This window comes from Sinohyriopsis cumingii, chromosome 6 (assembly GCF_028554795.1).
Source record: "Sinohyriopsis cumingii isolate HCF-2022 chromosome 6, ASM2855479v2, whole genome shotgun sequence".
Lineage (NCBI taxonomy): Eukaryota > Metazoa > Mollusca > Bivalvia > Unionida > Unionidae > Sinohyriopsis > Sinohyriopsis cumingii.
This window is the reverse complement of record NC_142966.1, coordinates 6,214,845-6,336,740: the sequence shown is the minus strand read 5'-3', so window position 1 is coordinate 6,336,740 and position 121,896 is coordinate 6,214,845. Positions and strand designations below refer to the sequence as shown.

The following is a 121,896-nucleotide window of genomic DNA, read 5'->3' as shown; positions in this document are numbered from 1 at the left end:
TCTTCACGTTTATGATTTGAAATGGTGTTAAACTGACGTGAGTGTATTTATTCAATAGATTTTAGAAGTGTAACAATGTTCTCTGACGTTTGTGTGTGCGCATTTGCATTGTTTGTAGCACATCTTATCTCCTTCCACACACACACAGGCACGTCTTTTTGGGACATGCTTGAAGACGTGTACAATATTATTGGGCACCCAATTTTGACAATATAGAGTGTAGGGAGGAGGCATGCAGTAGTGACAGTAATAAGAAAAGAAAGTACAGCGAACATAACTGCAGACGTTGATGTTCTATTGAAAAATACATACACATACACATATCAGACACTAAATCGTACGTGCACACGGAACAAACACACAAAGTACTCTAGTACTTCCATAATATTTTTTTCTGACCTTGTTTAATATTTATAGCAGATTATAATTGTAGTATTCAAGATTATTAATACTGAATGAACCATAAGAAAATGCAGAAATGTTCATGAGAAACAAACGGCTTCATTGTGTCCTTTTACAAGTTGCTAATAGCTAAGTTTTGGGGTAGCAATTATATAGATACACACCAAAAATAGATATAACCCTTCTGTCATTTGAAAAGAATATTTAGCATATTATCGCTTCCAAGTTCACCCACCAAGGCCAACTTCAGTTTGACCAACTTCTCCTCCAGTCTCAGAATCTGTAACAATTTCTTCCGCTGTCGTCGACTTATCTTGTGAAGACCTGCAACACAAATGTAGAAATTGTGATATATATATATATATATATATATATATATATATATATATATATATATATATATATATATATATATATATATATATATAATTATTATAATAATATGTATATATTACAGCTTTATATGACAGACTGTGGCATGAAATACTATATTTATGTCACTCAGAGCCATTTATTTATACTCTTACAATTTATCAATCAGGATGGATGATATTTTGTTCTTGACATCCTCTAATAAATTATATCGTGCCTTCACTATTTTCCATGAAATTGATTTTAAAATCCTGTCGTTGTTTTTGGTCTTCTTTCTTAAATAAGATTTAAAAAGAAAATTGTAATGTGTTTTCTATACTATCTCAAACTTTGATTTTCTTCAACATGAAATTTTTCTTATTTACTAACATTATCGAAAAAATCTATGATACTTCCCCATTGATAGCAAAAATAATTTATGGAAATATTTGACGACATCACAAATTTTAGCAGTTTACGTACTTTCTCACCAGTATCTCATGAATTAAGGGGCCATCCATTTAGTATGTACGCAAAAATCTGGCAAAGCTTGACCCCTCCCCCTCCCGACACCTGCATACGTACGCTTGACCCCGCCCTCCACCCCCCTTCTGCGGGACGGTCTATGTTTAATCCACGCAGAAACGATCAAGGATTAATACTATTAACTTGTTTAATAAAACAGATATCATTGTAATTAGTCAACATTCATATAGATATTTCAATATGTTGAAGAACAGACATGTTTTCATGTGAATATGCTTAATGATTCACGCATGCGTAAGAGCAACGATCGCTAAAATTATTTGTCCGAATCTATGTTGTCTATGCTTTAGATATTTGCTGATGAGTTTGTCCAACATATTCAATGTCATACTATTTACAAGTTGTCAAACGATTATCAGTTTACAGTTTATATTTTGAAGCATCTAAGTATTTCGTAAGTATTAAAGCTCCTGTAATGAAAACATACATATATATATATATATATATATATATATATATATATATATATATATATATATATATATATATATATATATATATATATATATATTTAAATAGTAGTAAGGTGGGACGGTCTAGGGACTAGGGGAGTTCCATGTTTAAAAGGTAATATCCACTCTGGGGACTACGTAAATTTAACATGGGAAGCAATATCCACTCTGGGGACTATATAAATTTAACATGGGAAAAAAAGGTATCCACTCTGGGGACAATGGAATTTAACATGGGAGAAAGGAAATATCCATTCTAGGGACAAAGGCATTTGAACAATGGGAGAAAAAATATCCATTCTAGGGACAAAGGCAATTGAAACATGGGATTTTTAAATAAAAAAAAATAAAATAAAAAATAAAGAGGGTTGGCAATGGAAAGTCAATCTCTTTTCGAGACCTATGAGTGGCCCTGAAAAGGGCCTTTGGATTTATGTTAATATGCCCTTAACATAAAGGGCATCTGCGGCATCTTCTTGTCCTCAAGCTGCGTCTTAGTGTAGGGCCATAAATCAGAGTCCTCTTGAGGCAACCTTGTCTTTCTACGTAGATCCTACGTATCCACAGACTGGTGTTTGTCCTGTGGACAACGGTCCACTTGGATCGGACATACATTAGCATGTCCGTCCTAAACATCATTGAAGACACAAGGGTGGATGATTCAACTGTGGTCCACATCTTGAGGCGACGAGAACAGGTGAATCAATGCAGTGAACTGCGCTTATTTATAGGTAGAGGAAGGATTGAAACGGATTGAGTTCATTGACCAATCCAAACACGCGTTACAAAATTCAGTCAGCCCGCATCCAATCCGAAGAGAGCAGTCTGTGACGTCACGTGGTCTATATAGATTTGCTAGCGCCTGTGTGCAGTCAATCTATGCGACAGTGATTCAACATGACGGAAACTCAGAAAACGATCCATTGGGGTGCACCAGCAGTGGAGACCGCCCAAGGGAACCCGGACTTACTTTCAGAAGAGGTAAATTGGGATTTTGTGGATTTTCTTACCTCGCAAGAGTTTGTTCCGGAACCTTCGTCTCATTCTTCATTACCGCAAGTGAAGAATTTTAGACAGAGACAGAAAGAAGAATTGGAGAAATTTATACAACGACAAAAGGAAGCGGAACAAGCTTTTCTCCTACAGCAACAGCAGCAAGAAGAAGAGGTAAGAAAAAAACAACAAGAAGAAGAAGTAGCAGCAAAGAAACAAGAGGGTGAAAGTCAAACCGTCACGGTACTGTTGGACATTTTAGCGGAGTTAAGAAGTCTGAAACAAATGTATCAGACTTCTTTATTACGACCGAAGAGAATACGACCTTCCCGAGCTAAACACGTCAACCCTGTGACTAAGCCTACCGTACCACCCTTAGTGATTTCAAGCAAATCATCATCATCAACAGTACGCAGTCCAGAAGTAGGCCTTGGCCGTGGCAAAGGCTTAAGGCAGTTAAAGTTGATTGCTTAAACTCACCCCTACACCAAAAAAAAGGCCCTTTTCAGGGCCACCCACGTCTCTCGAAAACAGATACACTTTCAATTGCCAATAATTCAAAAAAAACAAACCATTTTACCCCTATAGTACGTGTATATGAGTGCGTGAGTGTAGCTTCTTATTTTAAAATCAAAACTCAAAGACACTTACCTTATATAATTAATGTATTCTTTTCTCAATAGTTACAATCCAATTCACAATTCACAACACAACACTTTAAAAAGTTCATAGACTTCTTCTATCTCATTGTTTACTCTCTCTGTTTTTTCAATTTCTTCACCGTCACAGTCTTTTCCTCTTCTTCCTCCTCACTTTCTTCCCTTCTTCTTTTCTTCTCCTCTTTCTTTTTCTTCACCTGTCTGCTTTCTTCCTCTGAAGAATCCCTCTCTTCTTCTGAAGAATCCCTCTTTTCTTCTGGCTCCTCTTGTTTCTTTTTTGGGCAATCTGGAGACCAATGTCCTTTTTCTTGACAATAATAACAGGTATCTTGACTTTTGTCTTTTCTAGCCCCTGTTTTTCTTTTTTGACGGTCTGGACACTCTGAAGACCAATGCCCTTTCTTTTGACAGATATAGCAAGTATCTTCACTTTTATCTCGAAAGGAAGGAGAATAGTCCGTCGGCTGGTCTGAAGAAAACTTTCTAATGACCCCTCGCAAAGCTCTGATGAAACGTTTGATTTGGCTAGTCTCTTCCATCGTTGTGCTCGGTTTGAGAGTGAAATGAATAGTGAAAGGACAAGACACACACCCTTTTATATACGCTGGTCTGCCATAACTATAAATTAGTCTATGGTGTTTAAACTTGAGTCATTTGACGTTTTACACTCAAGATGAAACGATCCAATTCATTTGAGAAGAAAGAAGAAGAAAGTAAGAGGCAGAAACGTGATCTATCGCCTCGTACCAGGGCTGAAGTCTTGGCACAAATTCATGCCAGTGATTTTGAAGAGGACATGAGTGAACCAGAATCCGAACCCTCTAAACAAAGTTCACCACCCTTAGTCAACCCTGAAAAGTACTATTCCATTCGAGAGACGGAGAAGCGCTCCTCTAGAAAATTTAGAACCACGGCTTACAAATACTCAGTGAAGTTTAAAGATTTCAAGTCCGACGTACCGTTAGAGAAAGCAGAAGGGTTCATCACTGGGGTGTGGGATTCTTTGCTCACCGCACTCAAGCGACAATGTCAACCCAAAGAAGACGATCGCTTGAGACTTTCCATACAACACGACAGTTTGAAATCCCCTGTTTGGATCGAGTTTAGCACCCCTGCAGAATTGACTGCTTCCAAAGTCATGGACAAGATTCAACACGTACAACAATCCAATGACCAGTTTGACATCACCGATGGAAAAGCCACACTCGACATGACCCACGTCTCTCCTCCTCAAGGGACCGGACAACGCCATAAGGTGTTATTGGTGAACGACCTTCGCATCACCAAAATGAGCCTCGTCTGAATTCACAACCCTCAAGACCAGATGTGTTTAGCCAGGGCTATCGTGGTGGGACGAACCTATGCCAACAAGAACGACACGGTAGAATGGAAAAGAGCCTGGGAGAACATTCGAAAATCGAACCGAGCCAAACAACGAAGTGAAGCAGAACTCCTGTTATAAAAAGCTGGCCTGTCCAAAGACACACCCTGCGATATTCCTGAAATGTAAACATTGCAAGATGTCCTAGCTCCATTCTACACCTTGAAAGTGCACCCTCAAGAAGTGCGCGGGCCTCTGTTGTTTCGAGGGAAAGACTTTAAGGATGGAAAATACATTCACCTTTATCATCACGATGACCATTTCGATACCATTACCACCATCACCGGATTCCTGGGATACAAATATTACTGTGAGAAATGTGACTATGGTTATAATAATCGAGAGCAACACAAACATTGCGGATGGAAATGCTCAGGATGTTTGGCCTCTCCACCCTGTCTGAGCGAAGGACAAGAAAGAGTACATTGTCCTGCTTGTCTGCGCACGTTTGTCAGCCCTGCCTGTTACCAACAACATCTGAAGACGCAAGGTTCACAGCAGAAATGTGCTTGTCAACTCCTGAGATTGTGCCCTACGTGTGGACAAGGCCTACGTACCAGTAATGCCAAGACACACGTATGTTCAGGAAAGAAAAAATGTCACATTTGTCACCACATCGTGGACTTGGAACACGAATGCTACGTGCAAAAATACCAGCCCCCACCAGAGAAAGAGGACGGTCACAAGAAGAAAGGCAATTTCATCTTTTTTGATTTCGAATGCATGCAAGAGACCGGCATTCACATTCCTAATTTTTGCGTGTCTCATCGAGCGTGCGAGAAGTGCATTCAAGAACCTATCTCCAGTCATTGCCCTCACTGCAGCAAGATTCCCGGAGGGCGTGAAAAAATCTTTCGAGGACCGAACACGTTGGCCGAACTTGCCCAATGGGTCTTAGACCCCATTGACAAGACGTGGAGCCAAGAGGACATCGAACGTTACGGAGATTGTCATCGTCATGCCACGGTGATGGCTCACAATTTCTCCGGATACGATGGACAGTTTCTTTTGAGGTACTATACGGAACATGGCACCGAACGTCCTAAAGTGACTTTGAACGGAGCCAAAGTCATTTTCATGCAAGTAGGACAAGTGCAGTTTAAAGATTCGATGAGTTACTTGGCCATGCCTTTGAGTCGAATGCCTAAAAGGTTTGGAATGACAGAAATGGCTAAAGGGTACTTTCCACACTTTTTCAATACGGAAGCCAATCAACACGCCGTTCTACCCCATTTACCTGAGGCTCACTATTACAACCCCGACAACATGCGTACCGAACAACGAGAAGCTTTCTACGCTTGGTACCAGGCTCACGCCTCGGACCCTTTCGACTTTCAGGAAGAAATGCTAAAGTATTGTCGTTCCGACGTGGACATTTTACGACGTTGCTGTGGAAAATTTCGAGAACTGTTCATGGAACACAGAGGGGTCCATCCTTTGAAAGAAGCTTGCACCATTGCCAAAGCGCGTTCCTTAGTGTACAGGCCTGAAAACACCGTGGCTGTCATCAGTCCTCAAACGACCCACTATGTCAAACGTCAATACTCGGTCAAAGCCCTACGCTGGTTACATTTCTTGTGCGACAAGGAAGACAAATGGATTCAGCATGCCCGCAACGGAGGAGGCGAAAAGACCATCGGAACGCATTCGGTCGATGGCTGGGACTTAGAAAACTCGAAGATCGTGTACGAGTTTAACGGTTGCTTATTTCACGGATGTCCCGTCTGTTACCCTGACCGTGGCACTAAAAATCAGTTTTTACAGCGAACCATGGAAGACTTGTACCAGGACACTTGTCAGTGACGCCTAAAGTTAGAACAGCAAGGATACCAAGTGGTCGAAATGTGGGAACACGAGTACGATCACCGTTTGAAAACCGATCCCGAATTTAAACGCCTCGTAGAAAGTTACCAGTGGGTGGACCCGCTGAACCCGAGGGATAGTTTGTACGGAGGAAGGACCAATGCCACTTGTTTGCTGTACCAAGCCGACGAACAGAAAGGAGAAGAAATCAAATACTTGGACGTGTGTTCGCTGTATCCCTACGTGTGCAAATATTGTCGCTTTCCTGTAGGGCACCCACAATTGTTCACGGAACACATCGACCTGAAAAACATTCGACAATACGAAGGTCTGATCAAGTGCAAAGTTTTGCCTCCCACGGACTTGTACCATCCCGTGTTACCCCACCATTGCCAAGGCAAACTGATGTTTCCTTTGTGCCGTACTTGTGCCGAAACGTGCAACCAAGACCAACCTTGTCAGCACACCCAGGAAGAACGTGCCTTGATGGGGACGTGGGTTAGCGTGGAATTGTTCAAAGCTCTGGACATGGGATACCAACTGTTAGAAGTGTACGAAATTTGCCACTTTCCCAAGACACAACAATACCACAAGGGTGACCCCAGTCAGAAAGGCATTTTCGCCGACTACTTGGATGCCTTTCTGAAACTGAAACAAGAAGCCAGCGGCTATCCTTCCTGGTGTCACACTTCCGAAGACGAAAAGACATTCAAAGAGAAATACTATGAACAAGAAGGTATTCCTTTAGACCACATCGAGAAAAACGAAGGGAGGCGATCGTTTGCCAAAGTGATGTTAAATTGCTTGTGGGGTAAAATGGCACAACGACCGTGTTTACCCAAGACGGAATATTTGACAGAACCTTTCCGCTACTTCCAGATGATTCACGACAAAACCAAATACATGAAACACGTGGACGTCGTTCGCGAGGATTTGATCTTGGTCAATTACGAAGAGGATCTGGACTTTGTACAAGACGACCCCTTTGGAAATGTCATCATTGCGGCTTACGTGACAACCCATGCTCGCTTAAAATTGTACGAAGCTTTAGAACTGTTAGGGGAACGCGTCCTGTACCTTGACACGGACAGTTGCATTTACATCCATCACCCGAGTCAACAGCACCCTGACATCGAAGGAGACCGTTTAGGAGCCTGGACAGACGAGCATCCCGACGACAAGATTCTAAGTTTCGTCAGTGGCGGTCCTAAAAATTACGGCTACGAATACCGAGACCCACAAGGAGAAGTGCACACGAAGTGTAAAGTGAAAGGATTGACTCTGAATTATCGTACCAGTCAAGTGGTCAACTTTGGGGTATTGAAAGAAGCCTTGCAATCCGGAGAGGATGAACACTTTAAATGACCACCTATCAACCCAACAAGATTGTACGTTTATCCACTCATCACATCGTCAGTCGACCCTTGGAAAAAGCCTATCAAATCGTGTACCAGAAGCGAGTGCGACTTCCCAATCATTTCACTTTGCCGTATGGACATGTTGGTATAAAACACTTGCTGTAAGCGGATAGCCACCCACCAGAAGAATGACTTCGCCACAGCAAGAATCGAGTGAGAAACCCGATGAAAACTCCAAGTTCAAACCCTACCATTTTCCGGTTTTCTTGCCTGACTATTGTGATTGTGCCTGTCGATTGGACACGTTTCAAGCATGGCCTACGGATAGGAAAGGATTACCTTCTTCGCATATTTTAGCTAGAACAGGATTTGTCTACTTGGGACCTGAGTCAGGATTGGGATATGAAGTACAGTGTTTCGCTTGTGGCCTGAAGTTACGAATGGATCTATGTATCTATAAAGATTCAGCTATTCTGGAACATACTCGATGGTCTCCGCACTGCCCTTACCTTTCTATGGCCTTTCCACCCATGACATTACGGTACAATGATGACGGTACCTTAGAGACGGTACCTTCCAAAACAAGACATAAAAAACATAAAAAAGGAACGATGTACAAGCCTGAGACTGCATTGCGACTAGTATAAAAAGGGGCTATTGTCAAGATCGATAGTTCATTGGGACTACCAAGACCGAGCGAACAAGATGAATACTTTCAGAGAAACACAAAACAAGTTTAGACAGGCACAGTTCAAGTGTGGAGCTTCGGAAGTGGAATGCGATTGTGAGCCTTGCGATGGGTACGATGCTGTACGTTGTGACCTTAGCGATTACGTAAAGCATCATGGGAACTTTGTTCTCACTACCCCTATCATGGAAAGGATGCTGTGCGTGCCAAACCTGAGGGATGCGAAAGCGATGCCGCTCGTCATCTTGGACATTTTACTGGGTTTCGTTTTAAAGGTGGATGTTCACCTTCACGTCTACCCCCCTACGGTTGTCATCCAGCTCTGAGCAAACTCCTGTCCATGTCACCCAACCCTCATCGAAACGAACCTGTGAAAGACGAATATTCGTTTCCTGTGCGTTTGTCGGAATACTGCGACTTTGAAAATCGTCTTCAATCGTTCAAAGGAAAATGGCCTAAGTATCTGGGAGGCCCGATCCCCGAAGAATTAGCCAGAGCCGGATTTTTCTACTTGGGCGAAGGAGATAAAGTCAAATGTTTCAGTTGCGGTGTGTCACTTCACCACTGGGAACCGCAAGATTCGGCCTACGTAGAATATGCTCGATGGTCACCGAATTGTCATTACTTACCCTTAGTGGGACCGAGACATTAAAATAACTTACCATGTCGTTGACGAAGAAGAAACCAGTTTGGCTAGGAGTCAAATGTTGGACATCAACGAGACCAGTATTTAAACTTCATTTCAAAAACGATATTGAATCATTACCTAAAGAACTGCAAGAGAAGATTTACAAGGAAGTTTGGCAGGGACTTGCCAGAGTGAAATCTCAATGGGTGACTGTAGAACTTTTGTGCCGAGAAATTCACAAGAGGAAAGTGAAAAAAAGTCAACCAGTGTGTTAGATTTCTTTGGGTCAAGTGTGCATTCGTCCTATTGTATTACTCTAGACCGTTTACATCAAAAGAATTCAGTGACATTCTTGGACGTTACCCTGCATGGCAGTGGCCAGAAATTACTCACTATGTGGATTACTTTTGCTCTAGGAGAAGATTGTGAATTGTACGGACTGACCTATTCATGGATACTTTACAAGAGAACATTCGTGCTTTGACCGTGGAGTTGAGAGAACGCATTTACCGAGAGCTGGTCAAAATACAAGTGAAACGTAAAGAACAACTGCATCCGTTACGTCACCAGATCTTTAACCACAGGTACCTGAATGGTATAAGAGAACTGATTCGTCAGAAATTGTTTCAGTGGTCAGACCTTGTTCAATACTTCCAGGCCCCCGATGATCCACGTGTTGATCATTTTGGTTACTTCGAGATTCACCTAGTGCAACATACTGAGGAAGACAAGGTAAGGGATTACCGACATATTTTACGTGGAATCTACTTAGCGGAAGAGGAAACATCTAAACAAAAACTGACGTTTCGGTTACAGTATGCAACATTTAGATTCCCCACTGGAGAACGAAGATGTCTGGCTAGAAAGTACGTGTATTGTTTCCGAAACAAAGAGACTATAAAATCAGGCTGCCATGCCACGACTTACGTCGTAAGTAATCCAACAGATTCCGTGGCAGGAACTCAATGACCATATTCAAACCGTGGATCATTACCATCAATTATTACAAGAACTGTATCCGTTCAATTTGGGTCGACAAGTGGTGTGTGTCTTAGTGACTTGTTTTCTGGGATTTCGTTTACCAGCCGATTCCTTGTGGACTCTTTACGAACAGTATTTACCACCCCATTCAACATGAAAGTGGTGCCTTTAAATGTTCACGAGAGACTCCGTTTGCTCAAAGCCTTACGTTTTCATCTGGATACTTCTCGACCTCTACGGGAAAAAAAGATTCGTCAACTTTTAGCTACCCAAGACGTGTATGACGATGTGTGTGTAGCTTGTGACTTACACCCCCATTGGACAGATGTCCGTGCCTGGAAAAAATGGGATTTTGAGGCTTGGACCCAAGAAGTGGCCCAGTATGCTCGAGAGTTGTGATCCTTCCTTTCAACGTCCAAAGAAAAAAGTTACTTTTCAACCTGTGTTACTGACGGTGCCAGAAGAACCCGTCACAAACGACAGGACTGTTGTGGACAGACCTGAAAGACACTTTCTGGAGGACACTTGTGTGACCTTACCCTCTATAGAACTGGTCAGAACATTACCCAAAACATGTTGTACAGACACTTGTGTTTATTCCACGTTGATGGTTATCATGTGCCTTTTATCCTTGTACTTAAGCCATTGGCTTTTATGTATTTTTGTCTTTCGTATTCATGTTTAAAACATTCAATAAACGTGTCCTGAAAAAAAGTATATAAACTCTTGTCTTGTTTGTTTTCGTGTCACAAGTGACATTCCTAACACTATGGCTACCTCTGCGGTATCTGCTCCCTCTTCCTCTACTGTCAAAGTCATCGACGACACTTAGATCGTGCCAGTTGGGAGGCTTTGTATCTTCGCCATCCCTTTAACATGCTCATTGCTGGACCTAGCGGTTCAGGCAAAACCGAATTCGTCAAACGTTTGATCGAACATAAACATCATTTGATCGATCGACCACCTCAATGAATCGTGTGGTGTTACAAAGAGTGGCAATCGGCGTACAGACTCTTGCGAGAAAGTCAAGGCGATTCCATCGTGTTTGTGGAAGGCATTCCTAAAGAAGACGACGGCATCGTCTCTGACTCCCGTCAAACCCATTTGGTCATTTTTGACGACATGTTAGGAGAAGACGAAGAAGAAATTAAACTGTGGTTCACACGCAAAGGGCATCACCGTAATGCCAGTGTCGTTTACATCACCCAAAATTTGTTTCAACAAAGTAAAGCCCATCGCACCATCAGTCTCAATGCGCATTACGTGGTCTTGTTTAAAAGCCCTCGAGATAAATCGCAAGTGCAAGTCTTAGCCAAACAGTTAGGAACGCCTTGGCTGACTCAGGCGTACATCGACGCCACTCAAACTGCACACGCCTATTTACTCGTCGATTTGAAACCTACGACCCCCGATGATTTGCGATTTCGTACCCACTTGTTTCACCACTGGTGCCAAGACGGAGGGCCTGTCCTGTACACGTCTCCGTCCTCGACTTAATTTCACTCCACAAAAAAATCTATAAAAACCTCGGACCCTTTTCGTCTGTCTCACACACATTTTGAACATGACGTCCCTTCAGTCGCATCTTCCCGTCAAATTGATTCGTGCCTTGTATGGCATCAGTCGAGAAAAAAATCCACAAATACTAGCTCGTGTCTTAGAAGCTAGTCTCAAAGAAGTCTTACGATGGTTCACGGTGACGGCACGTCAATTACTCCAAGGAATCATTCAGATTCCTCATGAAACCAAACGCTTTTTTGATCGAAACAAAGTCGCTTTGACCCAACTGGCCGATCCCCGCATCGACACTCAAACCAAAAAACAAATCATTTTGAAACCTGGAGGGAGCGGTACTCTAGGAGGGGTCATCATTCGTTCTCTCTTAAGATGGGATCCTAATGCCCCCAAACTTCTCCCCAAGAAAAAAGTCAAACGAAGCTCCAAGAAGAAGAAAAAGAAAAAGACCAAGTCCCCAAGGACAACTTCTCCAGTGGCGGGACCCTCCTCTTATCAGACACCACCCCGGAAAAAGAAAAGAAGCCCCCAGAAAAAGAAACAGAAAAAGTCCCCAGAACAAGAAAAGCCCACAGAAGAAAACTAGTCGCAAGAGAGGCACTTCGGCCAGGACGCAACCTTACACTCGCAAACCACGACCTGCCACAGCGGTGACCGCGTCTCCGGCAGCCTCACGTTCATCCACTTCTCCGTTGATGACACCAAGAACTGAAGAGTACTTGGAGACGTTGATCACACCAAGAACTTCTCCGTTGATGACCCCAAGAACTTCCCCAGTGGCAGGACCCTCCAATTTAGTGGCAGTGGCTGCTGCTCACAAAGTACCTTCTCCCAAAATCAAAGTCCAAGAAAGATCGGGCATGTTACAAAGTTTACTGGATTTGTCCAAGCAAGAACTGGCTCGATTTAGTCCGTTGTGTACCCCTGCACGACGTGTCATGCCTGTCCTGAAGTTGATACGACGTAAAGACAATCAGTGGCGACGCGTTCCAGTATAAAAAAGGCCTGTGACCAAGTCGGGGTATCAGTGTTTTTTGGTGCTCCTGAAGATGTCACCCTCCAGAAAACATCCCTCTTCTAAACAACCCCAAGGAAAGAAAAGGAAAGGACTGCCTCCTCGTTTAGTCAAACATGGGGACATGTTATCTGTCCTGTCCAAAGCTACTCCATCTCTACGAAAAAAACTCATTCAATCGGCCTCCAAAGAGGTCATCGATACCGTGTGCGAATGTTGTTTGAACGTCTTGAAAGGCAGGATCCCTTTGTCCAAACACCAGAAACAATGCTTAGGCAAACATCGTCACGTTCTTCGCCAAATGGTTCAAAAGAAAATTCCCATTCGTCAAAAGAAGAAGATGTTGGTCCAACGTGGAGGTATTTTACCCTCTCTTTTTAGGCCCCTTACTGAAAGGAGTCTTGGGAACCATGTTGGGAGGACTGGTGGGAGCAAGATAAAAAGGCCTTCGGAAGTCCCAAGATCTCAGAATCGACCCCTGACAACCCCATGGAAGGACGAAAACTAGCTTTAGTGCCTTACAAACGATGGATGGAATACCATCGTTGGCAAGAACAACGCACCCCGCATTTACCTCCCAATCCCAATTTGAGCGAGATGTCCCAGTTACAACTCGAATTGCAGTCCTTGATGGATCGCCAAGATTTGTCCGAAACAGAAAAATCGCAAATGTACGGTCAACTCTTGCAACGACTGCAACTCTTTCACCAGAAAGCTTTAGACGAAACAGCTTACCCACTCTGAAAGATTTTAAGACCTTGATGAAAAGTCCAGCACCATCATCACTACCACCACCACCACAAGCACCACCACTACTACCATCCCCAGGGGTCACCAGAGATGCTACCCCACGAAGACCTGAGGAAGAAGAGATGCGAGAAGTGTTTCAAACACCGTCAGCAGCTCCCATTTCGAGTAAGATTGCAGCATCCTTGTTGACCCCGTCCCCCACACCCCAACGAGAAGAAATGAAAGCTTGGGTTAAAAAGATGATGTCCACGCCTCCTTCGACAGAAGTGAAAAAGAAAGAAGGGAAACCAGAAGTGAAAAAAGAAAAGAAGACCAAAGCCATTCCATTGCCACCTCCACCACCACTACCTTCGACTTCTACTCCCGTAGCCCATCGGACACGTAAATCCGTTTCCAAACCACCCTTTCGACCCACCCAAAGTAGCATCACCGAAGAGTGGGTGACTTATTAACACACAAACAAACACAAAAAATGGAAAAGTCTTAGCCAGCATTTACTACGATCTCTCCCATCCTGCAGGTTACGCAGGAGTTCAAAAATTGTATCGTGCTGCCAAAATGCGACTGAAAAGTCTCCGCTTTCCTCAAGTACAACGATGGTTACAAGAACAAGCTACCTACACTTTACACAAACCCATTCGACGCAAGTTTGCCAGAAGTCGCACCCGAGTGGAAGGCATCGATCATCAATGGCAAGCCGATTTAGCCGATGTCTCTCGTTTGGCTAGCTACAATCGTGGTTACAAATATTTGTTTTGTGTCATCGACGTCTTTTCCAAATTTGCCTGGGTCGTGCCCTTGACTTCCAAATCGAGCAGCGAGTTAGTGCGAGCCCTGCAACGGGTGTTGAAACAAAGCGGTCGTCACCCTCTTCGATGGCAAACGGACAAAGGCACCGAATTTCTGAACCAAGCTTTCCAAAAAGAATTAAAGAAACGCGACATTCATTTTTTTACCACCGAGAATCCCGAAACCAAAGCCAGCATCGTCGAACGTTTTCAACGCACTTTGAAAGAACGCATGTGGAAATATTTTACGCATCATCACACTCTGAAGTACATCGACATCTTACCGCACCTGGTGCAAGCGTACAACCAATCTTACCATCGAAGCATTGGACGTGCCCCGCAAGAAGTGACTCCCGAGAACGAAGTACTGGTGTTTGAGCGCCTGTTTGGTACGTCCCCGACGAGGGCTGTCCCCAAGAAAAGTGGAATGTTGGCCGTAGGAGATTGGGTGCGCACTGGCAAAACCAAACGTACTTTTGACAAAGGTTACTTACCTAACTGGACGACCGAATTGTTTCGTGTCACTGGACGAGTGCATGGCCGTCGTCCTGCCGTCTATAAATTGGAAGACATGAACGGAGAAGTGCTCAAAGGAACGTTTTATTTGCCCGAGTTACAACGTGTCACCAAAAAAGAAGACGACGTGTACGACATCGAAAGCATTCTCGAACGCAGAACCCGTAAAGTGGGCAAACGACGTGTCAAAAAAGTCAAAGTACGTTGGAAAGGATATCCACCCAGTTTTGATTCTTGGATCGACGCTTCGCAAGTCATCGACTATAAAAAGAAGTGACCATCATGCCCTTTCACACAGACGCAGCTACGTCGACCACTCCTTCACCCAGTTCTTCTGTGCAAGATTTACAAAAACAACCCTTGTGGGTGTGGTGTGGAGAACGTGTGCCTAAAACGCAAATCGTCTTTTTCTGCCAAATCTTCGTGGTGTATTGTATCATCGGGGCAGCCATTGCCAATTTGAGTTTGCAACAAGGAGACAAACAATTGTGGACCATTTTATTGAGCAGTTGCATCGGTTACCTGCTTCCCAATCCTTCCCTGAAATTCTCCTCGAACGGGAAACTTGTGTCCAGTGCCAGTGCCAGTCACCACTCCAATAACAACCACAACAACCCCATTTTGGGCGGAGAGACGCCTCTGACGTCCAGTAACCCCTCGGACATCCACAGAACTCTGGAATTATGAGTCACCAAAACCAATTTTACTTAACCTTACCCAGTGACAGTTCCATGGTAGTGTTTCCCAACAACATGTTGTGCTGTTACACGGCCAAATTACCTCAGGTCATCCAGTTAGATCACGAAGCCCATTGGGAAGTGGCTTTGGCTGAAATGATTCACCCTACACAAATCCAAAACATCACTGAAAAGCAAAACACTTTTGAAGTCGAAATCCTGAACCAACAATTGCAAGAAACCATGAATGAAATGGGGTTTTCAGGGGACACAAGACCATCCAACAATTCACCCTTCAATATCTACACCTTGAAAATTCCGGCAGGGTTTTATTGTAGTGGCCAACATTTGGTGGACACCATTGCTTCCAGGTTCGACTTAGCCTTTGGCAAAGCCCTGAACAGAATCAAAAAAAGTGTCACCCTGGAGTACCATAAAGTGGCTCGTCGTGTACTGATGAAATTTCAGGATACCCAAACGTTGTCCATCAGTTTTAATCGTGACTTGTTTGATATTTTAGGTGGAGAAACAAAAATGGCTCCAAATTTTAAACCGAAGATCAACAGCAATATGGAATTTTACAAGTTTTTTCGATTCCCTGTAGAACTGAACCAAGGACTGAATTTGATGTTTGTGTACTCCGATGTTATGGAGTATAACGTGGTGGGACACACCTCCGTGCCATTATTGCGTGTCATTCCTTTCAAAGTGGATAGTACCACGACCAGTGACGAGGAAGGTGGAAACACTTACCACGTTCACCGCGAATTTGTACATCCTCACTATTTGCCCGTCAGTAAGTCGTATTTGGACAGTGTCAACATTGCTATAAAAGGAGATCTGGGACAAAATATTCCATTCACCAAAGGAAAAGTCACGGTGAAACTCCATTTTCGAAAACGGTTCTCTCACGACTCGTAAGTCATGTATCCAGTGTACCGAGGGGTTGCGCGACAGCGAGGACACGGTTTAGGAGACATGCTAAAATCGGCCTTTCGTTCGGTGGCCCCGGTGTTAAAACCGATGGTGACACGGGGATTGCACGCCTTGAAAGATGCCGCACTGACGCAAGGAAAAGAATTTCTCCAAAATGTCATCATCGACAAACAAAACCCCAAAGAAGCCTTCATGAGGGCAGGCAAAAATGTCTTGCTGCAAACGGGCAAATACCTTTTGGGTCGACGAGAAACACCTAAAAATGCCCTGCACGCTACCGAGTCAGGCATTCCTACTTCCCTGACGCCACAGCAAGGACAAGGCAGAAAGAGACGACGAAGAAAACACCCTTTTACCAGACTTCACACGTCTAAAGCTAGAAAGACAAAGAAAAGAAGAACCGTTCGAGACTTAGACGTTTTCGATTATTGAGAAACAGCAACAAAAAAATGATGCACCGAGAGTCTTGCGCTTGTTCCAAGTCGGAACTGGATCTGTTTGCCATGCCCCCCACCATGATGACGATGCAAGAATCCCAGTGGGTGGAATTTCATCCCGTCTCCTCATTGACCGATTCCGCTCACATCGAGTTTGAAATCAAAGGACAACCCGAAGATTACATCGATCTGAATAGCAGTTACTTGTACCTGAAAGTCAAAGTTCTAGATAAGACAGAAGGTGGTATAGACACTGAAGCAGTAGCTCCCGTCAACAATTTCATGCCTTCCTTGTTCAGTGGTGTGGACTTGTACTTGAATAACAAACTAGTCAGTAGCAGCATGGATACTTACCCTTATCGTGCCTACCTGGAAAATCTCTTGACGTACGGAATAGACGCTAAGAACACTCATCTCAATGCCTGTGTGGTATGGGAAGCTGACGAAGCTAACGAGTTTGAAACATTCGAAATTATTACAACTGATAAAAATAAACCATACAATGAGGGGATTTGTAGAACGAAGAAACAAAATCATGGGACTTAACAAAAGTTTAGAACTAATGGATCGTTTGCATTTGGACATGTGGTTGCAAGAGAAATATTTGCTAAACGGTGTGGATGTCCGCCTGAGACTGAATCGTAGCCGTACCACTTTCCATTTATTGGCTAGTGATGACGATTACAAAACCAAAATCCAAGAAGCCAGACTCTACGTACGACGCGTGGAAGTGTTACCCAAAGTGGGAAACGACATTAGTCAGACGTTGAGCAGAACGACCGCCAAGTATCCGATCCGACGTGTGGAAGTGAAAACTTTCACTATTCCTGCTGGACAGCGATCCATGATCGAAGATCATCTGTTCCAAGGACAGCTACCCAAACGTTTAATCGTTGGTATGGTCGAGAATGAAGCCTTCAACGGAGCTATCGCTAAAAATCCTTTCTACTTTCAACACTTTGGCGTGTCCAAGATCGAAGTCAGTCGCGATGGCAAGACCTTGTGTACCCGACCTTTTGAACCTGACTTTGAGAAGACGAATTACTTGAGATCGTACTTGTCCCTGTACGAAGCCACCGGACAGTTAGGAACCAACACCAGTCACGGCATTACGTACGAGGATTATGCAGGAGGTTATGCTTTATGGGCTTTTGATTTCACTCCGGGCCAAGGCAGCGACGAGGGTCATTTCCACCCTATAAAATCCGGCCAGATTCGTGTGGAAATTCAGTTTAAAGACCGAGACCCTAATGTAACGGTGAACGTCATCCTGTATGCAGAATTTGATAATACCATAGAAATCAACAGTTTGAGAGAAGTCATTCTAGATTATTAGAAACCATGGAAGACTGTTATCCCTCTTTGCCTAGTGGAGAAACTTTAGACATGGAATGTGAGGAGACCGTGGAAAAAGAAGAAGTTATCATGATGAAGTCGAGATGGCCAGAACAAGAAGCCCATTTAGTCTCCTGTTTTGCCAAACACTTGGTCGAAAAAATGACGGAATTGATCAAGAAAGATTGCTATGGATGTCAAAACGATCATCCCAGTCAAATTCAACACGATAAATGCCTGATGCTGAGTCAAGAAGAAAAATTGGACGAGTATCTGGACGAAGCTTGGAGTCTCATCCCGGACGAAGTCGTGTTGCATCAGTGGTATAAAGACTTGCGTGAACATTCTTGTCCACCATTAACAACTCAAGAGATCGATCGTATCGAAGCTCTCCTGAATCAGAGTGAGGAGACGAAACGAAGAAACGGTTATTTGTCAGACATTTTCAAGCAAAAAGTCAGGATCGAATTGATGACTTATTATTACCTGTGAAGAAGAAAAAAACAAAACATGGATACCTGGTAACTTTATTACCTTTTGAACCACAGTTCGTATACAGCTTCTTGGAATCCTGTCGTCTGTGCTAAAGATGAACTCTCTCACCGCAAACCTCAAGACCATCTAGCTTATGTCATCAACACGGACGACAGTCATCTCCCAGGAACCCACTGGGTAGCCGTCTACTTTCCTCAAGAAGGATGTGTGGAATATTTCGATTCGTACGGATTGCCCCCTTTGGAAGACGATATCATCGACTTTATGAGAAGAAATGCTCAGACCACCCGATTCAATAATGTGAAATTACAAGGCACAGATTCCTTGGTGTGTGGATAGTACTGTGTGTATTTTCTGCATCATCGCAGCCTGGGCTATTCCTTAGAACATTTAGTGATTCATTTTGATCCTCGTTCTTCTTCAAGAAACGATGTGAAAGTAGATCAATGGTGTTGTGACCATTATGCTTATCTTTTGTCTCAAGCTAGGAAACGTAGTGTCCATCAATGGCCTAATGACTTCCATCAGTGGAAATCACAATTTCATTCACAACGTTGTCAACCCTGTTTAAAGTAGAGTGTGAATTGAAAAAAAATGTTTGAGATTTGAAGAAAAAAAAATGTTTGATGTTATATTGTTGGATTATTGTTAAAAAATGTTAAAGTTGTTGATTAGTGTTAAGTGATTTTTGAATAAAAAATGTTGTGTTTTGAAAAAAATGCCTTTGTCTTTTGTTTGGCTATAAGAATGTTGATTCATGCTCTTTGACTTCTCTCTATCCCTCTCATGGCACTCATTGATCGTTCCGGCTCGAAAACCGTAGAGGGATGTTTTCCTTCACGTCCGCGCTTTGACTTTAAGAACCGGGGCAGTTTCCAGTCAAACCATCCATTGTCGACTCATCCTCCTACGAAGATGTGCTCCAAACTAGCTAAGCTAAACGAAGCCTACGTGAATTTGCATAGGGTCAGACACAGTCTGATACCGAAGCCAGAAGAGATAGAGAATGTGAGAATGCTAAAAGTCACTGAAGACCTGATAGAAGAGCCCTTCAGAGAAGAAGTGAACAGGGAGAAAGAAGAATGGACAGAGAAGTACAGACTTCAAAGACAGCAGCAACAGCAACAACAGCAGCAGCAGCAGCAGCAGCAGCAGCAGCAGCAACCTGAACCTGACAGAGGCTTTGTCGATTGTCGTATCGACACCAAAGAGTTCTTCTCTTTCCGAAGAAGCAGACCTATCGTCAGAAAGTCTATCCTCAGAGGACGTCGCATTCTTAGAAACTAAAAGATTGCCATAGCAAACAAAAAAAAAAACAAAAAAAAAAAACAAACCAGCCCTTTTCAGGGCTACCCAAACCTTTAGAAAAGAAATAACAATCCATTTGCCAATGTGTGTATGTAGAGTAGTGTGAATATAAACACTAGCTCTTTTTTATAGTGTGAGGGTATGTGTTTGTGTGTATGATTGTGTGTTTGTAAGTGCTCACGTACGTTGGTGTGGATAGTAGATTAAGATCATGTTTTTTTGCTGTTTGACGTGTGGGGAGAGTAGATTTGGGGTTTGATTGAATTGCTTTTGCGTATGTGAATAGTATATTGAAGTGATTAATGAAAATTTTTAAATTAGTAATGGATAGTAAAAAAGTGAGTGAGTGTTTATTTTAGGTCCGAGCGTTTGTTTGGTCATGATCTAGGTAATATAAATTTTGTTTTAGGGGGATGTTTTCCATCACGTCCGCGCTTTTACTATAAATTGAAAATCACTGGGCAGTCTAGCTACCCTGTTCATTCGTTGACAATACAATGAATACCAGAATTGTGAAACTGCTAGAACTCCAGATGCACCTGGAATATGCCAGGCGCATAGTAAATGAACTGGCCGAGGAGGCCATAGTAGAAGAGGCAAGGATAAAGAAAGAAGAGGAGGAGAGAAGACAAAAGGAAGAGGAGGAAAAGAAAATAGGAGAGAGGATGGCTTACAAGATACCAGAGACAGAGGATTGTGGTGATGAAGCTGATCATCCTCCCTCTGCGCTCCCAGTCAAACGAGTCAACTGGAAAGATTGGAGTAGAAGATGTGTGTGTGGTGCCAGGCCAGGAAGGTGCCAGCATTAACCAGGTGTCCTGGAGTTCAAAAACAAACAGCCCTTTTCAGGGCTACCCAAACCTTAAGAAAAGAAATAGTAATCAATTTGCCAATGTGTGTGTATGTAGAGTAGTGTGAATATAAACACTGACTCTTTTTATTTGTGTGAGTGTGTGTTTTTTATGTGTGTGTTTGTAAGAGCTCAAGTAAGTTTGTGTGGTTAGTAGATTATTGGGTTTAATTATAATGCTTTGCGTGTGTGGATAGTAGATTTGGGGTTTGTTAATTGCTGCTTCAGTTATGTGGATAGTATATTATATGAAATGAGAATAGTAGGGGATGTTTTTCTTCACGTCCGCGCGTTTTAAGTGATAATCTAGGTAATATCAATTTTGTTTTAGGGAGATGTTTTCCATCACGTCCGCGCTTTCACTATAAGAACCCACAAAGTTCGTCGTTCGCACCATTCTAAGGAATAAAAAAAAGAAGATGGAAGTGTCCCAACTGTTTAATGATTTAAGGCATGTTTATTTCTGGATGGTGGATGGTGAATATGGAGTTGAAAGGATTGAAAGAGATTGGAGGTTAAGAACCAGTGTGCACTACGTGAACGAACTAAAATTAGCCAGGGAGATGATAGAAGGATTAATTGAAGAAGAAGTGAAGAGATTGAGAGGGCTAATAAATCCCCCTTATGTCAGAGTGGGGACATTAAAAGAGGCCCTGGAGAAGGTAGAAGAAGTAAGAAGGTTTTTGGAAGAGATATAAAAAAGGTCAGAGTGGCCCTTTGTCAAAAGGGGTGTTGAAAGATTGAAGAAAGGGGAAGAAAAGATGAGAAAGGTGATAGATGAAGAAGTGGAGAAAATAAAGGACAGGTGGGCAAAAGATAGAAAAGAAGAAGAAAATAGAAAGAAAAAGGAAGAACTAGAGAAACTGAACGCTAACTGGATAAAAATCCAACAGAAGTTCCGAGCCATGGGTCACCCGGACTGGATACCGGAAAATGAAAAGAAGAAGAAGAAGAAGAAAGGAATGATGAAAAATAAGGGGATGGATAAAGAAGTGGACGAGTTAGAAGAAGACGAAGAAACCCAAAGGCCCTTTTCAGGGCCACTCATTGGTCTCGAAAAAAGATTGACTTTCCATTGCCAACCCTCTTTATGTTTTTTTTTTTTTTTTTTTTTAATTTAAAAATCCCATGTTTCAATTGCCTTTGTCCCTAGAATGGATATTTTTTTCTCCCATTGTTCAAATGCCTTTGTCCCTAGAATGGATATTTCCTTTCTCCCATGTTAAATTCCCTTGTCCCCAGAGTGGATACCTTTTTTTTCCCATGTTAAATTTATATAGTCCCCAGAGTGGATATTGCTTCCCATGTTAAATTTACGTAGTCCCCAGAGTGGATATTACCTTTTTAACATGGAACTTCCCTAGTCCCTAGACCGTCCCACCTTACTACTTATATATATATATATATATATATATATATATATATATATATATATATATATATATATATATATATATATATATATATATATATATATATATCCTAAATAACGTTCTTTTGAATATCACATATTTGTCGTGACGTTATTGGAGCTTTTACGTTTCGTTGCTGGTAAGGTTTCCAAGATCGCGTAAATGAGCGTAGTCCTTCTTTGTTGTCGTAAAACATATAAATGTCTTTAAGTAATCTTGCATTACCACTGTTCATAATTTTGCTTCAAGTATATCATTTCAGGCTCTGGTGGAAAACCAGAGATAGATTGTACAAAACATGCGCTCTCTCCTTTCAAGCAGCAGTTCTACTTAATAATGGCATATTTTGGTTTATGTTTCCGGCTGTGTAATTAATGTGGAGAAATGCCCCAAAATCTTCGAACGGTTATGAATTCGATAAATAAGTTATATTCTTGTATAATGTCATTTTTAAGTCAAATAAAAACTTTGTCAAACAATATAGAGTGAATTTTTTTAAAACAAAACCCACCAAATATACAGCATCACAAAACGCATGGCTGTGCATGACGAAGCCCCCAGTCATTAAAATGGGAGCACTGGACTTAAGCTCTAAATCTCAACACAAAGAACTATGCGCCACACATTTAATATTTTCTGACACAACCCATGAGAGAAACTATCTTATCCAAAAGCAAGCTCAAAACCTCAGTACAAACTTGCTAATTACCTTCCCAAACATTAATCAAATTCACGAAACCGAGGAATACCCTGCCCATATTTGAGGAACAACTACCCACCCACAGTTACTTAGAAATTTTGCAATCACTAATTAAAAAACTAATTGCGGTAACCATTTTACCAACTAAAACACCAGAAGTAACAACTACAGCCACCAGGGATATAAAAACATCAACCCCAACAACTGACAATAAGCAAAGGAAATCAACACCAAAAACAGTAGAGTCACCTAACACTCAAACCCTACCCCCAAAAAATCCAGTAAAACCTAACAAAAGTAGGTATCATAACAGCCAAACCTCAGGACCCTCTTGAATACTAACTGAAATGAATATTCTGCACAACAACCAGGAAATAATTCTAACTAGAGAAAATAACACGCCAAAAAGGGAAACCACCCCACCCCTTTTAACAGTAATCAAACCAGTGGTAATGGGAAACAACCCATAAAAAGCACCCCAAAAAAAGCTAAAGGACCTAAAACAACCACAACCACAAGCTGTATCAAACTTAGTGACCAAAACACAAATAAGCAAGTAGGATCAACAACAACAACAACAACAACAAAAACACCAGCAGCGCCACCTACCAAGCAAAAACCCAACAAATAAATATTTTCAAAATTGAAGTAGAAAGATCAGAAATATCAACACTCTAAACCCATCATTAGGGTCCAAACACGTGACACAAAGAACCAAACCAAAACTGCCCCCCCCCCCCCAAACACGAACAAATTTAAATTAGTGCTAAAGTTTATAGGCCGTAACAAATGGATGGACAATAAAACTCTTAACTAAACAACTCAAAGGCAGTGGGACACCCATTGATAGGGCATACAAACTAAACAACTCAAAGGCAGTGGGACACCCATTGATAGGGCATACAAACTAAACAACTCAAAGGCAGTGGGACACCCATTGATAGGGCATACAAACTAAACAACTCAAAGGCAGTGGGACACCCATTGATAGGGCATACAAACTAAACAACTCAAAGGCAGTGGGACACCCTATGATAGGGCATACAAACTAAACAACTCAAAGGCAGTGGGACACCCATTGATAGGGCATACAAACTAAAAAAATACAAAGGACAGGAGACCAAAACAGCGGTCTTAGAATAAAAAAAGCCACTGCCTAGCATGGTACGATTAGGCACATACGGAATACGCCAACGCCTGGAGCCATGCATTAACAAACCCAGGTTCTGCAGCAAATGTCAGCATTGGGGGCACTACGCGTCCAATTGCAAATTTAGCAAACTACGCTAACAATGTGGGGGGAACCATAAGGGACAGTGCCGAAAGGCCACACCTAAATGTACAAACTGCAGGGATGAGCATATACCACAATCACCCACATGTCCCTATGCCATCAGGGAGGGACAAATTATTCAAATAATGAACGCCAAAAATGTACCCTACTATGCAACCAAACAATTGACACCACCAGCTGACACAAACTTAGAAACAAGAAGAAAACTAAATGAAACAAATACAAAACCCAATCAAGGAACGTTGCAAAACACAGAAAAATCCAAGACTGTTGTGACAACACCCAAACAGGAAAAAGGCACCCAAATGCACCCCTCCCCACCTTAACAGATAAGACAAACCTAAAGTTAAACAATAAAACCGAAAGAGAACCCTCAATTGAAAGGTAGTCAAAGAAATACTAACAGATATCATAAATTACTTTCAATCAAACAAAATCTAGAGCAAATAATGGAAAAGATCCGACAAATGCTAACCAAAATGATTTAATCCCCTCCTTTTATACTTAAGAAACAAATTAAATAACTACATACCATAATGAATAGCACAACCAAAAGTAACTTAATAATATACCAATGGAACTCAAGAAGAATAACAGCTAACATTGACAAACTGATTTTTTTTTACAAGATCGAGTTCCAATGCCCGATATCATTTGCTTCCATGAAAGCAAGATATCTAATAAAACTAGACATTTACCAACACTACCAGGATACTGAACAGATTATTAAAAAAATCGTAATACCGGACAGGGAGGGGGCCTCGCCATTTTTTATCTTAGACAACCTATCAAATATAATATCAGCTGATATGACTCCAACACCAGGTAGCAATTAGGCATTTGAAATTAATTCCTTAATGGTTAAAACGGGAAGGGGTAATATTCAAATCTTTAATATTTACGACCGGGGGGGGGGGACACTAATGTATCCAATCTGGCCACCTATGGACAAATCACTAAACACAAATTAGAAGATCATATTGTCATCTGCGTAGACTTTGCTCAAACAAACTGGGGGGGGGGGGGGGGGGGCGGGGAGTAGTATGACAGACCAAAGAGGCAGGTTGGTTGAGTCACGGGCTGCTGAATCCAACCTGACCATTCTCAATGATGGTACATATATATATGTCTCATTCCGGTGGATGGAACTCTGTCTAACATCGACATAACCATATGCTAGCCAAATTTAGCACAAATGATTGACTGATGAGTGGATCTAACTGACACGCTTGGTAGTGACCACTTTCCAATCGTTATAACTCTGCCAGATGACAGTCTAAAATAATCCCATAAAAGAACCACCCACAATGGAAATATGACAGTGCTGATTGGGGAGCATTTAGGGAACAATTAATCAAAATAAACACCAATAACTTAGAAAATGAGGATATTAATACTTTCTACGAAAACATCAGTAATATTACACAAACAGCAGCAACCACCAACATACCCAAAACTAGCGGCACAAAATCTAAACAAATAGTACCCTGGTGGTATCAACTATGCAAGCAGGCACATAAAGATAAAAGGACAGGCACTTAAATAATTTAAACGATCAGACAACTCAATAGACTTGACAAATTATAAGGAAAAGGAAATAAACTTTTAAAAAAAACAACAAACAATTAAGCAGGCTAAAGAAACAACTTGGCAAAATTGTTGCTCAAAAATCAATATTAGGACTAGCTCTAAACAAGTTTGGGACAAGATGAAATCGAATAGAGAAAAAAACAGTTAATGCCATTCTCAAAATAGCAGGTGTACTCACAAATATGGAAAAGGCAGATCAACTAGCCAAACATTTCTCAGCTATGAGTAGCAACCTAAACCACACCCCAACCTTTCAGCAACACAGGGATAAAATGGAAAACACCACATATACACCTTTTTAAAAATCTAGGCCCTAAAGAATCCAACATAAATAGAGAAATAACATTATATGAATGGGAAAAAGCAATGACATCAAAAAAGGAAACAAACCATGTGAAGATCAAATAGGCTATATTGTATATAAAAACTTGCCTGAAAAGACTACATACACCATAACAAAGCTGCTTAACATGATCTGGGAAGTAGGCAAACTAACCAATAAATGAAAACATGCAATAGTAATCACAATCCACAAACAAAGTAAAGGTCCCAATGACGTAAACCCTTATAGACCAATCTCCCTGACTAATAATAGTTGCAAAATAATGGAAAGAGCAATAACTAATCGACTTAATACCACTTGGAAAGTAACAACTTAATATCCGAAAACCAATGCGGATTTAGAAACAAAAGGTCCACTACGGATCAACTCATACGATTGGAATCAGCAATTAAACTGGCATTTAACTCCAAACAAAAGATAGACAGAAACCTAATTGCAGTAATCATATACTTGGTAAAGGCATTCGACCTCGTTTGGACAAAAGGCTTATTACCCAAACTTAACCACTTCGGAATAACTGGACGATTATTTAACTTCATAGAGAACTTCTTAACTGACCGCAAAATTATAACTAGAGTTGGGGACACTTAGTCTTACATATACTTACTCGAGAATGGTACCCAACAAGGGAGCGTACTCAGCCCCACACTCTTTAACATCAGGATTAATGACTTGGATCAAAACGTAACTTCCAACCCAGTCGAAATGTCACAATTTGCGGATGACAGTGGAATCTGTAAAGCAGTTAATCCTACAAGTCACACAATCATCAGAGAAATCCAAGATAGTTTAAACAATATAGGCAGATGGGGAGAAAAATGGGGACTTAAACTATCCCATGACAAAATTATTGCAGTCCTCTTTACAACCAAACATATATATAAATTAAAGTACCCCGAACTCAACATACAAAATAAAATCATCAAATTCGTAAATGTAGCACGATTCCTAGGCATGTATTACGATGAACAGCTTAATTCGGGATACCACATAAATGACCTAGTAAATAGATGCAATAAGGACATGAACTTATTAAGGAACCTTAAAGGAACCAATGGGGATCCAATCAAGAAACACTCTTAACATTATACAGGGCATTAATAAGATCAAAATTGGACAAATGGGTGTCAAGTATATAATTCAGCTCCACATAGAAGCCTAAAAAAATTACACCAGATGCAAAGAAAAGCGCTAATCACCTACACCGGTGCTCTGCCGTCTGTATCCTTAGTTAAACTCTAACTGCTAACTGAAGAACTACCCCTACACCTAAGAAGGCAGGAATTAACCTTAAGATATGCAGCTAGAGTAACTATCCACCCTATCACACACCTCACCCCTATAGCCATCAATAAATGCAACGCACCTTTCAGTAACAAAAGAGTAACTACCGTCCCTGCAAGAAAACTCAGACACCAATTGATTAACCAACTACCAATTGAAGATTACCAAGCCGAATTAACAAGAACCTACCACACAATGCCATGGACCAATATCAAACCATCAATTAACAAACAAAACATGGAACTTGGCAATAAAAAAGACAAGGAACTCAAACTTAAAACAATTATCACAACTGAAATTATGACAAAATACCCTAACTTAATTAAAATATACACTGATGTGTCCAAAATATCAGAGCCCCCCCCCCCCTCCGAACAGCAGCAGCAGTGGAAATACCCGAGCTGAACATTAAAATGGGCAAAAGGCTACCTAACCACTGCTCTATTTACACAGCAGAATTCTGGGCCATCCTAGAAGCCCTCAGATGGATTAAGGACAACAACATACCTAAAGCAATAATTATAAGTGACTCGCTGAGCGTCACATCATCTATAATAAATAATAATACTAAATCAAGAGAAAATTTCTTGAGGCAGATATATTTATTAATTAAAGAACTATATAACAACAAATCAAGAACAGTGATTAAAAAACCATAACTAGGATCTATACCGGAAAAACCAAACTGGCCAGCAGCTTTGGGCAATGCGTAGGACATCAAACCCACAACCCAAACTGATACCACTGCCGGGTTCCAGAAGACCAAGCACATATATTCAACACCTGCCACAAACTAAAGAAAGAAAGAACCAAACTAAAAATGAAGTAAACTAAGATTGGATCCCCGAAAACACATCAAGTATTTTTAATGAATAACAACCCTATCCTGAATCTCACATATATAATAAACTGTATACATGAATCTGGGTTACAAGACAAATTAGATAATATAAGGTGGTCCAACACCCAAGACCATCAGGACCCACCGCACAAAGTGGCAAACCTATAAACAACTTTAGGAAAGAAAGACCTCAAATTGGCATCTATAAGGTGGTCTAAAACAACGACCATCAGGCCCAGCAGCACAGGGCTGCAAATAAAGCGACAATTTAGACCAGTATGACCTAAAAAACAGAATTCTTCATATAAGGTGGTCTCAAAAGTCCAAGACCATGAGGACCAGCCACATGAGGTGGCAAACTTTACTAAACACTATCACCTAAGATACCTTTCTTTAGCAAAACTCTAAATCAAAACAGCACAGAGTTTTTTTTCTTCTCAAAATTGTGTAGGGCGACAATTTAGACCTGATACCGTGAAGTCTAGGGGCACCGACATGTGACATTGAAACCGCCTTTCCACCCTCTACTCCCTTGCCACGGCCAGACATGAAAACAAACAGCGTGCAGTGCACGCCCTTAACACCACTGAAAATTAAGTACCAAACATATGAGTGTATGATGGGTCCGTTCCCACTCATACAAACATAAATTTAGCTAAGTAGTGACGACTGAATAGGTTGAGTGTGTGCTGGGCCTATTCCCACTCGCATTCAAGTCCTCCATTCAGTGTAAAGAGTCAGTGTGTGTATCTAGAAGCATTAGGCTCAAATTAAATGTGAAAAAGGAAACCCCTCTTGTTTGTGACAAATTCCCCTTAGCGCAGTTTTACATCATTTAGGTGCTTCTACAGGTGAATAATGAACTTGTTGGGGGTAATTTCCCATTAGATGAGTAAGTCAGGTGAGTTGTGTTACGACAAAAGTCACGTGATTTACGACTTAGAGTCGTAACTGAGTCATGGAGACGTATATAAGGATAGGGTTAAACAATTATTCTGATTGTTGTTTGACATTTCCTAGTCCTGTTCTTGTTTTAATATTAGTCTGTATAATTCATTTAATGTTATATTTAGGTTTAGTTTGAGTGGAATCATTTATTTATATTATTAATTGGAATTACAAAGTGCTAATTCGACGGTCTTGACTAAAGCAATATTTCAGGATTATTGTGAATTAATTCAAAGGAGTGTGGACAAAGCATTTTATTGCATCAAGTCTGTTGGCACTTCAGCATATTCAAGGATATTGGTACATCAGCACATTCGAGACCTGGAATTCATTCGTTACACTATCCTTTCAGACTTGTCATATAGATTTTTTTAAGGATTATTTTAGATTTAATTTACGGTACTGAAAGTTCCTCTTAAATTTAATTTTATAACTTACAACAGATTCGTAATATTACTGGTAGTCTGTCCTCCTGCAGTGTTATATCTCTGAGCAGCAAGGATCACCACGGTTAATTTGAAAGGATGGTAGGGTGAAATATGCTATTTGCAACATTCCATAATTAAACAAGACAAAACATTTAAAAAGTTAAAATAATAAATCCTTATTTTGAAACAGTATAATATCAATGTTCGCTATACTGGAAAAAAAAATCAATAAGAACACGTACAAAATGTCTGTCACAGTCTTACCTCTGTGTTTTCTTCTACTGGAAGCATATTCTAGTTTTGAGTGTGCCGTTCCATCTGTCTCGTTGGACTGTATTTTGTTCGTATCTAAAGTAAATAAATAAAGAGTTTCGCAAGAAATTTATTGCCAAACACACAATTGTTCTTTATCGAAAAGAGGATAATGATGCTATCTGGCGAGGAGCTCCCTCTGCTGAGGGTAAAGTAGTACTATCTAAACTCGCGTTATGGATGCCGGTAATGACTCCATCAATCACTGAGGAACAGCGTCTACTTTCTTTTATGGATCAAGGCGGTAAATCAATATTGTCGTGGTTAACGGTGACTACCGTCAGTAATCAAAATTTTGTTAACGGTTTATTCACCTGGCATATATCATCACAGCAAGGTGTTTCTGCACGAGGCATATCTTTGTTGCTTTTCAAAGGGCTGATCGATTGAACAATCAAGAATACAGTCCAATGAAATTTGACCAACTTGGCGTCACTGAAGTATCCCTAAGAATAAACGGGCATCAAGAACCATCCAAGGATATAAAATTGGATTTTGATAGTAATCAAGTAGCACGTGCATATCATCGCTTGATGACATTCATGGGACGTGATCAAAACATAGACACTGGTTTACAAATATCGCAACTAGATTTTACAAGGTTGTACCCGATTTATTACTTTTCGTTGGAGCATCTTGATTTAGTTAAGCAATCTGTCGTTGATGTACACTTCAGAGCCATGGTAAATTCAGCTGAGAATTACAGAGCAATTGCTGTTATACTCAGTGACAAATCAATGATACTTGAAGGTGTTGGTGGCCAAATGAGAATCGTTGATGCACCAGTAGAAAACATGTAACATTGTTAAAACAATGTGTAGACAATTAGATCAATCACGTTTATTATAAAATGTCATATAGTCACGTTAATGTTACTTTGACTTCTGGTCAAGTAAAGAAATTACAATCAAAGAACGCAAATGCATGTGGAGCAACGACAACACTAAAAAACGATCAAATCGCTAGCGGCGGTCCAAATAAGTTATCGCTGACTAAAACCCAACTAAAACATTTCAATAAAGCAAAGCAAGCAAAAACTGGAGTTCAACTTGATTTCGCTCCAAAAGCCATCAAGGATATGATTAAAACCGGTGGTATATTTCCTCTTCTTGCAGCAATACCAGCACTGATAGCTGCTGCTGCCCCAGCTGTCGCAAAAGCAGCCGCATTAGGAGCTGTTGGAACAGCTGCTGGAATGGCATTAAAGAAAGCAACTGGAAAAGGATACAAAAAAGGACGGGGTCTAAGACTTCCAGGAACTCCGCCTTCATGCTACCCAAAACGGTTCTGATAAAACACAAAGTGTTTTCACCGATGTCAAATTTTGATTTGGTCGATGCTGCTAAACAATTAAATATAAAATTGTCAAAGGCGTCTTTATGCGAGATCAATTACCACAACAACCGAATAATCCAGAAACCGGAATTATTAATCTTGATAACAGCACATGGTCCGGGAACTCACTGGGTTGCTTACGCGATCGATCCACGTGGAAATATCTATTTCGATTCGTATGGGCTAGCACCGCCAGTCGAATTCTTCAAGTACGCACGTAGAGTGCAAAGCACTCCAGTCTGGTATTCAACGCTACCAACACAAACACTAACCGATCCGCCAATATGTGGTCGTGAAGTATTAAATGTGCTTGACGCGATATCAAAATCAACCAAACCGCCTCACAAAGTCGTGCACGAGTATACCGCGGGTCTATTTAAACTATCCTTAAAAGAATAATGGTAGATATTTACGGAAGATCTCTCATCGAAACAAAGACAAAAAAACGCGATATAGATTTATCAAAATATGCGACCAAAGATGAAATCGATAATCTTTTAACGTTATCCGGGATAGACCCAGATGAGGTTGTTATTTTTCAGGACCGATACGGAAAACTAAAAACCAGCAATATCAAATGGAATGACATAGTTCTCAGGGTTCTCGGAGCTACCCCAGATAACATTCCTGTGTTTAATAACAGCGGAAAAATCCGGGATTCAAGTGTATCGCTCACAACCATCAGAGACGAGATAAAAAAAGTTGTAGCAAATTGCTTAAAAAATACCGGTGACACAATAACAGGTGAACTCAGCATGAACGGGAACAAAATAGTTGTTTTAAGAGATCCAACATCCGACGAAGATGCTGCAACGAAAAAATATGTTGACGTTAACTATGGCACCGTTGATGATAAATTATCCACGCTGCGAGCCGAGTATGACGTTCACGTAAACGCGTTTTCAAGACATCGTATAAACTTTCAAAAAGTTAATGAAACCACAGAAGGATTCTTCAGCACTCCGCATACCGCTGACATAAATATTTCTAATATCAAAACCAATATTGACACGATCAAACAAACACAGCAAGGTATCAAAACCGATATTGACACGATCAAACAAACACAGCAAGATATCGTAAGTGGGATTCCTAAGATCGTTAATAAAACCGATTTGATTAAATTCCCACCTGGAGTTACTCGTGGGCATTTTACCAGCATAGTGTACATGGTATCATCTGGATTTGCAACATGGTCTAAAGAAAATAAAACTATCAAATATACCGCAACAGTTACTGGTGTGTATAGACTATCTGTGTTCAGTGCTGCAAAATTTGAGATTTTCACAAAATATCCCTGGCGACATTCCACCGATAAGTTTTCCGGGATTGTTACTATCATATTAAACAAGGGAATCGAAGAGGAATTTATACTGGAAGCAGCCGATAAGAAATTAACCGCAACATCTTACTGGTGGTGTTTGGAATTTGTAGCTGAAACACCTGAATTGGTTACTGTGTAAGATAATAAATGACATCCTTAACAGCATCAACAACAACATTAGATGCGCAACAATATAGATACGATCAACTACGCGAATGGCAATCAGAGTTAAAAACCCTCATCGACAAATACAACCTAAAAGTAAAAAAATATAAACGACGAGTAGTCATCCTGGATGCGTTAGTATACTCAGTATCCGCGTTAGTTGCATCCACCGGAGTAGTATTATCAGCGCTAACGCCAGTAACAATCGCAGTAACAATATGCGTCTCTTCATCAACTGCAATCGCAGGGGTTTTTAATAGAATTGCGAAAAAATATCCTCGTGCACGAGCACAAAATTGCACGATTATATCATACAACTAAACACAACAACAGCCGCATACTCAAAAATTATCGTCGTTGATATCATCAAGCATCGACGATACAACAATATCAGATTCCGAATTCGCGTTAATGGTTAAGATATACGAAGACTGCACCCGCCATTTAAAAACAACAAAGATAGATAATGACAGAATTACTTCAACAGATAGTCGAAAATACAAGCCCCAAGAGAATTTCAATGATAAAGGTAAGTTCGACTAACCCTGAATTTAGTATTAATTTTCCAACTGCGATTCCCGTGAATGAAATCGCACTAGCACAATTGCGAGTATATCACAGTTGGCCCAATATCAGATCAAAATCGTTCGGTGGATTACCAGCGAATAATTTGTTTGTGTTTGCACATAAAAACCGACCCGATGATACACCCGACTGGAACGTCATTGGGATACCAACCGGGTCTTATCAAATTGATGAAATCGATGAGGAATTAAAGCGTCGAATAACAAATATCAGGAAATGAATCCAAGATTAAAATAACCGTTCATGAACCAACTCTGTCTTCTGCGATCGAAATAAGCACTCCAGACTACACTGTGTATATATATCAGAGTTCGATCAGAACAGTGTTAGGATGGCCTGAAATTCCACCTGAAGCACCATCGATACCACCAGAACCGGAAAAGTCTGACTATGTCACGGATAAGACTTCGTATCACGATATGGCACCATCGTACAAGGATTTTTTACTTAGAGTAAGAAATTCACCGCTGAGTGGAGATGGAATCCATATTAAATATATAGACGAGGGTGATGGAAGAGAATTTTGGTCATTTGGTGGTGAAAGACTTAGTCCAAATCAAATGTTTAGATACTTCAGAGAAATTAATCAAGAACATAAAAGAAAACTTCACCAACTACGTCAACTCTTTCAAGAACATCTTTCCGATATAACTTCACGCGATTAAATCATTAAACACGTAGAAATGTTAAATCAACTTGCATCCGACATGGAACATAACTATCGGGTAATTCAGATAATGATTTCTCTCTCAGATGACGATAGTTTTAAGCAGCGATTTTTAACTGCGCGCTCGTTGACAACAGCACATCTGCCAAATTATAAATTCCCTCAGTATAGTGTCCCCGAACTAAAAAAATCAGTCAGCGATCTCATTGATGGGTTCTTTGATGACATACTTGCTGCATGGAAAAAAGCACTAACACCGGCAACTATTCTTCGGCACAACAATGACCCCGAAGGGACAGGTCGAGATGTGTCCCCGGAAATTCTAAATATAACCCCTGTGGTCGCGGTCAATCTTGTGTGTGATGTAATCGATGGCAGCTACAGCACGGACACAACAGTATCAAATCAAGCTCAGCAAGGATTTGTTCTTTATTCATTCACCCCGAAAGACCCACCTGGATACCTGATTGTGCAAGAGCCGATCAATCAGGTTTATCTGCAGTGTTATAATCCACTGTTATCAAGAATAAATTTCAAACTAACAGACCAATCTAATCACCTTCTGGATTTAAGGCATGAAACACTACATATTAATCTACTTGTGAAATCGTAAAGATTTCCATCGTAAAGATTTTCATCATAAAGATTTCCATCCTAGAAGTCTTAGAAATCGTAGATTTCCACTACCAAATCTATGATTTTGAAGGAATCTTATTCAAAAAGAAAAAAATCCTGACAGTCAGCGTGTTCTTTTACTGTCGCTTAAAATTATTTTTTCCTGACAGACCATGATTCCTAATTAATCAGACGAGTATTGTATATGTACCACCATATGAAGGTTTTTATTCACGACAAGCAAACACTTGAAAACTACATCAAAGAGGTGCTTATGCAGCCCCCGGTCAGCACAGTTGATTTAGTTATTGATGTATTCGGTAATGAAGATTTTTTATTAACGCAGGAACAGTTAGATGAACTGCAGCAGAAACGTATCTGTGTGATCACATGTGACAGAGATCAGATTTTAAATTACGCGCATTCCTGCATTACATTTGATCGGCTTAAGGAAATATTATTTAACTCGGCAGATGCAGATCAGATTGATACAGATGTAGTTGATACAAATGAAGATAACTCATCAGATTGATTGATGTGGGTAAAATAAAATTGATGCAGGTCAGATTGATGTGGGTAAAAAATATCTTTTTTTCTGTCAGTGCAGCAAGACTTTCAATTTCATTTCCCAATCAAGGGGATCTAACTCTCGATCTTTTTTTCTCAACTGTCTTGCACGAGTATTAATTATTTTTTTTATTCGTATTCTTCGGATAATGCTAACCTGATTTTTTCGATTGCACGGCAGAGAGGGACAAATTCATCCAGTTGATGTTCTTCTATTGTAGCTAGTGATTTATATAACTCTGTGTGGATTTTCTTTATAAATTTATACTGAGCAGGCAAAATATACCGACCTTCCAATTTAGCCTCATATAGTGCTTCAAAATCAGACATGATTTATTTCAGGATTTAATTCATTAGATATATTAAATCTGTTTTTTTCTGATTTTTTAATAGCAACAATTACATCATTGATATTTTCTTAATTCATTATTTATATAATTATATATTTAAAAGAAAAAAAACCAAAAATAAAATGATGAGCGGCTGTTGCGCAATCACCTTGATAAAATCAAGAGAGGGCAATTCCATCATTGACTTTTACAGGAGTTATCTGTATCAAACACCAGTGAAATATAAGAGAACGAAATCCAGGCATTATGCGAGTATGAAAAAGCCGATTTGGTTATATTTTCTGCAACATATCGTACCTCAGCGGTGTTAATACCGAAATATTTACCAGCCGCGCCCATTGACTGAAAAACCATCTCTTTGCCGGTCTCTTCATTCAAGGATTTAACTGCCTTAGGCTTTCTCTTCCCCCCAGCACATCCACGTGCAACATTTTGGCGTTGTGTAATAGCTTGCAGGTTAGATACATTATTATTAAGTTTATTTCCGTCAATATGATTGATCACAAGACCGTCTTTGATCTCTCCGTAAAAAACCTCCAATACAAGTCGATGACAGTAATAATTTTTCTTCCCGGCACCAAACATTAGATAACCAGAATTAGTAACAAAACCAACTGTTTTTTTTGACCTACAGTTTCTAATATCACCATTATGTGACGCTTCGTAATTCTTGATGACAGGGTGTCGGACAAATTCCTGGTTCATTTTATATAATAATGTTATTTGTCTAATTTATAATTTGCTTAATTTATAATTTGTCTGAAAACTTAGTTTTATAATCGCGCTCACATTTCAGCACATCATTTTTATTCTTTTTGTTATAATATCGCTTAAGTTCACGGTGTCTTTTCACCTCGCAACCTGCGCACAATTGTGTTTTACCCCTGACCCCAACACCACATCGCAGACACGGTATTGGTCCCAAACTCCCTCTTCGAATGCTTTGGGAATGTTCCCCGCAGAATTCTTTTCTGCAGGATTTGTTACAAGGAGTTACAGATCCTACCTTGAGCCACTTGCACTGATTGGTTTGAGGCATTATATATATATATATATATATATATATATATATATATATATATATATATATATATATATATATATATATATATATATATATATATATATATTTCTTATTTAAACATTTGTCTTAAATATAATATGGAGGAGTTTGAGAGATTATCTGCAATCAAGCCTTGGAAAGCTTCTAGATTCGATCTTGACAGACTAACCCCTGATTCGCGGAGGCAAGCCCTGACTGGTCTGTTTGATATTATCAGAGAAGCCAAAGAAGAATGGTGTGGTCTACATTGAAAATATTAGCGACGACGATGTCAAGGACGCTACAATGAGTGATACACGAGCGAAAACAATCATCGATTACCTCAATCAGAAATATCATTTCAGAATAAAGTTTATTGTGCAGGCGGATTTCGATACGTGGATTATTCGTGACAAACGTGACCCTGTCCTTGCTAATGGAAAAACCGCTCTGTTAAGTAAAGATTCCAAACCAGGAATGCTGACTAGGATCGACAGACCATATTACGCTCGAGCGTATCCTGTAACAGCGGTCATTTACGGAATTTATCAGCTAAATGATAGACCCAACATTAATGATCTTACCCCGATGAGATTTTCAAAGCTGAATTGTGTAGCCGAGCGAGTAATAGAACATTTAAAAATGCAAAGCGTGGAAACGGTTTAACTGATCTGCGACGTGAAAAAATAAACAAATGGGCTGAATTGGTTAAGGATACAGGAGCGTCAATAAACGATGTCGCTGAGTTATCAAGTAAGTTAAATTTTCCAATGATAGTAAAAACGTTAACAGAAGAGGTTTTATATGAATCAGTAAATCAAGATGAGCGCCAATTGAAATTATTGACCACAACGCTCACGCTTGGACCTCCGCGGTAACAATATTTCCATGAAATCGTGTTGTGAGATATTACTCGTCAGAGATCTTTTGGAGTGGAATATTTGATGCTATCAGCCGAATAAGCAGAAACGACCCTGTGTCAGTGTGGATGTTTAAAAGTTCCGAAGAAGGCGAGTATGATCAATTTGTAAGACCTAACGGCGAATTATATCGTAAAGAATCTCTCCACGAAGAAATGAGAAAACTCGCACAGAGATACTCAGAAAATACTGAGCAATTATTTACTGTTGTTTTACAGTCCCGTCACTTGCTGCCCATGCCGCGAGAGAGAAAAATTCATGGAGACCAACACACGCTGAGTTCCTTGAAGATGTCCAGAATAGTTGTATTGAATACGGACACGGCGGTTTGTGGAACACCAAGTATAATATCAGCGAGATGATTTCCGTGGACATGACCGCGTGTTATCCCGGAAGTTTTCTTAAGATGGGCGAGTGCGCCGGATATTTTAAAAGATTTGGTCATCCTTGTCATGTGATGGTAAGAGTATCAATTAATGGTCCATTACCCGATTTTTCCCCGACAGGATTTGCTCGTGTAACGTCGTTTGAATTCACTATGAATCTTCATCCGATTTGTTATGTTTGGTTTGGCAGACACTTCTCGGAGAAACGTTGGGCGCCAATAGTGTTATTACGACATATGCTTGACAGTAAAATATTAATATCGTTGGTTGTCAGTGAAGCAATTATATCGTACCGAAAACAGACTTCGGTTTGGTTACCAACACCGGAGCGTATCAGTCTCGATGAGGTCATCGAAGAATGCAAACAGGAATATCCAGATCTACCCGCGGATGTCATTGTTAATGATGCTTCTAATATTCTTAAGATTAAACTCAGCAACAGTGAAAAAACAGCAAAAGATCTCGGTAGAAGAATAATCGGTGAATATACTCAGGGTGGTGCATATGATCATAAACGACATCACTCACGACTGATTAGGGATGATGTTGAATTAGATTTTATAATTAATGATGCCACTGCAAGAGATATACTTTGTAATCGGGAAGACGCTTACTTGAGCACAGTTGTTAGTTACATTAATGGAGAATCGCCTCAGTACACCCATTTAAGATCTTCGATGCTTGCTTATGTTTCTATAAATTTGCTATCGATGATAAATAGATTTCCTAACACTGCAGTTAGAGTTGCAACGGATTCATTTTATATGGATAAAAAATATTTAGAATTACTGACTCGTTTCACAAGCAATGACGAATCATGGAGTTCATGGAGAATAAAAAAGGAAATGTTGCATTGATATTGTGAATCCACTGATGTTGAGATCAAAGATAGTTATTGTAAATCAGAATTATCGGAAATGTCGAATGCACCGTGTGTGTATATCCCAGTATCCAGACACAAAACCGTTTATTTGAACGGGGCGGGGGGCTCTGGTAAGACAACTCGAGTAATCGAATTATTTCGACAGAATTCTGATATCATTGTGCTAACAACAACACACAGACTTGCCAGGCAGATGAAACAACGAGGAGTCAATTGTAGTACTTATCACAACTTTCTCAAATACAGAGGTAGTGTGTGGACTTCAGATCGAATGGGGAGAAATATATTCCAAAGGTTATTATCTGGGATGAAATATGTACGGTACCGTTAGAAACATTAAAAACATTTCTCGATTGGTTATTAACAAAAAATACAGCTGTGATAATGTGCGGCGATCACGTTCAGCCACCTCCGTTTGTTGGACCATCTCCACAGATTGGTTGAAGAATTTTGTTGATTATTACGAGGAGATAACTGATGATCATAGATCTCTCGAAGCAGAATTAAAGGAATTTAAAACGTTAATCAGACTACAACCGAATAAAATTCAGTGTGAAATTATACACAAGGTGATTTCAGAAACTTCCTTGAGCGACTTTTGGAAAACGTGGAGACCAAACGATTTGATAGTGGCAAGTAGAAAGATAGTCAGAGACACACTTCGACAACAGTTATTTCAATTACACAAGAAAAAATTTCCAACACTGCCAGTGCCATTGCGTTATAGACCAGCTGATACGCGGTTACAGAATATCGACGTTGATATACCAGGACAGTCAGGGGGGAAGCAGAATCTTGTGCTGAATGATACTGTTACAGTTGATGTCAGTGTTGTTGAAGATGTACTGCGCGCTGATAAATCCCCGTGGACGCTAGGATACGCAATGACGATTCATTCATCTCAAGGACTAACTATCTCTGATACAGTTGCTTGGATCGTTGGTGATCGAATCGAGTGGTCAAACTTAGTTTACTTGGCTGTATCCAGAGTCAGAAGAATATCTCAACTGCGAAGGATTATCTTGGATGAGCAAATGGCTGATGAAATTAAGAATGAAAACAGCAATGATATAATAAGAAAAAAATTAGCCGGTTACAAACAGAGTGACAAAAAAAAAATAATCGAGAATTTGACCTTAATGTTGAATTTATCATGACACTGAAACAACAGCAGAATAATCATTGTGTAAGCTGTAATTGTATAACGTTGTGGCAGTATTCGAGTAAACACCCAAGACAATTCACCGTAGATAGAAAAGATAACAACCGTGGTCATACACGAGAAAATGTGATGCTGACCTGTCTCGAGTGCAACCGGCGTAGAGCTGCTAGTTAAGTGATTTGGGCGGTAATTGTGTGTCCTCGGGACTTACTTGTAATTGTTCACGTGTAAACCCACGTTGAGGAGCAGTTGAATCCAGTCTGTAGATTGCTGGTCTACCAGTAGATCTAGTTATGTTAGATATCTTTCTTGTGTGTCGTGATGCTCCAAATAGGATCAGTCGCTCTTTTTTTACCCTTTTCAAGCTCACCTGGTTCATATAAATATCTCACAGTGACATCGCCCAGTATTGGTTGTGTTGAAAAATCACGTCGTTGTGGTATATGTTTTTTGGATATTGCGTTAATAGGTTTCATATTGGTTGTTCGAGTAATTACATTATTTAATGCAGCTATCACATTTGGTAATCTTGCGACCTATTCGCGTGATCTCTTGCCCTGAATGAATTCCTTCGCGTATTGATATCCAAATAACCTCTCAGCAAGTGTTCGATTAAATCGCTCAACAATTGCCTGATCACGGTGAATTTCAGTATGTCCTCGTCTGATGGTAACCTTATGTTGCTTCATCAGCGATGATACTGCACCCTGAAATTCTTTGCCAGGATCAGCTTGTAATATATTTGGCCATCGCAGACCACCTTGTGGTCCAGATCCTCGTTGATAAATTCGTTCAAAAGCATTGGCTACTTCAGATGCTGTTTTAGTCGTTAACGGTTCCGCATCTTTGTATCTACTTGCAACATCAACTACAGTTAACGCGTATTTATGTTATTTGACGTCTTCGGATTCTGATGGTATCGTGTGGCAGAAATAATATGTCAGCCTGATGAACTTCATTAGGAACACTAACACTGAAATGTGCAAAGTGAATTTGTTCAGGCGGTGGTTGGTAAATTTGTCATATTGCCTGTTTGGATAACCAATTTTTAGCAGTATCGCGCGTAACTTTTGCTGCTTCAACGAGTTTGCTAATTGCTGCGCTACCCCTCCAATATCCTCTTGGGGAATAATAAATCGACTCCATTATAATTAATTACCAGCACCTAGCGCTAATTTACCTTTCATCGCGGATTGTATTAACCAGATAACTAATTTTTCCTTGAGAGATTTATCAGTGATGGAATTTAACGCGTGAATTAATTTCACATCTGCGGGATGTCTATGCTGCAGATCTTTACTTGCATAAGCTACGTCATGACCATGCCACGCCTTATCAATAGCGTTTATCGGATACTCACCTGGTTTTGGTTGATCTTGGTCATCAAGTCTCATATCAAGTCTGGTTCCAGGGCCGCAGTAACTATATCCAGGAAGATGTTTTTCTCCTGGGTATTTAGCCCACGGAGTCCCCGGTAGTTTTCCTAATTTTGCTGCAATATCACCTGCGTGTTGCTTTTTTTATACTTGATTTTGGTTTTTCACCTGACTTGTCAGTGGAGATAAATTTAAATTTCTTTGTACCGCATCGCTCACACTTGCCCTAACCGCAGATCTATTATTTTTTTGTTGTAATGGTTGTTAGATCACTTGTCGATGTGCGCGCCCTGCATTTCACACAATATAAATTCATATTCTTTTTATATATTTTTTAATGGAAATCACTGACTTTTCTGCAACAAGGAAACGAGAACCAGTTAAGCATCACGCAGCGCTACCAAATTCTTTTCGTATGATTATTATAGGTCCATCTGGAAGTGGCAAGACGCAGTTGTTACTTAATTTAATAATGAAGTGGATGAGGTGGGATAAATTATATTTGGTAGCTCCATCTGTAGACGATCAACGATGCTATGAAGTGTTAAAAGGTTATAATGAAAGCGCAAAATCGTTAAGTGGAGATGATGTTGTTGAATTTATAACTGACATTAATGAAGCACCAAGTATTGATGATATTGATGGGTCAATTAACAATTTAGTTGTTTACGATGACGTAATGTTGGATAAACAATCAAATCCAGCTAGGATATTTTCCAGAGGTAGACACAAAAAACACAGATGTCATTTATGTAACCCAGCGGTATACACAGATCCCCAAAGTGATCAGGGATAACTGTAATATTCTTACTGTCTTTAACGGAGTTGATACTCAAACGTTATGAAATATTCATCAGACCTGGTGTAGTGGTGATATGGATATAACCAAGTTTAGAAATTTCTTTAGTCGTGCTAAAATAACCCCACACGGATTTGTAACAATAAATCTAGACGATCCTAGAACACGGTATCGAGTTGGTCTTGATAGAATTTTTAATTGAGCAGCAGGGAGGGCGACGCTCTCAACGCGTCACCGACACTATCGCATATTTTCTTAAGTTGCATCGAAGAAAACAAAAACCTATCAGCGATAATAGGTAAGCCAATTGTCGTTGACGGAGTTGTCTTACGCTGAATATCGCATTTTATAACGATTTTTGCGACCCCCCAGGAAGTCGCATTTTGCGAAAATACGGGTGAACCAATTAGACTCTGTTCGCCCTCCCTGCTGCTCCCCACATCTAACATCACGATAGAACTTCACAAGTACTGTCAAGATAGAACCCCACAGCTAACGACAAGGGAGACCCCACATCTAACATCAAGAAAGAACTCCACGAATACTGTCAAGATAGAACTCTACAAGTACTGTCAAGATAAAACCCCACAGCTAACGACAAGGGAGACCCCACATCTAACATCAAGATAGAACTCCACGAATACTGTCAAGATAGAACTCCACAAGTACTATCAAGATAAAACCCCACAGCTAACGATAAGGTAGAACCCAACATCTAACATCAAGATAGAACTCCACAAGTACTGTCAAGATAAAACCCCACATCTAACTTCAAGATAGAACTCCATAAGTACTATCATGATAAAACCCCACAGCTAACGACAAGGTAGAACCCCACATCTGATGTCAGATAGAACTCCACAAGTACCGTCAAGATAGAACTCCACAGCTAACAACACGGTAGAACCCCATACCTAACGTCAATATAGAACTCCACAAGTACTGTCAATATAGAACTTCACAAGTACTGTCAATATAGAACTCCACAAGTACTGTCAATATAGAACTCCACAAGTACTGTCAATATAGAACTCCACCAGTACTGTCAAGATAGAACTCCACAAGTACTGTCAAGATAAAACCCCATAGCTAACGAAAATGTAGAACCCAACATCTAATGTCAAGATAGAACTGCACAGGTACCGTCAAGATATAACTCCACTGCTAGGTAGAGCCTCATATCTAACGTCAAGATAGAACTCCACAAGTACTGTCAAGACAAAATCCCACAGCTAACGTGAAGATAAAACCCATTGATAACGTCAAGATAAAACGCCACATCTAACGTCAAGATAGAACTCCAAAAGTATTGTCAAGATAGATCTCCACATCTAACGTCAAGATAGAACTCCACAAGTACTGTCAAGATAGATCTCCACATCTAACTTCAAGATATAACTCATTGCTAACGTCAAGATAAAATCCAACAGCCAACGACAAGATCGAACTCCACAGCTGCAAAAATAGAATATCACAGATAACGTAAAGAGAGAACCCCACAATTACCTGTCAAGATAGAACACACAGCTAATATCAAGTAAGAGTCCACACAACTAACGCCTTTTCAAATTTGCATCCTATAGTTTCTGCTTTGGATGGAAATAATAGTTTTACGTTACGTTAATCGGGTTAATTTTAAAGTAAGAAAATGAGTTACCAACTGGATCACTTAAATAACGAACAAATAAAATAATGATAAAATCAATATGGCTTTCATTTCTAACTTTACTTTCAAATAAGAAACTGTTATGATCGACACTAATAAATATTCGTTTTCAACACATTGATCCATTTCATTGTCAATATATTTGTAGTTACAGTTTTAGAACAGCAATTGCGAATTTTTAAAATAAATATTATTATGCCGAAAATGCACTTCGTTTATCAAAAGTTGTTATTTCATTTATGGGTACAGACATTATTTAAAAGTGCAAACAAACCAAACAAAATAAAATCCAATACCTGCTCCATTGGATGGCTTTGAATTTTGACACTTAATTGTTTCGGGATCGAGGTCCCAATGCCTGGATTCATTGCAATACATACTGGCTCCATCGGTCCTCCTGAAGCCCTGATCACACGTAAGCTGACAAACTGTATACACGGGTAAGAATGAGTCGCCATTGGTTTTGTTGTAAAAGAGGTTTGAAGTACAGTTCCAGTGACCATCTTTGGGTAGTTTAGGTAAGCGACAAGCTGTATATATATATATATATATATATATATATATATATATATATATATATATATATATATATATATATATATATATATATAAGTAATAGAAAAAAGTGAGAAGCAAGAAGTTTCGTACAATTCAAGAAATAACTGATTCCCCTAGATTACAAATTCAAACTGTAACTTATGGTATTGCGAATCAAATTGCAAACAGTCCTAGAATTTCTAACACCAGTCCTAATGGTTAAGTTCTGAATACACTTTAGTGGTTTTCAAACATAAATACAAGTCCGGAATTGTCGATGTGCCTGTGATGGGTTGTGTCTTGGCGAAATGCCAAGTCTTAAGTTGGATCACAATAATATAATCCAAGAATACATATATATCCTTTTCTGAATGTCGCCATAATTCCAAGTCTGTATGTTCGAGAATATTTATGAACAGTTTCTATTTCCAGATAAGAATAATTTAAATTCAATAATTTCACAAAATAAAAATACTGCACAACAATAATATATTTGATTCTACTCAGATGTTATCACTTTAATGGCTAATTTTACAATAAACAAGTTTTAAAAACTGGATATGGGTTAAATTTTCATTGTTCCAGAAGATTCTAGTTATAATCAGAACATCTGTTACCAAACCATAAAAAAATGCATGTGAAAATCATTACGAAGACCTGATCTAGCAATGTCCCTGACTCAACGTAAGACAATAATCCTTATATTTATTCTCAAATCAGAAAAAGGTAAACGATATCGTTTACGAAACTGCCACTGAGTTTAGAGAAGGAAGGTTACTCTATACATTTTTACATAATTCATACCATATCATGAAATAAAAAATGAAAAAGAAACCTAACAAATAATGCAGATGAATTATACATAACACTTTCCCTTATAAAAGAAACCTAACAAATAATGCAGATGAATTATACATAACACTTCCCCTTATAAAAGAAAAATAAAGATCTTTTTGCAGTAAAGCTTTCTTTATAACTAATTTTAAAATATCCATGCGATAAAGTATATTGACGTAATATTATGACTGACGCAAAGCATAATGAAACAACATACTGTTTATATACACGTGTAAGTGCATATGCTGTTTGACTGTATTTACCCTTGACTTTCTTGATGCAAATATTGAATTCCTGCAACATCAAACTCAGCCTTAATACTAACTAATTTCTCATCTTGCCACTGAAAGTAAAGGGTTTTGTGATCACTGAATTCGACATTCGGAGAAGGAGTTGAACCAATAATATACAGTTCAAAGTGTTGTAAAGTCAATATCACAACCAGACATTTCTTCTCGATCGTGGAATCATGGGGGGGGGTAATTGTTATTTTGAAAATTAGCACGCTGGATGACCTACAACATTTTGGCCCTCTTAAATCAATACTCTACCAATCCCATCATCACTTGCATAAACATGGAATTAAAATGACTGACTGAAATTTGGAGCTGAAAGAACTGGTGCACTCTTTAGTATGGCCCTTAACTTTTGAAAAACCTCCTGACATTTTTCAGAAAAGTGAAACTTGGTTTTCTTACTGATTAAATTTATCGGGGATTCAGCAATTATGGAAAATGGGAGCACAATTCCGATAATATCCAGCCATACCCAAAAGTCGCATAAGTTGCGTTTTACAGATAGGCACAGGTAATTCAGATGTAGCCTTGACCTTAGTTTCACTATGATTAACTTGACCATGTCCCATGATATGTCCTAGAAATGTAGCATAAGCACAGAAAAAAATTCACTTTTGAATAGTTTAAGTGTCAAATTTGCATTCCTAAGTCTAACAAAAAAAGCCCGAATCGTCTCCAAGTAAATCTCCCCAGGTGTCGTTATAGATTATGACACCATCAATGTAAGCATCACAACTATCTACACCATATGCAATTATATTCATTAAAAGTTGAAAAGTACAAGGTCAACCTTTATTTATTTATCAATATATAACTAAAGGGAACCAATATGTATATTACTTAAAGGTTTAATGCGGGAGGATAGGTTTCTTGTACATATAGCTAGCCAGATCACAATGTATGCTGATCCCTTTGGGGGGAGGGTAATACCACCATAATTCTATGGAGGGATAATACTGCCATAATTCTACGCATGTATTTTCTATTCTTCCTTGGTGCATTATTGTAAATAGCTGCTTGCAAGTGCTACTTTCATAATTCTATCCATGTATATTGTATTCTTCATTGATACGAACTGTACGTGGCAGTTTGCAAGTGCTACTCTCCGTCTGCATTATTGTCAATGGCTGCTTGCAAGCGCTACATTCATAATTCTAGTCATTAATTTTCTATTCTTCATTGATGCAAGCTGTACATGGCTGCTTGTAAGTGCTTAGATCTACTCTCTTTCTGCGTCATTGTATCTTGCAATTAACCAGCTTCTGAAATGATTCCACAGTTATTCACATGGCAAATGCTATATTAGTTATTAGAAGCATTTTTATTTTATTTATAAACTTGCCAAATTACAATTACATTATTCCATCTGCTATTTCCATATAGATTTGGCCTTGCAACAGTGTAAATAATAAAATAATAAGTTGTATCAGTATCGTCTTTGTTGTCGAGCTCGTGACGCCATCTGTTGTCATAATGGGCTACTAGAGTATTAGCCTGGCATTATGACAAAAGACGGCGTTCTAAATTTCTAAAGGTTTTCCTTTACCAAAAACAGGGAATGCTCCCCACGGGGATTTAGATTGCCTTACGGCAATAATTTTGTGTGGCAACCAGTAGACACAGTATTTACTAGATCTACCTGTCGAATAAATATTGTAACTTTTTCCATTTAATTTTTTAAAGGCGTAAGTTATTCGTTCTCTAAAACCACGTGCTTTCTCGAAGATCCAAGTGATTATAGCACCTTACGAAAACAATAACACATACACCACAGCAGGTTAGCCATCTTCTTGAACGCAAGTTTTGACGCTCTTTAACTATTTTTTTGCTCTCATCTTTTAAGAAATTAACTTCTTAGTGATATCGCTCTTTACTTTGCAAACATTGGTTAGTTTAGCAAAGTACGGATCAGAAATGACAATGATATATTCCCCAATACTCTTGTTAACGAGCTTTTATCTGACGACCCTTGGGTGTAAAGATCATACAGTACGTCACCCATTCTGACGCACCTCGCAGGCATCTATCCTTTCCTGTGATACTATTGTATATAAGGTCCGACGAAAATAATATAGTTAAAAACAACACCAATAACGCAAAAAAAGTTTATAGGTCAAATGACATTAAAAGGATGAAGCGTTCTTAAAGATATTCTTATTTTTGTCATCATCTTTATTGTAGAACATATTTTGTTTCAAAAGCCGAAATAATGAAATTGTGGAAAATCATGTTCATATCACGATAACAATGTTTATTTATTATTAGATGTATTAGATTTGGTGTTTGATTGTTTTCCAATACTTAATTTGCATTGTTTATGTACAGAACCTCAACCTTTGAATGTTTTTTTTAAACTTTAAAACTGGTTTGCATCCCTTAAAACTTGTATCTCTAAACTGTACAAAATTAGAGACAAAATACATAATGTTAAGGAGAGTTTACTTTTATTTATTTGCAATTCTTACTATAATCAAATCAATTAAAAATAGTAAATTGAATTTTAAAAATGTATATATATCACCTGTAAGTTCTAATCATCTCTGTGGCTCTTTGTCACATTAAAGATTTAAAAAAAGCATTAAAAGTGTTTTCGAAATATTAATATAGTTACACATGATTCCAACTTACTAAGTGTGCCGCACCAAAACTTGCATATTTTATTAAGTTCTTGTAACTGTATACATGTATCCTGGTGCGATGAGCATGTTTAGGGACAGTCTTAGGGTCTTTCCTTCAGCAAGTATCAACAACAAGGGGATCTACTGATCTTACTCGATAATTATAAAGGGTAGAATTTTACTGAGCACTGTCTTTTGCTTAAGGTTTGATTCAATATAATTGTATACATTGTGTCCTGGGTAGGCGAGAGCGTCTTCGGACAGTCGTGTGGTAGCCCAATGACTTTTAGGGTGATGGGCAGAAAATTAAACTGTTGTAAATCAAATTCATTCATAAGTTGTTGGTAAGTATTCAAACAAAAATGTTGACCCTTCATCAGACTGTACAGATTTGTGGAGGAGTTAAAAACAGATTTGTGGAGGAAAAAAAGTGTTACAAACACTGCCAAAACGCTTAGAACAGCTTTTGCTTTAATATTCTTCAACAGCCTATATAAATGTTGTGGACGTACGCCTTATGGTCAACAAGTATTGGTTGCTTGATTTGGTATTAGGTAAGGAACGGACAGTCTACCATTTTTCGGCTAAATGGTCTGTCAAATGGTCAAATGCAGAAATAGGTTGCAGATGACTGATGTACCCTAGGTATCTTCTGATTGGGATTTCCTACCATTGGACAATTGTGATAAGATCTGCAGTACTTATGAACATCACTTTTAATTTTAGGCCTTTAAAAACGATTCAGAATATTGTGATAAGTCTTATTGACACCAAATTGACCAGCTTAAGGAGTTTTATGGACTAGACTATGACTTTCCTGTCTATATGACGTAAGAACAGCGATTTGATTGCTCACTGACCACTCATCACCAACAGGTACATCAGGTGGGCTCCATTTTCTCATAATGACCCCATGTTTCATAATGTAACAAACTGGTACTTGTGTGGCTTCAATTTCTGAAACCTAGCCTTGTGTCTTGTCTGAGAAATAGTACTTGGAGACCTATAACTCACATTAAAATGACTTGCATGCTTATAAAGTAGCTGTTACTGACTGCTCAAAATTGGCTAATGGTTTCTATTATTCTGTGACGAACCTTACTGATAAATCTCTCTCTCTCTCTCTCTCTCTCTCTCTTGTGAATATACAAGAAAGAGAACGTACGGCCTTGAGTAGTCTACAGCTAAGACCTTGACGCTGATAGGCCTTGAGGTGCAGTTATCTGCAATTTGCTAAAACCTTATGAGGTTTTTACTGATACAAAATGTAAAATTTACACTGCATTACTATAAAATAAACATGCTCTCAATTGATTAACTTGTGAATGAGAATATATATAAACAAATTAGGACATTAAACCTTTCTTGTAAGCGGCTATCATATTGTGCCACCGTGTGGTAGCGGTAATTTACACCCATAAATGTCCAAATAAAAATGTGGTGGCAAGGGTGAGCGGAAAGTTTACATGCCGTAAAGTGGTACAACCTCTTGTTGCTAAGGTCAGGGGAGTGTGTTGTGATGTGATTTGGATTTTTAACGTAGCTTTATCAATTGTTCAGTCATATCGCCACGATGTCTGCAGTGTGGCAGTTTATAGTGATATTTAGCACTGGGGCATCATGCTGCAGACATGTAGCATGATGTCCCACCCAGTCATATTATCCTGACACCAGGCCGACCAGTCCTAACACTAACCTCTTAATGCTGAGCGCCAAGCGAGGAAGCTGTTAGTACCATTTTTGTAAGTCTTTGGTATGACTCGGCCGGAGATCGAACCCAAATGTCAGGGGAGTAGTCTTGTTGTAAAAAATTGACTTGTGACAGCGCCATCTGTCATAATGAGAAATTTTGTATGCTAATTTCCCTGATGCTAACTTGCAACAGGCTTGATCCTACATTATAATCATGATTTTATAAGGTGCAATCTGTATTAAAGAATGGACCATGAGAACATTTTGAAGTTATGGTGTTGCAAAGGCAACATGTATGCAATGCAGAGTAACATCAACAGTTGGAACAATGTAAATTGTGTTATAGCAAGTTTATAAATAGAATAGTACTTCTTGTACAGTGAAAGGGGTCGCAAGAGCGCCGGCTGAACTCCTTCCATATACCGTGCCTAAAACGCATCCTGAAAATCAGCTGACAAGACTGCGTCCCACACAGCGAGATCTGGCAGCGTGCAAGTACACCCAGCATGTACTCCCTGCTGAGCAAACTCTGCCTTCGATGGATGAGACATGTCCGACGCATGGAGTATGGGAGGCTGCCAAAGGACATCCTATATGGACAACTGGCCACTGGCACCAGAAGAGTCGGCCTCCCCTCACTGCGTTTCAAGGATGAGTGTGCAAGAGGGACATGAAGGCATGCGACATTTCACCCAACGGCTGAGAAGTGCTGACCGAGGACCGATGCACCTGGAGACTGACGTTAAGCAAGGGCATTCGCTGATGCGAGGGGAGGCCAGTTGGCGACAGAGAAACGTCAGAGAAAGAGGAGCTTGGCAGCAATCCCAGTGACTCAGACTCCCAGTATGTCTGCACCAACTGTAATAGGGACTGCCACACACGCATAGTCCTGCACAGCCACAGCAGACGATGACAACACCCCATGCTCTCCCTCTCTCTCTCTCTCTCTCTCTCTCTCTCTCGATCGATCGATGATGATGATGATGATGATGATGATGATGATGATGAACTCGTGTAATAGTTGACATAGCATTTGCCATACGACACACTTCAGAATCAGTTCAGTAGCTGGCAAACTGAAGGTTCAATGACGCAGAAGGAGAGTAGATGTAAGTACTTAAAAGTAGTCATTTACATTTTGAATCAATAAAGAATAGAAAATTCATGACTAGAATTATGAATGTAGCACTTGCAAGCAGTCATTCAGAATAATGCCGAAGGAAAGTAGTACTTGCAAACTGCACCGTACTGTTTGCGTCAGTGAAGAATAAAATATACATGGATATGAAAGTAGTACTCGCAAGCAGCCATTTACAATAATGTATTCAGGAAGAATAGAAAATGCATGCATATAAATTTTGGGGGTAAACCCCCTCCATAGATTCGCAGACACGCTCATTGAAGAAGACGTATAATAAACTCCTATAGCTGTTGGAGCATTTAAAGATTTTTCCTCGCAATGAATGTCAGCCAGGACGAAAACTGATCCTGAACATATGCTTATTATGAGAAGAATAAATAAAACAAAACAGCAATATCCCCCACCCAAAAAAAAACAAAAACAAAGAAGAACACATCTTGTACATAGCACACAACTATTCTGAGGGAGGCGGAAATGATTTATTGAATTATAGAGGCACACAATGAAGCTTTGTATCCAGAATGTATGGATGATGTGTGTTTTGACTTGCAACATTTAGTATTTGTGTCTGTCCCCCATTTTCTTCCTGTACATCGTATTGTTATGTCCTTATTTTCTGACACCCTTATGCTAGCCCCAAGTAATTGGGAGTTTAAAATACTGTTACTGTTTTATGTGGTTACAATACGGTTACTGTTTTATGTGTTTACAATACTGTTACTGTTTTATGTGTTTACAATATGGATACTGGTTTATTTGTTTACAATATTGTTACTGTTTTATGTGTTTACAATATGGATACTGGTTTATGTGTTTACAATACTATTACTGTTTTATGTGTTTACAATACGGTTATTGTTGTATGCGTTTACAATGCTGTTACTGTTTTATGTGTTTACAATATGAATATTGGTTTATGTGTTTACAATACTATTATTGTTTTAAGTGTTTACAATACTGTTACTGTTTTATGTGTTTACAATATGGATAGTAGTTTGTGTTTACAATACTGTTACTGTTTTCTGTGTTTACAATACGGTTACTGGTTTATGTGTTTCCAATACTATTACTGTTTTATGTGTTTACAATACGGTTATTGGTTTATGTGTTTACAAAACGGTTACTGGTCAATGTGTTTACAATACAGTTACTGCATTTTGAGTTTACAATACTGTTACTATTTTTTTTGTGGTTTTTTTTGAGAAGCAAAATTTATTATCAGTAAAGAAAAGCTGAGACTGACTACAAAAGGTAAAAATAGCTTACACTATCATAGATAGTGGACATATGACCTACACTGGTATTGGACTAGGAAGATATTCTATAAATTGATATAATGTATATACTAACTTATAAGACGGATCCAACAGCAAACAACACCCACAATAAAAAATCAGGGTCTATGTTGTTTGTTCTATTGACCAGTCCTAAAAACTGCTCAGATCCGAACCTGCTGGTGCTTTATGTAATGGCAGTTCAAGGTCTATGCAGCTGAATGAGACTTATAAAAGAGAAAATATGGTACTGTATTCGATGTAATACCCCTACATGTTTATTAACTGCATACCATTCTTTATGTCAAGCGTGAAAAAGATTTCCTTACCTAGAATTCCTTTTTCACTGTCACTATTTAATGTGTTTACAATACTGTTACTATTTAATGTGTTTACAATACTGTCACTATTTAATGTGTTTACAATACTGTGACCTATTTTGAGTTTACAACACTGTTACTACATGTATTTAATGTGTATTCACATACTTATTGTTTTGTTTGATGAAGGGATGCATCATACTTGCTGTGGGAAGGAAATGTTCCAGTCTATTTTAAGTCAGTCCTCGACTGTCACCCACTTCGTAGACTGTCCTTGTATATTGTAAAGTTTGTTAGATATGAGCATGTTATAATATGGCTAGTTTTCTATACCTTATCTTAGTGTTATATTATGTATTGCATTAATTGTTATGGTAGTGTATTCCAGACTTTATCGCAGCGTTTATTATGCATTGTATTATATGTTATCATAGTATATTCTAGACCCTATCACTACGTTTATTATGTATTGAATTGATTGTTATCATAATGTATTCCAGACATTATCACACCGTTTATTATGTATTGCACATCTTGCCTATGCATACTATTTGTATATACGTTATTCGTGTATAATATATTATCATTGATCGCGATGAGCCCGAAAGTTCTGGAGTGAGTTTCTGTTTATTTACACTTTACTGTGACATTGTTTAAATAGTGTTCATGGTGGAGTTTTCTCTTAGGGTATATCTGTTGAACGCTTATTCCCAGAAAACCAAACATCGTGAAGGTATTTTCACTTCATGCTTTGTATTCCCGTAGACTTTATTTTGTGTCCGTTTCTTCCAAACTAATATCCATTTTATGTCTGGATTACTGAATGTAACATTTATATACCAGTATCTATTATTTTTCTAGGCAATTTCAGTTTTTTATAATACACCGTATTCTATTACCTATTTATGTCTGTGTTAATTGTATTTATAATGCACCGTATTCTATTTCTATAATATTCTGTAATTTTTCAAATATCCGTTTAAAGTTAATTTTGAGTGCATTTTTATCCACAAATTATTCATAGCATTCTTATTTATGTCGGTATAAGTCTGTGTGGCAAACGATGATGGTTTCCCTGACAGATTACTGTTAGCAGTATTTCTGTATTTGCTTGGCTTTGACTTTGATCCTAAGACTTTTCCAAAACGAATTTGTTTTTGTTGCCCTAAATGTTTGAAGTAGTCGTCTGCCAGAAAGTTTGTGCAGTCACATGCGTATTGTAACACTGCCCGTTCTTTGTCTAAATTTGGCATTGATATACCTTTTGGGTTTATATTATCATTCATCTTTATACAAAGTGCTTCAATTGATACAGCGTATAAAAAAAAGTGGACGGCGAGCACCACTGTCTCACAGACCTCACGATATTAAAATTTTCCATTTTTCCTACTTATTGTATTTTTATACCGTTGTTTAAGTAATTTGCAGAAATTATTTCCAAAGCCATACTTTTAGGATGGTTTCTCTATAACCATGTTTAATCCTGTAAAAGGCTTTTTCTTGGTCATACAGTATCAATATTTCCTTTTCGCTTTTACTGTGTGTGAAATCTGTGACTGTTTGTATTGTTAACATTGTATTCACTATATATCTTCCTTCTTCTCCACAACTATAATTTATATTAAGTATCTCGCTCATGTATTTAAAACAAACTTCATTTTCTAACAGTTTGCCTAACATTTTATGATATATATTTAATAAGGGGATTGGTCTCCAGTCATTTTAGATCCTGTATATTTCATTTCCCTTTGTGTGCTATTGTAATCATTCGTTGTTGCTTTTGCTTGTCATTTCTCCTTGTAAGAAGATATTGCTGTATAAAAGTTTAAGCAATGGTAGAACGTGTGTTTGAAACGCTAGGTAAAATTTTGTAAGGAATCCATCCGATCCCACAGCTGTCCCTTTATTGATGTTATTTAGTTAATGTTTGACATAATTTCTTCTAAAGCTTTTTTTAATCACAAGCTATTTTGGTTTATCTATTTGTTTGTGCTAAATTACTTTCTTCGCAGTAATCGTCTATTTCATGCTGCGGTCTTCTTTATACCATTTTGTATATAACATATTGACATCTTTATGTCATTATTTCTCAATGTTATACTTAATTGTCCGGTTGTTTTTCCTTTAGGCTTCAACATTATTTTTCTTCCCACTCATCAACGCGAATGTATAAAAAGAAACGCAGTAAGATTACGGTGTGTGTGTGTGTGTGTGTGTGTGTGTGTGTGTGTGTGATGATGATATTCTTTTATTCCTCCATTTTCTGAAGATTTTAAGACAAAAATCAAATGCAATTAAATACACAGAATAAAAAAATAGTGGATTCATTACTTATTGAATCATTTCCAATAGCAAACGAATAAATAAATTAAAATCATTACTAAACTAGAGATAGATATATATACGATAGAACATTTGAAAATGTAACCTCACAAGAAAAATAGTTAGTTTCCTAATCGTTTTTAATCCAGTACAAGTATTTCTTTCCTTATATTATGTTTGAGTTCTCTATTGAATCGAAGATATAATTTCCTTTATCTTAATGAAATACTTGGTAGATAGCCTGATCATATTTATCCATGCCTCAAATTCTAAACGTTGTGACAATCATTTAAACCACCAAGTAGTATAATCAGTATAACATCATCGATTTGATCACAGAAATCACGGTAAATCACTGGAGGCATATACGAAAATAGACTTTCCATCAAGTGGTTTCTGTCGTCTGAGGTTAAGGCACAATTCATCGAAATGTGCAAAATACGGTCATGACTCATTTTGCCACATAGGGACACAGTCCAGGTCTTGCTTGCATTCCTCCAATACGAATTAATGTCCCATATTCCATTTTTCTGCTTGAGTCAGTGTAAGCTCTTTTCCATAGATGATGCATTTTTAGTCCTGGATTAATTTTTAAAAATCTACAGAATCCCTCTGATGGATTTCTGATACTCATTTCATGTTTTCTCTCCTCAAATATCTGTATTCTTGTCCCAATTAAGTTTTTCCATGTTATTTTGTCTGGGAATTTTCCAGTGAAAATAAAGTCATTGAGATAGTCTTCTAAATCATACTTTTTGAGTACAGCATTTATATCATATATAAAAGAGTTGCAGCTATGTTGGGGGTCAAAAATCAAATTTCCAATAGTCCAGAGGAAAACCTTTTTAGCAGTTAAGTTTGCTGATTTTCTACACATGCGACCAAGGAATACAAGGTTTTGCTTATCTATGCGAGCTTCCATTGATATCATCCCCAAGCATGATGTCGTAGATCGAATAGGCGATCTTTGAGGGAAACCTTGTACTCTCCGGGCGAAATATCGTTGCATTTTCTCCATTGATTCAATGCCCTGATATAACATATTAAACCAGAGTTCTGATCCATACAAAGCAGACGGCAATATAACTCTTTCCCAGACTTTCCCAGAAACTATCGGATTCATTCCATTTGCATTTAATCCAATTGAGTATAGTGAGTTTGTTACACGTTTAGCTTTATTCTAGGAATAGACTATACGATCATTAGTTTTCATTGATTGTGAAAAGGTAACTCCGGCATATTTCACTTTTTTTGCGCTAGGAATATTCTGTGATCCCAGAGTAGTTCCATTTGATGAGTACACTTCATTTTTTTTTTACTAAATATCATCCAATTACTCTTGTTGTAGTTATATTTCAATTTCCACTTCTGTGCATACTGATAAGCTGTATTCACAAGTATTTGCAATCCATTCAGCGTAGAGCTTAGTAGAGTAGTGTCGTCTGCCAAAAGCATGCCAGGTATGTTCATCTGATTCGCTGTTATCCCGCAATTAGTCAGTACTAGTTCATTCAATAGGTCATTTATGTACACGAGAAACAAAAAAGCCGACATTACATGCCCTTGACCAACGCCTGTCCGTAATGGAAATGTGTTCGATATACATCCTCTACACGCTACACAGGCACTTGACTGTGTGTAGGAATGGGCGATTATTCTCCATATTTTTGCATTAATTCCTAATATTTTTTAGTTTATTTTAATAGTCCACAATGCCACAGTCTATCAAATGCCTTTTCATTATCCAGAAAAAACAGCATATACATTAGAGTTATGATTATTAAAGTACATCAAACATTTTGAAGAGTAAATGCAGCGGAGATAGCTCCAGCCTCTTTACGAAATCCAAATTGATAAGGATGTGGAAAGCTTATTTTGTCTAAATACTTTTGAATTCTGGTCATCAATATTTTTTCAAACAATTTTCCCAGGCAAGATGTCAATGTTATACCACGATAATTCACCGGATCCTTTTTATCTTTACCATTTTGTTTGTATATCGGTATAATCATCCCACATCTATATACATTAGGCAAATACTCATGCTGGATCATGTAATTAAAAAGGGCAGTTAAATGTCTGATTAAATATTTTCCACCATACTTTAAGTGCTCATTAGATATGCAATCAATGCCTGGTGATTTCGTTTGTTTTTAGAGACTTGATATGCTGCAACACTTCTTCCTCTGTAATATTATTAAATTTTATGTTATCAGTCTCTAGTTTGCTTTCTTCGTATATATTCTTCATTTTGACACAATCATTATGTTCCTCATCTGTTGTACCACTTAATTCAGAAAAATATAGTTTCCATAGATTGACACATTCATCCAAATTATTAAATTCTACTCCTCGAAATGCATTATTACCAATGTCCGATTTATCTTTCCTATTTTCCCGTATGACTGCATAGAATTCGTCTATTCACATTTCTGCACTCTTTTCTGTCTCTTCAAATACGCACTCTTTATATACCTTTTACTCTAGCCTATGTTTCTTTCTAAACTTTCTTTTCGCGTCCTTGTATTTTCTTTTGATGTTACACTCTGTGCTTCTATTTTTTCCTGCTTTGATCCATTCTCCGCGCGCTTTTCTCATATTCTGATGTAATTTTTCAAGCCCACTTTTCTTCCAATATGGTTTCAAATGCCATTTGAATTCGGACTTTGGAATATATCTGTCTGATGCAGTTATTACACTCTTAGTTATCAATTCATTATACTTCTCTATATCTTCTACCTTCTTACACTCATAGGTGAAATTCAAGAATGCACTAACATCAGATTTATACATGCTCATTTCTAATGGATTTGCCAAGTTCCATTTCATTCTTGGAGATACACATGTCTTTTTATTTTCCTTCAATATATCTTTTGCAAGTGCCGCTGTAATAGGTAGGTGATCCGATATTGAGAAATCAATTTTGTCATTTACTATGTGTCTTTTTACAGCACCTCTGATTATTTCAGGTATTATATATAATCAAGTGTGGACGTTCGTGACACGTCTTTTGATCTATACGTGATGTAATGTTCATGTGGTTTTATCACCAACGTAGCAACTATGTTTCTCTGTTCTATTCTTTTTTTGAGAGCAAGATCTCTTCTTGATGGATTTTTACACACAAGATCTGCATTCATTCGCCTATAATTATGCATATATTTTCAGCAGAATACCTATCATACACATCAAAAACATTTTCACAAAATTTGTCATATGCATCATCAGTTCTAGTTGTCGAGGGAAAGTAGATTGCAATCAAAATTATAGGTTCCAAGTCTCTCACTAAGATTTTCACCGCCATAATATTTGGGAACTCATTTTGTAAGGTGCTTACTTTGCATAGTGATGATCTATAAAATACAGCAACTCCGCCACTACCTCTATAGCATTGTTGTATCTCTTCAGTAGGTAGCGCAACTACTTTGAAATCATCATGTAATTTATCTAAATACGTTAGATTCTTTGTACAAAGCCATTGTTCAGTGATAACAAATAGATCTGTGTCTGGTAACAATTCAATTAGTTTCTGCGTGCTAGACATTATACCACATACATTCCATGTTGAAATAATGAGCATAATTATAATTAAGAAGCAATTACTAATCATATAGCTATGCTCATTAGGAATATATTTTGTATTTCTCATGCGTTTCATCAAGTGGGTAGCCTTCTCTCCATTTTCTGTTTGTTATCCATTCCCTACATTTTATTCCAGAACTCCAAAGTGATTCATTATTCATCATCAGTTCAAAATCTTTATCCAGTACATTTAGTCGAAATGTATATATATTTGATCCATCCCAATGGGGTCGTTCCTTTATGAGGCGGACGAATGTTACTGTCACACCTTCCTCCTTGCACTGAGTTGCGATAGCTGTCATTACTACATCTATATTTTTTCTCGATTTGACATTTGACAGCAGAATGCGTCTTATTTTGTTTCTTACGACTGGTTCAAACACATCTGATTCTATATTCCTTTGATTGGGTCTGGTAATAATTGTCTCAATATGTCTATACGATGTATCTTTCTTTTTGTGTCTCTCCTCGTCATTCGGAAGCATTCTTTGATCATTTGGTGATTTGTTGTGCCCTGTTTGAGATTTATTTATTATGTTTTCATTTATATTTATGTTAGCTCTTTCTTCATATTTTAATTTCTTTTGCTGATTTTGAGTTGATTTACTATCTCTTGCATTGTTAGATATTACCTCTGTGCGCTGATTATGACTCACATTTTCCGTTATGTTAGTCCGATCATTCCGTGAAAGTGGCGGGAAATCTTTCAATGTAAACATAGCGGGACCATTTCCAGGCACATTTGCTGGAAGAGCTCTAGCAGTCTCTTTGTGTATTTCTTTCTGTCCATGTACTATATTTTCTTGGTCAATAGATGGAGAGATGTCATGTCTACTCTCCTTGTATGCTGATAGTTCATGATTTCCATGATTTTCTTTCATTTGCAAGTCTACGTTTCTACCACTTCCTTTGTTAGACTGATTGTATATAAGTTTGTGTCTTGTACAAATTGTGTCTAACTTTCCCTCAATACAGTTGATCTTTTTCATGATCACATCTAGATGTTGATGCACATGAGAAGAGAATTCTTTTATCTCGTTTTCCCTGGTTGCTATTTTTGACATCTGGAAATACATTCCTCTATTATCATTGATTAGTTTTTCTTCCTTTAATTTCAGTTGTTCTATCTGAGAGTTAGCCTCTTCGAGTTTCTTCGTAGTTTCCACTAAGTCTGACTTTAATTTTCGGATCTCATTTTCTCTCTGTGTGACAATATCACCTAACTGGTTTTCCAATCTGGAGAATTTGTCTTCAAACTTATCATTCATTATCGCTATCTGCGCAAATATTGTGCTCATTCTATCAGCATCTTCGTCAGTTCTTTGTAAGGCGCAATCATTGACCGGAGCTTTCGGACTTTGTGATATACAATCGGTGCAAATAGAGATTAAACGCTGGGATGATCTTGTTTCATAATTATGTTTCAGTGCCCATTTAGATATACATGCTTTCATGTCACTGTAATTATTCTCTCCTTCAATGAAATGGAATATAATATAAATATCTTCCGATAACTTATCCTCCACAGAAGCACTATATGTTCGAGGTAAACGTTCTACTAATCGACCATCACGACAATCATATCTCTTCCTTTTTGCTAGATCAAAGAGAGCTTGCCTAGAATCTCTGAGACCTTTGACATCAAGTGTTGATTTCAATCTTTTTTTGAAGGCACTTCTATTAAGAGTTCCAAATTTGGTTTTGATTTGCATGTATATGCCTTCATTAATTTCGTCTTGTTCTGCTTGCAATGTCTGTGAAACAAATAGAGCATCATCATTGGTATCATCTTTGGTATCAGCATCAGTGAAACTTTCAATGTTTCTCACATTTCCCTTCGATTTCCCCATATCATCCATCTCTGATAAGTTTAAATCCAGTCTTGAATTGATGTTGTCCTCATTTTCATTATCTAACATGTCTTGAGCAACATCAAAACTGTTTTGAGACTTTCTCTCAATGTCCACATCATCTATAATATCCTGCTGAGAGAGCATTTTTGTTGTTTTCTAATGAATATTTCCCAATACATTCAAGTATTTATTTATTTATTTATTTTGTTTTTATTTATTGTAGGTAGTATATTTTCATTTCAGCCATATTTCAGTCATATTGTCAAATTTTATCTAACTTTCTCATGCAATATAGATTCTTAAAGAGCTCACGCCCTTTTCTTGACACCACAGTTTCAATTGACTCGTCGTCACCATACAGTTGGGATACAGAATCTGAGCGGCAACCATTAGCAGCATTTGAACCTGTCTCTATGGATTTCGTACATACAATCCTGATGGAGGGTGCACCAAAGTCATGTGAACTTGATCCAATTCCAACATCACTGCTGCTTGAGTGCTTAGATCCAGTATTGCCTTCACTAACTGATCTTATTAATACCTCTCTCTCATCTGGGGAATTCCCGTCATTTTTCAAAACTGCCATTGTAAAGCCTCTGCTGAAGAAACCAACACTAGACCATAACTATTTAAAGAACTACCGCCCAGTTTCTAATCTCCCATCCATTTCAGAAATCTTAGAAAAGGTTCTTCTATCCCAGCTTGTATCTCATCTAAATTCAAATAGTCTTTTTAGCAATGTACAATCTGCATATCGCCCTTGCCACAGTACTGAAACTACTCTTCTAAAAGTAGTTAATGACATTTTCTCTGCGTTGGATAGCGGAAAGATTACAGTCCTCACCCTCCTTGATTTGTCTGCAGCATTTGACACAATAGACCATGATATATTACTTCACCGTCTGCAGCATGTATTTGGCATTCATAATACAGCCTTACTGTGGTTCAATTCCTACTTGGTCAACAGGACACACATTGTATCTGCAAATGGAATACACTCCAGCCCAGTTGATCTATGTTGTGGTGTTCCACAGGGGTCTGTTCTTGGACCTGTTCTCTTCATTCTGTACACTCAGTCGCTCTCAAGTGTCATATATCATCATCCAGTGTCTCACCAATTGTATGCTGATGACACCCAAATATACAAATCTAGCCAACCAACTGAAGTTGATGCTACCATCCAAGGTGTAGAGAGGTGTATTTCTGATGTGAAATCATGGATGACATGTAACAAGCTGCAGATGAATGATGATAAAACTGAGGCCATTCTGATCACAACACAAAGACTTTCTCATTCACATCTTTTACCTCAAACAATAAATATCAGCAACGCCAACATTAAATTCACACAATCAGTACGAAACCTAGGTGTTACTCTGGACAGTACTCTCACATTGCACCAACATGTCATGAACATATGCAAGCCTGCGTATCTTGAGCTGAGACGCATCAGCTCCATTCGTAAATATCTTTCAGCTGATGCCACGAAAAAGCTTGTGTGTTCATTGGTACTTTCAAGACTGGACTATTGTAACTCAATTCTGTCTGGTTCATCTCAATATCTACTCCAGAAACTTCAAAAAGTTCAAAACACAGCTGCCCGGATCATACTTAGAGTACCACGATCAGAGCACACCTCCCCGCTGCTCTGTACCCTACACTGGCTATCCATTCGATCCAGAATCAAACACAAAATGTGCTCTCTGTGCTACGTTTCACTGTCGGACTCTAGTCCAACATACCTATCCGATATCACCCATGTGTACACACCAGCAAGATACTTACGCTCCTCTTCTGACAATCGTATACTCATTATTCCAAGTATGAAAACAAAGTCACATGGACAGCGTTCTTTTTCATACCAGGGCCCAGAAACGTGGAATGAATTGCCCACTGAACTTAGACACAAAGACACAGTGATCACATTCAAGAGGGCTCTCAAAACTCACTTATTTCGACTGCAAGAACAAACTTAAAGACCTAATAATGTTTCCTACCTGAAATATTCTCAGCATGTTTTTATTTTTTTAATGTTTTTCTAATTTCATGGTGTTTGTTTTTGTAATAATATTATTATATGTTTTTTGATCTTATAGGTGTTGTCTAATGTTGTAAAGCGCTTAGAGCTTCTAAAGATTAGGCGCTATACAAAGTCCTCATTATTATTATTATTATTTATAATACACCGTATTCTATTTCTATATTACTCTGTAATTTTTCAAATATCCATTTAAAGTTAATTTTAAGTGCATGTTTGTCCACAAATTATCCATAGCATTTTTATTTGCGTCGGTATAAGTTTGTGTGGCAAACGATGATGGTTTCCCTGACAGATTACTGTTAGCATTATTTCTGTATTTGCTTGGTTTGGACTTTGATCCTAAGAATTTTCCAAAACTAAAGTATTTTTTTCCCCTAAATGTTTGAAGTAGTCGTCTGCCAAAATGTTTGTGCAGTCACATGCGTATTGTAACACTGCCCGTTCTTTGTCTAAATTTGGCATTGATATACCTTTTGCGTTTATATTATCATTCATCTTTATACAAAGTTCTTCAATTGATACAGCGTATAAAAAAGTGGACGGCGAGCACCACTGTCTCACAGACCTCACGATATTAAAAATTTCCATTTCTCCTACTTATTGTATTTTTTATACCGTTGTTTAAGTAATTTGCAGAAATTATTTCCAAAGCCATACTTTTAGGATGGTTTCCCTATAACCATGTTTAATCCTGTAAAAGGCTTTTTCTTGGTCATACAGTATCAATATTTCCTTTTCGCTTTTACTGTGTGTGAAATCTGTGACTGTTTGTATTGTTAACATTGTATTCACTATATATCTTCCTTCTTCTCCACAACTATAATTTATATTAAGTATCTCACTCATGTATTTAAAACAAACTTCATTTTCTAACAGTTTGCCTAACATTTGATGACATGTATTTAATAAGGGGATTGGTCTCCAGTCATTTTAGATCCTGTATATCTCATTTCCCTTTGTGTGCTATTGTAATCATTCGTTGTTGCTTTTGCTTGTCATTTCTCCTTGTAAGAAGATATTGCTGTATAAAAGTTTAAGCAATGGTAGAACGTGTGTTTGAAACGCTAGGTAAAATTTTGTAAGGAATCCATCCGATCCCAGAGTTTTCCCTTTATTGATGTTATTTAGTTACTGTTTAGCATAATTTCTTCTAAGCTTTTTTAAATCACAAGCTATTATGGATTATCTATTTGTTTGTGCTAAATTACTTTCTTCGCAGTAATCGTATATTTCATGCTGCGGTATTCTGTATACCATTTTGTATATAACATATTGACATCTTTATTTCATTATTTCTCAATGTTATACTTAATTGTCCGGTTGTTTTTCCTTTGGCTTCAACATTGTTTTTCTTCCCACTCATCAACGCGAATGTATAAAAAGAAACGCAGTAAGATTACGGTGTCTGTGTATGTGTGTGTGAGAGAGAGAGAGAGAGAGAGAGAGAGAGCAGAGCCAGATGATAAAAGAACAATTCAATAAAAAAAAATTATTATCAAAAACGCCCTTAATAGGAACCAAGACGGTAATCGAATCGCGTATTATCATTCAGACCAGAGAACGTGAATAAAATCGAGTAGCAGACGACAAAAAAAAAAGTGCTAAGAGTCACTCCAAATAACATATTCCTGAAATTAACCCGTGACATTCTGCAACAATAGCCCATTTTAATGTTAAATAGCCAATTTGTCCCTTGTAAGGTATAATTATAATGGACTGTTCAAGTTTCGCAATGTCAAGACAGTATTCCTTTAATGGCACACTTTTTCCCCCGGCTAATTTGGTTTCTCTTCATAAATTAGTAAGCTTTTCCTCAATCCTGGATGGGTTAAGAGTTTTGAAAATATCCAGCACCATTTCTACCTAATGGTTTTGTCTTTTTACGAACATCTGAAATGGATTTATGGCATGTTCGAGCTATGATGTCGTAACCTTGCACTGGAATATATATGACACATGAAGGAATGTAGTTTGTTAATACCAACCACCGATAGGGGTGATAGGCCCATATCGCAAACGCCTTATACTTACATCGGATATTTAATTGCTGTTTATTCAAACTGTCTTTGAATAACAATATTTGATATAATTTGTTGTTACTGAAGGTAACATTCAAGAGTTATTAAACCATACAATCATTATTTTAAAATATATGACAGACATTTTTTAAAGAACGGTTGAGAAAATGAGGATGTGCGTCCTTTTTGTAACAAATGCGTGTGACATATGCTTATGATGTATTTAGTTGCCCTGTCTCTGATGTATATAGTGATTTAGTTGCTGAAATAAAAACTTACATGACATCTTAAAATTCTTTTAATTTTAATTTGAAGTCCACTAAGGAAGGATATCTAGCTAGCGTTCCTGCCTTGCTCTCTCCCATTACACGTGATCTGGGGAAAATAGGATTTAAAGGGAGGTAACTCGAGGAAATATTTCACATGTTGAACTTCTCCCTATGTAATTGAAATGCAGTACATTGAACTAAAATTATTTAACATTAGCTTAGTCATCGCGTAATTCATAATGTGACTTGCTGAGAGAGAGAGAGAGAGAGAGAGAGAGAGAGATGTCTAAAACCTTTAATAATTTCATGCGCAGTGCGATATTACGAATTAGATTGCAACGGAGCTTATGTAGATTAAAAAAGCACAAAATCATTTTTGTTTTTGTTATGAAAAAACATCTTAATTTGTTCGTGTAGAAATAATGTTACTATTTCCCAATAACAGTTCAGCAGCTCTTGTCGAATTTGCTGACTTCACTGCTAGCTATCAATTTCGGCCTGAAAATGAAATGTATCCATTAACTATCAACACAAGTATCAGAAAATAATCACCGCTGAAATGTTAGCAATCTTTTCAACAAAAAAGTGACATTTGTGTGTGAATGAATAATAATGTTGTTTAGATTCTTGTAAATGATGCGATGAATTTTAATGGATTACTTACAAGGAAGCGTTCCAGATTTACAAATAGGTCGCAGTTTTTTATCCAATTCTTCCTGATCACATTTCTCTTGGAATGGAAAATTTTTATCAAAGCATCGTGGTTCCTGATACCGGATAATATTTGTATTATCGTACATTGCTTCTGGGGGACAATAATGGCAGTATCTCTCAAACCCAAGATCGTCCTTGTACAGGCTGAGGGTGAAATAAAAAAGAAACTTAAACATTATTGCAAAATGTTCTAAATGCATCAATAAAGAATCAAACCTAGACTACAAGACTTTAGTACTTGAGCAAAGCACTGACAATTAACAAGAATCTGAGGGTTTTGAAAATATCTTACACGTTTCGATTATAAACTTCATATAAACACAGCATATATAGGGTTTAAGTTAATAATAATAATAATAATAATAATAATAATCATAAACTGTGATTTCTCAGTATTGATAATCAATATTTTTAGATATGAAGACAACATATAGTTTGCCTCAAGTCTAAGGCATTTCAATATTGAAGGGTACAATTCCTTATTGATCAAATCAAGATCAAGGCACGGATAATATTATTTTCTGAAGTTCCTGATTGATCCAGACCAAGAAACCAATAATGTTAGTTTAGGAAGTTCCTGATTGATCCAGATCAAGCGATAATTTTGGACAATATTTCCAATCAATTGGATGTTAATCCGACATCCATATAAGAAAGGATACATGTGTGATACTGAATTATTGTCTCAGATTGATATAGGTGTGATATTCTAGCTTTTATTATCTCATCTTTATTTGGATTAGAAGGTGTCAATAATACACAGGTATAGTGTCGATTGTACACTGGTATCGAAATTAATTAGTGCATACCAACCTTTGGAACACACGAATAAGAGGTATATGCTGGCATAGAGAATTTCAAGCCCACATAAAGTTAATATGTGTAGAATTTTAAAGGTTGAAAAGAAAGGCTTATGCATCATGATTCTTCGTAGAATAAGATTCATAGAAATTACATTCAATTGTTGGAAATTATGCATATAGGATTTGTTTCAGTGGAAATTTACAATAGTTCTAACTTATATAGCATCTACATGTATGCTGAATCTGAAACATTTATATATAACTATTATTGCATGAAGAATAGGTCACTGTCTTCACCTCTTGACAGCAATGTAAACATCTCATAAAAATTGAATACTCCTCCTTTAAATAGATTACCTGTCACTCTGACACTTAATCGTTTGCAAGTTCTTCAACGATTTAAAATAACCCTGAAATAAATATTTTGAAGTTTGTAAGCTTTCTGGGCAAGATAAAACTCATGTTACCGCCGTTCCATTGTATATATTTTTATAACTAATAAATTGATAAACTTACTATCTACCATTTTCTCCTTTTAGAACAGACGCCGAGATTTCCAAGAGGTAAAACATCTGAAGGAGAAAAAAAAAAACAAACAACAGATGTCATCTTGGATCCGTTATCAGATTATTATTTTCAAGTATTTCTCAAACAAAATATTGCATTTTATCCAATTAACATATTATTACATTCAAGGTCTTACTACACAGAGAATCAAAAGCCTGCGTGAGTCTGGCTTGGGGACGATTATTTCCTCCATTTCCAAGGACCACAAGACAACAGTATTTGTCAGCTGAAATGTTTTTCAGAAGCGCGATTACTACAAATAAGTTTCTTTATCATATCATAAATACCCATCACTAAACCATGATCTCACTTGCAAAATTAGTAAACCTTTTTCAGAAGTCTCGTGAATCGCTGTACATTTTGATGTCTGCTTTGAAAAATTGGATAATTGCTCGGATTGAGAAATATCTTCCCAACACCGACTTGCCATAATCAGCAAAATATCACTAAAGTCAAAGCTATAAATGGAGATGTAGATACTGATAGCACTTACCCTAGGTTCATTAAATTACCCACGCCTCCAAAAATCACTCTTCCCAGAATGATCACAAACGTCATACTTGTGGTCAGGATTCGCAATTAGTTACCTCCTTAGAATGAACTAGCAATCCCATTCATGATTCCCAAAAATTATTACATACCTGATACAGAATCAATGGGTCTGATCAGCCACTCTCCATGGAATAAAGCATAATTACTTATCGCGAAAAACTTAATAAAAAATAAACAATGAACACAAATTACATAAAGTTCAAGTAAATATGACTGCTTTGACTGGGCTGCAAATTCAAAGCTGCAGATTCTGGGATATTAATAGTAGTATAGAAGTCCATTCAGACAAATCAGGATCGTTTCCTACAAAAAGAAACTGAAGCTGTGATAGCTTTCCCTACTGCTACAACGCGAATGCATCGAATATCTCTCGTTCAACCAGTTGGCCACCGACAAGTGGTCAGACATGCAGGCACCTTCTGTTACCACGACGATGATACTGCAGGTAGATTCTTATTGGCTGCCTGACAATTGTCCACATAAACCATCGTTCAATGTCAACTTCCTACTGCCGACAAGCCTCCGACATTACATCCTCACTACCTGCCATTGGTTGCCCCAACACGACAACAAAGAAACCTTTGGCTTCGAAACTACTCAGCACCCAAAACATTACGTCTCCTTGAGATCTTGTTAGGTTATGGTGCTACTCACATGTGTCTACTCACGCTGTTATGAAATCCAAGAAACTTCCATCAGCATCCACACGATCAACAGTTACGATATCACTCCTGAAGTTGTTTCAAAAAGAGAACCTCGCACGCTCGCGGCTATCCTAGTGTCTGATCTAAGGGGAACAGTTTCTCACTGACCCACTATTAGGAGCCGGATCTGAACGATATTATTAATATAATTCTCTATTTCACCCCAGATTGTCCTACCAGTCAGGGCGTATACTCATAAAGAACTTTATCTGCTCACATTTAAATCGAAATTAAAACAAAGATATGACGTTCTTTCATACAACAAATGTTACGAGGCGCGAAGCGAACTTACAGGAAAGAATTCAACTTTATATTGGCTGTGTTTCCCTTCCAGTTGCCTGTCGAATAGCTTGTTATAAGTTGCTTTTTCTGAATAACCAAACAAAAGCAACAACAACAAAAATAAATATGACAAAGCCATCCAAAAATAAGCACCGCTACCAATAGAAAATCTATCTCGTCAGATGATAGAGATCTTACTACCGAACTAACCAAACACCTGATTGGGTCTGGCTTGAGGCCAATTGTTTTCCCTATTTCCACGGAGCTCCAGACAACAGACCTTGTCAACAAAACGTTCTTAATCGAGCGAAGACTGCAAATTAGTTTTATATAATACCTATTAATAACGCATAACCAAACTTTGATTTTACACTTAATAAAAAATAATCACTAAAATCTAACAAAGCTATAAATGGAGACGTAAATACGAATATCACATACACTATGTTTATTACAGTATAAAAAGTGGTCATATACATTGTTTTGAGAAAAAAATCACGTCATGTAGTGAATGACTACTAATATGTATATTTTGATTTAATTTATATCTGATTTAATTTTTTGTAAGTTTTAAAATCTTTCTATTTTTTTAAATGTCATTACATATCAAAAATAATTTAGTTCTGTTTACAAGGAACTCAATACTTTTCCAGAAAATATTTTTACCTTGATTGTTCATTTTAGTAAACATATAAGGCTGACCTGGTTCCCGACCTTAATTCACACATAGTAACAGTCATGTCAACAACTTCTTATTTTAAATTTATTTTTATTGTGGGAGTAATAAGAGTGAGATCGAGACTGTATTGAATACGTGAACCTAGACTTGTAAATAGTTTTAGCAAAGTAATCGATTTAAAAAAAGTTTTCTTAGAGAAAAATGATTGGTTTTTGTCAGTGTCCTGCTGAGAGTACGTGCTGTAAACATGATCACGTGACCCTCAACCGGAGGATTATTTATTGTGTTTCTACAAGGAACTATAGACAACAACATTGAACAGGATACATCATACATCATCGCCTTCCATCATGGATCCTTCGTCTGGACTCGAACTTGAAATCATTAGAACATTACAATATTAGGACTTCTAAAACTTTATTCGTGGATTATTCTTGGATTATTTTTCGGATTTGATTCTTGAAACTTAAAGTTGTTATTTATTTAATTTTTATAGTATTTTTCCAGGGAAATAAATTATTTTTAAAATTTTTCAATGCTTGTTGTTGTCACTCTTTATTGTGTTACTGTTTGTTCGACCCCAAACACGTAACATAAGAATTGGGGGCTCGTTCGGGATTATTTTGAATTTTGGGCAGAATATTTCAGAAAACGTTGTTGTTTGAAATTTGAATTCCCCAAGGTTTTGAAATTTTAGTGAAATCGGCAAGACTTTTCTAAAATGTCATCAAAAGTGGAAATCTTTCTGTCAAATCGTACCCAGGAATATTTAGATCTTTTGAAAAAAGATGAATTGATTCAACTTGCCAGAAAATACGATCTTTCTGAGGTAAAGGCTTCCTTAACAAAACAAGAAATAAGAAATATTTTGCTTCAGTAAATGCTAGAAAAGAACGTTTTGGATAAAAGTGCTTTGGTTTCGATCAGTAAATCTGTATCAAACTCTGACATAAAAGTGAAATGAATTAGAATTTAAATACAAGATAGAATTAGAGTTGAGGAAGCTGTCACTTTAGAAAGATAAGGACGAAAAACAAATGCATCAAGACAAATACAGTTACAAGAAAATCAGATGCAGTTACAAAATGAGAAAAAGGAGAGAGAGTCAGGAAAGAGGGAAAGAAAAACAGATGCAAATGCAGTTAGATAAAGAAGAAAGAGAGAACGAAATACAAATGCAGTTACAAAAAGAACAAATACAGTTACAGAAAGAGCAAATGCATTTACAGTTGTAGAAAGAGAAGCAGGAGAGAGAATATCGATATGGAATGAAAAAAATGGAACTGGCATGTGAAAAGCACATTCATACTTCAAAATACAATTTATTTTGATCTTGCAAAGAATATTAGATTAGTGCCCCCTTTCAGAGAAAAAGAAGTAGACAAATATTTTACTTGTTTTGAAAAATTTGCCGAAAATTCGAAATAGCCAAGGGAGCATTGGACTCATTTATTACAGTGTGTACTCACTGGTAAGGCTAGTGATATTTACAATTCAATGTCAGTTAACCAAAGTTGTGGCTATGATACGGTTAAGGAATGCATCCTAAGAGGTTATGAGTTAGTCCCCGAAGCTTATCGGCAAAAATTCAGAAAATATAATAAAGAAGCTGGACAAACTCATGTCGAATTTGCAAGAGAAAAGAGCAGTTATTTGATAGATGGTGCTTAACAAAGAAAGTTGAACGAGATCATGAAAGTCTCAAACAACTTGTATTACTTGAAGATTTGAAAAACTGTGTCTATAGTGATATTGTCTTATCTTGACGAGCATACGATTGAAACCTTGGAAAATGCTGCTCGAGCTGCCTTTGAGTATTCTTTAACTTATAAAGTTCTATTTGTAAATAAGACTTCTACTCAACAGTCTTCTGGCAGAAAAGTAATTCAGCATAATGCAATTCCTTCTAAAACTCAAACTGGCACAACATCTACAAATCAAGCTTATGATAAGCTTGATTCAAGATCCTTGTCTCTTCCTACGTGCACCTATTGCAAGAAAAAAAGGACACGTTATTTCTGATTGCTACAAATTGAAAAATAGGCATCAGAATCAAGACAGACCTATTCCAAATGCTCATATTTTAAGAGGTCAAGGTCACGGTCATTTATTGAAAGCAATACATTGGTCTAACAATCCCCAGTCTGATTTTATTATTGCGAATTATGAACCATTCATATCGAAATATTCTATATCATCTTGGGTGATTCGGCCAGTCATATCCCTATTAAAATTGTAAGGGACACAGGAGCTTATCAGAGTCTTTTACTGTCAGGTACTTTTCCTTTTTCTGAGAAGTCTTCTTCTAATGAGAGTGTTCTTATTCAGGGAGTAGAGTGGGGCTTTGCTAATGTTCCTCTCCATTGTTTAAATTTGTCATCAGACTTAGTCTCAGGACCCATGACAGTCGGCACAGTGTATTTTTGCACGTTGAGGGCATTCATTTATTACTAGGCAACGACGTAGCTGGAGACAAGTTTGTAGTTAATCCACTTGTAACTGCCAAGCCTTGCTTGGATCAGAAAGTCGAGCCAGTTGAAAGCCAATTCCCTGATTTATTTCCAGATTGTGCAGTTACCAGAGCTATGGCAAAGAAAGCTCTTGAGAATGATGTTGGTAAGGGAAGTATTCCTTTTTCTGACACATGTATTGGTCAGGCTTTTGATGAGGTCACTTTCACTCCTTGTTTGGATCAATCAGAAGGTATTGATTACAGTGATCCTCTTTTAACTACTCATTCTCTTTATTCTAATCAGGGTGATACATGACAATCACTTGTCGTCGAACAGGAAAAAGAGCATGAGATCTCCTATTTGTTTTAAAGGGGCATTAGTGAAACTGGTGCTACTGAAATTCCTGTTTGTTATTTCATGTAAAATGGAATTGATATGAAAAAATAGAGACCTCCCGCGGTACCTGATGATGAGTTATCAGTGAACTATCAAATTGTAGTTCCAAAACCTTACAGACAGGAAATACTTAGTCTGGCCCATGGAACTGATTTTGCTGGTCATTTAGAGATTAATGAAACTTATCACATGATCTTGACTTATTTCTATTGGCCAAAAATCAAAGGTGATGTTGATAAATACTGTAGATCTTGTCAAACCTGTCAAATGGTAGGAAAACCCAATCCGAAGATAACTAAGGCTCATCTACAACCTATTCCGGCCTTTGACGAACCATTTAGTAGAATTATGGTAGACTGTGTTGATCCCTTACCCAAGACCAAGTCACGTAACCACTACTTATTGACCATTATGTTTGCGTCAACAAGGGTTTCAGAGGCAATTCCCTTGAGGAATATAAAATCTAAAACAATAGTAAAAGCCTTGGCATATTTGTCTTTTAAAGTTCAGTTTGCCCTTCCCAAATATATTCAGTCTGATCACGGCTCAAATTTCATGTCTGGAATTTTCTAGCAAGTTATGTACAAATGGGACATTCAGCAATTCAAATCTTCTGCCTATCACCTTGAGAGCCAAGGGGCATTAGAAAGATTCCATCAGACCTTGAAAAATATTATCCGATCTTATTGTTTTGATACCGGTAACAATTGGGATGAAGGCATTAGGTTACTGTTGTTTGCTGATAGGGAATCAGTTCAATAATCTTTAGGCTTCAGTCCCTTTGAACTGGTTTTTGGACACACTGTACGTGGGCCATTGAAGTTCTTGAAAGAAAAAATTCTTTCTAATGAAGATTCTGAAATTAATCTTCTTGATTATGTTTTCAATTTTAAGTATAAGTTGTCAAAGGCTTGTGACGTAGCAAGAGCAAATCTGCACTTTGCTCAATCCAAAATGAAGTCAAGATATGAAGACAAAAAACTCGAAGGAAAGGAGCTTTCAACCTGGTGATAGAGTCCTGGCTCTATTGCCTATACCACAAAATCCCCTTCAGGATAAGCATTATGGTCCCTACACAACTGACAAGAAAATAAATTATTTAAATTACATCATAAATACTCCTGGGAGGCTTAAACAAAAACAACTTTGCCACATAAACATGCTAAAAGAGTATATTGAAGAGATAGTCAGGATAAATATGCATTAATTTAGTTGTACCTGTCCCACTCAGTGAAGATTTAAGTGAAGGAATATCATGGGATTCTACTGATATTGGACTGACAAATCTTCGGAATTAAAAAATTATGAAATATCTGGACCAGACACTTTCACATTTGCAAGAGCAAGAAATAAATGAATTTAAACAGTTATTCTTTGAATATGAGCAGTTATTTACAGATGCTCCGACAAGAACAAACAAAATGTTTCAGGACGTTGAAATTGTAGATTCCAAACCTGTGAAACAACACCCGTACGGGATGAACCCTCTCAAACAGGAATACTTGAAAAACGAAATTCAGTATTTGCTGGAGACTGATTTTATAGAGCCCAGTCAAAGTGACTGGAGTTCACCATGCATACTTGTTACAGAACCAGATGAAACTTACCGTATGTGTACTGATTAGGATGGTGAATAGTGTGACAAAACAGATTCATTCCCATTACGAAGAATCGATGACCGTATTGATAAAATCGGGAATGCCTCGTATGTTACCACATTTGACCTTCTGAAAGGATTTTGGCAAATTCCACTAACGGAAAGTGCAAAGGAAATTTTGGTATTCGTGACTCCAGATGGACCTTACCAATATAAAGTAATGCCGTTTGGAATGAAAGGGTCGTCATGTTCATTTCAACGTCTCATTAATATGATTACCTCTGGTCAAGAAAAGTATGATGCTTACATCAATGATGTCATCTTCTACAACTACACCAGGAAAGAACAGTTAGCAGCAATTCGGAAATTCTTTGACAGACTCACTAATGCATGTTTGACAAATAATTTATCTAAAATCGAGTTCTGCCGTGTTAATGCAACTTTTCTAGGACATATCGTGGGACATGGACAAGTTAACTCAATAGATGCTAAGGTCAAGTCTATCTCTGAATTCCCGTGCCTGTAAATAAAAAGCAACCGATGCGATGTTTAGGTATGGCTTGGTACTATCGAACATTTTGTTTCAATTTTCCTTTAATTGCTGAATCCATGACACATTTTTTCAGTAAGAAAAATGTCAGGAGGCTTACTATAAGTTTAGTGCTATACTTAAAAGTGTGCCAGTTCTTACAGCTCCAAATTTCAGCCAATCATTTATACTGTCTGCTGATGCAAGTGATGTTGGCGTTGGAGCAGTATTAATTCAAGAAGATAAAAATGATGTTGATCATCCAGTGTGCTTTTTGTTCTAAGAAATTAAATAAGCATGAAAGAAATTATTCAACAATTGAGAAGGAATGTTTGGCTTTGATATTGGCATTACGACACTTTGAAGTTTACCTTAGTTCAGCTCCTTCATCGATTATTGTGTTTAGTGACCACAAACCCCTTACTTTCATCGGCAAGATGAAAAATAAAAATCAAAGGCTACTAAGGTGGAGGTTGCTGTTATATGAATGTAATCTTGACATCAGGCACATGAAGGTAAAAGATAATTTAATAGCTGACACACTTTCCCGTGTATAACTATGCATTATTTTATGTACACTGTGTGTAATTTATGTAATTTTTTTAACCTCATATAAAATTAGTCTGTGGTAAAAAGAAAGCTTTATCATAAAAATCTTTCTTATTCTTTATGAGGGAAGTGTTATGCATATTGATTTAATTTGTATCTGATTTAATTGTTTGTAAGTTTAGAATATTCCTATTGTTTTTTTTCGTTTTCATTTCATTATATGTCAAAATAATATAGTTCTGTTTACTAGGAACTCGATACTTTTCCAGAAAATAGTTTGACCTTGACTGTTCATTTAGTAAACACATAAGGCTGACCTGGTTCCCGTCCTTAATTCAAATATAGTTACAGTCACGTCAGCAAGGTTTTTAAAATTTAGTTTTATTGTGGGAGTAATAAGAGAGAGATCGAGGCTGTATTGAATACGTGGCCCTAGGCTTGTAAACAGTTTTAGGGAAATAAACAATTTTTTAAAATTTATTCTGAGAGTAAAATGATTGGTTTTTGTCAGGGCTATGCTGAAAGTACGTGATGAAAACATGATCACGTGACCCTGATACGGGTACACATTCTGCGTCTCAAAATGACTGTATAACCATTGTTTTAGTGAAATTATCTCATTCTGGGCTTAAAAACGCTTGATGTCAAGTCGTTTCCTTCTGTTGAAGCCAGTTTTCGAATTATATGTTAATTTTTCTTCAGATTATTTGGATTCTAAAAGACTGATTCGTTTCTCTGGAAATATGTTTGTGCTCATACCGAATTCTTGAACAAAGACATTTCTTTCCAAGAAAATTATTTGGATTTCCAAAACCGGAGGATTATTTATTGTGTTTCTACAACATTGAGCAGGATACATCATACGTCATCGCCTTCCATCTTGGATCTTTAGTCGGGACTCGAACTTGAAATCATTAGAACATTTCAATATTAGGACTTCTAAAATTTCATTCGTGGATTATTCTTGGATTATGTTTGGATTTGACTCTTGAAACTGTAAGTTCTTACTTTTTCATTCTCACAGTATTTTTCCAGGGAAAAATAAAATTGTTAAATTTTTCAAAGCTTGTTGTTTCCACTCTTTCTTGTGTTACTGTTTATTCGAGCCTAAACACGTAACATAAGACTATACACAGCAGAGACATACAAATAAATATATAGATAAATAGGTAGATGGGTTAATAGACAAACAAATAGTCAGCCACGATAAAATAGAGTCTTTAACCATTTATTGTAATAACTGACTATTCCTATCAAATGTGGATTAAATGTACCCAAATCATTAAATACTTACGTATAAGACAGGAATTTTAAGAAATAAATTGGATCTGGGCCACGTATGGAAAGCTGTGAAATATAGGCCCATGATGAAACTGAAAGAGGCAAAAAATTCATCGGTCAAAAGCTTCTCTCTATCCAACTTCTTGCTTAACGCATTATGCCAAGCAACTCGTTTTTACCTTTCTATATTAGGCTTGTATGTCTTTAAATGTTTCATTTATTGTTTACCTATCATCATCATCATCAATAATAATAATAATAATAATAATAATAATAATAATAATAATGTTCTTGGTTTAACGGGAATTTTCAACATGATAGCCTATGCATGGTGAACAGTAGATATAGTCGAGGAAGTACCCGGAAAAATTCCGAGAAGAACCTCAGACTCATGGGAAGCTACTGGCAAACCTTCTCACACCCAGGCTGGCCGAGCATGAGATTTGAACTCACGCTGACAGAGGTGAGATGTCAGTTATCTCTATAGGCGAACGCTTTAGTTCGTTCTGTCACATTGGATCCCAAATAACACTAATAATAATAATAATAAGAAGAAGAAGAAGAAGAAGAAGAAGAAGAAGAAGAAGAAGAAGAAAAAGAAGAAGATGAATGAATGAATGAATGAATGAATTACAGTTGTAGTTAAAACTGAAAATAGCACAAAGATCATAACAACGAAGAAGATGAAGAAGATGACGACGGTGATGTTAACCTGACTGGAACATTGTGTTTGAAATGTGCATGAGCTAATATGCGGTTAAAGCGTCACCGCGCATGACTCCTCTGATCATCCAGTCACAGTCTTTGTATAATTCGATTTGAAAGATTTGGATACCTTTCTTCACTCATGAACACACACACACAGACACACACACGCACAGACACACACACACACACACACACACACACACACACACACACACACACACAGACACACACACACAGAGACACACACACACACAGACACACACACACACAGACACACACACGCACAGACACGCACAGACACACACACATACACATACACACACACAGAGCAATCGAATTTAAATATCGACATCGGTTAAGCTCTTTACGTTCTTGAATATAACTTATAAAATATAGGTAAGTAATTAAAAAGAATCAGGTTCTGGGAAACTCTACCTGAACTACTTGGTTGTAATCACTTTAAACCGGTTTCAACAAAACAAATCCAACTTAGTTCCTTATTTGGCCACCCCCACAGTTTTTTTTTTCCAAAGGAAATTCTTAGGCCACTTCCCTTTATCGTTTAGGAAAATAATCCTAGGCCACGTTTAATTATTACTCTTTTATCCCTTTTAAACCAGTTTTTTACAAATTAAGAAAAAAGATATAAAACCATTTTATTTCAGTTTTTACAAATCCTTGGTCATAAACTCACAGACGTCAAGAAGTATGAAAACGTTTTGGCCACTTACGCACAAAACGTGAAGGATTTTAAACAATTCTTGGCTACTTTTTATTACTCAGTCCTAGCCAGTTTTGTCCACCCACATTTTCATCAAAAACCGTAGGCCACTAACCTATAACGTCTAATTACAATAGTACCTGTATATGTTTCTTGCTGGAGAATGCGTACAAAGTAATTTGAATTCAGATATAGGGGATATAGACTACTAAGGAATTAGCATTATGTTAACTCTTTCCAATTATCGAACCATTTCCAATTACAGAACCATTTTCAGTTATAAAAAATTCCAATTATCGGACCATTTCCAGTTACCGAACCATTTCCAATTATCGAACCATTCCATCTACCGAACCATTTCAAATTACCGAACCATGTCCAATTACCGGACCATTTTCAGTTATCAAACCATTTCAAATTACCGAACCATTTCAAAATACCGAACTATTTCAAAATACCGAACCATTTCAAATTACCGAACCATTTTCAGTCATCAAACCATTTCAAAATACCGAACCATTTCAAATTACCGAACCGTGTCCAATTACCGAACCATTTCAAATTATCAAACCCTGTCCAATTATCGGACCATATGCTTTAACATAAGGTTATATAAACTGTTTACAAAAACTGAATGGACATCTGTGAAATATCCATCATTAGTTAATAAATGGCATAGCGGTCAAATATATTCCATATTGCGATGTTATTATTTTATGAATTTAGACTGCATAGAAATTGTGCTAAACGAAAAAACAATACTTTGTATAGGAGAAGACTGTGCTACGAGGACAATGGTTCAGAAAAATATGGACAATAGATTTGCAAATCAAGAAGACAGTGTTATAATACCATATACGGTATAGTTAGCAAATACAGAGATTTCTAGATTAATGGAGAAATTAATAGTGTTATATGAGTGACACAGTTAACGCTTAATAGACTGTTCAGATAAACCAGTAATAACTGCATTTTAATATCCAAAACTTGAACTTTGCATATACAGTTTTTATATGATATTTTTCACTCACAATCATGGCTCAGATATTTAATTATGGAGTATTTGCTATTAGCTGCTCTTGCATTTGTTTCTATTTTTAATGGTTTTACATTGTTAATATTTTTAAAGAGAGCGGCGAATTGCTGTGCAGCCTCTAAAATGCATTCTTAGGAAAGAAAGGTCATCAATTTTTGCAATAAGTCAGGTGCAAAAGAACGGCAAAAGCTCTAAGTTTAATTTACATTTCTATTTTGACCATTAGTGAGCCACTTTAAAGCAAAATACTATACTTATTTTAACCCTCATTCAGCATCGATCAAAAGGGTGATAACAAAGAAATCCCTCTTTTTGCTAAGCAACCTTAATGACATTTAGTTGATTGCGCATTATCAGCTATTATAATCAATCGATTACAGCCGACTCGGTCTAGTGTGGACCAGACTTGAACACGTAGTCTTCTTGTTGTCAGCATGAAACGCTAATCACAGAGCCACTGCAGCTTCTCGAAACAAACAAAAACAATCGGGAAAACTGCACGAGCTGAGAATGAAAGAAGAAGAAGAAAAAACCAACATAAATAGATCAGAAGTTCGGAAAATGTTTGGAAATCTTACCTGTCAGTGTTGACGATGAAATAGGGATATGACTTCCGTACTTATGCAGGGTTACAGACTTAGTGCCAGTTTTATTTGTAATAGACAGGTAAGAGTTCAAAAATGAGATCTTCGGGCTTTACATTTAATTTCCGGTTTGTCTTTGTGTACATCTTTGTCCGAAACTGCAAGTCATTTCAGGACCATTTATGGATATATCTCACCACATATTTCAAATAATAGGACTGTTAAAAAACAACATGCCTATCCCAATAGTTCCACAATACCTTCAGCTTAATCCCTTCCCTGATATAAATATTTCCATTTCTCAGGTTATTCGTATCAAGTCCATGCTTACGGCACATGTCAAACTCTCAGTCAGTTACGTCTAAGAATTTGTTTTCCATTTTTTTTCATACAGGATGCATTCTAGTGCAGTCAAGAGGCTGTCAATAATTTTCATAAAACAGTTAAGCTGATGTCACTCATCTCCTTCTACAATCTGATGATCCTAAAACAGGACCCCCACACACCCCCACACACACCCACACACACACACCCACAAACTATTTTTCAGTTCTTGTTTATGACCGATAACTGGTTGACCTAGTTTGCACAGTAAATATATAAATCATGTGCATAGAGAAAAGGCAGAACTAACAAACGCGAAACAATGCATTTAAATTATGAAGAAAAAATGATACTTGTTTAGAATTATACACTAGTAGTGAAGCCCCCTTCACTGCTTATAATGTTATATTAAATTTGAAAATATTGTCGCGAAAGGAAATCCAACTGGAGGGAAAACGTATTTGTCATAGCAAATTATTGGACGAGAGATAGTAAATAATATTAAGTGGTCCTATACAAAAGCATTTTTTTTCAGTTACAGTTTGTCAACAGCAATGGACAAACTAAGAACAAGACATAGTAAAATCAGATATGTTGTTTTTATGAACTTTCATATAAAGTAAGTCTCTAACAGTATTTTATCAAGCCCTTTTCAAAACTTTTAAAAGAAAACATCTGAATAAAATCTTGACAGAATTGTTTGTCCCATTACACTAAAAGCCCATTTAAATTAGTGGTATATGAATCAGCTAACAGGTTCAGTACTCAACTAGATCAACGTGTGCCACCTTCCAAGAGCACATTCTCATTATTAAGGACATCAACGTGTACCACCTTCCAAAAGCACATTCTCATTATTATGGACATCAACGTGTGCCACCTTCCAAGAGCGCATTCTCATTATTATGGACATCAACGTGTGCCACCTTGCAAGAGCGCATTCTCATTATTATGGACATCAATGTGTGCCATCTTCCAAGAGCGCATTCTCATTATTAAGGACATCAACGTGTGCCACCTTCCAAGAGCGCATTCTCATTATTATGGACATCAACGTGTGCCACCATCCAAGAGGGCATTCTCATTATTATGGACATCAATGTGTGCCACCTTCCAAGAGCACATTCTCATTATTAAGGACATCAACGTGTGCCACCTTCCAAGAGCGCATTCTCATTATTAAGGACATCAACGTGTGCCACCATCCAAGAGGGCATTCTCATTATTATGGACATCAACGTGTGCCACCTTCCAAGAGCACATTCTCATAATTAAGGACATATCTTGATAAAGCACATCAACAGGCAACATCCGGATTAGGACCATATCTATGAAATTAAAATTAAAATTAAACAGATTGCAATAATCTCTCAAATGGTTTAAAGGACCGTCCATTTTGATTCCAGACAAAATAATGACTAAAAATGCTGGCATATATACATACTTTCGGGATTACCGACCGTTTTCTCAATGGCACAAAAGCTATGTAGGAAGATGTACAAATCAGACAAAAACAAAACCCCAAAAGTAATTAGGTAACATAAACTGCATAATGTTTAGATGACCACAAAGACAAATGGACTACATAGACTGATAAGATGTTTTATCCCAATGTGAGTAGATCTTGACGGATGGGAGGCTGATATATAGAACATGTGCTTCATGCTACTGAATACATGTCTTAAATTCAACAATAACTGCATCTCATAAGAGAATTTTTTTATATAGAGACAAATTAATTTAATACAAAAGCAGGTATTCTATGGCGTGTGCGAAACTGCCTTGAAAGTACATAACCTAAAAGCTTTGTATATTTTGTGTTCTATTTGAATTCATAGTCCAGTCTAAAAGTGTTCTAGTAGAATTCATAGCCCAGTCCTAAAATGTTCCAGTTGAATTCATAATCTAGTTTGAAAGTGTTCTAGTTGAATTCATAGCCCTGTCAGAAAGTGTTCCAATTGAATTAATAGTCCAGCCTAAAAGTGTTCTACTTGAATTAATAGTCCAGTCTAAAAGTGTTCCAGTTGAATTCATAACCCAGTGTAAACGTGTTCTAGTTGAATTCATAGCCAGTCCTAAAGTGTTCCAGTTGAATTCATAGTCCAGTCTGAATTGTTCTGGTTGAATTCATAATAAAGTGTGAAAGTGTTCCAGTTGAATTCATAGTCCAGTCTGAAAGTGTTCTTGTTGAATTCATAGTCCAGTCTAAAAGTGTTCTAGCTGAATTCATAGCCCAGTCCTAAAGTGTTCCAGTTGAATTCATAGTCCAGTCTGAATTGTTCTCGTTGAATTCATAATAAAGTGTGAAAGTGTTCTTGTTGAATTCATAGTCCAGTCTAAAAGTGTTCTAGTTGAATTCATAGCCAGTCCTAAAGTGTTCCAGTTGAATTCATAGTCCAGTCTGAAAGTGTTCCAGTTGAATTCATAGTCCAGTCTAAAAGTGTTCTAATTGAATTCATAGCCAGTCCTAAAGTGTTCCAGTTGAATTCATAGTCCAGTCCTAAAGTGTTCATGTTGAATTCATAGTCCAGTCTAAAAGTGTTCCAGTTGAATTCATAGTCCATTCTAAAACTGTTCTAGTTGAATTCATAGCCCAATCCTAAAGTGTTCCAGTTAAATTCATAGTCCAGACTGAAAGTGTTCTAGTTGAATTCATATTCTAGTTACAAAATGTTCCAGTTGAATTCATAGTATAGTCTGAAAGTGTTTCAGTCAAATCCTAAGCTCAGTGTTCCAATCGAATTCATAGCCTAGTCCAGAAGTGTTCCAGTTGAATTAATAGCCAGGTCCAAGAGTGTTCCAGTTGACTTCATAGTCTATTCTAAAAGTATTCTAGCTAAATTCATAGTCCAGTCTAAAAGTGTTTTAGTTGAATTCATAGCCCAGTCCTAAAGTGTTCCAGTTGAATTCATAGTCTAGTCTAAAAGTGTTCTAGTTGAATTTATAGCCAGGTCCAAAAGTGTTCCAGTCGAATTCATAGCCTATTCTATAAGTGTTCCAGTTGAATTCATAGCTAAGTCCAAAAGTGTTCCAGTCGAATTCATAGCCTAGTTTAGAAGTGTTCCAGTTGAATTAGTAGCCAGGTCAAAACGTGTTCCAGTCGAATTAATAGCCTAGTCTATAAGTGTTCCAGTTGAATTCATAGCCATGTCCAAAAGTGTTCCAGTTGAATTCATAGCCTAGTCCAGAAGTGTTCCAGTTGAATTAATAGCCTATTCTAGATGTGTTCCAGTTGAATTCATAGCCAGGTACAAAAGTGGTCCAGTTGAATTCATAGCCTAGTCCAAAAGTGTTCCAGTTGAATTCATAGCCTAGTCCAGAAGTGTTCCAGTTGAATTAATAGCCTATTCCAGATGTGTTCCAGTTGAATTCATAGCCTAGTTTAGAAGTGTTCCAGTTGAATTCATAGCCAGGTACAAAAGTGTTCCAGTCGAATTCATAGCCTAGTCTATAAATGTTCCAGTTGAATTCATAGCTAAGTCCAAAATTGTTCCAGTCGAATTCATAGCCTAGTTCAGAAGTGTTCCAGTTGAATTAGTAGCCAGGTCAAAACGTGTTCCAGTCGAATTAATAGCCTAGTCTATAAGTGTTCCAGTTGAATTCATAGCCATGTCCAAAAGTGTTCCAGTTGAATTCATAGCCTAGTCCAGAAGTGTTCCAGTTGAATTAATAGCCTAGTCCAGAAGTGGTCCAGTTGAATTCATAGCCAGGTAGAAAAGTGTTCCAGTCGAATTCATACCCTAGTCCAGAAGTGTTCCAGTTGAATTGATAGCCTAGTCCAGAAGTGTTCCAGTTGAATTAATAGCCGAGTCCAAAAATGTTCCAGTTTAATTCATTGCCTAATCCAAAAGTATTCCAATCGAATTCACAGCCTAGTCCCAAAGTGTTCAAGCAAAATTCTCAGTCTAGTCCAAAAGCTTTCTAGTAGAATTAATTGCCTAGTCCAAAAGCGTTCTACTAGAATTAATTGCCTAGTCCTGAAGCGTTCTAGTATAATTAATTGTCTAGTCCAAAAGCGAGCAAATTTAATGCATAACCTAGTCCTAAAGTGTTCCGTTCATAATAAAGTGTGAAAGTGTTCCAGTTGAATTCATAGTCCAGTCTAAAAGTGTTCTAGTTGAATTCATATTGTAGTCTAAAAGTGTTCTAGTTGAATTCATAGCCCAGTCCTAAAGCGTCCCAGTTGAATTCATAGCCCAGTCCTAAAGTGTTCCAGTTGAATTCATAGTCTAGTCTAAAAGTGCTCCAGTTGAATTCATAGCCCAGTCCTAAAGTGTTCCAGTTGAATTCATAGTCTAGTCTAAAAGTGTTCTACTTGAATTCATATTGTAGTCTAAAAGTGTTCTAGTTGAATTCATAGCCCAGTCCTAAAGCGTTCCAGTTGAATTCATAGCCCAGTCCTAAAGTGTTCCAGTTGAATTCATAGCCCAGTCCTAAAGTGTTCCGTTGAATTCATAGTCCAGTCTGAAAGTGTTCCAGTTGAATTCATAGTCTAGTCTAAAAGTGTTCTAGTTAAAATCATAGCCAGTCCTAAAGTGTTCCAGTTGAATTCATAGTCTAGTATAAAGGTGTTCTAGTTCAATTCATAGCCCAGTCCTAAAGTGTTCCAGCTGAATTTATAGCCTAGTAAGTAGTAAATGGGGCCACCCTAGGGACAATGGGACTTAGCATTAAAAACACCCCTGGGCCACTCTAGGGACAATGGAAATTTAACATGGAGAAAAATCGTGGGTCACTCTAGGGACAATGGGAATTTAACATAGAGTTTGGGCTTGTCTAGGAACAAGGGAAATTAACATGAAGAATGGAGTTTGGGCTTGTCTAGGGACAAGGTGAATGGAACAGGGGACTATAGTGTGGGTCTGTCTAGGGACAATGGGAATTTAACATGGGGAATAGATCGTGGGACTGTCTAGGGACAGTGGGAAATTTAACATTACGGAAACCCCTGGGGGATATAGCCTCAAGGGAATTTAACATATGGAAATTGAACATGGTGGATCTGTATAGCGTCAAGGGGAATTGAACATGGTGGGACTATCTAGGGAAAATGATGGTAGAGGGTCAAACACAACAGAGACAGAAACATACATACACTAGTACAAGCGTGGGATTTATATATAAAGCATTACGAAGACCTGAAATCTTTCTGGGGTGTTCAAAAATTTGCATAATTGTAATGATGCTATAAATAGCTATAATCAAGGAAATGCTCAACGACAAAATGGATGTGACTAAAAGTAACGTTAAAATGACGAAATTGTCCCAGAATTTAAAGGAAAATAAACATATCCCCGAAAATTAAGTTACAATGGTTTAGACTAAAATGGATAAAATTAGTAACTACTTACAATATCAACTTCTGTGACGACCGTGAATAAATACCTATGTATCTATAATCAGCTGAAATTCCTATGAAATCCCACTATCTATTTATAGCTCCAACTTGTGGGTTTTTCCTTTGGAAAATCCCACTATCTTTTTATAGCCTCAGCTTGAGTGACGTTCCTGTTTATGAATTCTAGTATATATGTATAGCTACAAAATGTGGAAATCCCCAAGTCGATATTTATAGTCTCAAAATTTCCAGCGTCAGTGACGTCACTGTACTGAACACTAGGGGATAAATGGAAACAGTGTTGCAAGTGGCTGACCTGAATACGCGCTACTGTAGGTAGGTAGGTAGAGTGTATCTGAATGGGATAAAGTGAGTTTTATAGGGACAAACAGAGACCAATACACACACACACACACACACACACACACACACAACATACGCGCGCAGACTCACACACACACACACACACACACACAGAGGGAAGAGGAAAAAACAAACCCCAAAATATACTATCCACACTCGGGAGGAAGAAAAAAAAAACAACCAAATATACGATCTACACAGCGTACGCGAACAAACACACACACACACACACACACACACACACACAGGGAAGAGGAAAAAACAAACCCCAAATATACTATCCACACTCGGGAGGAAGAAAAAAAACAACCAAATATACGATCTACACAACGTACGCGAACAAACACACACACACACACACACACACACACACACACAACATACGCGCGCAGACTCACACATAGACACACACACACACACACAGAGGGAAGAGGAAAAAACAAACCCCAAATATACTATCCACACTCGGGAGGAAGAAAAAAAAAACAACCAAATATACGATCTACACAACGTACGCGAACACACACACATACACACACACACACACAGAGGGAAGAGGAAAAAACAAACCCCAAATATACTATCAACACAGAAGGGAGATAATACAAACCCCAAATAAACTATCCACACAAACGTACGCGAACGCATACAAACCCCAAATATACTATCAACACAGAAGGGAGATAATACAAACCCCAAATAAACTATCCACACAAACGTACGCGAACGCATACAAACCCCAAATATACTATCAACACAGAAGGAGATAATACAAACCCCAAATAAACTATCCACACAAACGTACGCGAACGCATACAAACCCAAAATATACTATCCACACAACGTCGCTAACGCATACAAACTCCAAATATGATATCCACACTCGGGAGGAAGAAGAAAAAACAACCAAATATACGATCTACACAACGTACGCGAACACACACACACACACACACACAGAGGGAAGAGCAAAAAACAAACCCCAAATATACTATCAACACAGAAGGGAGATAATACAAACCCCAAATAAACTATCCACACAAACGTACGCGAACGCATACAAACCCCAAATATACTATCCACACAACGTCGCTAACGCATACAAACCGCAAATATACTATCCACACTCGGGAGGAAGAAGAAGAAAAACAACCAAATATGCGATCTACACAACGTACGCGAACACACACACACACACACACACACACACACGCGCACACCACAGAGGGAAGAAGAAGAAAACCATTATACACTATCCACACGCAGTGAAGAAATAACCCTTTATATATATACTATCAACAGAGAGTGAAGAAAATAACCCATTATATTCCATCAACACAGAGTGAAGAAGAAAAAGTTTTTTGAAAGCACCTAAGCCCTCACCTGCAATGACCAACTCTGCCAAACACCTACACCCCACCCACCCCCACTCCCAACACTATAAAACCCATTTAACCCGTTATTTTATGGCATCAGTGTGTGATTTAGGAAACATCAAGACACAAAATGATGGACGAATAGACTGACTATTGTTTACGGACTTGCATGCCTAAAGAGCGTGCGTGAAGGAAAACATCCTTCTATTTCAATTCTAACTAAAAACATGATCCAGAGGGATAGAGAGAGGTGAAAGAGCACAATTTCATAAAGTGTGAGTAAAAACAAAACACGCCATCCTTATTATACAATGTCAAGACCAAGAGACACTTACGTTTTCTTTCTGGTCTATTCTCTTTTAGAAGGTAGTATGAAATTTCACATCAGGGCCAACGCATCGGCTCACATTGTCAATTTTTCCATTTCTATGTTTTTACTGGCACAAGTTCTTCATCATCTTCAATTTCTTCTTCTTCTGAATCCCTCTTCTCTGTTTCGTCTTGTTTTTGTTTCTTCTCTTTTCTCGTAGGGCACTCTGAATTCCAGTGTCCTTTCTCCTGACAACGATATTAGGTATCTTGACTTTTGTCTCTCTTTCTTAGACGAAGCAGGTATTCTGGAGACAAATACCCATTTACCTTTGCAGATATAGCAAACTTCATTAGCACTTACACACTTTCGTATGACTCTCATCAAATCAACGACCAAAAGAGTAAGTTTTGTTGCCACTTTCGCATGTGAATTATGCTTTCGTATGACTTTTAGCAAATATTTGACCAGCAGGTCGATCTGTGCTGACTCTTCCATCTTCTTGATCGTTTGAGAGCGGAATGAATACTCTGACGCTAAGACACTCTCCTTATATACATGGACCTGCTGCGTATGAAACATAGTCAAATGTAATTTTGCAATAAGATGAAACGATTTCATTGAGGAAGTATAAAGCAATGATGTACCGTATCGCCTCACACAAAACCTGAAGTTTTAGTTCAAATCCGTGTCAGCGATTTCGAAGACGACATAACTGAGCTTTAATCAATGCTCTCCAATTATGCCACAAAACCACGAGTCCTGATTCACGCCAAAAGAAATTTCGTTCGGTCCATAAAAAATAGTATCACATCTGAGAAACGCAAAAACGAACTTCCAGAAAACTGAGAACGACGGCTTACACCTACAACGTAAATGTGTGAGTTCAAGTAGTGCGTAAAACTTAGTCAAATTAGATTTTTATAGTCAAGACGAATCGATCTCTTTTCGAAGAAGAAAGCAGACACCAAGCGACAATGGTGATCCGTGTCACACAACGCTTTTCAAAATGTATATTATCAGAGGTTTGTTCTAGCGATCTGCACGGTTAAATTAAATGTTGATGTATTTTGCAATAAGACGGACACAATTTCCATGGGATCGCCCATGGTACGATTGTTCGTGCATTAGTTTAATTTTTAAAAATATTTTTTTATATAAATCGCCTATAGGATAGACCCAGTAAAGCATGGCCATTCTCGTCACTGTCTGAATAGCTACTCAAGTCAATTCGAAGCGAACGCGGTAAGAAAATAAGTATAGCCAATGAAATGGCTTACAACGGGTGATGCATTGTTTTGTTCTAGGGCTGTGTGGCATAATAATCCCTATGTTCTTGCGTTGTTACCATTGCAGTGCAGACAGACTGAAATGTGAACTTACAAGCCCTCTTTGTGTGTGTTGTACCATTTCCTCTTACCACATCAAAATACTGAGCGTCACAGTATTGGTTCGCGTTTTCAAGCTGACCATTTTTTTTATATCTCACTTAAACATTTCGACATAAACACTCACATCGGTAGAGTCAGAACAGACGTGTTACAGTATTGAGGGGCATGTTATCTTTTCTTTTTCAAACTAATAAATTTGGGGTTTGTATGAAGTAAAGAACCGAAAGTACAGTGAAACTCAAGGATGATGACCCAATCTGTCTGTCTATTGATGCGTGTATTTACTTAAGAAGAAATATGACATCTAAAACACAAAGAGATACGGCAAGCATGATTAGATTAAACACAACGATGTTTTTCTTCACGCCCGTGTAATTTAGAGTTTCAATCGTCTTTGAAGACAAACTTGGTCTCCTTATGTAGGGCTTGAAATAATAAAAAACTGAAAAATCTTAAGCACTTTGCTATAGATAATTTCATCAACAGACCAAACAACATAAATACCGTTACAACAATAGAAAGCCTTAAATCTTCTATCAAAAAGAAATGCATGAAAAAAATTAAAGATTAACGATAACTAACCAATGAAACCGAATTTAACAAAGGCAATGACATGTGAAGAAATGCCTCTCACTTTGGAAAGGTAGGCGAATGTACTCTGTCATGCACCGTCAACTTGAAAAAAATTATAAACAGAGAGAAACCTGAATTCAAAATTCAGTTGTTTCTTTTTCTTCAAAATTATTTCGTTTCTTTGTTCTTTTTTTTTTTTGGAACAAATCTAAGCACTAATATAGAGTGGAAAAGGGAAAATGCACATACAAGCTTTGATATTTCTTAAAAAAGGAGGGGATATTCCTAACGTTCATAACCACCTATATATGCTTGGACTTGTCTGTGACTTATCCACAAAACAAGATATACATATTTCTGGTCAAGCTGCAAGTGTGTGCGTGTTTTTGAAAATGGTAAAAATTGGATATACAATTTTCTCGTGACACTTATAAAGTGAAGAGTCTGTGCAAGTGTCAAAAATCAAAGTCATATAAGTTTTGTATTTTGTACGGCTTGTAAAGATTTCTACTTTAGAAAATATGAAGTATCACAAGTTATTATCACAAACAGAAGTGGAACATAGGGGCTTGCAAGAAAGAAAATAACCCAGGCAGTTGGTGTCATCAAGAGTGCTAGAGACGGTACCCGAACTTGCTTGCCTGCTTACTTGAATTAAAGTGATTTTCGCTCTAATGGAGCATGTATCACTGGTTTAATAACGCACCGCGTGATTTTTAATTACTCCTGGGGAAGGAAAGAGAGCCTCATCCCCCAGGCTTTTATGTACTCACAGACTATTTTTAAATTTAGCCACTCAGGTATAGGACTAACTAGTCCTTAACAACCTGACTGAAAGACTTTAAACATGAGTGGGAATTGTCTCACCACACACTCATTTTTCTGTCCGAGCGTGGTAAAGGAGGAAAAAGGTGCTCAGCAAGACAGCCATGGATGTTAAGTACTCACCAAAACGCTAGCCCGTACTTATTTCAAATCAAGTCCCGTTTTTGCTAATGGACAATAAAAGGTACCAATAATGTGTTAACCACCTGTGCAATTAGTTCAAATCTAACGAGTCTGTTAAATTTCCTACTTCCTAACATATCTGTCTAATATTAGTACTTAGTGTACATAAAAATAGCCATACTGATCTTATTTTAAATTATTATGTCTAAGCGACATATACCAGTTTGGTCACTGTTAGGTTTAAAAAGTTAAGTTTGTTGTGGTGTTCCAATGGGTCAAGTTTGTTTCGAGAATAGTTTAGTCAAGGAGGGATACCAAGCCAAATATGGTTCCCTATTTAATAAAAAGCAATCTTTTGGAGCCCTAAAAAAAGTCTGTTTTTTCTGTTAGAAGGTAACACTTCTCTCTTTTGCTTTCACGTTCTTTCCCGCACTCCTAGTCTCATGATTCTTGATATCAGGAAATGCGTAGCCATGATGGGCGGTAATGTAAGCAGCGGTTTCTACCAGTTGACTGAGGGGGTATCCAGTGTAGGCTTGTCTGTAGAATTGGGGAAGAACTCTGACCCCTAATCCCCATTGAGAAGGTCTTGGTTTAAAGGTGTCTAGAGATTTGTAGGTAACGTATTGTATGGCTGTAATAAACTGCCCTGCTATGTTGACGTCATACAATGCTTGATCTAGCCCCATTTCGGTGTACTTCTCAACGAGGGTCAGCGTCCCCCTCCTCCTCAACCGCCTCAATTTCCTCTTCTGGTTCTGATACTAATTCTTCAGTTGAGGTAGATAGTTTCAAATCCGCTGCTATGGTGTCTGTCGCTGTTATTATTGTTGTGGTTGTTCTTTCAGCTGAGATTGCCTGTAGTATCGGAGTGAGAAAAGAACGTAGTGCCTCCGATAATTACATCTGAGTTTGCCATACCGTTTGTGTAACATAATTGGACCTTTGTTTTGCCACCACTCTTTCCGGGACGGGTTGTTTGTTAGGTATAATCGGCTGTTGACTAGCTGTTATTTGTGTTCTCGAGGTGGGTGGAGTGCTAACTGGCTAGGTCTGCATTTCTTGCTCCCGCTGCTGTTGCGTATATTTCTTCCCTCCACACCGAGTTCTGGACCTAATTCTTTAAATTTCGTTGTACCCGAACTTACATTATCCATATTATCACCAACAAAAGAAAACAAAACGCACAGACCTAAAAGAAACACTCATTCACTTTTTACAGAACATTACTATTTTTAAAATTTTGATAAGCGACGGAAACGAACAACTTAGAGTCACACTTTCTAACCAAGATAAAGAAATCATGTGCTGATAGACTCACTTCTGTATTTTTTCTTCTAACTGACTAACGTATCATAGGCAATGGAATGTGATTTCTTTTCGAGAGTATGGGGTAGCCCTGAAATTTTTTTTTGGGAAGTTGAAGCTATGGCGATCGCTTAGGTTATAAGATGACGGCATCCTCTGACGACAGGCTTTCTCACAGGATAAGGTCTGCTTCTTCGGAAAGAGAAGAAGAACTCTTTGGTGTCGATAAAACTGTTAACAAAGCGTCTGCCAGGTTCATGCTGCTGCTGCTGTTGCTGCTCTCTCTGCTGTTTATGAAGTATGTACTTCTCCGTCCATTCTTCTTTCTCCTTATTGAATTCCTCCTTGAAGAGCTCTTCTTTCAGGTCTTCAGTGACTTTCAACATTATGATATTGTCTATCTCTTCAGGTCTCGGTATCAGACTTGTCATGACCCTATGCAAATTCACATAGGTTTCGTTCAACTTGGCTTATCTTGAGCACATCTTCGTAGGAAGATGAGTCGACAACGGATGGACAGACTGGAGACACAACACAACACAACAATTTTGAATTCAAAAATGTTGTGTTGTGTTGTGTCTCCAGTCTGTCCATCCATTGTCACACTTTATGAAATTGTGCTCTTTCACCTCTCTCTATCCCTCTGGATCATGTTTTAGTTAGAATTGAAATGGAAGGATGTTTTCCTTCACGCACGCTCTTTAGGCATGCAAGTCCGTAAACAATAGTCAGTCTATTCGTCCATCATTTTGTGTCTTGATGTTTCCTAAATCACACACTGATGCCATAAAATAACGGGTTAAATGGGTTTTATAGTGTTGGGAGTGGGGGTGGGTGGGGTGTAGGTGTTTGGCAGAGTTGGTCATTGCAGGTGAGGGCTTAGGTGCTTTCAAAAAACTTTTTCTTCTTCACTCTGTGTTGATGGAATATAATGGGTTATTTTCTTCACTCTCTGTTGATAGTATATATATAAAGGGTTATTTCTTCACTGCGTGTGGATAGTGTATAATGGTTTTCTTCTTCTTCCCTCTGTGGTGTGCGTGTGTGTGTGTGTGTGTGTGTGTGTGTGTGTTCGCGTACGTTGTGTAGATCGCATATTTGGTTGTTTTTCTTCTTCTTCCTCCCGAGTGTGGATAGTATATTTGCGGTTTGTATGCGTTAGCGACGTTGTGTGGATAGTATATTTGGGGTTTGTATGCGTTCGCGTACGTTTGTGTGGATAGTTTATTTGGGGTTTGTATTATCTCCCTTCTGTGTTGATAGTATATTTGGGGTTTGTTTTTTACTCTTCCCTCTGTGTGTGTGTGTGTGTGTGTGTGTGTGTGTGTGTGTGTGTGTTCGCGTACGTTGTGTAGATCGTATATTTGGTTGTTTTTTCTTCTTCCTCCCGAGTGTGGATAGCATATTTGGAGTTTGTATGCGTTAGCGACGTTGTGTGGATAGTATATTTTGGGTTTGTATGCGTTCGCGTACGTTTGTGTGGATAGTTTATTTGGGGTTTGTATTATCTCCTTCTGTGTTGATAGTATATTTGGGGTTTGTATGCGTTCGCGTACGTTTGTGTGGATAGTTTATTTGGGGTTTGTATTATCTCCCTTCTGTGTTGATAGTATATTTGGGGTTTGTATGCGTTCGCGTACGTTTGTGTGGATAGTTTATTTGGGGTTTGTATTATCTCCCTTCTGTGTTGATAGTATATTTGGGGTTTGTTTTTTCCTCTTCCCTCTGTGTGTGTGTGTGTGTATGTGTGTGTGTTCGCGTACGTTGTGTAGATCGTATATTTGGTTGTTTTTTTTTTCTTCCTCCCGAGTGTGGATAGTATATTTGGGGTTTGTTTTTTCCTCTTCCCTCTGTGTGTGTGTGTGTGTGTGTGTGTCTATGTGTGAGTCTGCGCGCGTATGTTGTGTGTGTGTGTGTGTGTGTGTGTTTTTGTTCGCGTACGTTGTGTAGATCGTATATTTGGTTGTTTTTTTCTTCCTCCCGAGTGTGGATAGTATATTTGGGGTTTGTTTTTTCCTCTTCCCTGTGTGTGTGTGTGTGTGTGTGTGTGTGTTTGTTCGCGTACGTTGTGTAGATCGTATATTTGGTTGTTTTTTTTTTCTTCCTCCCGAGTGTGGATAGTATATTTTGGGGTTTGTATTTTCCTCTTCCCTCTGTGTGTGTGTGTGTGTGTGTGTGTGAGTCTGCGCGCGTATGTTGTGTGTGTGTGTGTGTGTGTGTGTGTGTATTGGTCTCTGTTTGTCCCTATAAAACTCACTTTATCCCATTCAGATACACTCTACCTACCTACCTACAGTAGCGCGTATTCAGGTCAGCCACTTGCAACACTGTTGCCATTTATCCCCTAGTGTTCAGTACAGTGACGTCACTGACGCTGGAAATTTTGAGACTATAAATATCGACTTGGGGATTTCCACATTTTGTAGCTATACATATATACTAGAATTCATAAACAGGAACGTCACTCAAGCTGAGGCTATAAAAAGATAGTGGGATTTTCCAAAGGAAAAACCCACAAGTTGGAGCTATAAATAGATAGTGGGATTTCATAGGAATTTCAGCTGATTATAGATACATAGGTATTTATTCACGATCGTCACAGAAGTTGATATTGTAAGTAGTTACTAATTTTATCCATTTTAGTCTAAACCATTGTAACTTAATTTTCGGGGATATGTTTATTTTCCTTTAAATTCTGGGACAATTTCGTCATTTTAACGTTACTTTTAGTCACATCCATTTTGTCGTTGAGCATTTCCTTGATTATATCTATTTATAGCATCATTACAATTATGCAAATTTTTGAACACCCCAGCAAGATTTCAGGTCTTCGTAATGCTTTATATATAAATCCCACGCTTGTACTAGTGTATGTATGTTTCTGTCTCTGTTGTGTTTGACCCTCTACCATCATTTTCCCTAGATAGTCCCACCATGTTCAATTCCCCTTGACGCTATACAGATCCACCATGTTCAATTTCCATATGTTAAATTCCCTTGAGGCTATATCCCCCAGGGGTTTCCGTAATGTTAAATTTCCCATTGTCCCTAGACAGTCCCACGATCTATTCCCCATGTTAAATTCCCATTGTTCCTAGACAGACCCACACTATAGTCCCCTGTTCCATTCCCCTTGTCCCTAGACAAGCCCAAACTCTATTCCTCATGTTAATTTCCCTTGTCCCTAGACAAGCCCAAACTCTATGTTAAATTCCCATTGTCCCTAGAGTGACCCACGATTTTTCTCCATGTTAAATTTCCATTGTCCCTAGAGTGGCCCAGGGGTGTTTTTAATGCTAAGTCCCATTGTCCCTAGGGTGGCCCCATTTACTATTCTAGTACAAAGGTACTTTAGTTGAATACATAACCTTCAGAACACAGTGTTCTAGCTGAATTCATAGCCAAGTCCAAAAGCGAGCAAATTTAATGCATAGCCTAGTCCATTAGTATTCTAGTTGAATTCACAACATTCACCATCGCAATAGTAAAATATTTAAGAGGAAATATGAAGATGCTATATCATAGCCTTATAAAAAACATACGTTTATTTCAGTGTAGGGATTCTAAATTAGTACTGTCGTATCAGTGATCAAATGGCACGTTGTTTATTGTTTCTATTATCTCACGCTTTGCATGCCATATTATTTGTAACTACTTCTATCTTGACACATACGGAAAATCTATGTCGTACTGGGTAAACTGCTTCTGTCCTTTTGGTTATTACTGGTGCAATTTCCGTTAGCTGTTCTAGGTATTTCGGGAGGGATTACTTTCAGTTTCAATAGATCATATAAACTAAAGTTGAATGACATTTTATCACAAATTTGAGTGAAAAAACCCTCAGCACAATTTGAAGTGTAAACACTAAGCGTGACTGGGTCCTATTCAACTAACTGTTGAAATGTCATGTTTACAAATCACAGCAAACGACGATTTAAAAGCGAAGAAGAAATTCCTAACGAAATCATAATATCACCATGCCAACAGGTGACTGATAGTCATTCTCAAAAGATACATTCTGTTCGACAGCTTACCAGTGATTGACTTCCGTTACGTTAAAGGACACTTTTAATTTTCTAAATATCTCCACAAAGCATCAAAATGAAATTCAAGTGGAGCCTCATAAAGAGGGACAATCGGTATTGCTTAAAACGGACTTGAACGGGACTATGTTGTGCGAATAGGTCAACAGTCAGTCTCTATACTTTGACTGAATATTGCTTTGCTTATTAGCAGTAACTTGGCATCATCTGTACAACCACTAGGACAAACAGCATAACCTGGCCTTCTCTGTAACAACCACGAGCACAAATAAAATCAATTGGCCTTATCTGTACAACCACTAGGACAAATAACATCAAATAGCCTTATCTGTACAACCACGAGCACAAATAACAGCAATTGTCCTTATCCGTACAACCACTAGTACAAATAACATCAATTGGCCTTATCTGTACAACCACTAGGACAAATAACATAAATTGGCCTTATCTGTACAACTACTAGGACAAATACCATCAATTGGCCTTGTCTGTACAACCACTAGGATAAATAACATCAAATAGCCTTATCTGTACAACCACGAGCACAAATAGCATCAATTTGTCTTATATGTACAACCACAATGATACACAGCATTGATTTGCCTTATTTGTACAATCACGAGCACAAATAGCATCGACTGACTTCAACTGTACAACCATGATCACAAATAGCATCAATGTGCCTTATTTTGTACAACCACGAGCACATATAGCATCAAGTGGCCTTATCTGTATAACCACGAGCTCAGATAGCATCAATTTGCCTTATTTGTAAAATCACGAGGAAAAAATAGCAACCACTTCATAAAACTACGGTGGGGTCAGATTCAAGGGCGACAACTGGGTGTAAGAAAACTACAAATGAGTACACAATATGAAATGTTACTCAGATTGCATCCATTCTTTCAAAATGACGAATTTGTTTTCTCTTAAGCAATAAGTACATATTTAACTTAATGTTTCTTACATTCTGCGAAAATCGCACAAACGTATTTATATTTGAAACGTTCTCGCTACCTGACAGTTGTAACAGAAATAATTATTTAAAAAAAACAATCAACAAACTAACCTGTAAAAAACAGAGAAAAAGAGGCATGTACTCGCTATCAGCAAAGCTCGACATATTGAATTATTCAAAACTCGTAATCGCTTAACACACAAGCATTATATTCGTTTGTGCAAAGGGTTAAATTATGTGAGGGGTTGAGGTGTGGTCTAAAAATATCAATGTTGGGTCCAAGGAGCACTGTTTGCCAATTTCTTTTGTTCTAAGAGAAATTAAATTTATAAGTGTGGATGGAGGATGGAGCATTTAGACTAGTTTAAATCTTACAGGCCTTTTTACCGGTTTAATTTTTTTTTTATCCTCAGTCATTGGAAACCGAGTTGGATCATTGATGGAGTCAGATGTAAACTACTTATCAAAATGTAAATATTTTATTTATTTTAGATACTTCTGCCTGTGTTTTGGTCGATGTTCAGTTTAAATATGTTATTTATTTTAGATATTCTTGCCTGTGTTTTGGTCGATGTTCAATTAAAATATGTTATTTATTTTAGATATTCTTGCCTGTGTTTTGGTCGATGTTCAATTAAAATATGTTATTTATTTTAGATATTCTTGCTTGTGTTTTGGTCGATGTTCAATTTAAATATGTTATTTATCTTAGATATTCTTGCCTGTGTTTTGGTCGATGTTCAATTTAAATATGTTATTTAGTTTAGATATCCTTGCCTGTGTTTTGGTCGATGTTCAGTTTAAATATGTTATTTAGTTTAGATACTTCTGCCTGTGTTTTGGTCGATGTTCAAATAAAATATGTTATTTAGTTTAGATACTTCTGCCTGTGTTTTGGTCGATGTTCAATTTAAATATGTTATTTATTTTAGATATTCTTGCCTGTGTTTTGGTCGATGTTCAATTTAAATATGTTATTTATTTTAGATATTCTTGCCTGTGTTTTGGTCGATGTTCAATTTAAAAATGTTATTTATTTTAGATATTCTTGCCTGTGTTTTGGTCGATGTTCAATTTAAATATGTTATTTAGTTCCGAGGCAATTGAATTAAATTATCCTGCCCAAGGACACAATGTAGCCGATCTGGGATGATCTCATCATATGATTCGACCCTCCAAAATTTTGGTCCTATCTGCCCAGCTAAACATCGGATCATCTCGGCTCTAGCCTCCATTATGACTTGGTGCAAAGAGCATCAGGCCTTGGCCCAAGCCAATGAAGACAGGAAGAGCATCAGGCCTTGGCCCAAGCCAATGGAGACAGGAAGAGCATCAGGCCTTGGCCCAAGCCAATGAAGACAGAAAGAGCATCAGGCCTTGTTCCGAGATAATGAAGACAGGAAGAGCATCAGGCCTTGGTCCAATCAAATGAAGACAGGAAGAGGGCAGGGGCATACGTCAATATTGAATTTTATTTTTGAATTCAATATTTTTATCAACGTGACGAAAATGATAATAATAATAGGATATTGACGACGAGAATGATGATGATAATAATGGCGATGAAAATTACAGTGGAGACGGATGTAAGGTTAACGATTAACATAGCAATGACAATAATGATGATCACGATACAAATATGTTACAGTTACATAAGGCTAAAATATTGAGATAGAGAGAGAGAGAGAGAGAGAGAGAGAATGTTTTATATATCGTTGCAAGAAACGGGCCATAATCTGTGACGGTCCACTACTGCCACTGGTTACCTATGCTGAGATGGCACAGTTTTTTATGAGTACGCAAAAACAATTTATGTCATCAACAACACAGTACAGCAATCTCCTCATGCAATAGAATACAAACGGGGAGAGGGATCTGGGAAGGGGGCGGAAGGGGGGGGGGTCACCCAGGTGCTAGGGATCTTGTGGCGCCAAAACCACGGGCGTTAAATGGCTTGGGGTGCCAAAAGTTCATTAGGGCATTCATCGTTGCCCCAGGCGCCATTCACCCTTGGTACCCCACTTTCTCCGTATCAATAAAAGTGCCCGATTTATCGATCAATAATTGACTGCACATGGAAGAGAAATAATTGATTAACTCATGTGGTGCTGTTTAAATAATATTGATACGATTGCATTCACGAATACGTGTTTTTTTTTTCTTCTTCTCAGAACGTAGTCTCAATTCAATTAAACAGAGTATCTGGTTATCTAGGATAAAATAAGTAGCATGGCCGATTTAGAGATTGTGTTGAATGAAATAGAAACTCACCGAGATTTCCTAGCAGAGATTTCCTTTTTAAACAAAAAATTATATAAATGCAAAAGAAGCATTTTATCTGTCACCTGACACTCTTAGAAAGGTTTCTACCATTAAAGTGGGATAATGTTGTTTTTGTGTTTACTGATACTGGTCACCGACCTCCATAGCCTATGACTTTAACCTATTGCATGATCGCATAGTAGTCACTTTCACTGATTATAATCGACGGGTTCGCATACATACATGTGTAATTTATTGTAATATTAACACAAAGTCATGGGGAATAACAGGCCATGACCTATCTGCATGCCGACAATCTAAATCCGCTATTAACACACTTGTCACTATATTACTTTTGTCCCTACACTACCAATCCCATATTAAACCTATGGACCCATTTAAAACTGGATTTCCCCTCCCCCCACCCGGATTTCGAATTAATTATATTAATGTCTATATCATTATGGTTTGTCCCCCCGGCAGTTTTAACTACATCTGCTGTTGAAAATATTGTAATAGGCCCAGCAGCAGAGAGGGTGAACAGACCAATTTTGGAGCAAGTTTTCTTTGAAAATAAAGCTTTCTACAAAACAAATGAAAATACAAGGTCAATAACGTCAAAACCGAAGCCTTAATATACCGAGATTTTCTCTAATTGGGTTAGCTCATTTTGTTATTTTATCTTTGTCGCTCGTGTTTTCAAAGTTGAATGCGTATTTGTTTACCCACCTAGACACTTACTGTTGGTCGTCACCCTCTCTGCTGCTGTCTCTGAACCAAAACATTTTATGAAGACCTACGCGATATCGCGACCGAGGATCACGTAAATTTATCGGGACACATCCTTGTGGGTAGCTTGCGAACGTAAAAGAAGATTTTGAACTTAATCATATCCATATCTCATGAACACCAAGTCTGATGAATATTTCGCAGAGTATGTGTATCGACTCCATTGAACACAGCTAAAATAGTACAGTTATCTCTGATCACTTGAGGTATTTGTGTATATCGCTACAGGTTGATCAAGGCAAGGACACTTTCTTATGACAATAACATCTCTGATGAAAAAACATAAGGTTAAAATCAGACGAGGACATACTTACTGCAATTCATGGTGATCAGGAAATCGTTGAGCGATTAATGGAACACTTGCTGAGCGGTTATTTGGATCTCAGTATGCAGAGGAAATATCCCTGAACAAAGTTCAGAAAGATATGAGATCTCGTGAATGGGCTGCAAGACTACCAAATGTAATAGCTGCGTTTCTGTGAAACCTACCAATGCAATCACAAAAAACATATACCAATACAACGACATGACTCCATTTCAAAACAACCATTACTAGGTAATGTGACTGCAAGATATATATATAAACCTAGTGAACTTGAAGGGGATAAAAAAAGAGCAACTGATCCTATTTTGAGTGTGACGGCACATACAATTTCCAGCGTGGTAAGATCCACGGGTAGACCTGCAATCTACATACGAGATTCACCTACTCATCAACGTGGATTTGTACGTGAAAAATTACAAGTAATTCCTGAAGAAACACAATTACCACCACGTTCACTTTTGTGTGACCAAGACTACTATTATTTCTATCTACGGTAAACTGTCTTGGATTATTATTTGAATACTGCCACAACATTGCTGTGTTACAGCTTGCACAATGATTATTCTGTTATTGTTTCAACGTCATGATAAGTTCAGCATCGAGATCAAAGTCGCGCTTATATTTTTGTCACACTGTATATAACTATTTTTTTCTTACTACATCATCGTTGATTTCCTGAGTTTGATTATTATTTCCAGTGAAGTCTACGATAATCCTCCGCAGCTGAGACATTCTTCTTGCTCGAGACACTACGAGATAAACTAAATTTGACCATTCGATACGATCATCAACAATCCATATAATAGTATCTGAAATAGTTAATCCTTGTGACGAATGAATCGTTATAGCATATCCTAACGATCATGGAGTTTTGTCACAATATTTTGCTTACTACCAAAACCTGGAATTTTAACGTAGATATTTTGCCGTCGAGTATCTGCTGGGCAATAACACAATGGCACGGGTAGATTTGAAAACTTTACTTTATGTAACTTAAATAATTGTTGTTGAAGTGTATCACGAGCTCACTTTCTACTTGTAACTATCAAATCATCTGTGCTCCGCAAAATCCTAAAATCATTCATATGAGTTTCTGAAATTATCTCACGCATTATTTCACACTGAATTTTATTTGGTTGTAGACTAATTAATTTCTTAAGCTCTCTTAATTCTGGATCAAGCGATCTATGATCATCAGTTATTTTTTCATAATAATCGACGAACTTTTTCAGCCATTCATGTGGAGACAATCCAATAAAAGACGGGGATTGGCCATGATCGCCACACATTATCACATCAGAAACCAATCAAGAAATATTTTTAATGTCTCTAGCGACACTGTACAGATTTCGTCCCGGATAATAATCTTTGAATATATTTTTCATGCATTCGTCCAGGAGTCCATGTATCTCCTTTACATCGGAAGAAGCAATGATAAGTATGAGATTTAACTCATCGTTCGTTCTTTTCCCTGGCGAGTCTATGTGTAAGGGTTCACACAATTATATCAAGTCCACAAAATAATTCGATCGCACGTGTTGTTTTACCAGAACTTCCTGGTCCGTTTAGATAAACTGTCTCGTTACGGAATCATTTATCGATGGCGCTAATGAAACTGATATTTGATTGTTTTCACGATAAATATTTTTATGCTCAACATCGGCTTTTTCATCGTAGCTACGTAATTGTTCTCGTTTTATTCTACGTCCCCTCCATGATAATTCAGTGCTAATATTCAATTGCTTCAAACGGTTTATATATTTCTTGTCGATGTAACATGAATCCGTTGATACTCTAACAGTGAGTTTAGGAAATCTGTTCACCATCTATAATAGGTTTATCGAAACGTTCGCAAGCATTGAAAACCTTAAATGAGAAAAGTGAGGTTATTTACAATGGATGTAACTCATAATTGTACCTAATTTAGTTCCATCTGACATGTAAGCTGTTTATCAGCTAACACATGTATTTTTTTTTTTTTTTGTCGTATCAGTAATTATAAAATCTAGTTCAACATCATCGATAACTAATCGACTACAAAGTCGTTTATGATCAGGTGAACCACCTTGAGTGAATGGCCAATTATATTCCTACCGAGATCTTTATAGAGCTTATTCTCATAATTGTTTATATCTTCATCTTCACTGGGATCCAAAGATCGTTTGTTTTCTCTTCCGGTAGCCAAATTTGTTTCTGTTAACAATATGATATTATTGCCTCACTAATTTTTAATGATATTACTATCCTGAAAAGTGTTTACCAAACAAGACAACAAATCGGATCTTCGGCAAAATTGAATGAAGTAGTTCGTGCAAATCCCCTTATACCAAAATATGGTAGATGTCCATTTATCGATACTCTGGTCATCTCTTTTGTTGGATATCCAAATCGCTTAAAATATTCCGAACATATATTCATACCGAGAAAACTTCCGGGATAAAACGAAGCCATATCAAGTTATATCATATCTCTGCAATCGTATCTGGTATTCCATAATCCACCGTCTCCTTATTCGACACAACTTGATATCATATAATCGAGAAAATCAAACCAACAATTACTGAGCAACTTTTCATGATTGTTGGTGTAGTTTGACGCAAGCCCTTTCATTTTTTGTATGAAGAAATTCTGTTCGATAAATCTCACCATTAGGTCTTACAGACTGATCAAAATTATTATCTTCGATACAGATACTTCTATCAGGATTAATTAATTAGTCATTATTTTCTTCAGAACTCTGAAATAACCACACTGATACAGGATCATTCTTACTTATTTCGTTAATAAAATCAAATATATTTCCTTGGTAAAATCTAACGAATCTATTTCTTGGAAATATTGTAATAGCAGAAGTCCAAGCATGCGCATTATGATCAACGGTATTTATCAGAGCTGTTTTCGATAAATATTTTGGCTCATATAATACTTCTCATGCTATTATTTTTACCATTATTGGAATTGTTAGTAAAGTTTATTTTAACTTAACAACATCATTTATTATAACGCCTTTATCTTTGACTGATTTAGCAATTTTGTTTATTTTTTTCACGTCGTATATCTGTTAGTTTATTTCCACGTGTTGCATTTGTAAAATGTTCCATTTCTCGTTCGACTACACAATTTATTTTCGAAAATTTCGTTGGTTTGTGATTATCAAACCTAGGTTTATCATTTAGCGGATATATTGCATAAATAAATGCGGCTACAGGATACGCTCGTTCATAATACAGTTTGTCAATACCAGTCAATATTTCTGGTTTGGAATTTTTATTTAACGTAACAATATTTCCAGCGTGAAGACAGACATGGTCACGTTTGTCACGGATAATCCAAAAATCGTTTACTTCCATAGTATCTACCTCTACGATAAACTTGACTCTAAAAAAGTAACTTTGATTGTGGAGATCAGTAAAAATCGTCACCACTCGTTGGCCATTCGTTATATCATCGATAACATCTTTTGTCGTTGCGCATGATTCTGAATGTTGACCACACAATAAGCTGACCATCCCCGCAAAATTCTTACTTGGCGACACGAATACTTTTAATCAGATTATTCGTCGGATGAACCAGAGCTCACCCCGGCAAGTCAAGGGTTCTTCTGTCAAGATGGAATCTAGCTTTAGAAGGTTAGATTGTAGATAATCTCTCAAACTTCTCCATATTATAATTAAGACATATATATATATATATATATATATATATATATATATATATATATATATATATATATATATATATATATATATATATATAATGATTTAAACAAAGAATCACTGTAAATGGTTAATGATTGGTTCTTCAGTTCCTTGTAATCGGTCTAGAGTAAATGAATTTTGAGGTCTTCACCTATAAAGCGTGCAAAGAGGGAGACTAGGACCAAAATCGTGTTTGAAGTGTGGTGTTGGGGTTAGAGAAGAAACGCAGTTACGCGTGCACTGTGGTGGTAAAAATACCAGGTCATAACAAACGCTGAAGGCTATCTCGCCAGATTTTTAAACAAATTATTTAGACAAATATAATTAGTATGTAAAATGAAGCAAAATGAATTTCTGAAACATCCAATCATCAAGAATTATGAAGCATCTCGAGATGGTGTAATCAGGAATTGTCGACTAAGAAAACAAGTCGGTAATGTCATTAATTGTGGTTATCTCGTATTCAATACCTTGGTGAATTAAATGTATCTTTGCCATAATTTTATCTATGAATGTTTTCATGGACTAATCGGTAAAAGTTTGGAATCGATCATATTAATTCAGATCCGAAAGATTATTCCTTGGGTAATTTATGAGCTATAACGCAGTCAAAATAGCAAATTTTGAAATACTGGATGTGTAGTTGTATCTATAAATGTAGAGACAGACGAAGTAATATTATTTCAAACATTACATACAGCTGGCAAATATTTTGATATCTGCAGGCATTCAATACATTTTGTCGCAACTAATATAATCAAGTTATCATTTTCGAAGAAATGTAAACAAAAAATAATATTTCAGTATCTCCCGATTGTATTAGATACAAACATTCCTGATGAAGGGATATAACTCTGTCTGGTAAAAGATAGAGCGATAAAACGTTATCTCGCCTGTAATTTACAATATTATTGGCTGATAAATAAGTTTTGTTAATTTGTTTTCCATCCTATTGCAAAAAATATAACCAAATCGGTATTTTCAAAGAAATACAAACAAAGGTATCTTACTTCTGAAGTATAACTCTATTGTAAGACAGAAAAATTCAACGTCAGTGACTTTGTCATTAGACAATGTCAAAGGATATAACTATGTGAGGTAAAGGTAGATCCTATATCTTATAAGGTGGCGCTCTACAGTTTTGTATTTTGCATAGGGGTCAGAATTTTAAAGTAAAAGGATTTCCCTGGATTTCCTCACTGATTGTACTGGCTATTTAAAAAAGACGTTGTATATCTTAGGTATAATTCAAAGAACCTTTAATTCCCTTGATGTTGGTGTATGATTGATGGGTGTAATAAGGGTTATAGAGTACACAGCTTAGCCTTACTCTAGATGTGCACCTTCAAAAAAATGCTAGCTCCACTTGGTCGTTTTCAGTTACTGAACTTCAGAGGCAAATTTTATTAAAAAAACAGCCGATAACGTCTGTGCACCTTCAAAAAAATGCTAGCTCCACTTGGTCGTTTTCAGTTACTGAACTTCAGAGGCAAATTTTATTTAAAAAACAGCCGATAACGTCTGTTACATTTGATATATTTGGTAATTCATTCATTGCACTTTCAGAAGCTGGTATTGTCTAGTCTGGAAATTTCATTTTCCCTATTTTAATAGCTGCTATGAATAGTGTACTTTAGACTAATTCAGGCTGATTTTTTAGCACAAGGGTGCAGTCATTTTAGTTAGGAGTGTGCTTAGATCATGTACAATTTCCAAAGGTACAATATCCAAAGAAATATCATCCACATTACATTAATGTAGCATAGAGGTATGCCAACATTCTCTCATTTGTGCGTGTTTTAAATGCAAACAACTTCACCTTGCATTAGTCACTCTCTCAAAAGTACACAATAACTGGTGTGCGCCCCCTAAAAAATTTTTATTTTATTTTTGATGAATACATTTTTTTTGGTTGGTTTTTCAAGAAGCATTATCCTTTGTTTTTTAATCTGTCGGGTTTCTTGCTTCCTCTAGATTGTGGCAGAGATAATAATTAAGAGAATAAAAAAGAAGAAAAATACAAACAACAAAAAAGCCACGCCCGTTGCGTGAGCTACTTTTGGATTTCTAAGTATTGGTTAGCGATTATTGCATAGGACTCGTATTATCATTGGGCTCCGCCCCATGCACGAACTTCAAAAAACAAATACACCTTCCCACCATGTCACCACGTGGTGGTTGTTCTTTTACACTCTCCCTGGGTTGATTATGGGGAAAGGTGTGCAGTTTTTTTTATCGTAGCAGAGAAGGTTCCCCATATATGTATTGTTCTAACATTATAATTAAGTTAGCGTTGTGCCGTCCATAGAATTAAGTTAGTATTGTGCCGTCCATAGAATTAAGTAATGTAATAAGTTAGTGTTGTGCCGTCCATAGAATTAAGTTAGATAAGATTATGTGTTCTGCCGTCCATATAATTATGATATGATTATATGTTGCGTCGTCCTTAAAATTAATTTAGATAAGATTGTATGTTGTGCTCTCCATAGAATTAAGATTATATATGAACTCTCTGGACCTGCTAGAATGTCGTTAGACTATCTAGGAGTTCACATGGGGTTTGTGTCGTCCTTAAATTTAAGATTGTAGATATTTCGTATATATGTGCCCTCTGAACCTGCTAGAATATCGGTTAGTAATCTAAATGTTCACATGGGAGTTGTGCTTTCTATACAGTTAAGTTGGTGATGTATGAATATTTTCTTATTTTAAATATATATTTATTATATAATGAATTTCGAAAATATTAATGCTATTATTTCTGCAACTCAAAGATTACAACATGATGGTATAAAACTATCTAATCAATAATTACTGGAAAAATTATTTGTAATTTTGAATCATTATAACAACGAAAATTTGAAGATAGATATACATTACCGGCAGAATACCAATTCATTAAGCTGATTCAGCAATCTATGTTACAATCCTTAACGACTGTCAAAGATACAGAAGTTTTAAACAAATTAGATCGGAATTATCTCACGAATACAAAACAAACAAAAAAATTGTGAATACTCGCCTAAGGCAGTTGAGAAAGATTATGTCATATCGTGAAACAATTTATTGTGACAGTGAAAATCAAAACAGTGACAGAGCCACTAGCGATTGTGAAAGTGAAAGTAGTGAAAACGTCACTAAAGGGGATTGTGAAAGTGAAGGTTTTGGCAACAGCGAACGTTTCAGCTTTGTATGGGGTAACAAATTGTAAGAATGAAAACAATGACACAGTCACCAGTGATTTTGAAAGTGAATGTAATAACACCAAATAATAACACATGTAAAATTTATTCTGATTATAATATTTATTCTGATTCAGATTTATTATTATTATGATAATAATATTTTTTTTTCATAAATATTTTATTTTACTTTGTAAAGTTTTTATTATGCAATTTTTTGTTCTCAGATTTTGATTATATTTTAGGAATGTTTACCCCAGCAAAATACAAAATCAGTCCTATTAAAATTATTTTGAGTACATTTACCCCAAAAAATTATGAAATGTGATCGATGGTCACAATTTTGAGTACATTTACCCCAAAAAATTATGAAATGTGATCGATGGTCACAATTTTGAATAACATTTACCCCAAAAAATTATGAAATGTGATCGATGGTCACAATTTTGAGTACATTTACCCCAAAAAATTATGAAATGTGATCGATGGTCACAATTTTGAGTACATTTACCCCAAAAAATTATGAAATGTGATCGATGGTCACAATTTTGAGTACATTTACCCCAAAAAATTATGAAATGTGATCGATGGTCACAATTTTGAATAACATTTACCCCAAAAAATTATGAAATGTGATCGATGGTCACAATTTTGAGTACATTTACCCCAAAAAATTATGAAATGTGATCGATGGTCACAATTTTGAGTACATTTACCCCAAAAAATTATGAAATGTGATCGATGGTCACAATTTTGAGTACATTTACCCCAAAAAATTATGAAATGTGATCGATGGTCACAATTTTGAGTACATTTACCCCAAAAAATTATGAAATGTGATCGATGGTCACAATTTTGAATAACATTTACCCCAGGAATCAGTGAAGAATAATATTTTTTAAATTCTGATAATAATATTTATTCAGATTATAATATTTATTTTTATTCAGATTACAATATATATTGAGATTATACTGTTTTTATCAGATTATAATATTTATTTTTATTCTGATAATATTATTTATTCTGATAATGATATTTATTTAGATTATAATATTTATTTTTATTCTGATAGTAATATTTAATACGTAATTTTCTTTGTTTAGTGTGATTTGCACAATTTTGAGTACCATTTACCTAAAGTTGACGCTGAAATCAGGATTGGTTCAGCTTGCTGATATCGTCGTAGTTTTTGACGGAGTTATATTAGAGACGATCTGTTGTAGTAATTCTTGCGATGACGGTATTATTTATAACCTCTGATTTTAAATCAGGATTTAATAGGACGTAGATTCTGACACGGTCATTGCCTCGTTGTAAATCTTAATCATTTATGTGAACTCAGTATCTGATATTATTCCATCGCTAAGGCATGATGGTGTCAAGGAAGATAATTTGGAGTATGCTAGCGTCGCTGTGTGCAGTTGTATTGTATACACATGCAAGTTTCTATTTGTACATGTAGATATTCTTTATGCGATGACATTAAGAACACAAGTAATTGTTGTTGCAGATGAAACACAAATTGTTACAACTGCTGTTGATATCATTGTTATTGTTGATAGCAATACGCCATTTCAGCAGTAACAGCAGACTCCGAATACACAGTTATGTCAACGGCAAATACACGTCTGCGATATTTCTTTACTTTTACTGTATACTTGTCAACGATATTTTTCAGTTTGGTTTGCCACTCTCATACTTGAGAGATTATTATATTTTAAGTAGGTGGTAGTTTAGCGACTAATTCAAGACACCTATAGTATAACAAGCCTAAAAAAAATTCTTCGGGTTCCACCACGAATGTTTACTCGTCATTTTGCTCCATCACTAACATATATCCAGTGGATCCAGTTAGTGAATTACGCCGTGAAATTGTGGTAGATATAGTAAATGTCGTAGTACCGAGTACTGAGAACCTGTATGTACCGGTAACATCAGCGCGACGTTTGACGGATTTATTGAGCGGTGTCCATAATACTGATCCAGACGCTACTGTACATACTACACCATCAGTATTTTTTATATTTCAGATAGTCTGATACCGATAACTGTTGGCTTTCCAAAGAAATCATGAACGATTCCATTTATTATTTTACTCAGAGTAGATCCTCTGTAAACATCTACATTATACTTTAGATCTGTTTAAAACGCCGGAGGACGGCTATACCGTCTACTATTATAATCGTGCACAACTTTATGGTGATGTCAGCGACCTTGACACAGCGTCGAGTACAGCAATTACTTCACGGCCACATATTGGAGGATCTTTTATTGGCTGTGTTGGTAATGTTGAATACCAGACAGGAGTGTTTTGAAGTCCGCCGACATATTTAAAAATTCTTTTGGTGGCGCCAACACATACGAATCAAAATGAACAACTCCACGTGAATCAATCGCGTATGCAACCCAATGAATACCTTTTACAGAACTTCCATCGAGATTAATAATACCAATTCTTACACGGTTTGGTTGTTTTGGTATTTGATCACGCCTAAAACACCTCTTAAGTTTTTGATATTTAATCGCTTAGCAGCAATAAGTAAATCACAGTTGGACATGGGAATAATCATTGAAGTGTCCCGGGAAGTCTTAGACATTTTCCATGCCACAAGTGGGGAGTTCCTGGTAGTCTTGGACCTTTTCCCTTTGTCTGGAATTTTTATTCCGTGACCTGTTGCTTTCTTTAATGCTATCCCAGCATCAGTTCCAGCAGCACAAGGTGCAGCTGCTTTTGCAACAGCTGGGGCTTCAGTGGAAATTAACGCTGCTATAGCTGCAAGAAATGAAAATATACCACTCGTCTTGATTGCGTCTTAAATGGCACCCGCATAAAGATTAAGTCGTACGCTGGTCTTTGATTGTTTGGAACCACTGAAATGCCTGAGTTGACGTTCAGTCAGAAATAGTTTATTTGGACCACCTGTGATCTGTTCTTGTTTTAGTGTTATTTTTGCTCCGAGTTTCTTTGCTGATTTCGATTGAAGTTTTTTAATCTGACCAAAGTCAGAGTAAGAATAACGTGATGTAATGGCACTATAATATCATGAGCGATTTAATTACATTGTTCTTTCTACTGGGGCATCAATGACTCTCATTCGTCCACTAACAACTTAAGTAACACTTTTTTTTGTCTGACAGTATAACAGCGGTTGCTCTGTACTTAGCAATAACTCCTCTTGTCACACGAGCTGGAAAATGTATATCAACGACTGATTGTCTAAATAAATCAAGGTGTTCCAGCGAAAAGTAATAGATCTGATACAGCTTTGCCAATCTAGTTGTTTTATCTGCAAACCAGAATCAACATTTTGATCACGCCCCATGAATGACACCAAATGATGATGTGTCCGTACAACATGATTTTAATAAAAAAAATCAACAATATATCCTCAGTTGGTACTTGAAGTCCATTTATTCTCAGTGAAACCTCAGTAATAGCAAGTTTTTAAAATATCATTATACTGTGCGTTTGCGAGTTTACTCGTTCAATATTTTGGAACGCAACGAAAATATTTTGCGGTGCAGAGACACCTTACTGTGATACTATCTGCCATGTAAAAACACCATTAGTAGTACTTATAATACTATCTGTGGTCATTATCAACCCATATAATGTTGATTTACCACCACGAGTCCATAAAAGAAAGTAACCTTGTTCCTCAATGAGTTATCATACTATTATTGGCATCCACAATGAAAATGTTGTTAGTATTACTTTACCAGCATCAACAGCAGGTAGCGAGATAGCATCGTTGTCATCACTCGTTCACACAAGTACAACTGTATTCTTGGCTCCGAAAATGACCTTTCTGACATTTCTGCAAATCCAAAGATATGTGACAGTGGAATTGCTCATGAAAGCTTCTGCTTCCATCCTGTAGCATTGATCGACTTGCAAGGAATCATATTGTTAATTTTGGATTAATACCTTAACCACATGCCACACGTCAAAGTCAGCGTTATCGCCATTGTTTCTTGGTCGTCTTATATTATATCTTATGTTAATAGGGTGGTTAGTAATATTATTCGTAAACATCACGAACGCTCCGGTGGCCCAGTGGTTAGAGCGACCGCCTCGGATACAGGAGGTCGTGGGTTCGATCCCCGGCCGAGTCATACCAAAGACTTACAAAAATGGCACTAACAGCTGCCTCGCTTGGCGCTCAGCATTAAGAGGTTAGTGTTAGGACTGGTCAGCCTGGTGTCAGGATAATGTGACTGGGTGGGACATCATGTTACATAACGTCAAGTTTGAAAACTATCTCTCAGTTTGCTTGATTTGTTTACTGTGTAAAACCGGCTTGGTGTATAATTTTAAAAGTTCTACTGAGTGCGGCCACCACCATCACCAATTAACACAGAATAAAAGAACAGGAAAACAAGAGCAAAGAAATAATACCAAGAAGAGGAAACGATTAGCAACCCGCCAAGCCGTGAACAAAGGAACTGCACAGAACAAAGGAACTCTCAAACAAAGGAACGATAGGAACACGTAACAGAAAACAAACGAACAAAGGAGAGACTTGGAGCGGAGGAGCAGACTGGGCGTTAGGACAAAAACAAAAGATAAGTCATCATTCAATGCTATACGCAATTTAAGTAGAAGAATGCAAACTAGGTCCAAACAAATGGCTCTATTCAACACGCAAACACACAAGCACCAAACAACCTTATCAATAAATCAGTAAAAATAATGGATGTAGCACAACTCTAAACAGCACCAATAAAGCATGTAAAACAAGCAAGATTAACGCAAGTCGTACCAACCACAGCAAACTCCAATTCAACCAACATCACACTGGGACCCCACATTCTTGTCACAAACACAGACCAAACAAACCACAAACTAGCAGACATAACTAACACCCCCATCCCACCAACAGAAACTACTAGAAATACAAAACTACACTCCAGGAAACAATATAAATACAATGCCAATACTATCGCCAATCCTCTTCAAGGAAGAGGAAAAACCACACACAAATGAAGATATAGACACCACTATTCCAAACCTAACAAATGAATTTGACAGTAACCTACTTACCTTAAACTCCCCACAATTAGACCACATAACCATAACCAGCACCCCAAAATTCACCAAAAATGAAATAACCAATTCTAGAAACATGCAAACAAACCAACAACAGGAAATCAAGGAAAAAACAATAAATCAAAACATTAGGAAAGAAACTATACACTCAAGCCAAACTCCTGGACTTTCTGGGATGATAACAGCAAGGGAACCACCAATCTATGGGAACAAATCCAATGAATTAGGCACTACCAAACTACCCAGCAGCATCACTAATATGGCAACCCAAAGACCTCAAACAACCCAAAGCACATGCCTAGGTAAAGACAAGGGCCCGCTAAAACCCCAAAACAACAACAACAAAAAAAACCCACAAGTACGGTTAACTCAAAACAGGAAGAAAAACAACAACATAACCCCCAAAACAAAATTTACAATTATCATTCCATCGAACACACCATATACATAAGCAGCAGGTGCAACAGAATTACTAGTCTAAGTACCAATAGTATTATGACAGCACTGGCCAAAATTCACCCTGGACAATTCAAACTGATAAGACCATGGCGAAACTACCTGATTGTCCAATGCAGCACAATTCAACAGGTGGAAAAATTCATCCAAACTGAAACTATAGGCCCAATAAAGATCAAAGTAGAGAGACACCATAGCACTCAGAGGAAAACACGAGTCACTTCAAACTCCAAACACAGTGAAACCACAACTAATCTGGCTGAACCCACTAAAACCACTATCTTTAAAAAAGTAATAGCACTAAACGGATACAACAGGGACATAAGCAATGTACTCCTACTTCATAAACTCACAGCAAATGGAACACAGACCACAAAAGTCTATCGTCTTAAAAATCACAAGGGACAAGGAACAAACAAAGCAGTTATAGGGGCTACCGAGCCAATACCCTCAATAATAAAACTAGGACAGTCAGGAGTGTACCATAGGCTGGAAAGCTACATAAATAGGCCAAGATTTTGCACTAAATGCCTGCACTGGGGACACTATGCCCTCAGATGTAGATTCAAACCAAGATGTAAGTACTGCGGAAGTCCACACAAAGGATAATGCCACACAAGTAAACAAAAATGTGCTAACTGTAAAGAAAACCATAATCCTAGATCGGCAGAATGCAGATTTTAAATAAAAGAGAAACAAATAGTGGACTTAATGAACGAAAAACACATCACCTACCATTCTGCCATAAACATTATCTGTAAAAACAACCCCAACAAACCAAAATCTACCTCTGAAACAATCAATGAGCACCAAAACCATCCACGCAGAATCAGAAGGGAAAACATTGCACCACAAAACATACCCTCAAATCAGGAAACAAAAGAACCAAAAACTACAACCCACATTGTAACAAACCAAGACCACCCTGATAACACTCCAGATACAAACAAAACTGTCACCCCAAACATCCCCAAAACTAACACATCCGCCAACACAGAATTAATACAGGAAGTAATGAAACTAACAACAGGAACCCTAATACAAGATCTCAATAGCATAATGAGAACCCTCAAAACCATTTTCACCATACTAGCTGATTGGACCACAAGACAAAAAGATAAAGACAACGTCAAAAATGAATAGCACAAAAAATAATAAAATCACCATCTGGCAATGTAACTGCAGAGGAATCTTTAAAAACCTATCAGAGCTGCAGAACAAACTGAATAATACGGCCGTATAACCAGACGTAATCTGCCTACAGGAAACCCTCATAACACAAGAACACAAACGCCTGCCCAAACTACAAGGCTATACCCAGGGAATCTTTAAAAACAGACCCATGGGGCAGAAAGGGGGAGGACTAGCAATTTTTTTGATAGATACACTTATCTTCTATGAAATATTCGAAGTACCCCTTAACCTAAACATCAATAATAGCATCGAAATAATATCAGGAATGATAAATATAGGAACCACAAACATTCAAATAATAAATGCATACGACCCAGGGGGTACCTTCTGCCCTACCAACCTAATCTCACTAAAGACAATCACTAATACCAACAACAACAATCTAATTATCTGTGGCGACTTCAACGCACACAGTGAATTATGGGGAGGTAAAAAGAAAGATCAAAGAGGGAAAATGGTTGAAAAATAGATAACTGAGAACAATCTGGTCATCTTAAATGACGGGTCGAACACTAGATTAAACCCTGAGGATGGCACTCTCTCAGCCATAGACCTAACCATCTCTACCCCAAAATTGGCTCAAATCACAAATTGGTGGGTGGATCAAGCAGATACGTTAGGAAGTAACCATTTCCCCATCACAATCAATATTCAAACAAAAACTCAACATATTCCAAACGAAACCCCACCTAAATGGAGGTACCAACAGGCAGACTGGGACCAATTCCAATTATTACTAGCTAGAGTAAATCCAGATAACTTAGAAAGCCCAAGTATTGACATGCATTATGATAACATAACAGACACAATTATAGAAGCAGCTAACCGATGCATACCAAAGACAACTAATATCCAAAATAAAAACCCTGTACCATGGTGGACTAAACAGTGCACTATAGCACATAAAGACACAAAAAGGGCCTTAAATAAATATAAACGCACCAAACATTCTATCTACTTCCAGCAATATAAAGATAAAGAAAAAGCACTAAAACAAACTATAAAAACTGCTAAAATTAATCTATGGCAAACCTTTTGCTCTAAACTGAGTCTAAAATCAAACTCAAAACAAATATGGGACAAGATAAAAGCCATAAAAGGGAAAGCAACTACCTCAGCCCCAAAAATTAAAAATGCCATAACAAATACAGATAAGGCAGACCTCCTAGCGAAGCATTTTTCGAACATGAGTAGCAACAATAATCACACCAGAAACTTTCAAGAACACAAAAAACTAATGGAGGAAACCCAACCTCAAATGTTTCAAGACCATGGAGCAAAAGAATCTCACCTAAATAGCGACATCACAGTACATGAATGGGAGATAGCCCTACGATCCAAAAACGAAACATTCCCTGGAAAGGATCAGTTAGGTTACATTATCTACAAAAAAACTACCTATCAATATAACAATAGCCATAATCAAACTCTTTAATAGGATATGGGATAAAGGCCAACTACCCACCAAATGGAAACAGGCCATAGAAATACCAATCCCCAAGCTAGGTAAAGATCCCAACAACATAAATTCGTACCGACCCATCTCCCTTACAAACAATATTTGCAAACTAATGGAGACAGTAATCGCAAATAGGTTGAAACACCACCTAGAAACCAATAACCTACTCTCCATAAATCAATGTGGCTTTCAGAAAAAAAGGTCCACCACTGACCAACTTCTCAGATTGGAAACAGACATCAAACTCGCTTTTAACGCACATAGGAAAACCGATCGCAACCTCATAGCGGTTTTTCTAGACCTAGAAAAAGCTTTCGACCTAGTATGGACCAATGGACTAATAGCCAAATTAAACCAATTTGGAATAACTGGACGCTTGTTCAACTGGATTGGCGATTTCCTCACAGGCCGGAAAATTACCACAAGAATAGACAACACCCATTCGGAAGAATTTTCACTTGAAAATGGAACACCGCAAGGCAGTGTAATAAGTCCCTTACTATTTAACCTAATGGTAAACAACCTTGACCTCAATGCAGCCTCCACAAAAATAAACTTCTTACAATTTGCAAATGATAGTGGCATATGGAGGAATGGAAATCTTGCCAATAACAAAGTAGTTAAAGAAATCCAGCAGAGCCTAGACAACATAGGGAGATGGGCGGACAAATGGGGTTTCAAAATATCTCATGAAAAAACTGTGGCAATCATATTCACCCCCAAAGGAAATAACAACCTAGTCTATCCAAACTTCTATATACAAAATCAATTAATCAAATACATAACAGTAGTAAAATTCCTAGGAATGTTCTTTGACAACCACCTCACATGGAAACAGCACATTGAACAACTCACCCAGAATTGTAACAAAGATCTCAATTTACTCAGGAACATCACAGGGACTAACTGGGGATCCAACCAGGAAACCCTCCTCACGATATATAAAACCCTAATTAGATCAAAACTAGATTACGGTTGCCAAGCATATAACTCGGCTAAGCAACCTGTCCTACAAAAACTTGACACTATCCAGAGAAAAGCCTTACTATTATGCACAGGAACACTCCCCTCAACATCATTAGAAGAACAACAAACACTAACAGGAGAACTACCCTTAAAATTACGTAGGCACGAACTGCTCCTCCGATACTCCATTCGATTAGATACCCACCCAGACAACCATCCCACCAAAATAGCTATAAATAAGTGTAAAGTTGTCTTCAAACCCAAAATCATACCCACCACACCAAGTGGCAAAGTAATCCTTGAACTAAGAGAAAAGATACCTCTACTAAAACAACAGGTAACAAACAATACAGACCAGAACAAATCACCATGGTTACAAAAACCACCAAGGATTAACATTGAAGCTACCAAATTAGGCAATAAAGAAGGACAAGAAAACTTACTAAAACCTGTACTGGTAAACGAAATCAACCAAAAATACCCGGACTATGTTACAATATATACCGATGGATCAAAAACAAACAACCCACCAAGAACAGCAGCAGCAATAGTCATCCCTGAATTCAATATACAAACGGGATCCAGATTACCTGACTATTGCTCCATTTACACCACTGAATTCTGGGCTATAGTTGAATCACTACAATGGATCAAAGTCAACCAAATACCTAAAGCAGTCATTATAAGCGATTCCCTAAGCGTTATCAAATCGATCCAAAATCGCAATACACACTCTAGGGAACAATTCCTCGACAGAGCATGCCAATTAATCGACGATATCACCACAGCACATCAATTAGTCGAGCTCAACAAAATTACACAAACCAAACTAGGAGATCAAAACTCTATCAAGCTTAACTATAGCTCTACAGAAGCAATAAGCTTCGCACAAACATATATAGACCAAACATGGCAAGATTTTTGGAACTCCTCCACAAAAGGTAAAAAGCACCATGAAACCCCAAAAAACGTAGATAGGAACATACAGCTACCTAAGGGTACCTATTTAGAACAGAAAACCATAAACAGGATAATAACTGGAAAAACTAAACTAGCAAGCAGTTTTGGAAGGTTTATAGGACCCAAACAAGCAACCATTAACTGCTTTAACTGCCACACCACCGAAGATCTACACCACGTATTCAATATATGCCCAAAATATCAACCCGCTCGGAAAATATTTATCAAAAACCAAAAAGAGATTGGATCACCACACACATGCCCAGAGTTACTTACATACTCTAATAAAAACAAACAATCAGCATATAAAAATATAAATAAATTCATAGATTCAGCAGGACTTAGGAACAAAATATAATTACTATCGCCACAAAACCAAAAGACCCAGTAACTAGCTAAATAAATTTAGAAGCCACCACATAAAAGCCCATAGCATATCATTCAATGTTATAAAAATATTAATAAATAATTCACTTACGAAGCACCTACCAAAAACTAAGGAAACCGCAAAATCGGATGTCCTAGATGTCCTTAACGAACCGAGTAATCAGCTAGGACTCCAGTCCTAGATGTCCTTATCGAACCGTGTAATCGGCTAGGACTCTGGTCTCTTGCTAAATAAAGTATAAATAACATTCAATCTCTAAAACATTAATAAATAAATAACTTAAAGAGGCAATATCTAAAAACTTATAAATAACATAACGTAGGAAGCATACTCTAAACACCTCGACTAGTAATACCATAATAACCTTGAAAATCTCTCTTCATGCATGATTTCTACTAAGAACCTCCATAAACAGCATAGAACATCCCCCCCTTTTTAGAACATTTTGAAGAAGAAAAAAAATCGAAAAAAAGTCGAAAAAAACAAAAAAGAAACACCAGGCAAATGCAACAAGAAACCAGCGATGTAAAGCAAACAGGACCGTTCCCGAGCTCTCCTTCCCACTAAAGTCAGCCAACCATTCAACTGTAAGGGACCTTTATGGACCCACAGATTGAGGACAAACTATCAGGGTTCCTTGAATCCATAAAAGTCTGGGGGAGGTGGCACCATTCCCTTCCCCAGGAACAACTAGCAGGCTGCGGTGCAGTCAGAAAAAGGTGGCACATGCACAATTGTGCGCACGCCACTACAATTAAACTCAACAACAAAATGTTACATGTCTGCGGCATGATGCCCCAGTGCTAGACATCACTTTAAACTGCCACACTGCAGACATCGTAGCGATATGACTGAAAAATTGTTAAAGCTACGTTAAAAATCGAAATCACACACACACACACACACACACACACGTAAACATCACTGACGGACCAGCTGATCTTGAGTAATCATCGGAATATCTTGCAAGGCCAAGTATCGTCGTGGCAACGTCGACGTTTTTCTGAATAGATTCAAAATTTCTTCCGTCGATGAAATACGTAGAACTGTCTAACAACGCCATAATGCCATTATTACCAAAACCAACACTAGCATCAGCTCCATATTCAGTATTATATGTTTTCAGAATTTCACATTCTACTTCAATAAATGATTCAGCGAGTAAGAAATATCTACCTGTATCCTGAACTTGCAGCTCAATTCGCCCACGCTGATTTGGCTGTCTGGCTGTCGAGCATCATAAGAATAATATTGATAATCACGCAGAGATTCATCTTTTAGAATTGGTGCGTCCATGTCGAATTTGAGATCAGATACACGTTTAAACATTTTATTATAATTGTTATCATCTAACACGAAAACCACTTCATGCTAAAGACTAGCTGTTATATTCTATTTCCTTTTCGTCAAAAACTTTCATTGATAATTATTTTACAATCGGTATTGTTTTCGGGGCTGTCCTTCCTAATAGACCCTGAACAACATCACCGAGTTCATCACCGTAGATCGCTTTCTACGTTGGTAATCGCAAATTTATCACCCTGACCATTACAGGTCCACGTTGAACATTATGTATGATCATCTTATTTTATTGTCACTGATCTAATTACATACCCTCAATCACTGTGACCATCATCAACGATTTCATCGACGAGAGACCGATAAACATTAATGTCCATGATAACACCTGTAAATAATCTCTGACACATATCAGCTGCTTCATTAATAATTTCTGGGGAATTATTGCCGGCTCGTCTTCCACCAATCAGAATTTCTAGTCATTCAACGTCGGCAAGGACGTTGTTGGGACGTGGAATAACAAGACCCATCCCCCTGGTACCAGAACCAATACCACTTCCAGTGGCGTCGGGGATAGAACTTTCATCCTGCCATTCTTCCTCTTCCTAACTTGTTGTTTGGACTGGTTCTTGTAATACTGGCTGTGATTGTAATTGTTGTTATTGTAATTGTGCAAAATATTTATCTATCTCACTGATAAACGCAATATATCGTGTATCATCATTTCAAGTCTGATTAACCCTGTAGTGAATGCGAAATATCCATTTGTACCAATCTTCACGATTTATTTTATCAATCGCGTACTATGGTTTTAGAAAACAAAAAATCAAACGTCATAGCTTTTCACAGTACTCACAGCTGATTATCTTATGTTTTTGGCGCTCCTGACATCAGCAATACTATTTTCGGTAAATGTATCGATCAGCGCGGTTCTCTCCCTTGCTTGTTCTGGTTCTGATTCTGGTTCTGGTGTACGATTCTTTATATCACCTATTTCAACATGAGCTTGGTCAATACCCTCAAGTGTTTCTTGCACTGGTTGAGCAGCAGTTATTTCACTTGGAAGTTCTCTTAAAATCTATTTTGTTTTCTTAGTTCTTTATGCTATTTTTCCAGTTGCTTTAGCGGTTTGCTCTAACATGGGAAGAAGACCTTTGGTAGCCTTTGTAACAGGTTCACATAATTGATCTGCACCCTCTGTAAATTCTACACGAGACACCATGACAGAATCACGGGCTAGAAGATATTTCTTAATTGTTACTAGTTTCTCTGGAGCTAATCTCGCTGTGTGTGATTCTATTATTGATATAATAATGATTTAATCACGCACATAGTAGAGCAGCAGAGAGGGTGACGCTCAACAATGTGTATCCAGGTGGGTAAACGAATACACATATAAATTTGAAAACACGAGCGACAAAGATAAATAAAATAGCAGAATGAATGTACCCAATTATAGAAAATCTCGGTCCGTTAGAGGCTTCAGATTGCCGTTATTGACCTTGTATTTTCATTTTTTTTTTCGTAGGAAGCTTTATTTGCAAAGGAGAATTGCTCCAAAATTGGTCTGTTCATCCTCTCTCCTGCTGGCCAAAAAGGTCTCTTACCCTGGCATAAGTCATGATGGACCTCACTTGTTTTCTCTATATTTCCAAAGACTTCTCGACAACACCCGTTTTCTACTGGAAATTCCAACGCGTCCAGACTATACATAATTTTCCTCTAATCAATGCATGAGCACAAATATCAGAACTACACATTTGCATTACAATTACACACCTGCATGCCACCCTCACAACTTCAAGGTTTCTCCTTATTATACTTCCGTAACGTGGCGCCAGTGTTTAACACCATGAAAATATAAAAACAAATCAAGAGCGAAATTCAGGGAACTATTTTCTACTCTACCATTAGTTCAGTCCAATCATAATTTTTAGCCTCATTTTGCCTGTAACTCAACACCACATTTACCATCACTGTAGCAATAAAAGGCATATGCAGCTTATGAAGTACTACCTTCTCAATTATTCCATTAAAAAGTTATCAGCCTCTACCACAAATACTTCACATGTAGATACGCAATCAAACAACACAAACATATTTTAATAGGAACTACTTGGCTAAAACTCTGACCTGAATTCACCAAGAAATTAAACCATGCCATCATGAAATTTCATCAACATTGCACTCTGTGACGTTTGCTCAGAGCAATTGGCTAATTCCTCAGACTGAGGGATATTTCCTCAACACCGACTTCCCATGATCAAACAAATAATTACAAACAATCTAATAAATCTGTTACGACAGAATTTTTTAGTACAAGTAACAAGATTGAAATTTTCTCTAAATTGTATCAAAAGTTAAGTTTTGATTAAATTATATTGAAAGTAATTTTCTATTAAAATATATTGAAATTAAATCTATTTATTTCGGTATTATATATATATATATATATATATATATATATATATATATATATATATATATATATATATATATATATACTCTTTAACAGTGATTGCACCCTTATGATCAAATACGAACCGTCATATACATACATTGCCCTGTATCTCAGGTTAGCAAAAAGTACATTCGCTAGGTTGCGTAAATAGAGTTAGACAGATTCCAAAGATTTTTCTAGAGGGCGAATGCGCTAATCTTGCAGAAGAACTTACGTAATAATGTACATAGATCCAGAAGATAATCTGTAAGAGACTACGAAGCCTCACTTTGAGATTCTGGCCAACGCAAAGAACTAGGCTCATGTCCATATTTGGCTTTGACCTAAGAACTGATATAAAAAGGTCCCAATCCTAGGGCACGTCAGTTTGCTCGCCAGAAACTCAAACAGCTTCGTCTTTGCAGGTAAGATAATCGTCTATGTACTATTTTTCATAGTATAAGACTTTTTAGTGTTATAAGAATTTTTAGTGTTAAGATGTTAATATAACATCAGTATGTTTAAACATTAGATTATTTCAGTATTTCTTTAGTATTCTTTAACAAAATGTATTGGAAAGTTTAATTGTTTGAAGAACTTATATTTACTTGTAATTATATTATTGATTATAGCTAAATGCAACGTTCGCTACCAACTTCATACTCAGTAATAGTTAATTGAGAAATAAAATACTCTTTAAATAATAGAGTTTAATATGTTGACATTTTAGAATAAATTCAGTAACATATATTTCAATTACGGTATTAGTCTGAAATATTGAATTTTAGATTCTTTAGCTATTGGGAATCTATTCGATATTTAAGTATCTCTATTATATTTTAAAAAGCAGAAATAATACAATGTATGATGTTGGTAAGTGAAAGAATATCGTAGTTTTATATGTATTTCTTATATCCATAATTTAAGCTTATGTAGTTTGATACTGGAATGTAATTTTATATGTTGATTATTTCAATAAAGTTTGCTCGCCAGAAACTCAAACAGCTTCTGTCTTTGCAGTCGATCCCGAGTACCTTCAATTCCTCAAGATGTAGTCTTTATCGTCAAGTGACACCTCTTTCAAGAAGATTGAACTTCGTCTTTCTCTCTCTCTTTCTTTCTCTCTCCGTCGAGTTTTGGAAACAGCTTGACTTAGAGTTTATGAAAAAAATTCTTCTCGTAAAAAATCCTTAAAATAGAGAGGTATATACAAATTGTGCATACTTAAATTGATTACAGTTTATAAGTTTCGGGCAAAATTCTTATTTCAGTGAGATACTAAAACTTCTTTACTGGGTTATTTGTAAACATGATCACATTCACATTTGCCTTTGAAAAGACAATATAAACAGAGGGATGATTTCAAACGTAAATAAGCGACTACCGAAAATTGGGTGAATCCATCCTGTCTAAACCACGCAATTCATATTTTAATGCAGAATTAAGATACTAATTACGTATAACCAATCAAAGAAACTCACGATTGTTCCAAACTTTGGTTTAAAGATGTTTGGTACAATTGGTCTTGGATTGGTATTCAGTAGTAGACAGGGCTGCTCCTACCACAATAATTTTGGTATGCCTTTTTTTTGCAACTGGCATTTCCGCATCAGGAATTTCCGCGACATGCATTTCCACGTCCGGCGTTTCCACTATATGTTAATTGAGCGACTGGCAGAT

At 37.5% G+C, this 121,896-nt stretch overlaps 1 protein-coding gene across 2 annotated transcripts; it reads right to left on the bottom strand.

Annotated features, from left to right (window-relative positions):
* Positions 1-274: 274 nt before the first annotated feature.
* LOC149796316 (uncharacterized) lies at positions 275-79,244 on the bottom strand. 2 transcript variants are annotated; one of them, XM_089960964.1, is made up of 7 exons: positions 78,808-79,244; positions 75,778-75,856; positions 66,692-66,747; positions 65,323-65,516; positions 44,239-44,388; positions 29,969-30,052; positions 275-726 (listed from the first exon to the last, which is right to left on the bottom strand). In XM_089960964.1, the coding sequence occupies exons 2-7, from the start codon at positions 75,847-75,849 to the stop codon at positions 590-592; spliced, it is 693 nt and encodes a 230-aa protein (XP_089817090.1). In that variant the 5' UTR covers positions 75,850-75,856; positions 78,808-79,244; the 3' UTR covers positions 275-589. The 2 variants fall into 2 exon arrangements, with proteins under 2 accessions (XP_089817090.1, XP_089817088.1); XM_089960962.1 differs by having other exon boundaries at positions 44,155-44,388; positions 78,808-79,240.
* Positions 79,245-121,896: the final 42,652 nt, after the last annotated feature.

Coding starts and splice junctions, on each gene's coding strand:
- LOC149796316 (XM_089960962.1), bottom strand. CDS start 75,849: ATGGGCCTATATTTCACAGCTTTCCATACGTGGCCCAGATCCAATTTA. Junction 65,517..66,691: donor AAAGGAGAAAATGGTAGATA/GTAAGTTTATCA, acceptor TTTCACCCTCAG/CCTGTACAAGGACGATCTTG. Junction 44,389..65,322: donor TAAATCTGGAACGCTTCCTT/GTAAGTAATCCA, acceptor ATATATATACAG/CTTGTCGCTTACCTAAACTA.